Here is a 121896-nt window from a genome sequence, read left to right on the forward strand (position 1 = left end):
ATCTGTGCCTTTTTCCTGATGTTGAAGAAACCATGTCCTACAAAGGATGAGCCATATTCTACTAAGCACGCCCCCTCCCCTCTATTTCTTTTTCCCTTTGAAACTTGTCCCATTTCAGACCTCATATTACATAATATCTTAGCACTGCAACTCTCACATGTTCTTATTGCAGACAAGATTTAAAACCATGATCCAAACACCTCACGAAATAGTAAATGGGGTTACATTAATTATCAAGTTATCACATCCAAAACAGTGTGGTCTTCATGAAGTTATAGAATATTGGAATATTTTTTTAAAAATTCACCGACTCTAAAACTCATTTCAAAATTCATCATAGAATGGGCAAATCACATTGGGTGAGTTTTTTATTCAACCTAGTCAAGTTGCACAAGAAAATAATTGAATGAGAAAAGAACTGATTTGCTAGAATCAGCCAAGTGATGGTTGGTTTCAACTTATAAATCACAAACCTTTTCAGGACAAAGCCCAATCAACTTGAGATTTCCAAGTTGAGTCCTCGTTTTTTACATATGGAGTAACAGGACAACTATAGAGGGGTTAATGATCAACAGTTTAAAAATTCACTCCAAAAATCTGAAAACAGTGTTCAAACTTGTCTGAATCAGTGAATTAATGTTGTGGGTACTGACAGAAAAAGAAGTTCCAAGTTCAAGCATGCTTTGTACTGACCTAATATACAGAGTTCATCATATGCAATCCACAGTAAGGGGTCTATGGACAAGGCCTGCTTAAAGTGATCAACTGCACTTTTCATTCTGTGTACCTAAAAAGATAGTACCAGCAGATGAAAGCGGAAATCTTTAAAATATGATCAAAACAATATATAATTGCACCTATAGATGCAACCAGCACATATATAGAAAAAGCATTTAAATTGTGTGTTACTCAAGAACCAACATTCAGCCATACTTACAAAATATTAAATTAATATTACTTCCAGTATGCTACCAATGTAATAAATTAAAACAAAGGAAGGTAATGGCATGTCCGTAAACTGAAGTTTCGGGAGGAGAAAGATGGAAGAAAAGAGGAGGCAAATGGTGAAGTCACCAATGGCGTGCACTGGCCTTGGTGCAATGTCATGGAAATAAATCTTTCAGCTAAAAGAAGTAAAAAAGTATAGCTCAACGGATGTCATCAACCCATTAGGTAACACATCACCTAAGTATATCGCACTCATTTTAAATCAATTCCTTTTCTTGCTAAAGATTTAGGACTACGAGTTATTTGATTTGGTTAGGAGTCTTCAATTTCTTCCCCCTTTGTTTTTTGGATAGGCAAGCAATGAACCCATGTCTGTTGTATTAGCACTCCCAGATTTTACCAACTTACCAAGCTAGCACCTTCAAGAATCTTATAAATCATCATCATCATCAAAGCCTCATCCCAAAACTTCTTCAATTTAAAAATATGTCTAATTTGACGGATTATTATGTCTAATTTGGAAGACCAAGACTACAAACAATAGGGATTAATTGGACGGGCATAGCTCCTAGGTTAGAAGGATTTTGGTAGGCTATAATACAACATCCAGGTACTCAGTTATTGAAAACTTCCTCAGAAACTAAAAAAAATGACTTCTCAAATTTTGAGATTTATTCAAGAACTCCTAGTTTCAAGTGTTCCAATGCTCTTTCTATCTAGATGTGTCTCTCTTTATTTTCAGGGTTTGTCTCATTTATGTTGTTCTTTGCATCAGCTACGATACCTCAGTACCAATTTTAATAAAAATCTATGAAGTGCCATGGTTACCTTTTCGATTGACTTGGTGAGAGGCCTCATATCATAATTTGTGTGTGCATAAGATACCAACTTCAACCACACAATGCAAGCAAAGATCATTAATGTGACGCTGGATAGAGCAGCGGAATCAAACCTGCATGGTTTCAACATACCAATCAGTAATTTCCAAGTTATCTACAAATCAATAAAGTACCAATTGCTATACAACATACCTATCAATAACACCAACAACATAAATAAAGAAATAAAATTAAACCAAATCTCACACCAAAGCCTACAAGTGTAGCTGGTAACCTAAATGTAGCTAACTCACCGAGCATTCTTGAACCACTTGTTGACCTGAAAATAATAAATAAATAGGAAACCTTGGGTCAGGTGAAGACAATTTAGGTGAAAAGTATTAAAAAAATAATAAAATAACTCTTAAGAACACTTCCTTACCTTCTCGGATGCAAGATCCAATTGCTTTGAAACTCTCAAGATGAAGAAACTTTGAATCAAAGCAAGAAACACATCAGTTAAGATCAAAAGGTGTTTGTAGATTGATATTGATTGATAGGTACTTGATTTAGTGAAACAAGATCCACTACGTCATATTGTGGGGCATTTGCGCTAAAAACGACTGCTAAAGGCAGTCGTTAATTGCGACAGTTCTTAACCGTCGTTTAAGCGTCGTTTCAATGAAATAAGTAAAATTTGGGGTGCCAATAGCGACTCTAAAAAAAAAAAAATCATTTTCAGACCGTCTCTCTCGCTCGGTTCTCTCTCTCTCTGCTTGTATCTCACTCTCACTCTCGCTCTCGCTCTCTCAGTCGAATCCGTCGCTTTTCTCACTCTCTCTCAAATCTGTCTCTCTCTCTCTCTCTCGAATCTCTCTCTCTCTCGAATCTCTCTCTCTGTCTCTCTCTCTCTCTGTCGAATCTATCTCTCTCTTACTCGACGCTATCCCGATTTCAATAAGTTTGAAGTCGTCTTCTTCTAAGTTTGGATCTAGAAGGTAAATCGATCGAAGTTTGATCGAAAGACCTGTGCTCGATCTCTCACTAAAGAATCTGTGATTTTGATCGAAGGTTTTAGTGATTTAGGGCAGAATCGATCGGAGTTTGATCGAAGGTTTTAGTGATTTGTTCGATCTCCCTCCCTTTGCTTGGTTTGTGATCGAATCTTCAGGTATGTTAAAAAATTTTATTGAATCTCTGATTTTCCTTAATTAATTTAGGATTTAAAATGTTTTCTTCAATGTTAAAGCATCTTTTAGGGTTTGCTTATGGAGTTTTATATCATGATCTAGCTGTTATGTCTCTTTAATTTCAGTTTTGAACATGAGTTCTTGCCTTTATTACCCTTCTTTAAGCTCAATTTTAGATCTGATTATCTTTCATATTCATCAATTTGAGATCTGAATATGCCTCTTTTTCTGAAAATTTTAGAAGATCCATTACTTTTTTCAATTTTGTTTGCAAATTTTTTTTTCTTCAATTCCAATTCAACTCATTCATTGGCTCTGCTCAAATTCAGTGGGATCTATGTCGTTTATAAAGAGATGTAAGAGCTAGATCTGATATGTAGGGAAGTTTGATCAGACAAAGTGGAATTGATCTGAATTATTGGTTTTTAGACTAGTCTTGCACATTTATGAACTTAGGTGTCCATTCTTGAGAAAATTTGTCCTTTCTAGAGAAATCACCATCTCATTTGACTGAATGAGAATCATGTTTCCTTTATTATGATAGGTCCCCTCAGTAGATTCATCACCTCAAAAAGTCGTGAATGAGTATGCATGAGGTTGTCAAAAGTGTTCCATGGCATTTCCAAGAGCTCAATGGCCTTGTTCTAGCAAGTTTCCTACGATATTCTCATGGCATTTTTATGGCCTTGTTGGATTGGATCCAACAGATTTCCCATGATGTTTTCATGGCATTTTTAAGACCTCATTAGTGCGGGTCCTGTGTGTCACCCACATTGTTCTTATGGTATTTTTAAGACCTCGTTAGCTTAGGTCCAATAGGTTCTTGGCACTATTCTCATGCAATCCTTAAGGTCTTGTTGGCTCGGGACTATCAAGTTGTTCGCATTGTTTTCGTTGGTTCTTTAAATGTTCAATAGTCCAGCTCTAGTTAATGCATTGTTCTCAAGGCTTGTACAATTCATGGTGTATATAAGATCTCACTAGCCAGAAGGTCGCACAGGCATTTGCATGACATCTTTGTGTTCTTGCTGACCTGAGTCCAGTAGGTTGTTCATACTATTCTCAAGTTTCGGCAAGTGGCTCATGTTATTCTGCTAATGCCTTTAAGGCCTCGTTGGCCTGAATCTGGCAGATCGCCAATGCTGTTCTCATGGTGTCAGTAAATCCTTCCCAGCTTAGGTACAGTATGTTGCATGCATTATTCTCACAGAATATTTAAGATTTTGAAGGTCAGGGGCTAGTAGGTTCTCGTGGCATCTTGTCAGCCTGGGGCCAGTAATTTGCATCATTCTTATTGCGTCTTCAAGTCCTCATTAATTTGGGCTACAGGTAATTCATCCTGTTTTTATACTGTATTTAAGGCCTAGTTTTTCTGGGACTAGTATGTCTCCATTGAAGTTCTCATTCTGTCTGTAAGACCTTGTTGGCCCTGATCCAGCAGCTTGCCCCATTTTGTTCTGTTTTCATCTTTACGAGCTTTTTTCGCTTGTTCTAGTAGGTTGACCTGTGTTCTCATAGCATTTTTGAAGGCCTCGTTGGCCAAAGGTCAGCATGTCCCCTACGATGTTCTCTATACCAATTTTCAGGCCTCACTAGTCTGGTCCATCAGGTTGCCCAGATTGTTCTCATGGTATCTTTAATTCCTCGTTGACTCGGGTCTTGTGGATCATCGAATGTTTTTCATGGTACCTTTAAGACCTCATTGGCCTGGGTCTAGAAAGTTACCTATTTTGATCCCTTGGTGCCTTTGAAACCTGTTAATCCAGATCTGGCAAGTCTCGACACATTGACGAAATCAGAATTCAAATGCATTCCCAAAACATTCAATTTTCTGTATTGGTCTCAGCCAATGCATTCTGATATTTTGAACCTTGGTTAGAATTACTACAACAGGTGTGCAGTCCATAGCCAACCTAAGGAATGAAGTAACATTTTTACAGTCCAGCCTGACAGCCTTGTATAGTCTTTGAATCCTAAATTTCATGCTTAAGACTGTTTTTACTCATATATATATCACCTCTACTAATCATATTGTATATGAAGAATTTTCTTATACTTATTTTTCTCTGCAATTGTAGTTCATCAAATTCTAGATTATTTTTTTTTACATTTACTGTATGTTTCTTTGAAACAGGTGGGCAGACAAGTATCAGGTATGTTATGTTTGTTTCTTTTTCTTTCCCCTCCCTTTAATTTATGTTTCAGTCCTTTTCTCTCTTAAGCAAGGAAATGTCTAACACGTGTAGCTTATGTACGCAATAAATTGGTTGTGGGTGCTAGGCATTCTGGTTTGTATTTTTCAGTTTAGTGCCAATCATTCTTGAAGTTTTAAGTTTTAATTTAGGGTTTCAATTCATAAAAGTGACAATTACATAGATAGGGATCCTAACTCTTTACTAAATTTATCATCTCAATTCATTTATTGTTAGTCAAAATTTTTAGCAAAACAAACATATCCATTATAGGAAACTAGATCATTTGCCTCGGGATACATTAAGAAATCATTGCACTTGATATGTACCATGATTTAGGTTTAAAATCTCCCTTGATCACTTATTACTTATTGAACACTAATCTCTCTTAGCAAGAAAAGAAATAGGCATACCAATCACTTTTCATTAATCTGCTACATGCTATATAAGACTGAACTCAAGGATAATACTATATAATAAAATAAAAATATGAATAAACCTAAAAGAGTGCTGATTTTTTTCTAATTCAACCTGACAAACTAACTCAAAATAAACATGTGCAGTTGTGTATGCTGAGGGAAAAAAATCGACCGTTCTTACATGTGCCATGTCAATGAGTTTTTTAGTTAGTTTGTCAAACTAACCCAAAACAGTGCTGTGCTGATTTTTTATTTTTATTTTTTACTTACTTAAAAGTAGACTTGTGTTTAATCTCAACAAAGATGTTCATTTTAACAACACATAAATGACAAGAGGCAATGAAAATAGAGGCTCAGAGACCCAATATGACAACAACTGATCAGAGCAGAGCAGATATTTTACACAAACTTGAAAGGAATGACAGAACTTGAGCATCAACTGACCCTATTACAACCCAAGTGTGGAATACACCCCCATCATAGCTTGTATGTATACATTTCCTAGTCCAAAATCTTCTTACCTGACTCATGAACCCTCTCCCACCCACACATACTGCAGCTGGTCAGTGACTAACCAAAGTGACTCACCACCAACACTGAATTATTGATCAAAGTCCCTTTTTTTTGACTTCTACAAGGAATCAAATCAACCCAACACACACACATTCCATAGAAGAAGAAGAAAAAACTTTACTTATAAAGAAAATTAGATTCTACAAGAAACTAACAAAGCTGATTTGGTTGGTACCCAATTACCACATAAAAGGGTCTCACTTAACTAAATCGGTGGTCTGATAAATGCTTAGATGACATGATCTAACGGTACGTATATATGCTATTTTCCCCATGTATTTGTTATAATATACAGAATCATTTCTTCTATTTTTATAATTTAAATATCTTATTTGGGTAAAACAACCACAAACAATCACTCCCATATATTATGGTTTCAGCCCTTTGTGAGACCATAATGTCTTGGTTCTCTCTAAACCATGTGTTTTTATTATGTGTTGATACCCTATCTGATGGACCCATCTAAGCTAAATATACTGTCACATGTGACTTTCTAATGTGGTCTTAAAAAGCCAAACCCATCTAAGCTAAATATACTGTATTCTTGAATCTTTTCAGGTGAAGGCAGATCTGTCTATGTGAGAAATTTACCGTCTACCATTACAGATTCTGAAATTGAGCGGGAGTTCAATAACTTTGGTAGAATCAAGCCTGAAGGAGTGGCCATCAGGAACCGCCAGGTCCATTAACTTTGCTGCCTATATTTTTTACTAGTGTCCCAAAAACCTTACCAGACCTACCAAAGCCCATTTAACTGATGAACTAGTTCCAAAACTGTCTGGATGAATGTTGGCACTGAGTTTGTTCAGAAGCAACTCCCAACGTAAGGTCCTTTGAACCAGCACTTACTCCCCCAAAAAAGAGTAGACTTTGAAAATTTTGGTTCTATCGTAAAATCATTTCTCCCAGGGAGATTAAAACTTTCAAACGGGCCACTTATTTTATTTTAAGTTATTCATAAAATCCTATGACACTGTGGTTCATTAGGTGACCCCGACTGTTGATGTGCCTGCCATCCTTTTTATTCTTTAATTTGGAATGTATATTGCCTGATTTATAAAATGTCTAATCCATGATTTCAAATAAAACTTGACTCATCTGGACCATAATGCTGACATTACCATAATGCTGAATTATGATATTATGATTCTCTGTAGGCATCTCCAATACAGCTTGGTGGACGACAAGTACACATTGAGGAGAGGAGGGCAAATGGCACCAGCACATATCGTGGGGGAAGTTTGTGCCTTTTTTCCCTAGTTCTCTACTATTTGCTTTTTTTTCCCCTTTTGGTTCTTTGTTGTCATCTTCCTTTGTTTGGTTGGGGGCTACCTAGGCCCCTCCTTTTGTACTTTACTTTCTTTAATAAAATTTTACACTTTTCAAAAAAAAAAATGATGATATTATCCATGTTTTGTTTATTTTATGGTGTTTGTTTCTGACATTTACCATAACATTTAGGATTAGGTGTAGATAATGATGATGTTTACCACTGTTTCTTTTGTGGTGTATGTTTCTGATGTTCACTATTTACCATAACATTTAGAATATGTATTGAAATAATATTTTGAGCCTTTCCTGCAATAATGCTATAAAGTTTCTGCTGCCATTGCAATGCTTCAATAAGGTTGACTGAACTCACATTCATTTTCAGTATTTGCTCTCATCTTCAATGGACAAAACAGTTCGGATGTGGCATATGGGTAGCAATTCTTGCTTTAAAATTTCTCACACAGTGATTATGGTGAGTGTAATGTGTTCTCATAATGGAATTCTTTATGTTACTAATCCTTCATGTTCTAACTTTGGTCCTTGGCCTTGAAGCTTTCTATCTCTTCGAATTGTAATATCTGGAATGATCTACATGAGATGGTGACTGCTGCTTGCTATACACCCGATGGCCAGGTTTAGTCATGTTTGATGACTTGTATTCACTTATGGTCATTCTAGAAACTTTTTTTAATGGTCTTCGGTGGCTCAAGGATTTCTATTTGTTGACTTGTGAAGGGTGCATTAGTTGGCTCATACAAGGGGAATTGCTGTCTATACGACACATCTGGTATGATCCAATGGTTCTCCACTTTTATTTATGAGTCGTACTGGAGTAACATTGAAATTGACATTGTTTCAGACATTGGTGTGCACAGAACCATAGATGCTTCTCAGTCGTATCTTGATGTTATGAGTTACTTGATCAAACATCGCTGTTCTGCTGTTTTATTGAACTAGTCGTCGATCTGCATTTGCTTTGCTGACTGTGTTTTTGCTCTAAATAAGTAGAACATGGTATGGTAAGAGCTGTAAATAGTTTTTCTGGTTTTATATGCAGAAAACCAAATTGCAGATTGATGGTTACTGATGACGACTATAGCATGATGTCCAGGCTACCAAAGGAGAGAACTTCAGTGGTAACCATACTTAGAAGCCCAGTTGATCGTGTCTTTAGCACTTACGAATTTTCAGTGGAGGTTGCAGCTAGATTTCTAGTGCATCCAAACTTAACTTCAGCAACACAAATGATTGGAAGGATACGCCCAAAGAGTAATGGAGTAGGTACGTTGGATATCTGGCCATGGAGTAAGTATTGGCTGAATTTCAACACGATATCACCATCAGTTTCAATTCTAGAGATAAACTGGTGGGGTCAGAATTGACTTTCTAGAAACATTTGTTTTCTTTGCCAATAATATCAAAACTAATGGAAGAAAATGTAAATAAATCTAAGTTAATATGATAAAAAGATGGCCAAAGTTAAGGAGTTGGTGGAGGCCATTTATGCAAATAACAAAGCTAAATTTATTTCCTTAATCGAATCTAACCCAGATTTGCCTAAGGAACTTGCAGTAGCAATTGAAGAGAATTCAGATAATTAGGTGGAGTTAGCCCTATTCACTTTGTTGCAGCAAATGGTGATGAGGAGATCCTCAAGAAACTAGTGCAACATATGCCCAACCTATGCCAGCTGAAAGGTATGGATGATCACTGAACCCCGGAAGCTATTCAAGACGTAACAGTTTCGGGTAAAACAGTTCTTCATATTACTCTGGAACATAAACACTGTGATGCGTTTGAATGGTTGTTGAGAGAGTTGAAGCAGATGAAACAAGACGGATCGGCATGGTAACATACTCCTGCACCTTGCTGTTTCCATGAAACTACTCCAGGTAACTTCTCATCTGTCTATCTTTTAATTTCTTGTGATGTCTTGTAGTCTGCAACTCTCTTTCTTGATTTATTACTTGTTATTTGTAATATTTATGGATCTTTTTGTTTCTGTGTCCGTGGTATCTTCACAGCCTTTTACATCGACAAGTGTTGAGTCCTCATCATCTGCCGATGTGGGTATGATGTCTGGATGCGGTGTCAAAGAAGTTGGAGGAGGATTGCTGGGTCACCAAAATACAGTTATGAAAGAGTAGCCAGAGATTGTCAGATCAGCAAAGAGAGTCACCAAAATACAGTTAGTTCGATCGAAGTTCAACCTATAACACAACAGTAGAGAAAGAGATTGTTGGGTCAAACCCACAAATTCATTGTGCCATTAATTTGTTGTGACATTGTTGGGTCTTCAATTGGATCTCACACATTCTTTTTAATAAAAAATTATTACATTGGTCTTCCATTTGCACTTTTAGCTATTGATTTTTTTTTTTAAATTTATAAATAATTAAAAAAAAAAACGAGAGTTCTGACAGTCGTTTTACCTGTCGGCCTTTCCGACTGTCCAAAACAGTCGTTTTGTCCGACTGTTAAGTGACGTATTTCCCGACTGCCATAGACAGTCGTTTTGTCCGACTGTTAAGTGTCGTATTTTCCGACTGTCATAGACAGTCGTTTTTTCCACTGTCTGGGACAGTCGTTTTTTCCGACTGTTTTGGACAGTCGCAATTAAAAAACCACTCCTTTCAAAACGACCCCATTTGCGACTGAAGCGGCAGTCGTTTTTGGCGCAATATGACGTAGTGATCGGCATAATACGTAATTGACCTACCAACTTATGACTTACAATACACTACCCCTTCATAATATATGAACCCCATTTACCTATTCCCCAAAGATCAATGAATAAACAAGTCATTAATCTACTGACGTTGTCCAGTTGATAACTTAAGACTTACTTATGGACCAGATTTGAACCCCCTTTCCAAGCATTGCCTAATGCTTGCCATGCTCCTGAAGCAAGGTTTTCCACGGAACTGTCCAAAACCTTTAGACCTTGCACGTATAGTGTTAACAACTCATACTTGAAGAAATAACACATTTATAACACGTATAGTGTCTAATGAGTACATGAGTCCTTTTTTGTGTTCCAATGTCTATGGTTTGCTCAATCATAAAGCAATAGTGGTGACAGAATGCATTTATTAATGTTAAACTACACATAGAAAAATGTATTGCAAGAATAAGCAAGAAACTTACAAAGGAAGAGATGCTTCGAAAATAGATAGAACAAAAGTAAGGTTATTTACATTATTAGGCACCATGGGTGCTACAACATTTATAAACCCCAAAGGCAAGCTACCAACAACATAATTGTACAAGCTACTAACATAAAGGAGGTGGGATCCACCACTCAATGGGGTCATCAACTTGATCAAGACATAAGTTTTCTTCTTCTTACTTTGTTATCACTTCCAACAAGAAGTCATATACACCTATGTTTTGCTACTAAAGGTGGATATTTCCTATAACTACCCTGCATTAGTATATAAACTACTAAAATTGTTGCAGATTTGACAGTTCTATTTCCACTTATTTTAAAACTAGAACCAACAAAAACCAGAACCAATAAAATATACTGGTTATAATTCTTATTTTCATTGGAACTGAACCAGAACCGACTCATTGCAACCTGTACTTGTCTTCCTATGTAATCTTTACTCCCAATAGTATAACAAGATTTATGCATACATTTCTTGTTTCCAAATATTGGGAGCTACTTTCAAGTTTCAACACTACAAGAGCCCTCTTTGTCACAGACACAATCACAATCCAGCATACTAAGAGAAAAACTTTTGAGGGACAACTACAAATTAATTAAGCTGAGCAGTTTGGGAACAAATAAAAAAGGATTGGAAAACTGCAACATCAAATCATAAAAAAGAAGTCAAACTAAATGAGTTTGATTCATAAGAACTCGGATTCCCAAAAAATTATAAAAAGAAAAAAAATTAGTTAATTCGTTCTAAACTATGATGAAGTGTTTACCTAATAAATTTTCAAATAAATCACAAAATATGAATGAGAATAGATTGCAACAATAATCTAGCAACACAAAAAGGGGTATACAAATAGATTAACATGAAAGATATCACATATATGATGTAATATGCAAATTAAAAATAGCTTATAGAAGTAACTCAACTCATGCTAAATTTTTTAATGCAAATCAAAACAATTCTTAACTCAAGCAAAAGTACCAAAATGGCAGAAAAAAGCACTTTGACAGCATTCTCTTGGAATTCCATAAAGAAAAATGGAACTTACAGCTTATATTGAAAAAAAAAAATTCATGTGCAGATTACTAGTTAATGGACAACTATTAGATAGAGGAGCAATACTCATATCAGTACAAGATGGTTGAAAAGATCTCACATGCCTTTTCCATACACAAGGCACACATCCAATTATTAGATCAAATGTTCAAAGCCATTAAAAGAACACCAAACAAACTATAACTTTCAAGGATCAAAGCCAAATACAGTCATTTGAAATCAGCAAGTATATTACATAACATAGCAGAAACTCCAATTAAAACAATGTGCATAATTTGCAATACACTCATAATTTACAAATCAAGCTCGGATCAGATCTTTGAATTGACTCGATCCATTACTAATCCTCCAAAAAAAGTATGACTTCAAATGAAAAAAACATTTGAAACCGTAAATTAATTAAGGAAAATTTGAGATTCGATCACAAACCAAGCAAAGGGAGGGAGATCGAACAATGCCCTAAAACTTTCGATCAAACGTCGATCGATTCTGTCATAAAACTTGTAAATCGAAATCTGATTGCGTCTACAAACCCACAGATTTTGTGAGTGAGAGATCGAGCGAAGATCTTTCACTCAAACTTCGATCGATAATTTTACAAAAAAATCGAGACAGAGACGAGTAAGAGAGAGATAGATTCGAGAGAGAGCGAGAAGAGCGACGAATTCTAGAGAGAGAGACAGAGAGGAGAGATCGATTCGAGAGAGAGAAGAGAGTAGAAGTTCGACTGTGACGGAGATCGAACTTCTGTAAACGAAGGTCTGCGAGGATTTTTTTTAAGAGTGGCTATTGGCACCCCAACTTTTACTTATTACCGCCCGTGAGTATGTTGAAACGACGGTTATACGACAGCTAAAAACAGTCGCAATTAACGACAGTCTTTAGCAGTCGTTTTTAGCGCAATTTGGTGTCGCCGAAAACGCAATATGACGTAGTGAGTCTTGCCTCAAAACCCTTTAGCCTACCAAGATTTTATCCAAATCCTTCTTCAAACCCTCAAGAAACGTTAACTAAGAAGAAGAAGAAGAAACCAAGGTAGGGTGTAGTAGTAATTTTCTGGTTTTTTCCATGCAAGTCCCCATCTAAACCTCCCATTGCTATCTAATTCCCTATTTACTTTCATTTATTTTAAGTTCATTTTAGAGTCGTGTTAGAGTGACCTCAGTAGGGGACACCTTGACGTGGTAGCGTGCGCAAGTCCGTAAATGTGTTTAGTTTGTATCTCGGAGAAAACGCATCTACGGGCATGTATGCGCTACCACGTCAAGATGTCCCCCACTGAGGTCACTCCTGCATTAATCTTCATTTTAATTCTAGTAATAATATAGTTGTTTTCTTCTTTTTAGTTTAATGGCATAAAGGAAAGATAATAATCATTCACCTTGGTGAAGTAATCTTCTTCCTAGAAGTCCATAATAAACTTTTTCAAGAGCATTTACATTCCTTGCATTTTACTTCAAGTCATTTACATTGCAATTTATTTCAAGTTATTTACTTCAAGTACTTTAAATACCTAGAGTAGAATCTTTGTTAATTTCTAATGGCAAAAGAGAAAGATAGTAATCCCCCACTCATGTAAGGTTATCTTCTCTTCATAAAACCATTAATAATTTCTTATAGGAACCTCTATGCATACACATTTGCACTTACCATACTCTTTATTTGTAAAAAGGTTAAGAATAAAAGGTGGTAATCTCTTTAGATCCCCATTTAATTATCTAAACTAACACAAAAATAGTCATATAGAAGACACAAATTATGCATAAAGGTCTCTAGTCTTTTTTATGGTAATGTTCAACTCATGAACATCTCCTAAAGGTTAAACTAACAAAAAGATGTTTCCAAGTAAACACATAACCCTCAAAAATTGATTTGGGGATCAAAATGGTGGAATCCAAGTGGATTTTCACCAAAATCCCAAGTACACAAAAATTTCCAACAAACATTCATTTTTAGCTTGTTCATCGATTCAATTTTTCTGTTTCTTAAAATTAGATTATAGTTAATTTTTTCTAAATTTTCTCTATAATCTCCTCTACTTTCAAAATCTAAAAAGAGTTGTCTAACCTCACCATTGGTCAATATATTAATAACCATCTTAGGATGAGAGGGACAAGGTGCCTAACACCTTCTTTGTCCTTCAACCGAATCTCCTTACCTTAGTTTTTTAGGTAGACATTTCCCCTTTATCCTTTCGATATGTGAGTCACTAAAAGCCAAGAATTGAAACTCATTTATGGTACACTTTTACACCTTAATTGAATGGTGGTGACTCTTTAACCCACGTAGATGAGTTCAAACCTTTAAAAATGTTTTCAAAGCTCACGTATCTATAATTTCGCTACTCTTAAACCCACGTAGATGAGCTTAAACCTCCAAAAAGGTCTCGAAGTTCACTTATCCACAACATTTATTTAGGGTCTTTCACAAAAGACTATCGTCAATAGTTCCATCTAAGACCAAAAAAATCTCTAAAATAAAATCCATGGATCGCAAATGAGAAGAAGAACATAAATAAGGAAGAAGAATAAACTAACCTCAAATTTTCAACAACTCCATGATAGAACCACCTAGGTCGGTGAATCTTTTTTCTTCAAAAATATCCATTATTTCAATTTTCACAAAGTTGAAACGTTTCGGTCGAAACAAACTGAAAAGAAACGAAATTTTAAACCATGCAAATAACAACATGAAAATATGGAGAATTACTTATGGCCTTTTGACCATTTAATATTTATTTATAAATAAATCCTCTCAGAGTTATTGTTCTCAATCAATCAAGTAATCAAAAAGTGTTATTAGAAACACATGAGAAATTTCATACCAAACTTAGTTTCCTCCAAATTCTCAATCTCCACTTTGTAAATTTTTAATTGCTATAAACAAAATCAACAAATTTGTAGTATAAGTCAATTTGATTTCATTGGCATGATAAAATTATGTATGTATCAACTATAAGAAATACAATAACAAATAACATACATAGTTCTTCATCTCTCGGAGTTCTAGCCAATCATTGACTTCTAATGTTACAAATTTCTTATTAAAAAAAAATCATGTTATTTTAGTTAAGTATATATATTTGAAGGATATGAACACCATTTAAAGCAATTCTATTGCTTCATTTATTCATTATTATTTCATGCACAAAGATATCATGCAACCCATGTGATAAAAGAACACTTTATAACACTTACCAAAGAAAAATTACTATTTATAAGGGGAAATCACTAAAATAGTTTTATATTATATTAAAATTAATTCAAATCAATTTTAAAATATTTATCAAAAGCCACACACCTATTTTAGTAATTATAAATTTGCTTACCAAAATGGACATCTGATGTATGGAAGTTCATGGGTAACAATTTAACTGGATCAAAAAACACCATTTTTGGTTTCCTTTTTATTGGAATTGTTTAGAATTACTGGTAAATAATAGGTTCTATCTGATTGGTACCCACATGTATTTGAAATCGATTTATTTTGTCATTTCTTTTTAAATTACACATACTTTAAGGTTTTCTTACATTTTAAAATTAATACATATTGTATAAAGATTTTCAATTTTTCATATAAACTATGGATTGGAGCTTAAAATGGACTCTCTTCTAAAATTTTATTAATAGTGAAAAAGATATATTTTAATTTTTTGAAAAAAAAAATATTAACTTAGTGCTTTGGTAGAACAAATTATAATTAAATTGATACTTGTATGTTATATGTCAATTCTTTTAAAGAAAAAAGAGTTATGCTAATTTGAAAAAAGAACTTCGTTCAATTCTTAATATGTGCTACCAATGGGTGCCCATGTCTTTTGGTGGTTCCGGTTCCACTTATTTTACTTGGAATCAGAGTCATAAATATATTTTGGTTATGGTTCTGACTACCTTATAAACCAAACAGGACCTATGCATTGATACCCCTAATCTGATGTATGAGTAGGGTTTAATTTTTTGGGAGAATGACTCGAAAAAACTCTTTATTGAGAATATGTGTTGAATAGTCCCCTAGTAAGGAAGACGGACCATTTAAGTCCCAGTTAATAAAATATTAATCTATTAAGGATCTTTTAAAAATTCGAAATACCCTTTTAACAACTTTACAAAGTGTTTGATCTAAAAATATACAAAGTCAAATAAAAAATTTGACCAATTAATTTAGATTGTTCGTTGATCTCGTGGATTCGTAGCATATACCCACTAGTCCGTACGGATGTTAGTTACGTCTCATTTTTTCTAGATTTTTTTCAGGATACCGGAATCCTTTTCAAAAAATATGATTTCTATGAGGATATCCCTTTTCCAGGGTAGGATATCGATGCATTCAAATGGTTGTATCTCATCACCCGTTTGTTGGTTTTTATCATAACCTATGCCCAATTGTTCGTATCAAAAATAACTACGTTTCTTGAGAAGAAAGATTTTCGGGTCGTACTCTTGATTAAAGTACATTTAATAAGTTTGTGTAGATAGTTATTTTAAAGTTAAGGTGAGCATCGCAAGAAAGTGGGTGAAAATTGCAATTTCAGTGTTTGCAAATAAACCTACCTATTTAGAAAAGACAAGTTTACTAAACGAACTATTATGAGTCGACCTAAAACTTAGGACTATTTGAAAAGAAGTCCCTCTACCTGAGATCTTTAAGTAATTTTCTCAAATATCTATGCTTTTGATGTCAGAAGAAGATGTAAAGTATAAGACAAAAAACATGCTTGATCATGTAAAATATCTCTCCCTCTTCCATCTAAACTACATGCATCTTTATCAGGGGCGGATCCAAGAAGAGCCCATGGTAGGCAATTGCCCCCTTCAAATTTTCTGTAATTTAAATACCCCCTTATATTTTAATGATTATTTAATATACCCCAATATTTTCAAGTTGATGATTCACCCCTTTGACCATGTTGCACCCCCCCCCCCCCCCAAATGTTTTGGGTACATCCCTCAATCAAATTAGTAAATATTTAAGATATCCCTATGCTTTTTAACTTATGATATCTCCCTTTAGTCTTTGTTTTAGAGAGTTGTTATTGGCACCCCCAACCTTTACTTATTACTCCCCATTAAAAATAAAGCGAATGGTTGATTATAAGTAAATATTGGTGTGCCAATAAAAGCTCTTTTTTTTTTCTTTTTTTTTCCCTAGGTTTTTATTTTTTGGATTTAGGATTGTATATGAGCCTAATTAGAATTGTAAACAACCACTGGAATTGTTTGAACTACTGTTATAATGTTTTGTAATGTTGAGATTATAATTTGAGCCACACCTTTGTATTGTATTGAATAGTGTGTTTTAATCTTTAACTGGGGTGTGAGAAAAAATTTAAGAAATTGAGTGTAATAAGTAAAAGTTGGGATGCCAATAGCAGTTCTTTTATTTTTCTTTACTAGAATAAAGAGAAAATGACTTAAAAACCCTCATTTTCAATGTAACAAAAAGAAATCCTTATTTATTTTTTTCTTAAATTAATCATCTTCAAGCTCTTCAACCTCTATAGTAAAATTAATTTTAATTTCATATTCAATACATCATTCTAAACATCACCTTAATCCCTTGTCGAAAATCAAATTCTCTATTAAAAAAAAATCTCATAGTCTTCCAATTCCAGAATCCTATCTTGTTCCTTAGATTTGAAGGTTAAATTAGATTAATCTTACGATTGAAAATTGCAATAAATTTTTTTATTTAAGAGATTGAAGATGACTTATTTTGGGAAGAGAAATCAAAGTTTTTGGTTTCAAGATGAAGACGAGGGTAATGAAATCATTTTGCATTAGTCTATTAGAGAAGACCCAATCAACGGTGTATGTAGGCATTTTGGGGAATAATTGACATACCTTATGTTTTTAAAATGATGACATTACCCCCCCCCCCCCCCTTGACTAGGATATTCTCTCGTAGACTAATGAGAAATGATCTAAATGCCCTTTCAACCCCTGACCAAAAATCATTATTCTCCTCAAAATCAATCATTTTCAAGCTCTTTGACTTCACCGTTAACTATAGTTTGCCCCCCCCCCCCCCCCCCCCCCCCCCTTCTCGGCCAAAAAATCATGGTTCCACCCGTGATCTATATGAGCGTTGTCAGACAATCAATGGGCCTACTAAACTAGGCTTGGTCCAAGCCTGTCCTGAACCAAGAGTATTAGGACCTATTACTATTATCAAGGTTGGTTACCAACAGGTCTATGTCGAAGATGAGGCCCAATCCTAAATATGAGAAAGGATAAGCCAAGTCTTATAACTAGGACTATCAACGGATGCTTATCAGTTCAGATACAGTAATATTCGAATTCGAATTCGAAATTTTTATTCGATATCCAAATTCAAATTCGAATTCGACGGATGTTCTAAAACTCTATCCAAATTCGAATCCAATTATCCTATTGAACATCGGATAAATTTCCATTAGAATTCGAATAATTTGTATATTAAAAAAAAAATACAATTTTTCCTTATCCAACTAATTTTTCATTATTAAAAAAAAATGTATTATATATTATACTATGTATATAATAAATAAATAAATAAAATAATATATATTATATTATCTATATAAAAAATAAATCAAATCAAATAATATATAATATATATTATTTCGAATGGGATATTATCAAATTTGAAATGTTAATATTTGAATCCGTATCCGATAAGGATTCGAATATATAAAACTATCCGATATCCAAAATTTCCAAATAATATCTTATTTTTCTAGTTCGAATTTTCGACTACCCACCCTTAGGCTTTTTAATACTACCCAAACACAGTCCACAATGGGCTAGACAAGGCCATGCATTAAGAAGTTTGCACCGTTGGGAATAATATTTAATAAAGCAAGGCATCTTGGTGTCCACATGGACAATGCCATTTTCATGTCATGACTATATTCTATTGTGTAGTACTTTTTCTTATTGCAAAAAACAGAATGGAGTAAATACATTTTGAGCCTACTGCTAGTAATGGGCAATTCCAGGCCCAGCCCACCACGGATTGGGCTTTGGTGACATAAATAAGTTGCATATAGGACTTTCTGAGGGGGCGGTGCGTGTGACCGTGGGATTAGTCTCTCCCGAATGGTGGGGATACATAAGGAAAAAAAATGATAGGGAGACAGATAGTTACATTTGAAATTATTTGCAACTGCTAACCATTTCTTCTGGTTTGATTTAACTCTAGTTGATACTGCAAGAAGGGATGAAATCACGAAATTTGTCATAATCGTATCACGAGGATTTAAAACCCTTGGTTTTTAACCCATAGACCAATATTGAAGATGCTCAAATCCAACTCCTAGGGCCCTAAGAATGTGGGAACCAAAAATACGGGAAAAAAAATGTATAGCATTGTGCTCTAATAAATTACTAGTTTCATGCATGTCGACACTGGCTTACAACATGTCTCTATCCATGTTGATATTGGCCAATCAAGATAAATAAATACTAAACAAAATTGCATGCATGTAGCGTGAAATGCCTGAACACATTTGTCTTGAGTTCATGATGATGGAATTTAGATTTTGTAATGGCGTGAGATGAGATCGTTAGACTCAAGAATCTCACTAGGATTTCTTAACAAGAAAATAAAGTAAATGATCTAAATGGATGATCTCATATTTATAATTATTGGAGGGGTTCTAATGTTATTCAAAAGGAATGAATCATTGGGGTGCCAATAGCATTAATGGGTGTCATCCAATGGACTGAACCATTGCTTCCCTATGACCTCAAAACCGAATCACATATAGAGTCCCAACTCATGTCTCTCTATGTTGAAAGGTACCAATTGGAATAACATATAACTACTTGGTTGTTATCTTATTAGTTGGGAGTAACTTATTCTCCTTATGTGAAAATTATTTCATAATTTTAGTTGTACCATTACCATGAACCAACACACCCTTGCCTTCGTCTTGACATCATTGAGTTCAATCATAATTCCATAAACACAAGAATAAATCCAAGAACCTATCTTCATTGTTACGTTAGGTTCAAAAATCTTAATCTTAAAAGGTTTAGAGAGAAAGAATTGATCTAAATCATAAAAACTAAGTTTGTTGACAAGCTATATGGAAGATAATGGTAGGGCTGTCAATGGATTGTATCTGACCTAATATTGAATCAATTCTGGACCAACTATGTCCGATCCGATAGGGATTCAATACGATAATATGAGAAATATATAATATAATTACGAATAATGATTTTCTGACGCCCCCCCTACATATGCTCCCTGATGTGGCATGAGCTAGAATCATAGATCTTGTCCTCGAGATACATAAATATGTGCAATTATGTACCCCGAGAAAAATAATCTATAATTCTAACCCATATCACATCAGGAAGCATATGTTAGAAGAGACGTCAGAAAATCGCAACTCTATAATTTTGTTTTGTTCAAATATAAGTAGGTTATATATGTTTTGTATATCAAATCAGATTTGGCCACGATCCAAGCCAAATCACATGGTTATTGGATTCGGTTTGGATTTGTAAAAAATCAGATCTAATCCTGATCGGATCAATTCGAGATATATTCTGATCCTTATCAAATAGGTACCAAATCGACTCTGATCCAAACCCAACCCATTGACAGCCCCACATAATGCCTTATCATTTGTTGAATATGTTTCATTACTTATCCTCAAGTTGTCCAACCCCATCTAACTTACACATCTCGAGAACTATAAAATGAACGGATATGATCTCAATAACACCACTTACCTGTTGTAGTAAGATCCACCCAAACATTGCCAAAACTTCTGTTTTTTGTTCATCATCCATCCATCCGTGCTCCCTTAAATTTTCTCAGACTTGCGTTCGTCGTTCAGTTATTCTGCTTTGCGAATTATAATCTGCGAAAAGAGGTAATATTTTGTGTTCAAATCTATTTTTTTATCTGTCAATCTCTCTTAGGGTTTTCTACTTTCGAAGATCAGATTCATATTTTAGGTTTAATCCGATTTTGGATTTGTAAACTAGGGTTCTATATTTGGGGAAGCCTGTAAATCTAGGTTTTTATAAAGGAAAATCTACGGTTTTTGTGTTAGTTAATTTGAATTCTGTCACTGTTCTTGCTCGAATTTGGGGATTCATAAACTGGGGAACTTTGTCTGTTGGAAATAAAATTTGTAGATCTCTAGGGTTCTCTGTGGGACAGATTTCAAGATAAAATAGTAAGTTGTGGACTTGAGATAGAATTTGTGATGGATTTTGTGGAGAATTTGATCAGTTTTATACATGTAATCGTAATTCTACGATTTTTGTGTTAATTAATTCGAATTTTGTTACTTGTCTGCCCTAATTTAGGGATTCATAAACTAAGGAATTTTTCTTTTGGAAAAGAAAAAAAAAAAAAAAAACTGTAGATCTCTAGGGTTTCTCTGTTGATCAGATTTCAATTTAAAATAGAAAGTTGTTGACTTGATTGGATTTTGTTGAGTGGAGCAGAGAGATGGCATTTGTGATGGAGTTTGCTGAGAATTTGATCAGAAGGATAATGGAGGATCCAAGGGAGAGAGATCAGAAGTTCAGGAATCACATCTATACAGTGAAGGACCGTTGTGTGAAGACCAAGGAGATGTGGAGCTTACCCCTCCGTCCTTATGGATTCTGGACGTTCGAGCGCCACAACTCCCAGCTCGCATGGGATGCCCAGATCAGTCAGGTCCCAGGACGGAGGGACCCATACGATGATCTCCTCCAACAACCCACATTTGACACCAAATGAATCAACGGTCTGATTCTTCTACTTATATTTTGAATAAATTAAATGAACTGTAGTGTTAGTTTTGATTCATTGTATGTGGAAGTAAAAAGAGAACCAATGCCGAATTAGAGCAAGAGGGAGAAGCGTAGTTATCTAGAATTAATTTCCATTTCTGCAAATATTTTAGCTTCCAATTTTTCTTCCACATGATTATATGGAATATCTCTAGTCTTTACTTTGCTACTAGAGAACCTAGTTAGACAATTTGAATTTTTTTATGAGTAAATTAAATTTATTAGAAAAGATGAAGCAAGCTTGTCTAGATGATAGGGCAAACGATACAACCTAATAACAAAAACTAATGCCCATCAAGGCAACAAATTCAATCCCACCATCCCACCAAGTCCTCAAAGAAAACACCTCTGAATTCTATGAAGGCCTTGCGCCAATAAAATAACAAACCAAGAATAGAAATGATCAAGTCCTCAAATTGAAGGGATTTATTGTGAAAAACTCTGTTGTCCTCTCTGTCCAAATACCCCAACGCACCACAGCCATCTCCCCATTCACCAAGTCTAAAAAAAATCAGTCAACTTATCTAGGAATAAGGGTAATATATAGTTTTGTGTTGTTTTAGAAAACATTCCTGTAATTTCTATGCGACAAAACTTGTATCTCTATGTTTTGTAAAATTTAGGTTAATAAAACAAAGTTTGCTATTTCTGACTTTGCGGTTGACCTTGATTAATTTGGCTCTTTTGTGAAAAAAATTTGGTTCCTTAGTGGAGAATTTAGCTTCGACAAAATTTAAGAAAACAATTCACTATCTAGGCCAAATTTAGGTATTGGAAATAAGTGTTTTTCTGCCAAAGATGGGTTTTTATCCTTTATCATTGATGACCAAGTCTTCCTTCCCTTGTCCAAATCAATATTACTTTTTGGTCATTAATCCTATTTCTCCGTTATCCCCATGAATGCCCATGAGAAGTAAGTTGGATGAAATTTCCAATCCCATCCACGAGAACCTCGATGGACATTTTTTTTCATTGTTGATAAGGCTTCAATATTTCTATAGTTGTCCAATAATAAAGTAAAAAATAGAGTCTAGTATTGGGCAACAGGTTCCAATGGCCTCGACCTGCATCGCGTCTGAGTTCTCAAGGAACAATCTATCCTCGGGGTTGGGTCTTCTTCAGCTAATGAACCCCTTCAAGGAATGGGTAATGTGCACAGATGCACTTGAGTCAATCTACCAAGAATTTTCTGGAACATCTACAAGATTAGACTTAATACATATAAGACCCATGTAAATACCTTTTTTCTTATTTATCCATTCCTTGTACTTATATCAATCATTTTTCACGTGCCCTTTCTTTTTGCAGAACTAACAATCAACATCCTCAGATTTTTCTAGCTTCCCTTTCCCCTTTAAATTCTAAATTTTCTTGCCCTCTTTCTTGATCCCAAAACATACTACTAAGTGAGTTAAGTTGACTTTGTTCTTGAGCCCTTAAGGCATTCATCCTCAGTCACACATAGAGTGGTAAGTTGATAAAGATCCTACTTCGTCTCCTCTGCACTGTAGTTTACTTTGAATGTCCCAAAAGACTTAAATAGTGATAGAACTACCATATGCACTAGCATTACAACATCAAAAGTAATGTCAATCTTTCGAAGGCTAATAACCTGATGTGACATTCTCAAGATGTACTCCCTAATACTCTCAAAACCATCATACTTCAAGGCCATCAACCTGACCAAATAATTGTACTGAAGGGACATCTTGTTGACAACGAATTGTATCTGGATGACAGTAAAAAACGGTCATTCTGTTGGTCTTTTTCCACTTTGCATTATGAGTTTTTATTAGTTATGAAGAAGTTGGAGTCAGAACTTCTAGCATGCCCTCAATGAGTGCAAAGTCATAGTTCATGCATCATACAGTGATATTAACACTCATGTGCCACTGCGAATAGTTACAGCCAATCAAGGGCTCTATCCTAGTCAAATGCCTCTGAACAGTAAGTCCGTCCATAATTGCATTTGACAAAACATGACAAAAGTCAATCACTTAACTTTAAGGGGTATAAACTTTAGACTTTAATCCGTATCTGGGATCTAGGTCGGATTAATCAGGGTGTTTTACTATGTAAATTAAATTTCCACCCCTTGGGAACAAGTAAGCTTGCATCAACTAATCTCATTTTTAGGCAGAGATGTCATCATATTATTTTGTCGCACAAGGTCGCGTTGAAACACACATAGACCTAGCCATTTACGTATTAGTTTGACTTGGACAATTCCACTACCTTTGAGTAAGAGGGTTATTGATGTAGGGTTGAACACACAAACCTAGAGTTTATGTTAAAAATCAGGTTCTAGAGAGAAATCCCAAGAATTAGGAGTGATGAAGAATCTCTACGTCGGGCAAAATAGACTTGAAACTTCGGTGTAGGTTTGAGATTGATGAAAATCAATCACAAACACTAAAATTAATAACCAATATCGGGCTCTTGAAAAAAAACAAAGAAATGGAAGAAAAGTCGCTTCTTTTTTTCTTTTATTAATCAATCTTAAAAATAAAAATAAAAAACTAACTTACTAAATTTATTTATGAAAATTTCTTATATAGATAACTCCTTCATAACAACTTAGAAACTTTTTAAAATACTAAAAGTAACTTCTTAATCTATTTATAACATGTTAATAACCTTCTAATCCTATTAAAGCTCAATTTGGACACCTAAAAGGACTTCTAATTGTAACCTAAAGAATATAAATGAATTTTAGAAAAGAATAGAAACATTAAACAAATTAAAAACTTCCTAAAGTTGAAATAGAAACTAATTAGGAAAAAAAAACTTTCTAAAATTGAAATAGAAACTTAATAAAAGAAATAGTCCTAAGAGAAGTTGGACTAGGTCTCGAAGACCAGTCAAAGATTTGATCGAGTTGACTCTGTCAAATGAATTTGACTTAATCAATATTATTGTTTTCATTCTTTGACGCTTCTTAACTCAATCACAGACATTGAGATAAGTGTCGACAAGCCTATCTACATTAGTTATCCTCATCTCCCTATCACATGCATGACTATTCTAACCACCTAATTGTACACAAAAAACCTAAATCACCTTTAGGCAGAAATTAAATATTGCCTGCGAGTGAGTGCCATATGTGGCCTTAATGGGATTTGAGTCCCAATATTCAAGGATACCACGACCTCAAGGAAACATGACTTTTTCAACAAGAAGAAAGTGTTTACTTTTTTAAAATGAAAAAAATATTTGTTTAACATTTTTTCTTTTTTTTTTAAACATGACTTTTTCAGCAACAACAACAACAAAAAATACGTTTTTTTTTTTTTTTTAATCGTCAGAGGTACAAGATGAGTTTTAAATGTGTTTCTTTAAATATAAAAAAAGGAAAAAAAAAAAAATGCCATTTTGTGTTACTATGGTTTGGAAGAACAATCATTTTCTGATGGCCTGTTTTATGCCCGTTGATGCAGTGTCTCTTGAATAATCCAGAACTATCTGGAAGGGAGCAGAACAAAGTACTTAATTCATCAGTGGTATCATATTGTTTAGACTGGAGGAGGTAAATGTTGGCAGGTAGAAATACCCAACTCCCAGACTTTGGTTTTGTGTTTCAAATCAACATTTGTGTCAAGGCTCGGTATGTTGAAAGACACTGGAGGATAATAGCTGCTCTTTTGGCTTGTTTATACTTATTCCTTTTTCTGCTAAATGTGCAAATTTTAACAGTGGCCATTGGTTCTTTCATATGCTTTCTATTCTACGCCAAAAATTTAGCCTTAGATATTAAGGGTTGATTAACTATTTAAGAAAAATAAAAGGGTTAAACTATCTTGCCCGGTTCATGGGTTGTAATAACTGTGTCAAGCTACCTGATAAATTAGGTAGGATTATGGTTCAAAATTTTGTGCTGTTCGAATTTTTTACATTCCAGTTGTAGCTGAAACTGAAACAAAATAAGGAATGTGTTGGATGACACTACTATCTTTCATTTGGTAGAAGGTCGTCTGTTAGAACATCGGGGGCTCTTGTGGTCCTGCTCCATCCTTTCGTTGCGCCTACACCTGAACCTCTGGGGCATGCCAAGGGGAATGGAAAATAGGAAAGTGTTAGGTGGATCAGTTACTAGTATGATTCACAGGCCCTTTTAATAAGCCAGATTATTAGTCACTGGTCAGTGATTAGTAGAGCGGGTTTTGAGCCCAGTTCATGGTATCAACAATTGCATACTTAACAACTTGGCAAGCTCACACCTTCATGACGTTACTTGTCTATTGGAATTTGGTTTGATATATCTTCCGCCTTGAGCAAAGAACTCTTTTTTTATTCCGCTTATCGTGGGTATCCTCGCCCTTCGTGTGAGACTAATATTACAGTAACATGCACCACCCCCTCGGAAGGTCCTATGTGCAACTGGTCGAGTCGAGGGTCAACTAGACCCCAGAGGGCGGCTCCAAGGAATTCATAGCTTTGTGGGGTTTCAAACATTTGACCTACCCTTCCTGAGGAGCTTATTAAGGCTCGGCTTGCCACTAGGCCAACCCTTGGGGTTGCTTTGAACAAAGAACTCAGAAAAACAAAAAACAAAAATCACAAATGTATGATGAAGTTTAAGATGGTCTCTTCTGCATGGGTCAGCTGATATATTTCCAACCATTCGCAACATTATAGAGGTTACAAGGTTTACATATAGGATACAAATAATACAAGACAGTGGATCATGAATGTCCCAAGGAATAGAGACACGGGAGGATTAAAGAGGGGAATGATCGGACAAAGAAAGGTGATCAATGATAAAAGAAAGGATGGATTCTGGAAAAAGAAACGAATACTAGTTCTCACCCCCAGAACACTTCATATAGTTTTGTGTAAAACAGAAGAAAAATATCATAATCTCTATAGCCAATGAAAGGTGGAATGATAGAAGACCAATAATAAAAAGCTCTAAAGAAAATTTTCTATTCTTAAAAATATTGTCAATAAAATAGTCTTTCCAAAATTTTCTTTGTTTGCTTAATAACAGAGCATTTTCGATAAAATCCACAGTAAAGGTTGTTAAGCGTTAATACATGACTCCAAACCTGCAATGGAGTGAGATGAGTATTACCCAGTGACAAGTTCACCCACTTTTGGTGTCAAAGAAAAAGAAAGAAGATTTGGACTAAGAAAAAACAGACCAAGTTGTCCATAAAGACGTTCAAAGGGAAAAAATCGAAGTGTATTCTTTAGTATAGAATCTTTGATGTTTCTTGTTCTTTTGGGGAGAAGTCTTTGAATCTCAAGAGGGCGTTTTTTTTTTTCTACAAGAGGATTCTCTTGTAAGATAAGATATAATTTATAAGGGTGGCGTTTGGCAGCCAATACGTTTGAACTTGCGACATTCAAAAAATTCTGAAACTTCCAAGTCCATCAAAAGTGATTTACAAATTTTCGGTAAAAATTCAATGGTCCAAAATTTCTAAACCATTTTTATGGGGTTACAAATTTGATATTGAACTCATTTTTTTTTTTTTTAATGAGGATGATCATCTCACCATAAAGATCATTCTCACAAAAAAATCAGCCCAATCCAAAACTTTTAAACCACATAGGCTAAGCTCCCTAACATTGGCGACTGAACCTGACTCAAGTTATAATTCAAAGTAAAATAGGCTTTTTTTTTCTCTCCTTGACCCAATGGGTAGATCAACTATTCATGAATTTTCTTTATTTTTAATTGAAGTGTAATAAGTAAAAGTTGAGGTGCCAATAGCAGGTCTAAAATTTTACTTATAAAAATTAAAGTTTTCAAAGAAAAAAAATAGATAAAATCACAACAATTTCTAAAAGTGGAGCTACTTAAACAATTAGATTTAATTCCAGACATGGATCAAGGATTTGCGTTTCAATAAGGATGCAATCCACAAAAGATTAAATTTGATTGTATGTATTTATATTATATTATTTTGTTTAAATATATGAAAGACTCCCACATGCTCTAAAACCGCACCCCACTTTAAAACAAAAAAACGCTCCTAAGATCAACTCCGACGCAAATAGCCATATGCTAGGCATAATGGGTAGGAATTTTATTATGGAGAGCCATGTTTTGCTATTCAAGGGGTTTGCTCTATAACAGTACCAGCCAAAAGCATGGCTTTAAATCTCATCCAAGACCGAGACGAGACAAGACAAGCGTATCAGACGAGATTTAAAACAACAATTCATTTTTTCTCATTGTTGAACAAGATGACTCAAATCCAAAATGACTCGGTCTCATTCGTGGACGAAACAAGACATGAAAACAAATTTTAAAACCATGGTCAAAAGAGCTCTCCATAAATATTATAATACTTTTTTTTTAATTCTACTCAAAATTCAGCTACAGTGAAATGCTACGGGCAACAGGTAGAAAGAGAATCTCACTATTTTTTTGTCTCCCTAAAAAAAATTAAAGCTGGCAGCTTGATCGAAAGTGTGTTGGAGTGGCTTCAAAGGCCTCTAAGCTCTACAAAGTGACAGTTGGGAGAAGATGGAGAGCCCGAGCCCAATTGCTCTAATGGGTCAATTTGGATATTACAGGCAAGGGTCCTTTCAAATTATCAACAATATAACTGGTAGCCTAATACATCAAGACCTCTAATCAAAATCTAATACGAGGAAAAATTTTCACAGATATATAACAGGCACGATCCATCAAATGAAGTTCATAAGATTCAGCCCTAAGATTTGCAGTTCCCCGGACTAAAACCTACACCTGCATATGACGGCAAAACCAAAACCACATATACAAGAATGGAAGAACTTAAAGAAGGGTACTCAAAGCAAAACATGGGGGAGCATATCTAGCCTCTCTGCAGGAGAAAAACCTAATTTACATGCCAACAAGGGATACTTTTTTTCAAACATTTTGCACAAACAACCTTTTGGCCACACAAAGTATTTCTACTATCACCAATCAAACAGGTTCTATGCTACTCCTAATGATCAAATAACAATCTGAACAAAGTAGCTAAGACTTCCAACCATAATCAAGGTTCAGAACACTAACATGATTGGAGGGCAGAAACTTAATCATTATACATGATTGTGCTCTTACCTTTTCTGTCTGTTTATCTAAAATATTGAAGGAATCAACATGACTTGCTATAGAATTGGTACAACAGTTTCTTGCCTACTCGACAAAGATGACAAGGGAATATTCTAAAATTACATGGAGAGAATGTGAAAGTACACACATCCACAATTATTGGGGCTCACCTTTCAAAGGGGTCTCCTTTATTAGAGTTCAGGGAAGGACAAACTGCAGCGGCTACTTTCTCCCGAAGGTTGAACTTTTTTGCTATCATGGGGCGAACATCTTCAACTCCGACCAAGGTCTCCAAGAATGGAAGTAATAAGAGCAACTCTTGATCCGAACGGTCATCAAACCAACTCTCTATTGGAATTCCATTATCTACTTGGAACCCAAATGCCTGAGAAAAACAAAAATAATTCTTATTTAAACAAACCAACATTGATTCATTTTTGCCCATGAATCAAAATATGACCAATGCCCATGATTCATTTTTGCAAGATGGATTCATGCATCAAGTGGTAATTGTTTGATCAGGGATACAACCATGAGGTTCATCAACCCATTTTTCATGTCTACTCCAAGGATCCAAACCCGCTAATTCAGATTCAAATGGGTCAGATTTTGGACAAAATCTGACCCATTTCGGATAAAATGCCACAAACACAGTTCAAGATATTACCTGTGGAGAGTTGTCAACTATTATAACATGTGCCAAATCACGACCAAGAACTGAGAGATCCTTTAGGTAATTCCCCTCTACAAAAACACACGAATCACGATAAACTCGATGACGAAATATCCTTCTCTTGGGATCCAATACATTGAGAAGCTGTTCAGCATATATGCTTTGGCTGGCGGTAAATATGATTATCTCAAAGAGGCTGGCAACCCTCTCCATGAAGTCCATCAGATGAGGACGACATCGGACATAAACTGTGTGCTTCATAAGGTTAAAATTTACTGGAAATGTGAAGTCCGCATCGTCAACGGGTTCTAGCATGGAGTGAACTAAAGTCTCTGTCGAGTTCAAAATCTTGATATCAGAAAATTAGACGAACATATACCCCTAAAAACCGGAAACAATGACCTGAATCATAATCCTTCTCATAAAATAACTATAAACCAATTTAATATCACATACCATCCAAATCCAAAACAAGACTAGTGGGAGGACAACTCCGAGTTTGTTTAGGTAGAAGCATGGGCCGAAAGGTGGGAACTACTGATGATAAGTCCGGTAAGTTCTTTATGAATAAGTACGGATCAAAATAATCGATTTCTTCACCATCATCGGTCTCGACACAAACTTCAGTTGACGAAGAATTTTGTTGTGGCTCATCAACACACTCCAGCTCTGAGTGCCGCATTGCAAGATAGATAGCCGAAACATCAGAAGACAGGTGAGCCGTAACAAAATCATCATTAATATGGGCATTCATGGCATTTTCCTCTCGAGAAGGTTGATGATCACCACTCTTCTGCACATCAGACGGTTCAGATGACATATTTGAATCCAGTTCCATCTCACTAGAATATACTGTAGGGACTGGTACATCTTTTCCGACTGAAACAGAAGTATCTAGATTAACACGACTGTTCAACATATCAATCTGTGATCCATCAATTCCTCTTTCCTGATAGATTGTCTTGTCCTCGCAACTGAAGAACTTAAAGAAGTCCACTGAACACATTTAAAATGCACAGATAAATAAATTGAAAACATATAGCAGAAGGGACTTGATACATTCAGTCATACACAATAACTGAAAAAATATAAAGGGTGATTTAGATATGCCCCTCTACGTTTTAGTCAATATTAGAGATACCCCCATATTTTTTAAACTGACAACATGGCCCACTTGACCTAGGTCTTCTCCGAGAGGGTAAATTAAATGACCTAAAGGCTCACATAAATACATTGATTTTTTTTCTGATAGATAGAACCACTTGATTTAAAGCTAGGCATCATCTAATCTTGGGATAAAGTTTTGACCCTAAGATTGAATCTCCTTCAACCTTCTGGGGAACTCTTTAAAAACGAAGTAAGAATTCAACATGATGATTTCAAGAGTCAAGTTTAAGATCCTTAATTGTTGGTTAAACGCAAGAACCTTTTTCTCGTGACATTCAAGGATATATGAATGCATGCTCAAGTCCATTTAGAACAATTTTTACAGTTACTTTGCAGATAAAAGAAATACTACAACGATAAAGGAAGTCATTATAGCATAAAAAAAAAGAACTTAAAACATCATTAGAACTTCAAAATAGAAATTGCTACAAAGAGCGAACTTTTAGCTGAAGTTCATGAAGGTCGAAATAAATTCAACAGAATTACGATCATTGCAGCCTCATATGTACATAGGACCTAAGATGGTATTTTTATAGGTATAGGTCTTAAGATTGAACACTCACAAACAGGTTACCAGTGATTGAATGGGGCGGACAGGGGACAGTTGTTTTTTCTTCTGATAAATAAAGCATAAGATTCATAGAAAAGTATTTACCTTCATTTGCAACGCCCCCTCCAACATCTTTGGGAATGTGAAAGGCAGGTGAGAAAATGGTCTCTAACATGCTTTGAGCAGTTTCCTCATTACATCCCTGCAATATCATTCAAGAAAAATACATTAAAGAAGCATAACCCAAAACCGATTTTTCTGACATAAACAGAAAAGTTTCAAGCATTCATAACACCGTCAATAGGACTTTTAAGATTGAGAAAAAACATGCATAATAAACTAGAGGTACTGACTGACATAGGCCCTTTAGAGGAAATAAAGGTTGCTTAGGGTTAGGATTTCCAAAGATTATGGTTAAAGAAATAGTTATGGTAAAAGGCTTAAAGAAAGGGGTTATATTTCTGAAAGAAATCAGAAATAGGTATTTTGTGGTCTAAAGTTAAATAAGAGACAATATAAAGAGGTTTCTAGGGTTTCGGGTATGTTGAAGAAGGAAGAGTTGAAGAATCTAGGATTTTAGAAGGAAGAATAATGGTGAAGAATAAGAAGGGATAGGCCTATTTATGACACTAATAGTATCCTAGGAATCGCACCTAGGGTTTTCTTTTCTTTTCTTGTTTTTTTGATAACTACACCTATGGTTTCTTAAGGCTTCACAGATCTAAAAGAGCAAGCTACAATTTTTTTTTCATTCATCTGATTTACTAAAAAGTACAAAACAAGAATTATATAACAGCCCATAACTAACATAGCGAAAACGTGTGAATCAATAGATTCGATAGGTTGTGTTCAGTAGAACACTCTAAATCAATTTGAATTAATATATTCAATAGATAAACATGCAAAAGTTTGAAATAAAATATAGTATAAAGCTAAAAAATAATTGAAATGATTGATCGTTATTAATTTTACAATTTGGAGCTCCTTATATAGATAACTCCATCATAACAATTTAGAATCTTACTAAAATACTAAAAATTAATATTCCTAACATATCTATAATATAATACTAACTTTCTAATTCAATAAAAACTCAAATTGGACACTTCTAATTATACCCTAAATAATAAAAACAAATTAAAAACTAACAAAGAATTGTACTTCTAACATAAATATGAAATAGAAATCCTACTAGAACTAGAAATAGAAATAAAACCTAATAGAATTAAAAAACTATTTAGAGCTGTAGATGTCCTACATCAAGTCCCCTTTCTTTGAAAAAACTCATTCTCAAGCTTTTCTTGAAGGTCTTTCTCTTTTTCTTATTTTTCATTCATCTCTTCTAATCTATTTCTAGTGATATCTATTCATTAGACTTTGTTTAAAAAATTTAATTGACCATAGCATATCATCAAGTAAATTCTTCACATAAACATAATCGTTTATCTTTTTCAAGATATAAAAAAGTTCAATTTTCTTCAACTTGGTCATCTTGAAAATTCTAATAGGAATATGATATTTACTAAGATAAATCATGACCAAATCTTCTTTTTCATATCTCTTGAATCTTCTATTGACACCGATTTTGTACTTGTTAGTAGAAGCTTCAAGGTTCTTTTTTAGTTGTTCCTTCAATATGTCATTCTTTCAAACTCATCTCATAATAGGACAAATTTGGGAAACTTGCACCGGGAATCAAATCAGTGTGGTGTTGTATATTTCTTATAGGAGAATGAATCTGACAATTCTGAAGGAAGAACTCAATGAAATTATTCAAGAACAGGTTGTACTTTAGGATGAACTTGAGTTGAAAGGTTGCACTACTACAACGATCACTTAACTTGCTTCCTTTAAGTCATCATTGATGAGGGTAGAAGTAAAACATGTTTCCTTCTCCTTGGTTGATTCGATATCCTTGGAGTTGTCATAGGAAAGATGCAGAATCACTTTGATACCATCATGCATAAAAGAATAAGTGTTGGATTTACCTCGGTAGGTGACATCATTATCATGAAATCAAGACTTTCCCAAGAGGATGTGGCATGCTCTCATTGGGACGATGTCACATACAATCTCATCCTTATATTGCCCAATGTTTAAAAAAATGGAGCATTGTCTTGTCACATTCTTCTTGCATTCATCGTCCACCCAACCTATAGAATAAGGTGTAGGGTGTTGCGTAGTGGGCAGCTTAAGTGCATCGACCATGTAGCTTGAAATTATATCTTCTGAACTTACACTATCGATAATTAATTGACACAACTTGCCTTACACCTTGCATATAGTTTGAAAAAGACTGTCGAGTTGAAGGATCAACATGTGGTATTAGCATTAAGTTGCGAATAATACAACTAAGATGTTCACCTTCTTCAACTTCTCGAATTGGGCTTCCAAATACAGTTTTAGTGATAAATTCTCTTTCACCAATCATGAATGTGAATCGTAGAAAAGTTCTGATACCACTTGACGTAGTGAAAACATGTGAATCAATAGATTCAATAGGTTGTGTACAATGAAACACTCCAACTTAATTTGAATCAATAGATTCAATTGATAAACAAGCAATAACTTGAAATAAAATATAGCATACAGCTAAAAAGTAATTAAAAGAAAAAAAGATAATTGAATTGATTGATTATTATTAATTTTCGGATTTAGAGCTCCTTATATAAATAACTCCATCATAACAATTTAAAATCCTACTAAAATACTAAAAATTAACATTCCTAACATATCTATAACATAATACTAACTTTCTAATCTTATTAGAACTCAAATTGGACACTTCTAATTATAACCTAAATAATAAAAACAAATTAGAAACTAGTAAGAAATTGTACTCCAAACATAACTATAAATAAAAATTCTACTAGAACTAAAAATTGAAATAAAACCTAATAGAATTAGAAAACTACTTTGAGTTGTAGATGTCCTACATCAATAACCAAACCTTATTTGTTGACTGTAAAAAACCAAAAATTATTAATCTACTCCCAATGCATAAAAATGAAAGGAAAAAAATAATAATAATAATAGTTGGACCACCCAACTAATACATGTCCACTATTATTTACAAAACCTGAATTACCCATGTAGATTCTCTATCAATTAAAAATGTGGGACCTACATCATTATCATCCAAATTAAGGATTGGGCTTGATTGATCAAACTCTTATTATGCCTTTGGTACACTTTAAAGGATAGTGATTGATCCCAATCAGCTACTAATACAGCCAATCCATAGTTAATACAAAGAATCTAGCTACCATGATGAATCTTTTTCATATAAAAGAGATCATTTCACTTGGGCTTGTCGCAATGTGAGACAATTTTGTCACAACCAGAACTTACCACAAGTGTGAAAAAGGCCACAGTAATCCTTTCTAATTCCCTTTAAAATATTGTAGGGAGAACAAAGTTTTTATCTATTTTACTATTATTGGCATGCTAGAAATTATCTTCTTTCTCACGAGGAGAAATGAGACCCTTCTGCCATAAGAAATATATCAAAAGCCACTAATGAGTCATGAATCATGATAAGATGTGAAGAAATGGCATTATGTGAACCATAATGGAGTGGCTTTGATAACTCTTTCCCACATTTGTAGTTATTTCAAATATGAACCACCACCTATATAGTCTCTTAGACTTAACCTCCATCTATATCATATATCACTAAAGACCTACTCAAGCAAACATAATTGGACCACTTTCATGAATTGCCAAACAATCCTGCACGTTTACATAGCCTGTAACAAGAATAACATGATCACATTGTAATTCAAATCTTCGAAGACAGGTGTAAAAGAGAGTATCTCTCTAAACATTTTTTTCTTTTTTGGTTACTTTTTCCCCATTCAACAGACCTAAGCTAATCATGTGATCTTATAAGCCTTTGAAATAAATAAATAAATAAAATCATAGATACATTAATTTATGGCAACACAGCTTTAAATTTTCAATTCATGGCAACCAGGACCTGGTAGTCCCCAAGTAAAATTTAATTTCTAACTAAAAAATATATAAAGAAACTTTAGATACAAATATATATATATATATATATATATATATATATATATATATATATATATATAAGGAGCGGTTCAGCAGCCCTAAAGTTTGCCAAACATTTTTCAAAACATGGGTTAGAAGCTTTGGAATGAGCTGATTTTTGGTGAGGATGATCTCCTCATCATAGAGATCATCCTCACAAAAAATCAGCTCATTCCAAAACTTCTAACCCATGTTTTAAAAAATGTTTGGCACAATGTTTGGCAAACTTTAGGGCTGTTGAACTGCTCCCATATATATATGTTCAGTGCTCATAGAAAAGGAAGGAAAAAACACCTTAAAATGTCACAGATTTGGAAAGAAAAAAAAAAAAAACTCTTGCATAAACCAAACTAAAAGCAGAAATCACTAGTCACGTAAATAAGCAAGAAGCCAGTCACCTTATGTTCTATAGAATTCCCTGTAACTGCATCATGCCCCAGGCAAATATCTTCAGTATCATCACGTGCCAAAACGTAACTAGTACTGAAGTTTTTGGTAGTTATAGGGTTACTTTGCTTTTGAGGAATCCCAGCAGAAAGTTGAACTGAAAAGATGACAGAAAACATCCATATTCGTTAAGGCATAACACTAATTAGCAAAAACAATCACAGGTTTGGGGATGCATTCCAGTACATCAAGCATGAAAATATTTTTATGATGAGTATCAAACACGAAAATCATTTAAGTCAGCTAATCATAAACAAAGAATTTTTGAAAATAAATAAATCTTTTAGTTACAGATTAAATGGAATGTGCATAAAAGTTCACCGAATGAACCATGGGCCACTGCCAACCATGTCCATGGGGTTGTGGATCCCAACATGAAGAAGCCCCATGGAGTAACCAAAAAAATAAAACATTATTATATCAAGAAAAAACATAAAAGATCAATATTTGATGGTCAGATATTATTAAATTCTAGTAGATTCAAGCAGGACAGCAGGTGGTCCAACAGCAGTGGATCATAAAAATGGCAAGATGTTTCACCTTTGGTTTTCCTCCTGCATAGACATGTTTACAGAGATATCTTGACAAAAGAAAATATAACTAGCTAAGTTCAGACATGTGGGGGAGAATCTACAGTCTATCAAACAATGAGCACGACCCCATTAGATTGGTTTTCCAAGGAAACATATTTAGCTGTAATCACTAAAATAAGGATGATGGCTACCACAAGATTTCCTGTCTCAATCACATAATTTGCATGTCAAGAGGCATTTCCACAGGCAGACTACAAACGTAAACCAGCACAACCATCTTCCTATTTACAAATGTGCATCAAGTCATGCACGAACCTTTTCTTCATTAATTAAAAAAAAAGGTTTCGTCGTACCAAATCTTTGTTTTCTTGCAGAGGAAGTGATGAGCTCTGAAACTTTCTTTTCTGCAATCCGCATGTCCTCGGATACCTTCCTCTGTGGCCTAGAAACCTTGGGACTGGCAAGCTCTCGAACATTTCTTGCAGGAAGTTTCTTCTTGGTTTGCATTTTTAGGCTAAGAAGAACAATCTTGAAAAACTTATTAACAGCTTTACTCCAGCAGAACAATTTTGTAAATAATATCCACCAGCAAGCATCTCACTAAAAAATATTTTCTTTTCTGTCAACACCACTGACTCTAAGGATCTTAGCCAATAATAAAATCTTGAAATTTAGAATACTAAACAAACAAACCACTGGGATTGTTAACAGACAATTGAAAAGCAACCACCAACTTGGATGTCTGAAAAGGAGCAAGCAACAACAAATCATAAGAACCTCAAAGACTAGGAATTGTAAACAACTAAAACTATAAAATAAATATGCTCTTTGCAACCAACTGAAACATGCAAACAAATTGTAACAGCATATACGAAGAAATGAATAGAAAATGACAAAACTATCAGATTATAATAAATCTCAAATAGGGTGAAAGTAAGATCCACATGTTTGAGGTATGGAACATCTAATTGTGAAGGAAAATCTTAGGTTGTAAACATCAAACACTTGTGATTATTTTCATATTTTCACAGGCCATCCGAATCAAATTAGATGAAAATTATAAGATGGTGTACAACCAACCATGCATTATGGAGCTGAATGTTCCAAGAAAAAAAATATTCATGAACAAAGTGTTACAAAAATGAGGATGCTGAGATGGATGAGTAGATATACTAAGATGGACAAGATAAGAAATGAACGCACTCATGAAATTGTAGGAGTGGGCCAAATAGGTGATAAACTAATAGAGTGAATTGATAAAATGGGTCGTGTGCAATAAAGAAAATTAGCAGTCCAAGTTAACAGGAACTTGCAAGTAGAAAATTATAGAAAAAAGGCATAATCAGCAATTCATGGAAGTTAGCAACTCTCCAAATTAATTTACAAAAAATTTTGAGTCGGAAAAAAAAAACGATCAACTAAATCATCCCTACCTCCACATCTCCTTCTCTCGAAACCCTAACTCCGTAATGCACATTTTTTTTATCAGTTAAAAACGTTACTTTTCTAATCCCAAAAATTTTGTTGATAAGTATAAATTTTATTTAGCCACAAAAGAAGAAAGAGAAAAGGAGGCCAAGATGACCCCCACAACAAGAGAAAGAAAGACAAGAAAAATACAACGGCCCATGGCCAGCCAAAACCCCACCACACAAAGAATCCCACTTAAATACAAATTCCACAAGGGAAACACCTCCAAAATCTTTACTTAACTCGGTCCAAAAATAAATGTAGCCCAGAATCTCCAGAAGCACAGCTTGGGATGTACTTTCTTGTCCCTAAAACACCCTTTTATTCTTCTCTTTCCAAAGGCCCTAAGAGATATCATACGGAAGAATAGCCCAAAGATATATTTTTCTATTGGAGGAGACATTTTGAGACGACCCTAATAAGAGCAAAAAAGACATCACGTGGAAGGACTTAATCCAAATAATTGCCAAATCCGAATAATTGCCAGATCTGAATTTGGTCACTATGTTTGGATGCTTGCCGTATGCAACAAAACATTTCACAATGAAATGGCATATCTTCCCTCCCCAATCAAGCACCAGGCCACTAGCATACACAGATTATTTATAAAAAAAGCTTTCGTTATATTGTCACCTCTGGGATAGCTTGTTTAAACTGGAGTGAATATAGGTTCTACTACTAATTAAAACTTTGGGAAAAAAAATTCCTTCCAAGGTCAGGGATAACAACTCCTCATGACCAAATATATATAATCCTCACCTCAATCTGATTTGTTATGCTTATGCCTCGTATTCAATTGGCAAAAGGGATTGTTCAACCAATATCATAATTAGCAGCCCTAAGGGAAAATATGGTATTTTGGGATCTATTGGGAAGGAAATGGAGTTGGTTACAATTTGGGTAACCAAAAGGGAGAGTTGATTTTGGATTGGGAAATCTATGATTTTATTAGGGCTATAATTGTTCTCATACATGGTACAACATTCTTAACTCTCATCTGTGGACCTAGGCATAGCTGAACCACATAAATCTTTCTTGAGTTCCTTGTTTGTTTTTATCACATAGCACTCACATGATTTTACAATCTTCCAGGTTCGGATTGATAATTTCTAAATGATGGAAAGTGATTATATAGGCATTTCAGTAATCATTTTAGTTTACTATATACTTAGAAACAACCATTAAAAATAACAAAATTCGAAGAAACAAACCCCTAAAATTATGTGAATCAGAGCCCAACCAATCAAGATACACAAAAGTGTGATTTACTACATAAATGTACAATTCAGCTCAAGCTTCCCAACAAAACATCCCAAACCCTAAAATTACCATAACCAAACACAAAGCACGAAACTAAACCCTAAGCACTGATAAAGACAGTTACATCTAAATATATAGCTCAAAAAATGCGAAATCTCAACCATATAGAAAAGAAAACCTTTACAACCGGAAGAAATGAGCCCTCAAGAATCCTCTTAAGCAAATCAACACTCAAAATACTCCCAAATCAAGCATTCCATCCAACAAAAACCTATTAAAAAAAAAATTCTACAAAAAAGGAAAAAACTGTACAGTATAGTAGAGTGACAGAGCAAACCCTAACAAAACAAAAAAACTTGAATCTCCATTAACAAAAACCAAGAGAACATATCTTGAGCTAACAGAAAGTTCATGCATGCAAACCTGAATCAAATCCGATCCAGTAGCCCCCTTGTCCCAATCGATCGAAGACAAAAACTATCGAGATCAGAGATCCAACTGAAACTAGGGTTTTTTTTAGGAAAAAAATTAAAAAAAGAGACGCGAGAGTAAGAATGATCGACGAGGCGAAGGAGGAGAAGAAGGTTTCCCTCCAAAGAGGGGAAGAGAGGGAAAACGAGGGCTTGTAAATTATTTGTCCGAAAATAGACTTTAGAAAGAAAAAGAAAAAAAAAAAAAAAAAGTGAGAGAAATATAAATAAATAGATATTTAGTCATCTATTGGTTATAAAGTCATTAAATGAGATAAATAAACTCTCATTTAAGTTCTCTTCATTTTGGCTGTTTTTTTCTTCTCATTTGGTTTTAAATTTTAAATCCTCGTGGGGTTGGTTTATTTTTTGTTTTTTTTTTTCGAAATTTTGAAATTTTGAAATTAGACGCGCTCACGTGGGAGTGAGTCAGAGACTCAGATGGTTCATTTGTGATAATTGAATTTGAATTTTTCCCTCGAAAACATTAATAACTTTGGACTTTGGAGCGCTCCACGAAATTATACGGAAGCTTTGAATGTGGGGCGGTGGGCCCATGAGTCCATGACTCTAAATTCTAATTAGTAATCGATTCCCACTTGAATCTTTTAGATTTTAGATATCAAATTCCTGGAATCAAGAATTTGATCATAGTTTTGAAATTCATTGAGTCGATTTGAAATGCGGACAAGTCGACTGTTTTTCGAGGTAACTCGGTCCCTTAAATCGGGATATCCATCAAATCAATTTGTCAAATTGGGCCAATCACACACCAACAACTTAAATTATTTGTTGCACTCCAACTAAAAATTAACACACACCATAAAAAGAATAGGTTGACATCAACGACAATCGTCTACTTTGACCTCTTGATGTTGATCTCGTGCTTTTTACTCTTCGATATTTCTCGATCAAAGAGAATAATGTTCTTTCCCAAAGTGAATGATCAATATTCTCATCTTATTAATTTTTTTTATATTTTAAAATTTAGTTGGATTGTCATAAGTAAAAGATGAGGTGCCAATAGAAGTTCTTACATTTAATACGTTTTTATTTGACTCATTCAAGTTGGCTCAAATCAATGGACATTCGAGTTCAGTTTTCAGAGTTTTAAAATTACCATTTTAGTTGCTAGTTTCTAATTCTAGATAGTTATAATTAAGTAATGGAATTTGATTTTTTTAGAATTTCATTTCTTATTTTCAAAAAAAATTTCTAAATTCAAAGTTCGTGCTCTCCGATGTTGATCGTTAACATATAAGCACAAAAGTACTACTTTAGGGGGGAAATAGGCACTAATTTTTTTTTTCAAAATCACTAGTAACACATCGAAAGAGATTCTAATAAGCCTACAAAAAAAAATTCCAAAATAAAAAGAATATAATAGTAATCTTTGACGAACAGATCAAAAAATTTTAAAACCATAGTCAAGGGAGGGTAAGCCACAATTTGAAAATATAAGGGCACATCTCAAACATTCACCAAAACATGGAGGGGTATGCCTAAGTAACCCTTTTTTTCATTTGATCAGAATTCTTGTTCACCAATCACAAATGTATAATGTGCTTTTTTTTTTTCCCGATAACGGGGAGGGGGGCCAGATTAGCCAGGACCAGAACCAAGGCATATGGGACCCTCCCCCGGGCATAGGCAATGCTCGCACATTATTCGACCATTATTACATTATCACTCATCAAGCAATCTCAGGCAAGGGCGGATTTAGAGTGGGGGTTGTGGGGGCACTTGCCCCCACAAGAGTTTTCAAATTCTATGGATTAATGTGCTATTGAAACAGATTTTAGCGGTGAATAAAGAAATTTACCACTATTGCCCTCATAATTTTTTTTTTCACTCTTAGTTGCCCCCACAACTATTTTTTTTCTACTCTTGGTTGCCCCCATATGAGCAAAATCCTGGCTCCGCCCCAGATCTCAGTAACACAAAATCTTTCTTCTCTTTGATTTACAATTTTTTTTTCTATGTTTGAAATTTATTACATTTTCTATTCTATTCTACTTTGGATTTTGCTTGGCATATGGTTTGGTTTTTTAGGTCTACTTGCTAGGATTGTCAATGGGCCAGATTTTGTCCTGGCCCATCCTAACCTGTCATGGACCAGGCTTGTCTAACGTTATTGGGACTGTTTAGTTCTTGTGTTAAATGGGTTAGGCCCAACTCATTTTTGAGGCAATCACAATTTTAGGCCCAATTTTGGAATACATCACTTTATATTCTTAACTAAGTGGTAAGACCTTGTGGAGGTTGTCCCAAAGTCGAACACATTATCTATTAATGAAATTAAAAGGTGGTCGTTATAGACATATTAAAGTAAGATTTATGAAGAGTTTTGCACTTTAAAGACGAATAAAGCACATGAAACAAGATGCCATTCAATTATATTTGAAGTCTTATGTTAATTCTAATATGTTCATATCAGTCCGGATTGGATTGGAATCGATTTGGATTAAATTGGATCTAGAATCGATTCCATAAGATTTGGATTGAACCTTTTGAGATAGGGTTTTTATTAGATTTCAATATTAAAATTCAAATCCAACCCAAAAACAATCAGATCATTCCGAATCGAATTAAATTTAATTTGATATATTTAAATGAAATAAACAATTTAATTTACATACTTATTTCAAATTTTTTCTCATCAAAGCCCCTATCAAATCAGGGCATCTTTGGCTCATAACTGATCTGATAGGTTTTAAAATCAGATCTTCACTAAGCAACTCAAATCCTTAGTCCATGTCCATACTACAAGCTATTGGATTTTGGGTCTAATCCAATCCACAAGAAACAGCCATACTTGAATTCCTTGGATTTTTAGATTGAAGTCAAGACTATAATACCTAAAAACATATTAATCAAATTATTCATGAATCACTTTCTAAATGCTTGATTTTGATTTAAAGTTGATAATCTGACTATCCCATTTGGCAAACTCAATCGACTACCTGATGTGACAAGTTTGAGAATCGTAGATCTGTACTCCTTGGTATACACATTCCCTTGGGATACATTTTTTTATGAGAAAGTGCAATTGAGTATATCGAGGAGTATAGTTCTACGATTCTCAAACTTGTCACATCAAGATAATCATTTGAGTGTGCCACGTGAGATAGTTAGATTATCACGATTCTTAGATTTATATGATGTGAGATCCCTCCGAATCTAATATAAGGCATCTATGAGGGATCCATTGACTCGTATAAGGAAGGAGGACAACATCATTGGCATACATCCACATGTTCAGCTATTTGGAGAAACTTAGGACACCTAAGACCTCTTAGAACCATAAGTTTGATTGGGGCTTTGTTCCTTAATACCTTTTAGAATTAGAAGAGATATTTTAATAACTTAATAAGATATTGAAAATATATCCTAAACAATAACACCTTAAAAAAATAATTAGAAGAGTAATATACGAACATACTAGCAATAATAAAAGACATAGATTTGGACAAAATTGTATGAAATAAAAGAATTGACTCAATCAAACCCATATTTTGGGATACGATCACAATCATGATGAAGATTTCCTCCCTATATAGATTACTTCTTCACCTCTTTTTCCATAATTATATCGATGAGATGAGACCGTAAGCATAAAAGTTAGGACCTTCCTTGCCATGTTGGACTCAGAAAAAGTGGGAGACTACTTCATCAACGATAAACGACCACACACCAACTATTGAAAAAATATATGGCTAGCAGTTAGACGACTTTTTTCAAAGCCTACTACCTGACATTCAAAATAATGTTTGGTAATCTTCATGGTTCTTATTTCTCGCAAAATCAAGAAGTCCAAAATAGGTAAAAGCGAGAAGCAACTTAGCCCCACAATTGAGGAACATGATTTTCTTAACACCATGTTTGTCGAATTTCTCTTTTTGTACCCCGTTTTGTATGAAAATACCAAAATTACCCTCATATTCACTTATATATATTTATGTATGTATATACTTCCCTCTCTGCTATGTGACAATAGCCTCAATTCTTATTTTATCTAATAACTAGAGTTTGCTCATGTCGATAGGTTAAGGGGGTAGAAGAAGAAAGATAGTAAAATTTGAAGGATACTATTGAAAAAGGAGAGGGGTGAGCCAATGAAAGAAAGCAAAGTTGAAGTAGTGAAAAAATAAAACAATAAAGTGGGGTAGTGTGGATCCTACTCCACTGTAAATAGAGTAGGACTTTGATACCCCACAACTTTAGTTGGAGTGAGATCAATAATTATGTTTTATTATATAGATTGCCTAACATTTTTTTCATGCAAGAATGAGATTTAGTACACAATTATATGAGAAGATTTTTACCAAAAAACTAATGAACCTCGCTTCTAAACCACAAAATGGACTTCTTGGGCATGATCATCATACAACCAATTCTACAATCACGATTCTATGAAAAAGCACATTCATTGGACAAAGTGTAACCCCACTTTTACTGGAAACACCATAGCCAAACAAGGCCTCAGGAAACCTAACCCCATTTAGATTACGCACTTAGTTTGTCTTGGTTTAATTAGACCCTTTACTATTCTGAGCAAACCTAACCCGAATTTGCAAAACCATTTAGGATATATAAGACTAAAACAAGAGATTCTTAAGGGAGACAATTAAATAAATTTGTAGAAAGATATTATACAAATTTCTATCCACCACATATGGTCTCATTAGAAGGATGTCATCAAATTATTATCAAAAAAAGAGGTTGTAATGTAAAATCTATGGACAAATCACATAAGCTTTTGAATTATGATAAGTAGGTGATGACTCTGAGACGTGCTACATGTTGGGTTGTCGGTCGTTGGTCAATTAGATATGAGTTTTGTGGTGCAAATGCAACTTAAATAAAATTAATACATAAAATCCATAAAGACATTTTGCTTTCATGCTTTAGAGAAGATTTGAATCTAATAAAGCCGAAACTTTAGGGACAATGTTTAAGGTTATTGTATAAGTTAGGAGGAACAAGATTCTTCCGTAGGACATATTCTATCAATTTTGGCTCAACAAACTTTCTTGTACTCTTTCTCAATCTTTGGATTTAATATAAAGGTCTAGTAGGACTTCAAATCCCTGAAAAAGACTTGATGTATCTTAATTGCTTAATTAACTTTGTTTTGACCAAGAATCCATGTCAATTGGGTTTTCTTTATTGATTTTTTTTTTTTTTTACTAAAAGCTATCCTAGACATGTAAATTCCATTGGATTTGGCGACTACTCCGCCTGTGTAGTGTTTTCTTGTACAATTTCATCAACCAGATTAAGGGAATTTGTCGTAAAATCTTTGATTTCTTTTTGGATGAATCTTGATCTTTCGTATTTAGTCCTTCGTGAGATTTTAGAATCAAATCATCTTGATTACGTTGATTAATTACCCATGTAGAATCATGCCTTTATCCTTTATAATATAATTTGGAAAAGGGTCGTGTTGGAATGACCTCAAGATTAGACTTTATATAGCACATCTTGACGTGAAAAGTGGATAGAAACCATAGATGTCTTCACATGTATCTCGAGAAAAACATCTATGATTTTCATACACTTTACGTCAAGATGTACAATGTGAGGTCCAAATCTTGAGGTCACTTCAGCCTTAATCTTTGAAAAATAGAAAACTTCAACAAAAAAAATTCTCCTTTCCCATGTTGTAGCCTAGGATCAATGTTTTATGACCCAAACCCATGATTGGACAAAAATATGTTAAAATGGTCTGACATTGATTCAATTTGGTTGGACTGATTTACATCCAATAAAATAATAGCAATTTTGATTTCTTCGTAAAATGACCTTTTGTGAGCGAGAAGGTCCCCAAAATTAAAACTCTTGATCTCATGTGGTTATAAGATTCATTTAGGAAAAAAAACTCTCTTTTAACCGTTTTAAAAGAAAAAAAAATTCTAATTGTGGCTAAACTCTCTTAAATATTTTAAAAGAAAAAAAAAAATCTAATTATGGTCTTATGTGGCTCTCCTGTCAAAAGAGGCCTCCAAAAATAAAATTTTAAAGGAGAAACACTTTCCTTGCTAAGAGTCGTTGAGCTCAAATGGACTAACCCAATTGGCAATCTGGCACAATCCATTATATTTTGGGGAAAATTTTGGGGTACATTTGATTGCATAGAAAATTAGGTGAAAATTGCACTTATGTGGAAAATTCTTATTTTCAAGTGTTTGGTGTGTCAAAAATTAGAAAATTGCATGAAAATGATTTGCCAACCCACGTGATTTTTTATTTTTTAAATAAAAAATCTTTAAAAATAAGACTTCAATGTTGACTTTGTTTTTTTCATATAAACTTAGATTTATTTCAAATATATATATATTTTCTTTCAATGTATGATTTATAGATTTTTTTTTTTAATGTCTCATGATCTTATTCATTTTCTTAAAGATTCGTCTCATCTCATCCTTTCTCTCTTTGTTGAGTTTAGTCCTACATCGGAACGCATTTCCTTGTCTCTCTCCTTACAAGTTCTTGGGCTTCTTTATTCATTGTTAATTGATTTTAAGGTGAGCCCCCAAACTTATCATGGTATCAAAGCGGGTCTTTCTTTCATCCACATCACCCAGTTGATATCTCCACGTGCTTTGGCCCATACATGCGGGAGCGCGTTGAGTTTAGTTCCACAACGAACACTCATTGCATTGTTTCTCTCCTTATAGAGTCTTGGGACTCTCCACTCATTAACAATTGATCTTGAGTTGGGCCCCAAATTTATCATGGTATTAAAGTATGCCTTTCTCTCATTCACATCACCCAATTCATATCTCCACGTGCTTTAACTCACTTCAGCCTACACGTGTAGGGGTGTGTTAAGTTTAGTCTCACATCAGACACTTATTGTCTTATCTCTCTCCTTACAAGCTCTTGAGACTCTCCACTCATTGTCAATTGGTTTTGAGTTGGACCCCAAATTTATCGCTCTTCATCATTTATTTATTTATTTTCTTCTTCCCTTTCTCTCCACTAAACAACCTCCACAATTATAATTTCAATTTCATGGAATTATTTCAAATCATGCTTAAAATCCTTCATTCCGCGCAATGGATGGTTATAAATACTCTAAAATGAGTTTACGAAGTTCTTTTATTCAGGGGAAAAAAATCATTCCATTATCCAAATATTAAGAGAAGAGCTATATTTTTCCCGTTCTACGTGAAGTTAACGGTAATTATGATATTTGCAGGAGATTAACTCTAATTTCATTCTTAGTTTTTTTTTGTTTTGCTTTCTTTTTTTTTTTTTTTTTTTTTTTTTTTTTTGGGGTGGGGGGTAGTGATATCATGTAATGGTAAAAACCATTTTTTTTCATAATGCTATTGTCCGTCCAAAGAAGAAACTATATAGTAAACCTGCCCCCCATCCACTAAACTTATAATTTAAGAGTAGGTTCAACAAAATGAGCTTTTTCACAATAGAAAAAAAAAATTGTGAAAAATTTTCAAATCTTTTTAGGTATCGCAAGGTTCCCCATACCCCTTCAGGTTGGAACTAGTACTTGTGATTGCATTCCCCGATTTCATGGAATTTTACGAACATGTGATAGGGTAAGTCAAGAGGTCACTCAATATACAACACACAAAATTTCAATGTAATACATATTTCAACATCATATTAAACTATCATCGAGAAATAAAATTTTAATTAGAGAGAGGGAAAGGGAGGAGGAATAGTGATAGCTAGGGTTTCAAGAGTAAGGATATTTTTTTCATTAAAGATAAATGAGGACATTTAAAATTTTTGTGTGGTCCTTTTTTATCTATTAAGTTAACAAAATTGGACTACACCATCTATGGGTACTATTAAATTTTCCAAGAATTTAAAATAATATAATTTAGAATCGACGAGTTCCCGATGTGACTCCAACCCTAACATATACCCTTTTTTGTTCATATTTTTATAATCCATATCTTAACCTACTAGTTGCTTTTCATGTGTTTACACTTACTTCTATTATTGGATCTTAATTGTATACAGAGACTCTTGACGTTTTCTAGGATGAATTTTAGATATTTTATGTTTTTGGAGTTCAAGTAGGATTTTTTAAGTGATGGAGTGCAACTCGAAATGGTCAATTTGCAACTAGTAAGAAACATTTTAAAATTCATAAAATCGAACGGCCTAATATATTCGATTGTTGATCTAGGTTTTATTTGAATTTAAGAGAATTTATAACAAAATCCAGTTGGACCCGGTCTGGCTTTTTAGCCCTAGAGCCTAGACTAGGTAGAACATTTGTGTTGAAATTGACAAAATCAAAAGCGTCACATGACCATGTCTTTGTGTAGGATCCAAATCTGCACTGTAGCTAGAGGAGCATGTCGTACAAAAGAAGGATCATGTCGTTAATGACGTAAACCCAATTAGTGGTGGGACATAATGAGTCGACTCGACTCATAGGTCCTTCTCCGTGTTGTGGGTCCGTCCTTGTCCGTATTGTGGATCCCTTCGGACATGATGAGTCAACTCAAAGGTCATTATCGGCGTTGTGGGTCCATCCTTGTTAGTGTTGTGGATCATTGGGACACAGTGAGTCGACTCAAAGGTCGTTGTCCGTGTTGTGGGCCCTTATTCCCAAACAACTGCAACGAAATTAAAGTAAAAAACACAAATAGTCTGATCCAATCCAAAATTAATCGAGTTTGGTGTACCGACACTACGCTGTGTATGTAAAATAACGGGTCACGCGTGTATAACGATACATGTCGATTGTAGTGCAAGAGAGGTCTGATTTGGTAGACCCGCAAGCCACCAAAATAGATGGCTTCAACCTTCATGTCTTCCATTCGATACCATTTGAGTCGTGCGGGAGTGACCTCAAGATTGAATCTCGTATCACACATCTTGATGTGAAAGTGGATAGGAATCATAAATATTTTTTTATTCGTGTCTCGAGAAAGTCATCTATAGTTTTCATACACTTTCATGTCCGGGTGTGCGATGTGAGGTCCAATATTGAGGTCACTTTAGCATTATTCACACCATTTATAGAGTCAGGCTGGAGTGACATTGAAATTAACATTGTTTCACATGTTGGTGTGCACAAAACCATAGATTCTTTTTTACTTATTTCTCGATGAAAAGTATTTATGGTTCTGTGCACACATCCACATTAAAAATGTGTGAAACGATGTTAATTTCAATGTCACTTCAACATTTTTTCTTTTATTCTTATCGATCATGATGTTTTTTGAGAGTGGACTTTGAATAAGAAGTGTCAATGGATATCTACTTAATTGGAAGTGGGATCAAAATTCTTGGTTTTGGATCACTTTACTAATTGTACCCGATTAGAGTCGAGTCTAAAATAATTGATTGAATAAATACAAATTAGAAGATTTAGTTATATTTGAGGATTACTTGTGGGTACTCAAAATTGATTTATTGTTACATTTGCCTATAACTTAAAGATGGGAGCAAACAGGTCACTTTCTAGTGGTCTATTAGGGAAAAATAAGGTAAGGGGTTGGGAGTGTCATCTCTATGGGGGTATCATAAATATTCATGAAAGGGGTAGGAAAAGAACTAAAAATTAAAAGAGACAACTGTCCCCCTTCACCCTCTGTCTCCATATGTCGTTGAGATCATCTTTTCTTGAAGTTAATTACTTTGGTTAAATTATTATTTTGTGAATGGAATTTGATAAAATTATGAATCTGGCCAATTGTTCATTTTAATTCTCAAAATGTGAATGTACGAAATTACAGGTTTTTCAATTGACAAGATTACAGGTTCAAAGTGACAAACTTATTAACTTTTTCCCACAAAATGGATAATCTCGTTGGTTTGTATAGTGAGGATCTCACTAAAACTAGTGAAATTTGAGAGATTGTCACTTTAAACCTATGAAATTGTCACTTCAAAATCTCGATATTGTTATCTTCACGTTTTAGTAATTAAAATGATTAGTGAGCCAGAATCATAAGTTGGCCAAAAGTTGGTAACATTTTCATAAATATCTCTATTACTTTTAAAGAAGAAATAAAGTTTTTGCAAAAATTATTAACTCATTACTTTACTAAATCAACTCGCAATTATGTTGTTGATGCTTTTGTAAATAGACTCAGGATCCAATACTGTGTCCCATTCCTATAAAATAGAACGATGTCTACGTGGCATGATTTAGTTGGAGTTTAAGACACCTCAGGCTCCTAACTAAGTCATGCACGCAGCACAATGTGTTTAATCTCCAACTAAATCATGCAATGTAGACGCCATTCTATGTATAAGAATGGGAAACCATACTCAATTGCCAAACTTGTAAATAATGTGTTGGTTTTGTTCTTAAAAGGAGCCAAGTTTTAATTGCAAAGATTCCAAAATATATTTTCTCATATTTTGTAAGGAAAAAAATTGGTATATATAGAAGATGGAATTATCACTAAGATATTTTTTGTCTCATTTTATTTTTAAGGACTGGGATCGATGGGTACCCGCGATTCTTAAAAAAGTAAATATTTTCTTGAGATAAATTTTCTAATATAAAGAGAAAGGGACAAGTCTTGTCAGTGCCAATTCACATTAATTAAATATATTTGAAGTAAAAGGTATGGTTGGATAAATTTATTAATGGGTGCATTTGAAATAATCTATCAATAATATTACTGAAATAAGTAATAAAATTCATGATGAGGGGTTTTTACCCTAGCATCATGTGCATAGCCCATGTTCCTTCCCTAGCAAATTTTGAACATTAATGACCAAAAATGATCGATTGTCATGGTGGGCCTCATGTAGCACTCGTGTTGCACTAATCGTGCTGGAGTAACATTGAAAGGTACATTGATCCAAACATTCTGATGTGGTGGTGCACACATGACTGTAGACTCTTTTCATTGGTAACAAGATGTGTGGTTTTGTGCCCTTGACATGTCAACCACGTACCCAACCACGTATTAAGATCGTGCGCATTCATCATTATTCTTCTGAAAACATGAAACACGTCTTTTTGTATTTATTTCATACCCCTTACATTTTCATCAATATTTGAGATACCTCCTTGAAGACACCACATATAATTCAAAAGAGAGTATTCAACCGAAATTTTGAAGGGGGGTGACCGCTTCAAAAAGATTTCGGCTTAATTAGGAGACTTTAAAGTTTCCATGAAATTGAACACCAAGTGTGAGTGGGAGTGCCTCGTGAGTTAAGGGAAATCCTACGACATACTTTGGGTAAGGTTGACTTGAACCATGTAGGGAAGAAGATAGCGTGAGTGTAGCACATGAGCCGCACAACAAGGATTTAGGTCCATGATTGGCCATCCATTGTATGATTTATTTATGATAATAATAAATTGACTTGCTAAAATCGACGTGGCATGTGCACAGAATCATAGATCTTTTCCTCGTGTATCTCGAAGAAAAATCTATGGTTCTGTGCACTACCACGTCAATCGTGTCAATTTATCTTGACTCTTATGTGATGCTAAAATAAATTAGTTCATCTCAATACCTTGGTTGGTCATCTAAAGACTCAAATTAGTTATAAAATGATTGGAATAACCTACAAGACTATTAAACTTGTGAGAAACTAAAGCACTGTGTGGATACACCTTTTCGCGCAAGAGCAAAAGTTTAATCTCTTCCCGCAAGAGCAAAAAATCTCTCCGAAAAAGAATAAGCTCTTAGAACTTTTCAACAAAGAGCAAAAAATCTCTTCTCGCAAGAGAAAATACCTCTCTGCGCAAGAGCAAGAACTTATTCAAATGTTTGTTAGTTCCCTATAAGAGCATAAGTCGTCAAGAAGTTCTATCCAAATGGAATCTAAACCGTCTTATGTTTATCTAATATTTTTTCAAAAACTATGGATAAATATATATTATAAAAATTTTAAATACCTATTTTCCACACTTGCCCCTAAAAATAATCCATATATATCTTTTAATGCAAACTAGTCAAACTAAATAATCTTTCATATATTTTATTGACTGCCTTGACTTGACTTGACTTGATTTGCCATCCATGAGTTGAAATGTTGAATGAGTCCAGTCGAGTTCACTTCTATTATTATTATTATTATTATTATTATAAAAAGCATGAATGAAACTTTTATAATTTAAAATATATTGAAAAAAAAAAACGTTCACCACTGTTGTTCCTATTTTATTTAATTTTTCCACAATAGTGTTAAATAAACCCAACTCCTTTTAAATAATTAAAACCATAATATTGTACATTGCTTAAAGACTATAAGTCTCCATATAGAGGACCATGAGGTCAACGAGTTGACTCGCAAACATATATACTTACTATGAAGGATATAACAATACACTCTAGTTACAATTACAGAACTCTACACACCAAATATATACTAACACGTGTCCAAAAATCATGTGAACTCGTTCGCAGCAAAACTATTCCTGCGAACCACACGACACGTCAACGGTTTCTTCATCTCGAGTGAAAGACGTAAGCACTCAGAAAGATCAACAGGCTCAGTTGGAATCCACATGAATTGGTGGAGAAAGCGTGCGAGCCACATGTGGACAGTGGCCAACCCAAGTGCCTTACCGGGGCAAATCCGACGTCCGGATCCAAATGGTGCAAGTCTTAGATCCGAACCCATTACACTCACTTCCTCTTCAATGAACCGTTCGGGTCTGAAAACCCATGGGTCTTTCCAGATGGATCCATCATGGGTTATGGCCCACATGTTGACCATTGCAGTTGTGCCAGCTGGGATAAAAAACTTGTCCACGTGAACATCGTGGATTGCGAGTCGGGCCCATGAGAGTAATGGGCCTGGTGGGTGCAATCGGAGTACTTCCTTCACTATGGCTTGAAGGTAGGGTAGATTCGGAATGTCCGAGTCCCGTACGTGCCTATGTTTGCCAACACACGTGTCAAGTTCTTGTTGGGCTTTTGCTTGGATGTCTGGATGTAAAACCATTCTGGCCATGATCCATTCCAGAAGGATTGCAACTGTATCTGTTCCCCGAAATATCATTTCCTGCACAAATACATCACAAAATATTAAAATCTGATTCTATAATTCAAAATTTTATTGGAATCAGTTTGAACTTGAAGGAATGTTCATCTTCTTTTATTTAATTATATCTAAAATTATCTTTATTGTAAATGTGTTCATAACTGCTCTCACTGCTTTCTGACTCCTCCCGACATACTCCTCCATAGATATGTGCAATTGTGTTTCCCGAGAAAAAATTATGATTCTAGCACATGCCATGTTGGGGGAGTTAGAAAATCATTATTAAAAAAAAATATTCTTGGAGGTTTTTCAAAAATTTGTAATATTTTCCAAATTTTTAATTTTCAAAAATTCTTAAAATTCTTCAAATAAAGGATCAGCTAATTCAATGATAATTTATCAATTATTGTGACATAGAGTAATATTTTTATCTGTCAACCTCAAAATTTTGTCCTCAAATCTAAAAAATAAGATTGGGTTTTTAAGGGAGTTTGAAGATGATGATGAGTTTGGGGAAGAAACCACAAAAATCATTTGTATGCTCGGTGAAATTTTCTTAAAATTCTTCAAATAAAGGATCAATCAATTAAATGAGGATATATCAATTAAGTGCGGAAATAGAGTAAAATTAATTTATTTTTCAACCTCAAAATGTTATCTTCATAAACATTCAAATCTCAAAAACAAGATAAGATTTTAAAAAAGTTGAAGATGATGAGTTTTTAGAAGAAACACAAAAAATCATTTATGTAATTTTTTCGAACTTATCCAAATAACTTAATTGAACCCCTTGTGCCGAATCTGATCTTGATTTCTATACTCACTATCTTAATTCACAATATTATTTTGTTGAATCTTTGACTTGGACATCCCTTCTAATTGGGTACACAAATTTAAAATAATAAAATCAAAAATAAAATTCAACCAATTTAGTGATTGTAGGACTTGATTCCCTTTCTCCATCTTATGACCATTAACAAATTTTTATTTATTTATTTATTTATTAATGTTTTAGGAAATAGTCAAGAAAAATTAAAAAGAAAAAGAAATATTTACTTTGGACCAAGAGATATATATAACATGGGCCCATCAAGTCAATGATTTAAATTAATGATACCAAGAATAATTCAACCTATTAGTGTACTTAGATACAAAATAATATAATAAGATATATTGTGATTGATGATGCGATGCGTCGGATCAAAGCTCTTTTTGGATAATGATACTTTGAGACATATTCAACCCTAATACAATCATTAAACCTTTTATAAGCACATTAATAAGATAACTTGCAATTTACTAAATCAAACCTCTATACATGACTTAGTCAAAAAAAATATCCCCAAAGAAAACAATTATATAATATTACCAAACTAGTGAATAATCAAGAGCATCTGAACATATTCCTTAGGATGAAATCATTCTTGTCATATCTAACAATGATTCTCTCCAAATCTTTTAATATTTTTTACTCACTTAAGCTGACTTAACTTAACTTAAGCCATCACAGTTAAATATAAATTAAGAGAGAGAGAGAGAGAGAGGTCATATTACCCATAGTACTGCCACCATGTCTGACTCTTTTAACTGGTCTTCTATAGGCAAACTAAGCAAAACACTAAGAAAGTCATCTCTTCCCTTGAACTCATCTCCCTCTCTTTTCCTTTCTTTTATAATCTGACACACAAGACCATCAACCCTAACTGCCAACTTATGGCACCTTCTTCTCACACCATAAAAATCTAAAAAACCCAAAGGAAAATAATCCTCCCAATTAAATCTTCCAATCAACTCGTACCCTTCTTTAACCATTAATCCTAACTCCTCCCCTTTTATACACAAACACCTTCCAAACACACTCTCCACAACATTACTCAAAGACCCCTTTTGCAATATCCCCCTCAACTCCACAACCCCTTTCTCCATCATCTCTCCCCATACTCCTACCATCATTTCATCACCAATACGTTGTCGAACTCTCTCAAGATTCGAAATTCTCCTAGGAGAGAACATATAATTTGCAGCGATACGTCGAAGATGTCGCCAATAATCACCTGAGGGAGCGAACCCAATGGCGCGCTCGAACATTAATAATTGAGCGGATTGCTTAATTGGACGATCAGAGAACGATGATCCACATAAGATCTCTTTCGCAGTATCAGGATGACTACTGATAATTACTCGTGTTTGGCCTAGACTAAATGCCATGAGTCGAGTTGCACCAAGTGATACTGATAGAGCAGCCAATTTACGATGTGCAAGAGAGCCCATTAATGGTATACTACCTAATAAGGGCCATCCGATTGGACCACGGATTTTTCGATAGTATTGGGTGGTATTACGCCATGCAATACCTCCCGATATTGGCCAAAAATTTAGGAACAAAAGGATAAGAGAGAAAACATGAAAAAGAAAGAGAGTGAGTGACCATGAAAATTGGTTGGTGACTACAAAGCAAAGGATGATGAAGAGGCAAAGATTGGCTAATAAATAAAGCTTCATCCTCTTAAGAGCTTTAAGAGATGATTTATAGTGTAAAAACTTATATGTTTGGACTATGGTACATATGATACAATACTAATGATTTGTATTTATAGGAAGGCTTAAAGTGGTTAGTGGTTAAGTCGGGTTAGTTTGTTAACCATGGTTAGTTAACAGTACGGCTGCTTAGGTGTGGTTCTTGGTAATTCACTTCTGTTAACAGGTCATATGACACGCGTCAGTACGGGGCTTAAAAACAATTATGATCATAAAACAGATACCACGTCCCAATCGATGCCACGTGTACATCAACATGTTCGGTTGCTGCGCTACCCACTTTAGCACTTTCGTTTCCTTTTGTTGCTAGACGAGACGTGGCAATCAAAGAGACCGCAAACAACTATTTTCGTTGATCCAACAAATATTTTCCTCCCATCATGTGCAAATAACAACTTGACATCATGACATGCGATCAGTAGTGATTGGATGGCAATCAATTCTGGATTGTCCCTCGTATTTGACTCTGATTCAACACAAATACAAAATGACTCACCATTTAATTTGGTAAGTTGTGAGACACCGAATCACAATTAAGACAGAAAATATCTCAATCCGTGTCGCGTTACCTTTTTTTAATTGTTGGATGGCTCATGGCTGCACGGGAAATTCAGACTGTCAGCCTGGATAGACCGTCGTCCCTAGGTCCTAATCATTGAGTTCATTAAACGTGGATCTCGAGGAGAATCCATAAAATTTGTAGTGTTAGATAATTACAGTGTTAGTTAAAGGTAACTTGGAAAATGACAAAAAAAACAAGAAAAAAAAAAGAGGAGGGAACTGTTTGGCTCTACGGATTGGTGTGACCCTTACAGGGTTAAACAGGTTATACATAGTAGGCTAAATTCGTACTATTTGGAGTAGTTAGAATGTGTTTTTATGCATCCTTGTCTGTCTTCCTGTAATATTTTCCATTGCCAACGAAAACCCATTCGCCTTGTCTGCGGGTTCAATTGCTGTGAATACAAGCACCCACCCCAGCCATCAGATTGCCGTCATACCTGTTCCTTTTCTCTTCACTTTTTTTTTTTTCAACTTTATTTCAAATTTTTAGTTTATTTTACTTTTATACATGTATACTTCTAACCCTAATTTACAAGTTGAAGAATCGTGGATAGTTCGATTTTTATAAATCACTTTTGATGGGGTTGGAAGTTTAGGAATGGGCTGATTTTTTAATCTCTTTAGAGCCTTCGAACGCCATATATTTATAGGGGCATGTTCGACACCCTACTATTTATCCTACGTTTAGCCCTACGTGTTTTATCTTACATGAGCCAGACGTTTTGAAATGGGTTGATTTTTGGTGAGGATAGAGATCATCCTCACCAAAAATTAACCCATTCCAAAACTTCTAACCCTATCAAAAATTATTTATAAAAAATGAACAGTCCACGATTCTTCAACTTGTAAACATGGGGCTAGAAGTTTTGGAATGGGCTGATTTTTTGTGAGGATAATCTTCTCACCATAGAGATCATCCTCACCAAAAATCAGCCCATTACAAAAGTTATAACCCATGTAGGGCAACACGTAGGGCAAATAGTCCATATATATTTATATATATTCTTGTTTACTTATGAATTATTTCGTTAATTGACATGTGATAAAATAAAATAAAAACGTTGATGTGGCAATATGAACTATCTTATTTGGGCTAATACCAATTAGGGGTGTCAATGGATTAGTTCCAATTCCGTTCCTAAAGAAATCAGATCCAATATCGTTAAATTTTCTTGTTTCCCTTAAATTTCAATTCCAATTCTCAAAATAGTTGAATCAGAACTAGATTTGTTAAAAATTGCAAATACCTATTCGTTATAATTCTCAAATGGGTACTCAAATTCTTAATCTAATTTGGGGGAAAAAAATGAATACTAAAACTAAAGGAACCATGAAGATATCTAATAATAAATAAAAATAGAAGCATTTAAAGATTAGATTTAAATAGCAAATGAAATTTAAAATAGAAATGATGAATGAGAATGGATATTGATCTTACAAGGTATTAAAGTGAATATGTTGCTTTGGTTAGTTTTTTTAATTTTTATTTCCCCTCCCACCCTAGAAAGTCTTGCATGCAACTGTTTTGAGTCAAGCGTTAACCAGACCCTAGAAGGTGGCCCTAAGGAATTCATTGCTTGGGGGTTTCAAACACTTGACCTACCCTTCCCAAGGAACTTATAAGGTTTTTAAGAAATTAATAAATGTATTCAATTCGAAACGAATATCCATAGGTACCCGACTTGCAGAACCAATTGCCTATTGTAGAGGATAATAACAGTACGCTATCCAGACCATACACGTGTCCAAGCTGGTTAAGTGGTACTATGTGTAAGTCAGTATTCTCAGCACTACCCAACAATAGGGAAAACCAAGATAGAGGCGTCTAACCTGGTTGGTAGGGCAGGGTAGCATTAGTAAAGATATAGGCAGGTCTAGTCTGAATATTTGCATAATCCTCTTACGCGTGTCAAGTCCAGAAATCTCGGAGGAGATCTCCTTAGAATCGTGGACTCAATCTCAAAGATCCCAATTCTGTTAAGGATCATTGTAATCAGGAAATTCTTTAGGATCACACCCCAATAGAAAGGGAAACCCTGATTCGAAGAAGGAATCTATAAATTGAGGAATGAAGGGAGGCAGAGGGATCTTTTGGCCAATCGAAAAAGGGGAAATAGTTCTATCAGTTATTATCATTCTTCTCCAACTTTAACTTAAGCGTTGAAGAATTCTTAGCAGGTACCACACCGAGGATCACTAGAGGGATGATGGAGCAACTTCGGATCAGTAAGGTAGAGTCTATAGAGGCTTTACCATATTTCTACCTTACAGATTTGGTGCCATTTTGTAGGAATCACCACAACAAATTGATTTCAGTCAAAACAATGGTGAGATCAATTAGAATAGCCGAAGTCAATGCTCCTCCACCCACTACACCAGCTGCGAACGCTAATTTCTTGATTATGTTAGAAGGTATAAGAAAGCAATAGGAGGAGATGTAAAAAAAGATAGATGACTTGATTGAATAAAATCAAAACTTGAGTTAGCGTTTAGAAAACCAACATAAAGAAAGGCAAAATCTCCCACTGTGAAATCCTCCACCTCCTACCGAGAATGATCGGGCTTCAAACACAGAAGGCAGCATTAGATCACAAGGCTCAATTGAAAAGGAAGATACTAAAACCACTAACGCTGCAACATCTCAAGGTGAGCCCATTATGAGTTTAACTCAAGAAGAGATCTGAGATATGATCCGAAAATATAAAGAGATAGTAAAAAGCATGGATATAAGCTTGGTAACTGCACAGGTCGTCAGGGGCATTCAAAAATCACCCTTTATGGTTGAGATCTTGGTTGAAGAAATTCGTACCACTGCGTTTCATCCCTTATTTTGGGACAAAGAATCCAGTAGAACACTTGTTCCACTTCCAATAGATACTCACGTTGTGGGAAGGGAACGAAGGCCTGATGTGTAGGTTTTTCCCTTCCAATCTGTAGGGAAATATCTTAACTTGGTTCCAAAAGTTGCCAAGTGAGTCAGTAACTTCCTTTGAAAGCTCTATACTGCCTTTGTGGCGAGTTACATCGACAATATGAAGGTTGGCATAAACGTGGATGCTCTGCTCAGTATAAGAATGCAACAATGAGAAAGCCTCAGAGAATCAAGGGGAGATTTAGGAAAGAGACAATAGCCCTTGAGGTTCCCAACATCACATGGGATATGAGATATTAAGGGAGATCAGGTGACATCCCAAGTACACATGTTAGGTCAAGATGAGGGTTTTGAAGAAAAAACTCAACAATAACAATTACAATGGGGGGAGGTTGAGCAAAATGGGCCCCCATGCTTGGAAAATGTCCTGATTGTGGATGTAGGGGAATGAAGGCAGATCGAGGTAGGGGCAGAGCTGAATCTAAAAAAGCTAAAGGATCTAATAGATTGCTTAAGGAGAATATAGATGTTTTGGTCTAGTCCATAGAAGAAATGCCTGGGATCAATCCTGAGGTGATCTGTCATCACTTAAATGTTGAGCCATTTATGAAGCTAGTAAAACAAAAGCCGATAAGGTTAGCATCGCACTTTAGGGAAGTAGTAAATGAAGAAGTGAACAAATTGATCAAGGTAGGATTTATCAAGGAAGTTCAGTTCTCGAACTGAATAACTAATATAGTGGTAGTTCCGAAGAAGAATGAGAAAGTTAGAATATGTATTGACTTCACAAATCTAAATAAGGTTTGCCCAAAAGATAGCTTTCTAATGCTGATGATCAATCAATTAGTAAATGTCATTCCAAATCATGAGAGATTGTCCTTTATGGATGACTACTCTAGCTACAATCAGATTTAATTCAATTATAAAGATCAAGAAAATACAACTTTCATCACCGAACAAGGGTTATACTATTACAGAGCCATGCCCTTCGGTTTGAAGAATGTTGGGACCACCTATCAGAGACTGGTGATAGAACTTTTCAGAGATCTGTTAGGAAATACTACAAAGGTCTACATCGATGACTTATTGCTGAAGAAGATGGAAAACCATGTTATAGATTTTGAGGAAGTCTTCTCACATGTAAGGAAAGTTGGAATGAAGTTAAATCCTGAGAAATGCACTTTCACATTGACATCGGCAAGTTCCTAAGGTACTTGATCACGAAGAAAGGGATAAAAGCTAACCTAGATCAGATTAGAACACTGCTAGAGATGCCATCACTAAAGACGCAGAAGCAAGTTAGAAGCTAGTTGGGAGGGTAGCAGTTATTAACAGGTTCATATCTAGGTCTTTTGATAAGTACAGGCCTTTGTATCAATTACTGCGGAAAAACACGAAGTTCGAGTGGACAAAGGAGTGTGAGCGTGTTTTCACATAATTGAAAAAGTACTTGGGACAACTGCCCCATACTCTCCAAACCAGAAGTCGGGAAGGAACTTGGGTTGTACCTGGTAATTTCATAGTGCACGCTCAGCTTAGTCTTGGTCAAAATAGGGATAACAACGGAGCAGCCCATCTATTTCTTGAGCAAAACTCTCACAAACGCAGAAACATGATACTTCACAGACGCAAAAACACGATACTCAAGGATTAAGAATATGGGACTGGCTCTAGTTTACACAGCTCTACGGCTGAGACCTTATTTTCAAGCTCACAAGATCCATATAATCACAAAATATCCCTTGAATCTTGGGAAAGATAGAAAGGTCAGGCAAAATTTTAAGATGGGCTGTGTAGTTTGCAGAATTTGGGTTTGAGTACAAGCTTAGGGTTTCGCTGAAAGGGCAAGTAGTCGAAAATTTCTAAGTTAATTTCCTGGTAGAAGAAAAAACAAACCTACGAATAGAAGAGTTGGAAAATGTCAAAGATGGGCAAAAGACAGTCAACCTATCAAGATGTAAGGTCTACGTGGATGGGTCTTTGAACCTGGAAGGAACTGGAATAGGAGTGGTAGTATTCACTCTTAACAGTACCAAGATAAAGAAGACATATGGGTTAGGATTCAAGCCATCGAATAATGAAGCAATGTTGCTCGGCTTTAGCACTTTGATGGGGTTGAGAATAAAGATGCTATAGTCTACAGTGACTCTCAGCTAGTGGTCAACCATGTCAATGGGATATTTGATGCACAATATCTTAGGATGCAGCTCCACCTAGAAAATACTAGATCAGCCATACTCCGAGCGGGGGAAATAAGGGTAAAGCACATACCTAGAATGGACAACAGACATGCAGATGCACTAGCCTTCATAGCCTCGATACTAACAAGATAAGATAAGAGAGAGCTCCCATTCGACTACCAAGAAAGACACTCTATAGATTAACCTGAATTAGTCAATGTAGTGGCTATTGTAAGGGATAAGGGCTGGATGAACCCAATCATTGTTTTTCTATAGGAAGGGCAACTACATGATGAGCCGAAAAAAACAAGACGTGTAAAGACCAGAACAGTACACTTATCTCAAATGGTAGTTATACAAGAAATTTGTGGGTGAACCATTCCTATTATTTAACGTTAGAAAAATCCAAGGAAGTGCTGAAAGAGATTCATGAAGGTGATTATGGCAACCACCTAGGTTCAAAGTCGTTGGCACATAAAGTACTCTCCCAAGGGTATTTTTTGCCGTATTTACAGAATGATGTTGCCCTGCATGTTAAGCGTTGCGACAATTGCCAAAGACACGAAATCCGACAACCAGCGGTACAACTCAATTCCTTAGTCAACCCTTGGCTTTTTGCACAGTGGGGAATATATTTGGTAGGCTCGCTGCCCAGAACGCCAGGGAATATAACATTCTTGCTAGTGTCTATGAATTTCTTCACTAAATGGGGAGAAACACTCCCTCTTACAAGGATTCGCTAATAAGAAGTACACAAATTCATTTAGGATAACATAATCTGTCGATTTGGTCTGCCTCGTATAATAATGTTAGATAATGGAAAACAATTCTCAAGTGAGCTAATCAAAACTTTTTGTAAGGAGCTTGGGATAACGTAGTTATTCTCTACGTCACAATATCCGCAGGGTAAAGGTCAAGTTGAAGCCACAAATAAAGTGTTGATCGATATGTTAAAAAATATCTTGGGAGAAGCGAATGGTAAATGGACAACAATCCTGCACAGAGTATTATGGACTTATAGGACAACTGTCAGGATCTTTACAATGACATCTTCGTTCGCCATAGCTTATGGAACGGAGGTAGTGATACCCATAGAAAATAGTTTTCCCACAATTCGATCAAAAGTAATCCAAACTGACCAAAATAAGAAGCAAATAATAGTAGAATTAGACTTGCTAGGAGATAAACGATAAACAATATTGGTAAGATTAGAGAGTTATCATCAAAAACTACAAAATTACTTCAACAAAAAGGTCTGTCATAAGTAGTTCAAGGAATGAGAGTTAGTGTTGCGTAGAGTATAGTAGAACATAGAACAAGGGAAAATTAAGTATAAGATGGGAAAGGCCATACAGAGTGATAAAAATTGGTCAAAAGGAGGTTTACTATTTGTTTACAATGTCCGATCAAGAACTGCCTAGATCGTGGAACACGTGTGACCTCAAAAAATATTATCAATAAAAGAAGTCTCCTTTGATTGCTGGTAACTTGTGTGCAAAAATACTATGAGTTGGATTCCTTTGGAAGTCAGGTCCTCGCAGTTCTCCTCTGTTTTAAGTAACAACATGCAGAGTTGGATGGTCACGTTCTATCTTCAGTGGCATAACATTGAGTTGGATTCCTCTGGGAGTCAGGTCATCGCAGCTTTCCTCTGTCTAAGTGACAGAATGCAAAGTTGGACGGTCAAGCTCTATCTTGAGTGACAGAGCACTGAGTTGGGCTCCTTTAGGAATCAGGTCCTCCCAACTCTCCTTTGTATTAAGTGATAGAATACAGAGTTGGATGGCCAAACTCTATCTTAAGTGACAGAATACTGAGTTGGGCTCCTTTGAAAGTCAAGTCCTCGTAGTTCTCTTCTGTCTTAAGTGACAAAGTGTAGAGTTGAACATGCACACTCTGTCCTTAATGATAGAGCACTGAATTGGGCTTCTTTGGGAGTCAGAGTCTATGTGGTTCTGCTGTCTTGATTGACAGGGTATGGAGCTGGTCAAGACCCTACTCTGTCCTGAGTGGCAGAGCAAGAATTGGCAAGAGTCGGTATAAACCAAGATTTCCTCATGGTGACATTCCTTAGGGTTGTTAAGGTTTTGGCAAACCTTGATGGAAACAAAAGTGGGAATAAGAAGTTCCCTATGGAGTAGTGCAAGGTTGATGGCCATTGAGAAACTAGAAATTATATAAGATTACATGGTAAGAAGAGAGAAAATTACCTCAATTTGATAGAGGTAAAAATGGTCATAAGGCAGAAAAAACTTCGAAAGCACAAAGAGATAAAAGCACAGTAGGAAGAACAGGTGATGCAAGCCCCTTATTTATAGAAAAACATAAAGGAGGACGTACGCATGGGAGGAGAGCCCTATCCAACCTAACCATCGTAGCCTTAAGGTTTAGTGGAGACGTTAGTGGGGCACGTGGACGGCTACAGATGATAAACGATTCGCCTCAATCGTCCAAGAAGATTTGAAACGAGGTTGCATTAAATGTGTCGATTCATTGGTAACAGACGTATTGATAGAGGATCATGGAAACTAACTAGAATAGAGATACGCGTCTCGAGAAGACAGTGAGACTTCACGTCTCCTCAAAAGGGGATAATTATAGAGGATAATAACGATACGTTATATATACCATACACGTGTCCAAGCCGGTTAAGTGGTACTAAGTGTAAGTTAGTATTCCCACCACTGCCCAACAACAGGACATACCAAGATAGAGGCGTTTAACCTGATTGGTAGGGCAGGGTAGCATTAGTAAATCTCTGATCCTAACTTACGTGTGTCAAGTCCAGAAATTTCAGAGGAGATCTCCTTAGAATCATGGACTCAATCTCAAAGATCCCAATTCTGTTGAGGATCCTTGTAATCAGGGGATTTTTTGGAATCACACCTCGATGAAAAGGAAAACCCTAGTTCAAAGAAAGAATCTATAAATTGAAGAATGAAGGGAGGTAAAGAGATCTTTTTACCAATCGAAAAAAGGGAGAGAATTCTATCAGTTATTATTATTCTTCTGTAATTCTAACTTGAACGTCGAAGAATTCTTAGTAGGTACCACACCGATGCTCACTGGAGGGACGAGGGAGCAACTTTAGATCAGTAGGGCAGAGTCCATCAAGGCTTCACTATATTTCTACCCTACAACTACGATTATTAATGAGTTCAATTTTTTTAGACCCAACTCTAATTAATTCCAATAAAAAGGATCCAAAACCCGGATCCATGAAAGAAGTTAGGCCATATAATGACGAGCTTCAAGTCTTCACACTTGTGAGATTCTGGTATAGGGGCATGGACAGTCCAACACAACCTAATTAAACCCCAGATCACACAAGAGGGTCATATTCTTATTGATCTAAAATTCCCAGTTTTCCAAAGTCCAAACCATCACACAATTTATAAAACCAAGAACTTAACTAGGCCAGAAATCCAACTAGTCAGAGCGAAAGTATACTCATCGAATGGTTTAAATCATCTGATCATCATTGACCCCTAGTCATAGATGTCTACTACCTCCACTGTCCAATTTGATAAGAATGCGACGTACCATACAAATTTAGGAATTTCAACTGTTACCTTGATTGAAGGCTTACTAAGTTCACTTATTTGTGATTTCAAAATATCCAATAAAGGAGTAACCCACTTAATGAACTATCCCGACTGATTAGTCTCCAAAAGCAATAACCCCCTTTAAGAGCATCCAACATTATTGGGACAAATTTATCCAAAAGAAAATAACTGAGGAACACTGAAGCTGACACTTGGACACCTTGCGTGGACACCTTTTCGTTTCTCTTTCTCTAATGCTCTGTGGATAATGAGGTCTACTTTCACAAAAGCATGGATTCAAAGCATATTAAAACAACCCCACTTCATCCTACATACTTCGAGAACCTCATATCTATTGGAGAATATAACCTCATAATGGTCCTGCAAAAAAGAAAATCGTAGGCTTCAACCAATAAATATATGGAGATTTACAATCAAAGCATTTTGAGGAATATTAAATAAGCTTTGCTAAAGAGAGAAAAATACAAAAGTATATAGTCTTTGCAAATAGAAAATCTTTCTGCATTAATTAAGCCCATCAAAGTGGGTTGCCTTTGAAATAGAAAATTCATCCTCAAGTACATCCTTCTTGGAGTACCCCTTAAAAGAAGACCAACAAAACTAATCAAAGTGGACAATGGTGTGTTTAACTTTTATTCGTTAGGTTTAAATATAATATTTAACACACCCCATACAGCTACTACATCTGCACACTTGCATATCTACTCATTTATTAATATTTGACAGAGATTTCTTTCGCAAATAACAAGCTGCACACTTGCATATCTACTCATTTATTAATATTTGACAGAGATTTCTTTCGCTAATGACAAGGGTCCCCCACAAACTTACCACTTCAAGCCAATATATAGATAACGATAATTAAGACGTGGGGTCCAAACAGCTAAACTTCTCTAGTTTTACAGACTGGAGTTTTATAATATAACTTTGCTAGGGATACACAATAGGATAAAGACTATATGGGGTTACAAATTCAAATGTCAACCAAGCCAATAGGTTAAAGACTAAAGAGCTGGCCTCAGGTGCAACTCAAACATTACCAAAACATAAAACAAGACAGCCACATTTACATGAACTCAGTTGAACAGTTACGTTTACGAATATTTCGATTCTCAAAAAACCCATGATACAAAACATTGTCAAACTCACCCAAACCACAATCGTAAGCCCTGATAACAGTCTAAATGGTTAAACAGGCTCAACCAAGTCAGACTCACCACAGCGAAATTTTAATCCTTGCTTACAGTTTACAATGGCTTATTCACAATAGGGTCCCATCTTAGGAGGAATTGATGGATCATAGAACATAAGCAAGGATGTTTAGAAGAAAAGTGGTGCTTGATAAGAATAATAATATCGAAGGTTCTCGCGAAGAGAGGGGCCCACAAATGATTCTTAATAAGGATTAATATAGAATCCATTCTGGAACACTAATGATTTTAAATGATCATGGATGCGGGAGGATAACACGCATTGTGCTAAATGGGGAAATGAGGAATCCCACCAAGGCCAGGAACATGTAAAAGCAATTGAATGGCTGTCGCTTTATTCCCAAAAGGGTATTGAATTCCACTCCTTCCAATAAAAAATGCTTCTCTCTTCTTTTCCCTATTTTTTTTTCTCCCTGTAGCACCAGATATATTTTAGAAAACCTTAACAAACCTGGGACCGTTTTTTCCTGACGTCCCAGATTTCCTTCCCAAGAAAGACTCAATGGTCCACTAACCTTCATCTTTTAAAAGAGAAGAAAATTTATCCCAAAATTATCCAAAGAGGAATAGGAGAAAGGTAACAGCTAGATGCACATGCCATCAAACATACCAAATGTGCACTTTTATGGTGCATTTGTGGAGCACAAATATTCTTTATAGAACAAATTGGACATGGTTATCTTATAATTTGATAGATATGATGACCTATTCAATAGGAGGTTAGAAATGTTTCGTATGTCACAATCATAAATGGTGCTATGCACATAAAGGAATATTTTCTTTCCTCAACATAAATTAGTAGCTCATCAAAAAACAAGGGCAGTGAAATCGTGTAACCTTAAGGTTTCAACATGTTCTACCATCCTTTGCTTTCGAAAAGGACAGAGTTTGCGAGTACATCAAACTCCAAGAGACGGATCTAGGTTCACGTAGGAGGAACTTGTAGTAAGGAACTACAAGTTGTAGAAGTACACAAAAATAATGCTAAAGTATATAAATGCTACTGCATCAAAAAAAAAAAATCCTAACGGCTAAAGTAACTGACAGCAATGTATAACATGTTCTGCATATGATGTTTTGCATTCTAAAAACTTCATTCACATATGGTATAACATAGATAACAACCTTTGGTTTCCAATCAGTTGGTTCTGGAATGTGGACCAAAACACCTGATTACTACCAAATTTATTTGAGAGGGGGTCATGATGTGAGTGTATGGGGATGAAATTTGTACGTGGCGTTACAATGTTCACTTGGACTTAGTTTTGGTGTAATACTGTATGCTAGTTTTATGCTGGATCACACCAAATGTTATTTCTGAAATTTTCTTATATGTAAATAACCTTATTTCTGTAAACTGGTGCCTTATAAATATTACGAAGCAAGAGTTCCCACATTAGAAAAAAAAAATGACTATTAGAATAGTCTAATAGGAATCAGTCCAAAATAAGTATTAAATAATTCCAGCATCCAATACCTAAAGAATGTGTGCAATGCAAGTATAAGATAAAAGAAAGTGCGCCAATAAACAATACATAACCCAACACAAGATATGCATGATTCACACAATGGGGCTCATCCATGGGCAAGTAGAAATCTTCTAATCAAGATGAAAATTACAATAATGGGGGTCAATACTTAGCTCCCAAACACCGGTGAAACTCACCAAGTTCTATGCACCAAAGTCAAGCAAAAAACCCAATGATGTTGCTACATCAAGCAACTGTACTTCACTCCCATTGTCACAAATCTGTAACAATAACATGATGATAATACCCAAAAATCTCGAACTTCAAGGATTATAGCATGTGAAAAAGAACCCTAATACCCCCCAAACCAATTCTTTTATGCATATTATATACATATTCCACATGAGTGGTAAACCCATCCACTCTATGAAACAAAAGTGTGGTGATTTTTTATCACCAAATGTAGTACTTCCCACCATTGTCTCATATAAGGTGGGCTCCTACAACGTCAATAGTGTACATTCACACGCCCAGCTCTCAAGGGAAACTTAGGAAACCTAATACCACTTGCAATGACTGAATACATGACTTCAAACAGAATAGAGTGGGAACAACAGGACTGACAGCCAAGCCCATATGTAGAATACTTCTTCAACTCTTTTTCCTTAACAATTGTTAGGACTGTAAGTTAGGATGAGAGCTGGGACATCCATTCCCATCATGGACTCATAAAATGTGTGGAATTAAACCATCAACAATAAACAACCACACACCAATTGTTGGAGGAAATAGGTGTGCTTGGGAATTGGTTTTGAGGCCCACTTCCCACTACTTAATGCTCAAAAATATATTTGGCACTCAGAATAACGTTTAGTAACCTTTCTGATTCTTACTTCCCAAAAAAAGAGATGAGCCAAAATGGGTAGAAATAAAAACAGCTCAGACTGCTTTTGGCTTCAAGCATTTATGGGACACGTATTTCTCCATCGTTGTCCTTCATTTTGTATTTGAAATTATCCTCCCTCATCCATGATTATTCTCACATCTCTCTCTGGCTGGTTATTCTCACATCCCTCTCTCTCTCTCTCTTCTTCAAAACGATCAACCCCACTTGTAAACACCAAAATGGAGTTTCTGAGCATGGTTACCAAACAACCAAGTTTGCAATCACAATTCCACCGAAAGTGCATGCAATGGAAGTGCTCTTGTGGAATCACTTTCGCCAGATGCACCACAACCCCAAACAGAGGCCATAGGGGAACCTAACCACACTTAGATTACACATTTAGTATCGATAAATTTGTTAATCCTCTTACGATTCTTAGCAATCCAACCCAATTCTGCAAAAAATGTGTTGGATAAGACCACGCAATACATTTTAAGAAAATATATTCTAAAATTCCTTACTAAAAGGATGTCATTAAATTATCAAAATGGTTCGTATAGGGGTTTGCTCTATGACAAGTAGACAACCCTTGAGGCATACTACGTGGTGGGTCATCGATCAATTGCAAGCTTTATGGTGCAAATGCATGTTGTCAAATAAAATGAGTACATAAAAGCCACAAAGGCATTTTGCTTTCATGCTTTGGGAAGAAAAGGGGAGAGATTTGAATCTTAGAAAGCCAAAACTTTAGGGACAATCTTTAAACTAAATGTTTAAGTTTTGAGGAACAAGGTTCTTCCATAGGACATATTCTAACAATACTTACTCAACAAAATTTCTCCTCTTTGAATCTTTGGATTTATAATGAAAGTCTAGTGGGGCTTCAAATCCCAAAAAATTAATGTATCTTGTTTGCTTAACTTTATTTTGTCCAAGGACCCATCTCAATTGGGTTTTCTTTATTGATACTTTTTACACATTTATTGTAAAAGCTATCCTGGACTCTCACTCTAGATTTTCTACCCAGTTAAGAAAGGGTTCCTTGTCATAGTGGGGTCAGTCATTATAAAACCACAGTGTATGGATTACCATTTGGATTGGCCACAACTCCACTTGTGTAGTGTTTCTTGTATGCTACATTGCTTGTCCCAAGTAAGAAAAAGGAGTGTTACATCAGATTACTAGGATAAAGATAGTAGCCGAAGCCATCTTACTGTACAAATATAGTTCATATTAGTAAGGTACTGTAGTAAATTGTAGAAATACACAAAATAATGCAAACTACACAAAAAAGTATATAAATGTTACAACGTTAAAAATTTGTTCTAACGGCTGAAGTAATGAACACCGAAGTGTTCTGCGTATAATGTTTTCACTCTAAAAACTTCCTTCACATATGGCATAACTGAGATGACAACCTTCAGTTCCCAATCAGATGGTTCTGAGTTATGGGCCAAAACACCGGATTACTACCAAAATTCATATTGGTGAGGGGACCGACCTAGCATGACGTGGGCGGGTGGGATGAAGGCTGTAACTGGTGTTACAAAGCTCACTTGGACTGGATTTTGGTGTATACTATATATTAGTTTTATGCTGGATCACACCAAACCTTATTTCTGCAATCTTTTTATCTGAATAACCCTATTTGTGATTAATTGGTGCTGCATTACTATTACGGAGACTGATTATCGATGGTCTAATAAAGAACCATTCCAACCAATTTTATCCTTACTAAAATTGTGAGGGCAATAAAAAATGTCACCCAAAGAAGAAATCGCAGAGAATTAAATGGATTGGATGATTGACAGTTTACAGAGTGAAAGTCATGAACACTATACTGATGAACTCATGGAACATTCAGAAATTCTTCAGAAAGCAACACTATAATGATTGACAGTTTATGAATTTTCTCTAAAGAATTCCATACATCATTAATAATAGTATATTATCTCTATGTCTGAAGGTGCCAACTTAGATAAGTTGGTATAGTTTGTGGAGTGCTTATAGCACGACCTGGGTTCAAAACCCATTGCACCTGCCTTCACACTGACTACTAAACCTCTTGCTTGCCTAGCAAAAAAATAATTCTCTATGTCCAGAAGTAAAGAAGAATCCACTACCTTAATGAAATATTTTAGAAATTTATTTGATTTGAATGAGAGAAAGGGGTAGTGTCATCAACTTTTAGATAAGTATGCTAAATAAATGTGGTACAGAAACTTTTAAAGCATTTGAATGAATACAAATTCGTGTATACAACATATACACAGACTTACATATCATTTTTGACACAATGAAACATGATCACGAGTCCACATGGAGATGATTCCAGAGCTGATTTTAATGAAGAGAATCTCAACACTGAAGATAATTCTCATCAAATATAACCCATTTTAACATTTCAAGCCTTAGGAAAAGTGGATCAGAAAATGAAAATTTCTCAATTTGAACTCCACATTAGATTGGTTAGAAGTTTATAAAGGGAAGACTTCTTGAGAGGATAACATGGTGCGGGGAACCTTCACAAACTCTCTCAACCCACAAAGAAAAGGAAATTGAAATGTAGGGCAAGAGACTAGTATGCTAAAAAAACTGGAGAAAATAGTTTCAAATGGAGACCTGTTCATAAGTTTTGTAAGTTTGTACATATCAGGGAAAGACATAAGTTTATCTCAGCCAAGAAACTTGGCTCAGACTTGCTAGCTCAGAGGTCCTTGTGAAGCAAATTGATCCGGACAGAAAGCTAGATGGTCACGAAGATTGAGTAGTTACAGCGCATTGAAAACTTGACAAATATACTAGCGGGTTGCGGGGTAATCTCGACCAACAGATTTTCATTTCGAGCCGTATTTATAGGTATTAAAATTGATCAGAACTAAGTAATTTTCTCACTGGCGTGCAAAGAAAAAAAATTACGTATTGCAATACAACTTTGAGGACATGGTTTCAAGTTCAGCTTACACAAGCAAAAAAGGCAAAAAAAAAAAAAACCATAGCTGCTTCACAAATAAGACAATTTCAGAAAGATAAATGGTATTTTTATTATCGGTACACAGTGCCTCCACTACATTTAATAATGTGGCATAAATGAAGGAAAAGTATCCACCTTATTGAAATCTAGTTGACCAACTTGACTAGGGGCAGGGTAGACTAACTTTTAAGTTCCACCAACTGGTGTCTAGCCACCAATATGGTTGGAATACCAACATAGGATCCTCTTTCCAAGCCAAAATTTGACCTCTTTAACCAAGGTTTAAAATATCATATTGATAGAATGTTTGGGCTAATGAAAAAACGATACAGTATCGGCCAATACATTTGATACAAACCGATACATACCTGATATATGCCCAAGTCAATGTTTCATATCGGTCTTGGATGATACCAATACATTTAGATATTTAAAGCCATATCTTTAACCACTACTTTTACCTTTTTTTTCCTGACCACTCAAAAGAATTCAGTAGATCAGATAGTTAGAGTCACTCAACCAGGTTGACACTTGGTAGGAGATGTAACTCAGTGGGGACCATCACATGCCCATCTAATCAACCTGCATGTACTTCAAGTTCTTTTGTGGACTGCCCCAACCAAACAGGTGCCATGAATCTTCTCTTCACTAAAATGTATATTACCAATTATCATTGGAACTACAATCACATGATGTCTTCCTCTAATCAGACCCCTCAACTAAAAAATAAAATAGAAGAAAAATGAATGAAGTTACAAAAATAGATCTCTATGCAAATCAGTGTAGATTTCAGCGGAGAAAATGTCAAAAATATTATTTTTCCTAATTAATCAGTTCACCACAATAATAACATTTCAAATTCAAAATCAACAAAAGGATAGCAAAGCCACACATATTGCTCCATTTTACATATATCATATGGGAGAATCTCTTTGATGAAATTGAACCTTGCAAGGGAAATTTTGAACACCTGTTAAACTCACCTTAAGAATCGAGCATCATGGATGTCGTATAGGAATATGGGATTTTTCCAGTCCAAACCGTGTGATGATGCCAACTGCAAGGATTGTCGCATAGAAATATGTCATACTTGATATCACTACTGCTCTTTTTCTTGGGGCCTTGGAATAGAAGTACCAATAATCCTCAACTCAGATGCCTCACTGACCCAAAAATTAGGGTAATGACATCATATTTTTCATCAACAAAAAAAATCATGTGATGGTACAGAGACAATAGTTGAAACAAGATAATTTACATAAAGAAATTTATTTGATAATAAGTGTGGAAGTGTGCTCCACAAACAAATGCAACACCCGTACCCAAGAAGTTCAGTAACACGATGAAGAACTTGTACCAGTCAATTATCAAACAAGCCACCCAAAATATTCTTGTATTTACCAGCATTCACACACTGTGCTCAATAAGAGTTTTGTTTCATTGTATATGGTAGTACTCAACTCTCTAATCCAATAGAATTCAATTCAAAATGTGAACATTTTTATTTATAATTCACAATGCTAACATATAAATCAAATACTATATTCAAAGAAAAAGCTCAGCCTTCTTATGGACCACACAGACCTATATCACCTTTGTCTCTTCAAAAATGATAAAACAGCCAATAATCAAACGAAACTACGAATAAAACCTACTGTTTCGTCAATTGGACATATTTAAAGGTATATTCCGTATTAAGGTATGTCTTAAGCTTTTTGTAGTAGTTCTACCTCAATCCATAACTCCATATCATTTCCAGTCTTTCTCTCACTCTTTTGGAACCCTCAACCTACACCAAAATGTTCTCCACTTGTGAATTGTCGTACATGCACAAAACATCTCAATCTACTTTCTTCATTTCATCTCCTGTTAGAGGTTTCGCCTAGACACCTAAGAATGTGCTCAGTTCTGATTTGTCTTTCCTAGTATATCCACTCATCCATCTCAAATCCTCCCATCTTCATCTCCCCCACTCAATCTAAGAACGCTGAATATTTTGCTTCATAAGGCATAGTTCTTTATTGTGAGAGTACACAATATCGTCAAGTTTGAAGTTACGTTCCAATTAGAGTACCCTCTTGGAAACGTGGGTTGTTGTATCTTAGAGAGCAAACGCCTATAGACTGTGGTACCGTAGCAAGGGCGAATTTTGTTTTAGGGCGGCGCTTTGTGCATGCCTCAACCAATTTTTTTTAGGTAACGCATTTCTATTACATTCAATTCAAAAATCAGAAATTATTTCAAACTTCTTCTCTCTTTCCATATGAAATCAGTACACATTTTATAACATCACCTTCTAGATCCCACCTTCTTATTCTTAGTCACATTCTATTTACAATACTTCTCCTCTATCTCTTAATAAAAATATCCAAATTTGCAACTTATGTTACGAAATCAAACTCTTTGGCAGTCTTTGCATGCTGAATTGTTTCCTTTTGAGTAGGAAAAACATATCTAGATTCTAATCAATCCCTTCTTGTATTTCAACAATTCTTGTACCACTTCTTGAAGTATGTAGTTCTTACTACAAGATCATACGAGATCACACACCATAGCAAACTCAGGAATTATAATAAACCCATCTCATTTCCTTTTTCCAAAATCCCTAGTCTCCACACACCTCCCTTATTTTTTATTTCCCTACATGTCCATTTAAGTCCATTCCTATAAATATCCTCTCTATATGGAATTTCCTTACCTAACAAAAACAAATATGGAATTTCCTTTAAATATCCAACCATCTCTTCCAGAATCTCTCTAAATGTTCTCATCCAATCCTACATAGATTGATATATAAACACAAATTCTATTTACTCTCTCATCTCCCAAGGCTAGTTTAATTGACAAAATTTATCATTTGCTTAATAATCACACAACACTATAACTTCTCCATCTCTAATTGGGTATTCATTGCCTTTTATGTCATGTAACAATGACACAAACACATGTCAATGTCGAACACTAGTACATGATATGTCTAATAGGGCTCTTTGACAAGCCAAGAATGTAGGTATTCCTTATATAAATTGTAGTATAATATTTTGGTTATATGTAAATCGAAGGTGTACAAGAACATTTCCATACACCGTAGGGAAATCCAATAACTTTGTAAGTAGATCTATGAGAGTGTAAGATTTTCAACAACCGTTTGATGACTTAGTACTGTATGGGGGGTTTGGAAAGAGCGTAATAGCCGTATTTACGAAAACAAGGCCATGGATACCAAAGATATGATTCTCTCAGTCTTGGGTTTTATTTTCTTTTGGTCAAAAGTGTTTAGAGAATTTAGGGGAGTGTTTTTTGAGGATTTTGTAGGTAACTGGGATAGGGTTTGCAATATTGTAAACGACTAGCCTCTTGTATTGGTTTTTGCGTGGTTGTTTGCAATATTGTAAACGACTAGCCTCTTGTATTGGTTTTTGCGTGGTTGGTCATCTCGATCGACCTCGCTATGTTTTGAATGAAAATTTTCTTATAAAAAAAAATCTACGGATGATGAAACAACATTCCAATTTTAAAAATCGTTTTCTAATAAATATAGGTGGCATCCACATGATCCCTATTTGGCCACTAAACTCAATCTTGAGCCATATCTTTTCTTATTAGTTACTACCTAATGATCCATATACAAAAATTAATAACTTCCTAGTATTAAACTAGTAACATGTGGTGTAGCTAAGCGGTGAGAGTCCGTAGGTTGTGAGTTCGATACCCAATATAAGCAATATTTCTTCGGGGCCACCCGCGAGGGCTCACCCTCATTGACCCAGTACATGTGATGCGTGAACGTTGCACATGCCCGAGGGAGGGACCCATATGCCTTAGCTCCGGCCCTGGCTCTTCCAGTCCCCCTAGTCAAACATAAGTTCAGACACCCCCATCATAGTAAAAAAATATATGTGGTGTAGCAAATAAGGTGTGCTACAAGCACCAATTTACAATTTGCCAATTGTTCTCATTTTGAATACACTCCAAGGAATAGCAATTGAACATATGGCATTTTCCAATCCATATGCACTGCCCGAGATCTCCAACTTTGCAACACCAAAATATAATCTTAACGTTCCATGAAAGACACATTCAATTCCTTTTGTTCAGACCAAAATCAGATATTTATTGATCACTATTATCTTAACCAACATAGCACTCTCGCAACATAAAAGGAATTTTTCTAACTAGGAACTAAATAGAAGAGTGACTAATGAGCAAAGTTGTTAAAAGCGCCAGGCAGGGCCTACGTGGTGGGATCTCTTGGGGCCTAGGTGGGGTCCTTAACAGCAAAAACAAGTTACTACGGCAAAAAAAAAGTTACATCACATTTTTGTATATGTAGTAAAGGTCATAAAAAGAGGGGAAAAAATTAGCCAAAAATAAAATTATAATAATGCCATTACTAAGATTATATCAAATATCAACTAAAGCAAGTCAATAAGTAAACACAACTAACATGTAAGCAAATAAAAATCAGGTAGCCGCCAAATTTCAAACGGTTTAATGCCTTCCTCTCAAATATCTTTTAATTTTAGACACGGCCCTCCAAGTTTTGTTAAAAGTGAAACCCTCAAATTTGGGTGAATAGTTGAGACACCCCTTGTGTTTTAAATTTGACTAAATACCCTTAGACCATGGTCTTCTACAAACTATTACATCAAATTATCATTTAAACCCCACTTTTTGAAACCCTGCTTAAAGTAGGTATTCACGTAGGCGCATAGATGATCTAGGCGACCAAAGCAGGGTCTAGGCGGTGCTTTTGACAAAACTGCTAATGAGAAAACTAAGTCTCATTAATTATGTACAAATTCCCCTGGGAATGAAAGAAAATAAAGCGTACATTAACCATTGAGAGGGGGGTTAAAATTACCAACACTTCAACTCCAAAAAGTTTTGAATTAATGGATAGTAACCCTTTGTCCAAAACTATCAAGATTTTTGGATAGAAGACCCATAACTCCCAAAGATTATCAAATCTTCATGAAGATTCAATAATATAACCCAAACCGTGCTAGTTCAACATTGCAATAGAATTTAGTGGATTTCTTACTACCTACCATCCATTTGGAGAGTCAAAATAGTACTAAAACATATTGATAAGTTTAACACTCAAATAAATTCTCAGTTCCTCAACTAAAGCTTTTACTCTAGTTCGACTACTTAAATCCCATATCCACCACTCATGAAGAAATGTCTCGATTCCATTATAACTCAACCAACATTGAAACCCTGATAAAATTTGGTACCAACTCTGCTTAGTCAATGTTGGATTCATAATAATCAAATGTCTAGCAGTGCCTCAATTTTGTCGGCATCTCATAACAGATATCCAAGCAGCCAAACCCTACAGATATTCGAAACCTAGTAAAGGCTATTCGCATTCAATAATTAGTTGCAATTTTTCACCAATCTATAATCCCATGGAGCCATATTCATCATCAACATCTTTACAAATTTCAAACTCTACCTAATGGTTAGAAAGGAAAGCAAACATGGATCCACAAAAAAGCATGTCCATGATTAAGATATAGTTAATAAAGAATTTTACCAAAAGCCATAAATAATAGGAGGCTACCTCGGTGGTTACCTCGAAAGACTCGAGATAATTTTTTTTTGCTAGAATCGTACAGATAAAATACAGTTCTTACTTCTTAAGGTTTAATGAGAAAAACAGACTGTTCTGGTCGAAAACAGACTATTCGAATCGAAGCCGAGGACTTCCTCTATCTTAAAATTAAAATGGCGCCCATAATTTCGCCCTAATTATAATTTTGAATGATGAAAAAAATAAACACAGCGGGGTTGATCATTGAGAAATTTAGAGAGAAATTAAGAAAAACAAAAGTTTGATTTTAAGAGATATCAAGCAGATTGACGATGATCAATTAAACCAGAATCAAACATCAAAAGACAACACAGATATATAAAAAATATATATATAGTTTAAAAATCCTAAAATCGTAAGAAAAACATATAAATAAGAGTAAGATTATTTACGAACATCTGCATCGAGAGGATTGTTTCCATAGCTTGCCTCGCTTGATCTTTCGAGAGAGATCGATTAACAGGTTTAGATCGAAGTCGTTCTGGCGCAACTCCTTGATTTAAATCTCGCTCTCCCACGACTCCATGGGATTGCGGACTAGGCAAAAATGTACAAAGATAGCAACGGAAGGCGGTTTATAACTAACTTTGAGGAGTTATTGTAAAGGTAATCCTACGGTTTGGTGAATTTCTAAATGTCCCCTGTTTTTTGTGTTTTTAAGCATAATACCCCCCTTTATTTTTGTCCAAAACCATTTCTTGAAGTATGTATTGATGTAATTTGGTTGGGAAAACCTATGTTTTCAATTCTCGTCGAATCTACCGATAACCTATGTTTTGATGTATTTTTGGAAAATAGAAAATAAAAATATGAAAATTATTTTTGAGATATTTAGTAAACTTTAATATTTATTTATATCTTCTTGTTTCGTGAAATAGCTCGGGAATAGGCAAATCTTAGAACGTGGTGGGGAACTATGACCATTGATCGAGTAATCTGACAAGGTGAGTCAAAAAAAGATTGGCTAGGGCCTTAATCTTGAGCCCACAATTCAAAGCTGGTGTGCCCACAAATGGTTACTTAAGTCATTTTATTTTCTATTTTACACCTCTAATGATGCATTAGTTACATAAGTCACACAAACATGGGATATTCTCGACCCTTCATATCTTTTCTTGAAGTGATTGGTGATTCTGTGTCACCATCCTATTCATTAAATGTATTTTGATACCATCTTCACAAAATTGCTTCATACATTCTAACATTCATAACCTCATAAAAAATTATTTTAAGCAAAGAACTCTAAATAGTTATTCGACCACTGAGGCCGAATGTTAGAATGTACTGTTTTTTTTTTTTTTTTTTTAATAATTTTTTTACAAGTGACATTAAGGTGAAAATGAACCAACCCGACGTAGGGTTGAATCATCGAAAATGACATCCAAAACCTAATCCAAACTCGCCTTGGGCATGTTGGGCCAGTTTAATTCAGGCCCAATTTGAGTTTAAGACTAAACTAAGGTGCAGCCTACCTTAGGGCTTAGCTCACATAACTACAACTAAAATTTTCAAATGAAGCAATTTTTGGTGTTTAGGTCTCAGTGTGAGATCAAGCTACATTAGTTGTCATTGGACATTAGTATCAAACTTTTGATACCTATTTATTTACATATTATAATGTTATGGACCCATTGACCCATTAATATTTGATAAGCTCTTGGTGGACTTTTATATCAAATAGCAGCTTCATTAGTACCTGTGGAAGGAACCCGTTTGGAAATCATTTTTGGCCTTCAAAAGCAGTTTTTGAATCCAAATTATCGTTTGATAGAAACCTGAAAGGTTCTTCCTACTTTTACAAGAACTCGAAAATGACAAGAAGTATAAATAAAAAAAATAGCTTTGCCTACTTTTGACATTTGTGGAGATGAGATGAAAATGCTTTGATAACATTTATTTTTTGCGAATGTAAAAAAAAAATTAAAATAACAAACAAAAAGGGAAAAAATAAACATATACATTTTATTATAATTTTCAAAACAATTATCTCATCTTAAAGAATTCTGGTTCAATCTTTCAAGATTGTAACCAAGTTTGCAAGGAATTTCTATCTATGTGGATATTTTAAGAATGGACTTTGTTGAGAAAATGGGGGCAATCGAACCAAGAAACTAATTGAAATAAAACACAAATCACACAGATATTTTCGTGATTCCCTTAAGATTGAGGTTCGTCCACATATCACACCGATTCTACTATGAAGAGAACATTCACATTACAGATAATATCCTTTCACCCAAAAATGAGAAATATATATATATACCTCAGGAAACTTAACTAGGATTATACATAATATTAGCTCGACCAACGAGAACGTGTGGCTTGATTAACAGTACGTCCTTATTGACCAGTACTATCAGGCTTCACGAACTTTTCTAACCTCAAGGGAATTTATTGATGGGAGGAAACATAAATTTCCAGGCGATTGGTGAAAGTTTCCATAGGGATTCATACAAGGGAGTTTTTTAATGCAAAATATTAATTTATTTTGTTCATATAAATATTTAATAAATATATTTTATTCTCTACAAAATATTAAATATGACCATAAAATTCAATGGAGTTCTCATCCTGATTCAGTGCATTTTCAAGCTGACTCTCATCTGAATCTTGGTTAAGAGATTTGGTCTCATCAAGTTTTGGCTTGTTCTACCTACCATGGTACCCACCAAGATTAAGTCGATTTGTGTGAGTCATCTTGGCTTGTTCGAATCATCTCATTTAAATTGGTTTGATATAATAATTATTTCTCTACTAAGAATTTAATCAAAAGATGATCAATCATATAATATTGTTTTATATAAAACATAAATATATATTATTAAAAAAAGAATAATGATTTTCTGACACCCCATCTGACAAACGCCCCGTGACGTGGCATGTGCTAGAAACCATACATTCTCTTTCTTGGGATACACAACTGCACAATTTTATGAGCATGGTTCTAACCCATGCCACGTCAGGGGGCGTCAGAAAATCACGACTCTTAAAAAAATCATCAACCTATATAAATGTGATCAAGATTTTCAAAGTATCGCACAAGTCAATGTGAGGGGTGATTTACATTCACTTTCTTGGTTGATAGCGTCTAGTCTCGGACGAGTTTTAAATCCATGATACCTACCAACCCAATACTTTATTCAATCGATCTAAAAAGGTTGTTGTCGGTGTAGTTGAGCGATAATAATTTAAAAGTATATCCTCTCCTCTCTATTTAATCGAATAAAGTAAAATAATTAGATGGTAACAAATTGTCTACTTAAAAAATATCTTTGATGTAGATAGAAGTACTTCAATAATCAAAACTATGTTGTTTCATGACGTGGATTCCAAATGCATGTAGAAACATCATCAACTTAATTACAATCCTTCATTGTTTTTTGTTTCTTAATTCTTTTTTGGTAGATGAGAGTGGTTACAACGTAAACATATATTATGGTACAGTGTCGACATCAATAGGATTACCACAATTTCTAATTTCCATTCATTAATTAGAGCAATTTTGTTAGGATCCAAGTCTAGATCATGATTTGTTTTATTTCTTTTAGTGATTTTGGATAGAAAGAATTGCGATCTTAAATGAACTTTCGGGAGATAAACTGTAAAATCAACTCCATCATACGTAATGACATCATATGGAACTATAAAGTTCGAAAGATACTTGTGAATTAGTTTGTAATCAACACATCACAATAAAACTAATTAAATTTTTTTTTATAAGACTGCTGATTTATATGTTAGATGATCATGAATCAATAAGTAAAATTATTGGGGTATAACAGAGATGAAGATGACAAGATAAAAGTTTTGGAGATAAAATTAAGCAAAAACACGGGCATCAAGTAATGTTTGAGACTCTCCATCGAACAAATGGCTGAGATGGAAGAACATTCTCAGGCATTCTCTGGAAAAAATGTATCCCTACTAATTTATATTGATTCCTAAAAAAACTAAGTAGTGATCTTTAAAAAATCTCTAATTTTTTTTTTTTTTTTTTTTAACTTTCTACGCAAGCAAGAAGGTTAGGTGGTGTTTGATACCGGTTGTAAAAGCACTTTTTTTAGCTTTTGCGTCTTTAAAATGATTTTTTTATTGGTGATTGTCGTTTGATAACAAAAAATATGTCACAAATTTGCGTTTTTAAAAGCAAATATTAAAAGCGGATGAAAGTATTGATCCAATACAATTGGAAACCAAAAGAATATGGTTTCGATACGGTATGACTCATGCTTATATCTTTACAGATATGATAAGGCATGACTCATACTTATCACTTTACAGGCTCGACGAGATTTGAACCTAGGTCCTGGGATCAACACTTCACACACCTTTACCAACTTAACTAAGTTGGCACCATCTTTTCTCTTCTCAATCTATGTTTATTGGAGAAGCTCAAGTCTCATTTGAGAGTAGAGAAGTCCTAAAATTGATGTAGGAATAATCCAAATAGGTATAAACTAAGCAAAAGTCGATTGAGATGATTTGATCATTTGCAATGAAGTTTGATTATAATTATATTTGAAGGACTGTGCAAGTTAAATTTTCTAAGAGAATAAATAAAGATTCAAAATGTGGCTTAAGGTGGTGACACTAGGTATGGTCCTATGGATATACATATATTACCGAACGATATAATTTTTTGAAGATGACATTGCCCTTTGACTTGGGCCTTCCCTCGTAAACTAATTGGAAATGATCTAGATACCTTTTTCTTCATCCTCTAACCAAAAATCTTTGAATTTTCTCCTCAAAACCATTCCACTTCAAGCTCTTCAACCTTATCATTGATTATAGTTTGTCCCCATTATGAGAAAATCCTAACCTGTCCCTTTTCATGCCAACCACTAACCACCTTTGTTTGCCTACGAAGAAAATGAGAATCTATTCATTTCAAGTTCAATTGGGACTATCTAGGGAGTAGCACGTTCTCGTGAATCATACCAATCTTAGGTATCTAATTTTGGGATTGCAACACGAACAATCCTAACTTATTATATTCAAACTAAACGACATTTTTTTTTATGGTTATAGTTGGGGATTATACAATCAAAGCTAATTTATACGGAGAGAGATCCTCTCCAACAATTTTATGATACAAACTAGTTGCTTCGACAACAAACTACTTCTATTTATCATGATGAAAAAATGGGTGATTTAGATATCTCCACATGTTGATAGATTTTTTGTTCACAAAGGTTTTTGTCACAGATTTCACAAGCTCTCCATTGCGTGATACGTCAAGCCTAACCATGGTAATTTTGTAAATTGAGATGCCATTCAATACACGCGAGCTCATGTGATTGGTCTATCCTACATCTTGTGAGCACTCCCCCCCTCCCCCCCTCATGTTTGTCAATAAGTTGATAACATGTTCAATTGACCTTGGTCTTTTCTTATTGATTAATTTAAAATGACTTAAATATTCTCATCTTCAATGTCAAGCCAAAAGAACGCTTGATATCCCCCCACCCCAAATCCTTTCTCCTTCAAGCTCTTCAATCTTTATGGTATATTTCTATGGAATCTTGTCTTAAATACATCATTTTCAACTTTTGTAGAAAATCTTTGATATTTTTACCCACATTTTCTAGTTTCAAGTTAATTTCTTTAAAGAGGTATCCTCTTAAAAAATTTTATGATACAAATTAGTTGCTTCAACTATTTGTTATGATAAATAAAAGGATGATTTAGATATCAATCTCCACATAATCGTGAATATTTGAGATACACCTTGTGTTTTCAGGCTAATAAAATGCTCCCTTAACATGGGACTTTTCTTATAGTTTAATACAAAATAACTTAAATATCTTCATCTTCAACTTTTAATATAAAAAAATTGGATTTTTCTCCCAAAAATCCTCCATTTTCAAGCTCTTCAATAACTATAGTAAATTTCTTGCAATCTGTTCAACCTTGTTTTAAATCCATTATTTTCAACCCTACCTCTACCTTGGTAGAAAAACCTTTATTTTTCTACCCACTTTTTCGTCCTTTTTACTTTCCCAAAATCCTACCTTGCCCGGAGATTTTTATTAGATAGAATCCTAAGGTTGAAATTGATAGTAACAAATTCTACTCAAGGAGGTTAAAGATGATTAGTTTTAACTTTTAAGAAGAAAAATATATATATATATATTTTTTTTTTACTTAAGGTTAAAGAAAAACGAATTCAAGTCACTTTCTATTAGTCGAAGATAGAATACTGAGTTCAACGGAACGTATGTCATCATTTTGAAAACCTAGTATCATCTCAAATATTCACCAAAACAAGCATGGTTATGTTTAAATTACTCTTAAAAAAAAAAAAAAAAAAGCACCTAACTTTTCTCCCTCAAGTGGGAAAAATTATTGACAAATAGAAAATTGAAAAATAATGCAATTGTTTCTATTTTATTAGAGTCATATATGCTACATTGGTTGGTAACACCCACTAACTGATAAGGTTAGTTTTGACAAGATGATGATGATAAGGTGGGAAGTATGGAGGTAGGGTCCACCAAAGATGGTATCTCACACTACTTTATTTGATTTAGTTCTTATTTGCTAACATGTGATCATATAGAGGAATGAGAGAATATATGATTTAATTATTAAACTAACCATTATTATTATTTAATATTTAAGAAATAAAGGAGACAACCTTTCTAATAAATATTTTATTCATTTCGTGCTTAATAAAAGCAAAATTATAAAGTGAATCGTGACTTTTGAGAGTCTAATTTCATGGACCACGGCCATAATTACCTTTGTATCACCCTATAATGCCACGTGTACAAAACTTTTGGCTAACGGACTTGTTGACTTGCACAACTTTAATCAGCGTGATTGGTGAGTTGTGACCATTACTCTGAGCATTTTTCGGAGTGATTGGATTTGGGTAATTTAGAGATCTTTATAATCACCGATCCAGCTGTTTAGATTGGTGTGTAAGGTTGCAAATAGGTGACCAAGACCAAGGGTTGGTGAGATGGCCAAGATCATGTCTCGGGAGAAGTGAAGTCTTAAGTTCGAAAAGGAATATCAATGGTATCCATTTAATCGGAATTGAATTGATATCAAAATTAATTAAATAGTTTTAAGTCCCTTTTTATTGGAATTAGTCAGAGTCAGGTCTCTTGGAATCAAACCAATTGAGAATCAAATCCGAAAAGAACGAAACAAAAAACCCAAGAATCGAATCGTTTAAAGAGAAATATTTTGATAGTTCCTATTATGATTCCATTGATTTGAGCACCGGACTCAAGATCTATATGAATTAAAGTTGAGAAAAATTAATGGTCCTTGTCCTGGTTCTGGTTCTGGTTGCTATATGAATCGAATCAAAATCGCCCTATTGACACTCTTAAATTCAAAGGATGCACGCATCCCAAGATTAATTTAGTGCTCTGAGAGATTTTGATATCTTAATTCGAGAATTAACTTACAAAGAGGTGAATCAAAAATTTAATGGTGTCGGTGAACCCAAAATTGAGACAAATGTCATTTTACCCATTGAAATCAACCTGATCGATGTTTATGGCCATTGGATTTAAGCTTTTTTCATGATGGGCATAAATTCCAATTAAGAGAGATTAAATCTAGGGTCATAAATTATCAATCATGTTGATAGCTGGTGTGTGGGTCCACCTAAGGGTAGTCCAAACATTCATTGGTCTTGTGTCAAAATTTGTCTCCTTGATGGAAGTCCACTACCTCGATGTTCTGGGCAGAATATTTGATTCCTTATACAGTTTTTCTTTGATTCATTTACCATAGGTTGTTTTGACCAGAACAATGTGTTTTACCCAATTACTGGCCCGATATATTTTTTAAATATTGATAAAAAAGGGTAAAAAGTTATTTACTTGTTTTTTCTATCTTGGTCTTAAATATTGTCTGAGACTGAGATGACTGCCCGAGTCATCTTGGCATCGTTAAGCAACAAGTTAGATATGCACTCTGTCTCAACTTTCACACCATCTCACAAGATAAACAAGATGAGTCGAACAATATTTCGAAAATCTTGACCAAGTCATCCAGGATTTTGATATTTATTTAATTTTAACAAAAATGTGTTTATTAAACCTTGAGGGGTTGGCTCAATGGCTATTTTGGACCGATAAGTGATTAATGCCCGTAGGTCATGAATTCAATGCTCAATATAAGCCTTAATTCCTAGGACCACCCATGAGGGCGCACCCTCACTTACCTGGTGAGTGTGATGTGGAAGCATTGCACTTGCTTCCGAACTAGTCCTTGGACAAGACCATGATCTATGACCTGGGTAAAACTCAAATGACCTGGGTAAAACTCAAATATGGGCTCCATCCACTCTCTATCGGGATACCCAATTGTATATATATATATATATATATGTGGGTCAAGATCAAGGGCCATATGAAAAAACATATGTAAACACAATGTAACATTAATAAATTTTCAAAATATGAATTAGAAATTTCTGATTGAACTGATTTTTTGTGAGGATGATCTCTATGATGGGAAGATCATCTAAAAAAAAATCAGTCCAATTTAAAATTTCTAACCCCATTAAAAGTGATTTAGAATGTGGACCGTCGATTTTTTGTCAATTTTTGCCAATAATTTGTAAATCACTTTTGATAGATTTAGAAGTTTCAGATTGAGCTGATTTTTTGTGAGAATGATCTTCTCATCATAGTGACCATCTTCGCAAAAAATCAGCTCAATCCAAAACCTCTAACCCACATTTTGAAAAACCATTGTTTTTACATATGTCCCTTGAACCGCCCCCTATATATATATATATGTATATATGGGTCACGTTCAAGGGCCAACTGTTTGGCAAACTTTTGGCAAAACATTTTTCAAAACATGGGTTAGCGGTTTTGGAATGGGCTGATTTTTGGTGAGGATGATCTCTACAGTGAGGAGATCATCCTCACCAAAAATCAGCCCAATCCAAAACTTCTAACCCATGTTTACAAGTTGAAAAATCGTGGACCGTCCATTTTTTGTAAACTATTTTTGATGGGGTTAGAAGTTTTGGAATGGGCTGATTTTTGGTGAGGATGATCTCCTCACTGCAGAGATCATCCTCACCAAAAATCAGCCCGTTCCAAAACTTCTAACTCATGTTTTGAAAAAATTTTGCCAAAAAGTTTGCCAAAAAGTTGGCCCTTGAACGCCACCCTATATATATATATATGGGAAATGTTCAACACCCTAAGTTTTACCACACACTTTAACAAACGTTTTTTGTCTTACATAGGTTAGAAGTTTTGGAATGGGCTGATTTTTAGTGAGGATGATCTCTATGATTAGAAGATCATCCTCTCCAAAAATCAACCCATTTTGAAATGTTTAGCCCCATGTTTACACGTTGAAAAATTGTGGACCGTCCATTTTTTGTAAACCATTTTTGATGGGGTTGGAAGTTTTGGAATGAGCTGATTTTTGGTGAGGATGATCTCCTCACCATAGAGATCATCCTCACCAAAAATCAGCCCATTCCAAAACTTCTAACCCATGTAAGACAAAACAAGTTTGTTAAAGTGTGTGGTAAAGCTTAGGGTGCTGAACGGGACCCTATATATATATATAATGTGCTTGCTACTTTCATGAGTTTATTTTTATACCATTTTCTAATCTCATCTTTTACTATTATAATGAGAGAAGGCCAAGTGGTCAACACCAAAATTTGGATTTCAAAAATGTCTTAAACTTTATATAATTAAGGTCATTTTGGTCAAAATCTAAAAAAAAATTAATCCCACATTTGCAAGTCCCTAAAATCAGATTCATTGATTTTCAAAATCACAAAAATATTCTTTTTTTTACTTTGTAATCTTTAAACTATCCTTTAATTAATAATTTAAATTACAAATAAGCCCTTTCAACACATGTGGGTTTGCACATCCCACCTTCTATTATATCTCAAATAAAAATCATTTGTACAAAATTAAAATATATATAAGGTAAATTCGGTATAATGTAGGTACAAAAATATCCATTTTAATTTTTAATGAAAATAAATGTCAAAATAGATGTATGCCATTTTCGATAAATATCCCATGATAATTTTTTTGAGTCGTACTAAAGTAACATTGAAATTGACATCATTTAGGATATTGGTGCGCACAGAACCATAGATGCTTCTATAAACACATCCACGTCAACAATGTCCTAAACAATGTCAATTTCAATGTTACTTCAACATTTTCCATTTTTTTATGTGTGATTATTTGATCACATTCAATCACATATGTCTCAATGATTCTTGAAACTCTAGTTTAACTATTTTTGTATTGAGATTGATTGAGTCTATAATAAAATAAAAAAATCCAACAACCAATTAATTATCTTATGTGTTTGTTTCCACTATTTTTAGGTTATATCTTGCAATCTTTCTTCGGATACCATGTGTCAATTATTTCATCTTCTCTGATTCTTTAACTTTTCTCATCTTGAGTTTATTTATATGAGTCATCCTAGAATGACCTTGGCTGGGGACATGTGGGGGATGTCTTGACGTGCTGTGGCACACGTATGTCCGTAGATGTGTTTTACTTGTATCTTGAAAAAAACACATCTAGGGACATGTACGCGCCCGCCAAGATGTCCGTCGCATGTCCCCCACTAAGGTCACTCCAGCATTAATCTATTTATATATATGTTAGAATAAATATTGTTATATGTAAAGGAGAGCATTCAGAGGCCTTAAAGAGAGCCAAAAATTGTGCCAAACATTTTTCAAAACATGGGTTAGAAGTTTCGGAATTAGCTGATTTTTTATGAGGATAATCTTCATTTTTCAAAACATGGGTTAGAAGTTTTGGAATGAATTGTTTTTTTTTTTTTTTTTTTTTTGTGAGGATGATCTTTTAAAAAATCAGCTCATTTCGAAACTTCTAACCCTCGTTTACAAGTTAAAGAATCGTGGATCGTTCAATTTTTGTAAATCACTTTTGATGGGATTAGAAACTTCAGAACGGATTGATTTTTGATGATGATGATCTCCTCATCATATATATCATCCTCATAAAAAATCAGCTCATTATGAAACTTTTGACCCATATATAAAAAAAATGTTTGGCTCTCCTTAGGGCTTCAGAACGCCACCCATATGTAAATAAGAATGACATAGGCCAAAATTTAAGATATCCACCTATGTTTTCAAACTGATGCCATGCCTCCCTTCCCTTATTTATGTTTATTCTGGAATGAGTCATGATGGAGTGACCTCATATCACACATCCTAGTGTGAAAGTGTGTAGGAACCACAAATGCTTTTCATTGAGAGGTTAGGATGTGCCATATGAGGTACAATATTAAGGTCACTTCAGCATTATTCTTCTGGAATACATAAAAAAAAGTGACCTAAATATTCTCGTATGCAACTCTAATCAAAACCCCTAGATTTTTCTCCTCTGAACCCATCATCTAGGATACAAATTTTTTACATTGATTTTCAATTTTAAAGATTTTATTTCCGTCAACCATTAACCCTCAAAAGCAAGATAAGGATTTTTTCAAAAAGTAAAAGGTGGTGTATTTTTACATTTATTTTTCTCTTAAGATACAATTTTTAGGTACAGTTTTTTACCCTAGATTTTAACCTTATAAATTCTGTCACAAATTTTTAGGGGAGCTTCTATTGCCACACAAACTTTTACTAATGGTGCCCCAAGCTGTGTGCTAGTTCTTTAGTGAGTTACATATGAATTGGGGTTCTCTTAGCAAAAGTTGATATGGCAATAGAATCTCTCTTTAATAGGTAGAAAATCAATAAGTAAAGGAGGTGAAGACACAGTTTGGAGATGATGGATTGGAAATAATGATTGATAGGTTAAAATAAGGGTAACTTACACTTTGACCACCTATTTTTTGGGATAATTATATTTTGCCCCTCTAATATTTTGAAGATTGCACTTACCTTCCCTTTTACTCATGTGGTTAAAATTTAGATGCTATATTTCTATTTTTTTACTCTTATTTTATGTTATTTTTATTAGAAAAAATAAATTTTAATACAATAATTAAAATTCTCCAACCTACGCATTCATTGAACTCATTTTTTTCATGGGCATATTTTTATTTATAAAAAAGAACACATTAAAAAAAGGTCAAATTGTCTTTATAAAAGGAATTTAACGGTTAAGTTGACTGCAATTTGACGGGGGGGGGGGGGGAGTGAATCCTTTAAATAATTATAAGAGAGGTAAGTACAATTATCATAACATTAAAGAATTAAAATGGAATTATACCAAATTACAAGGGGTCAAAGTGTAATTTACCCTTAAAATAATTTAACCTAAAGATTAAATATCTTGAAGATGGACGAGATCATCAAGAGTTTTGGGCTAGAGGATGGACAAAAAGGGATTTAGGTCATTGTAGGTAAGTCTTGAGGTGAAGGGGGGCATGTGTCATCAGTTTGAAAAATATAAGGACATCTTGGATATAAACTAAAATATGGAGGGGAATGTGAATCACCAATCAAATAATGGCACATAAATCATATATTTCTGGTCGGTCCAAATTCTCAAGGTAAACTTGGATTAAAAATTAACTTCTCAAACTAAATTGAACATATATTTTTCCACGTGAAAACGAATTTTGTTGTTTTGCACCTTTATCGATCGAAAAAAAATAAAATTAATTCATTTGAACCAATCTTTTGAAATCCGAGCCAATCATTTACCTATGTTGATTGGTTTCAAATCAATCCAACCTAAATGTGAAATATTGAGTACAATTTTCTTCTGAACATCGAGGGTCTTATACAAGAGATTAAAGTGATATTAAAAGATGAGATTCAATAGATCAAAAGTAATTTATCATAGAGATTAAAGAACTTGAAATGATTGATTTTAAGTAGTTAAATTTAGAGAGTTGTTATTGCCACACCAACTACTAATGCCACACCAAATCCTATGTAAATCACCAAAAGAGTTGCACATAGTTGGTGTAGTGTTAGTAAAAGTTGGTGAAACAATAATAACTCGTTTAATTTATCATTATTCTATGAGAGATAAGAGAAAACTTTGGCCCAATGGAACATATCATCGATTTCAAAAGATAGAAATGCCTTGAATATGGTGGGGTTTATTATATTCGATTCAGGCCAACCACTTCACTTATCGGAATGAGTTAATTGTTAATCTAATTAGTTCAATTGGATAGGTCATCTGATTTTCTCAAAAACTTATTTTTATAGTGGTCCATTCCATGAAAACTAACATGTCTTGCTCATCTGTTCGACTTATAATGTTTTGGTTTGATTTTTAAAACACTGATTTTAACTATATATATTGGTTTGGTATTCAATATTTTACAAATGACTAATTAATTTAAAAATAAAGAAAATATATTAATTATAGATAATTGCTATTGACACCCCAACATTTACTTACTACACCCAAATTTCTTAAATTATTTATCACCCTAATTAAGGATTAAAACACACTCTTCAAACACTTCAAAAGGTTTAGCTCAAATTACAATCTTAAGTTTCAACATTACAAATATAATGACATTATGTTCAAATAATTTCAATAGATGTTTATAATTATGATTAGATTAATGTTGGATTGACCTCAGTGGGGGACACACGAGAGACATCTTGATGTGATGGCACGCATATATCTATAAATGCATTTTCTTCGAAATATGAATAAAACGTATTTACGAACATGCGCACGTCACCATGTCAAGGTGTCTCCCATTGATGTCACTTTAGCACGACTCTTATGATTAATCTCATATAAAAACCTAAGCCCAAAAAAATAGAAATTCTATTGACACCTCAATTTAGCTATTCTCGACCGTTCACTTATTTCCTTTATTTTCAATTGGATCGTAATAAGTAAAAGTTGAGATGCCAAAGAACAACTCCCTAGTTCTAAAGAACACAATTTAATAAGACAAATCTATTAGTCCGTTTGAAAGCAAGCGTAACGGTAGGAAAAAGAAAAGTTAAAACGTGTGGGCTCAGTGACCTTAAATGACTCCGCGATAGTTGGCACGTGCAATTGGCCCAACTCAACCAAGTACTTTAGCAGCTCACTAATCACTGTACCGGCGGGATCTTAGTACGTTTAAACGAAGGAAAATTCTAAAATGGCTTCCCATGATACTGCTTTCGATAGTGAGCTGGCGTGGATTTATGCATACAACCATACATATTTTCCTCGAGATACAAATGAAAATTATTTTCGGCATCATCCCATCATTGAACTCAGTGCAGTAGGAAGCATGATTTTAAAACTCGATTTCGCTTCTCGTCTCGTCCATATCATATACCGAGTCTTCTCAGATGAATTTTTCAATACGTTTGAACGTGTCCGTTTGTCTCGTCCATGCCTGATATCGAAACGACTCGAGAGATATGTCTCAGTATCGGATGAGTTTTAAAACCATGGTAGAAAGTCATATAAAATTACTTAATAGACCCTCTAGCAGGACTTCTTTCTAAATGCAGTAATGCACCCTAACCTTTGGTATAGTAATATGACGAATTAATTAGTGAAATCTTTCTTATTAATAATCCCCCTTAGTCTTATGAGGTGTCAATGGGTACCCATTTAGAATCGAATTTGAAAATTCAGACTTTTATTTTTAATATTCGATTAGAAGTAAGTTTCAAAGCAAACGAGCCGAATAAAAATCGAAACCGATAAATTCTATCTGGTGGACACCCGTCAGATTCGATTTGTTTTACCTTTTTTCATATTATGAATTTTTTGTACCCGTCAGATTCGATTTGTTTTACCTTTTTTCATATTATGAATTTTTTGTACCTTTTAAAATTAATAGATATTACATAATTTTTTTCATGTGTTTCATATAATTATGTATTTTAATTTAAAAAGTTATTCTTTCTTATAAATTTATCTTTACTATTATAACGAGAGAAGGAATGGAAAAAGTGGTTCGACACCAATATTTGAATAGTCATAAATGCTCTCATCCTTATTTTTAAATTTAATACAATTAAAATTATTTTGATCAAAATAAAAAAAATTGTACTACACACCCTAAAAATATGGATTCCTCCAAAATTTTGAAGCATGACCACTTCATAGTCGACTTATGTTGCACAACACTATTTACAAGTTTACACTTTGCAACATACTATAAGTTACAATAGCATTTTTCTCGAACGAGTTTTACAAAAAATGTGTTTTTATTCTTTTTGAACTAAAAAATCTTAAATTATTTAGAATAGTTAGAGAATAATATTTTCGTTGAAAAAAATTAAAAAATTATGAATTTTTCAAGAATTAAACGGGAGATTGCTAAGAAGGGTACCAAGTACCAACTTGTGATCAAATGGATATTTTTTCTAGATTGTCCCACATATTTAAGTAATATAATAATTATTTATTTTTATTTAAATATTTTAAAATTTTAAACCTAAGCTACCATGTGATATGAACTACTTTTTGACTCGTTCATGCATACAAGCTGCTTTCTTACCTGTATTGTTTATTTATGTGAAGAATTGTACCCATAAAATAATGAACCAAAGTTATGAATAAATTAAATTAATACCCCGTGACAAGCTTTCACATGGTCCAGACCACAAAAGAGGGTGTGATGATACGTTCGAATCGTACTATTCTTCCGTGATGAAATATATTTTTATTAAATTTTATATAAAAAGTTATATATTTAATTAGGGGTGTCAATGGGTATCCATTTATGGGCACTAAATTGAAATTGAAATCGAAAATCCTGATTCTGATTCCCTTTTTATTAAAACTGATTAGAGCCAGTCTAATCAAAACGATAAGATTTGGAATCATTAGATTATTTCCAATGGATAGTCATGAGTATCCGGAATCGATTTATTTTTGTCTATTATTTTTAATTTAGACATGATTTAAGGTTTTACTATATTTTAAAATTAACTTAAATTATATAAAGTTCGTCATTTTTTCTTATAAACTAAATATTGGTTTTAAATAAGTCTTCTCTTCTTAAAGTTTATTACTTATTAAGAAGATGAATTTTAATTTTTGACAAAAAAAGGTCATTAAATCATATTTTATTTTTAGTGGAACAATTTATAATTAAGTTGGTACTGTGTAGATAATATGTTATTTTTAGAATGATTTTGAAATGTTTTTTTGCATTCGATTTTTGAGAATTGGAATCAACGGGTACCCACAATTCTTGTTGGGTTTAGTTCCGATTTCACTTATTTTAGAATCGGAACCAGAAACATATAGTAGTTATGGATCTAATTTTCTTATAAACCGACCCATTGACACCCTTATATTTATTACAAAAATTATAATCTAAATAATATGTTTGTCAATGGATCGGATAGTTGCTAAATTAACATCTATCTAAAACAAATATTATTAAATCTAGACTCGATCAAGTCTATCATTTTAAATTTTTGATATCAATGGATTAGTCAAATCGAATTGATGCTACTAGCATCTATTCGGGGAAATGTCATTAAATCTAGACTCAATTAGATCTATCATTTTAAGTTTTGAAGCTGACCCAATATATATGTGGTGCCAGGAGAAGTAGACACAAAATTCTAATAATTTTAAAAGATTTATAAGTAGAGACATTTTTTTTCACCATGGATCAAAATATTTTAACAGAGTTCAATGATCACTCATTGTCAAAGCTTTTGATTAGGATTTTTTTTTAAAACTTATTTCAAACCATGTACCCTAAAGGGTTAAGATATCATTTAGGCCAGTGTGAGAGTCCATGAGACTCAAATGAGAACCTTAGTTTAGGTTCTATATGTTTTTTTTTTTTTTTCAATATATGGACTTTATGTCGGTGTGGCACCCAAACGCATGATCGGGTGCCATTAGATGTACAACATAAAATTTTATGAATCTTCAATTTTATTTATAATTTTTTGAAAAAAAGAAGAAGATATTTTCTCACGGTGGATTTAATTTTTAAAATTGGGAGTCTAGTAACCGTCATTTTCAAAATCAATATCTATCATTTTTTTTTTTGCATTTTTATTGTACATCCAATTAAGAACACAAAATATGTGGGGTTGAGGTGTCATTTGGACCTATGTGCCGGGCCACATGGCCCAAGTTGTCCAAGCTCTACGTGGTCACCTGATCTATACAAACTTTTTCCCTACAAAAACATTTTCTCATATGATTGGAATATGGTTGATCAAAATTTAATTATTTATCGAATTGAATTTATTGGTTGAGTTTAAGGGTGTTCAAAAAATCTATAATCGATAATCCAAACTTAAATTTTTAACGAAAATTGGATCAGAATTGATTTCTTACCCGGACCGTGACCAACCTGATGAGTATAAGTTCAATATTGGATTAGGTGCTTGAAATCAGCTTGAAAATAAAACACAGGTGTTGTTGGGACTTAGGGGTTGTGATACTCAAATACTTTTTCAAACATTACTTTTATGGAGTACGAATCAAAATCTGGATGGAAATCAGGTCGGTTTAAACCTGGTTTCACTAGTTTCAGATTCACCTTCTGGCTATCAGTCCAAGTTGAATCCGAAATCGATTAGCTCGTTCCAGATTTTGATTTACCCCAAACCGGATCAAAACCCGATAAATCGATTTTGCTCTGGTCTGGGTTACTCAGTTGAACACCCTTAGTTGGGTCTTTAACCGGATCAAAATCTAGTAAATCAATTTCGATCCACTCCAGGTTACCTGGTTGAACACTCCTAGTTGGGTCTTTACGGGAGATCAAATACTTGATTTGACCTTGACCCAGAGTTATTGGTTTGAAATGGATCGGATATTGGGTCTAAAAAGATCCATTGTAAGCGCTAGGCTAAATTTCATGCTATTGGTCCGGTAGACGATAAAGATAGCCTATCAAACCAAATGTTGCACCGGAGGATGGAAACTTTCCATCAAACGGTTCTTATGAAGCAATTCTTTGAAACCAACACTTGACCCGATTCGGATCTTAAGCAAGTCTTGAACAGCAATTTTACAAATTCCTAGAGATTCCTCTCTCTTCCTTTGCAATATAAATCGTTGACGTCTCTTCTCATCTCAGCCGTAGATTGAAAATTCTGTGTCCAGCGACGTTGAGTTGATTACTAGCATTTTCATAAAAAACGAGTGGCCGAAGTCAAGGGTAAGGGTATCATCTAATTTACAGAATTGTAAGGGAGTTTTTGGTCTTTTCACTTATAGTGATGATGCATCAGTAGTTTAAATCAGCCATCACTTCAACTGCTCACGAGAGACAGACTTCTGACCATTTCAGAGAGGTGGGTCATATGTGAACTGTGAAGTCAGGGAGATTTTCGAGGATTTGACTATTTTTCAATGGCATTTTCGTCATTTCAGGTGATTTTCAAAATGAAGGGACACTATTGTAATTAAATGAAATGACAGGGGGGATTATGTATAACTAGCCGTATAAAAATAAAAATCTACTAGGCTCATGTGCTCCTTGTCGCGGAGGAGAAACAGGAGGGTCGACTGGTTCTGGATCCCCAAATCTAGGGTTTCTTCTCTCACCAAAATCTCCACAAATCCAACTGATTCAAGCCGATTTTTCATCATTAAATCAGATCTCGAAGGTTTTCTACTGTTTAATTCAGCTTTATTTTGTCCAGGTCATCTTATTCACCATATACTTCAGTTTCTCTCTCGCTTACTTGCTCGCTCACAGTTTCAGCCTCAAATGCTCATTTTGGACTGTATTTTACTTTAAATGATTTTTATGGTGTTGTTTTTGTGTTTCTTGACTTATCGAGTCCATGTGAGAACTGAGATCTGGATTCTGGACTGTGAGAAAAAGTTACTAATTTGCTAGGTTATTTGAGTTAAATGTGGTGGAGATTTAGATCTGTAGTTTTAATTTCCGCAAATCTGGTTAAAGTGCTGATTTTTAATTTCTTAAGCTATTAAACTCGAAGAATTAGGGTTTTTTGTTAGTCTCTACTGTCAATGGCAGTTTGATTCGTAAAATTTTGTTGGATAAACTGCTGTTGTTAACGGGTTTCAAGTGCGTTGGTGAAATGGGTATGAGATTTTTCTGAAATTTAGCTATGAAATTTTGGTATAAGGTGTTTGCCACTTTCTCACAGGAAAGATTTGATTTTTCTTTCTTTATTCTTGCTTTCTTTCCATTTTGACTGATAATTGCCCGTCTTGGTATCTCATAATTGCTTTTTTTTTTTTTTAAAGATTTTGTTTTGCTTTAATGGTGAGATACCTATATTTGATTTCTGATCTTTCTCTAATTTTAACGAGATTTTACTGAGGAGGATCCATATGTCTGTAGGATCTGAGAGATGGACAGGCAACTAAGCTTTTGGCAACTTGGGGATGAGCTTCGGGGACAGTCGAAGGTCTCGGAAGATCACCAATGGTTCATGGTTGCTTCTAAACTGGCTGAGCAGACGAGAACAAAGGGCGAGCGAATGAACAACCTTGATCTTTCGAAGGCCTCTCCAGAAACAAGGCCAAGAGAGAAAATTGGGTTTCAGGAAGCTAACAAATTTGAGAATTTTAATTTCAACCTGTTGAATTTGGACACCAAATTGACGGAAACCCTTGGCAAGACGTCCCCCGGGAATGGTGTTTACAATCTTAATGCAGTTTATCAGAAAGGCACCAGCAACAACATAGGAAATATTAACCTCTCAGTTGGAAACAAGTTCAGTAATAATAACCACAGCAACAAAGAGTTCAACAACAGCAATAACAACAACAATAACAACGACAACAACAATAGCAACAACAGTGCTGTTGACAGAAGGTTCAAGACCTTGCCCTCTACAGAGACTCTCCCGCGAAATGAGGTGCTGGGGGGATACATTTTCGTGTGTAACAACGACACAATGCAAGAAGATCTTAAGCGTCAGCTATTTGGTAAGTTTGGCTGTTCTCTTTGTGATTGGATGTGATTCAATGGTTAGAATTGATCAATCTATACCTTCGTTGCATTTGGATATGGTAGTTTCTAGATTAGGTCCTAACCCTTTAAGCCGGATTGTTTGGGGTTGTGACATACCCAATTTCATTCTCTTGTCCTCTATACACTGCTTTTGCTATAGTAGGTCTACCTGTTTATTTGTTATTTTCCTGTGACAGGTTTGCCACCAAGGTATAGAGATTCTGTTCGGGCAATAACACCGGGGTTACCTCTGTTTCTCTATAACTACACTACACACCAACTACATGGGATATTTGAGGTTTGATACTATCTTTTTTATTCCTTGTTTTTTTTTTAAATGTTAATTGTTGAAGCAGTATTTGAAATCTGATTGGCGTTCCATGATGCCTAGCTCATGTACTTGTATTTCATTCCTTTGGAGGAGAACCTACTGTTACCCACAACGTCAAAATTAGTTAAAATGGTGCTTTCTTATTAGTTAATGTAGAATAGAACAACCATATTGTCATGTAGGTTAAGATATGTTTAAGATTGTCATACAAAGGGTATAACAAGATATTATCATTTTTATGCCTTTCTTTGAAATCAGTTTTTCATTTTCTTTCTACAGGCAGCCAGTTTTGGGGGATCAAACATCGACCCAACAGCTTGGGAAGATAAAAAATGCAAAGGAGAGTCAAGGTTTCCTGCCCAGGTAAACTAAATATTGGTTGGAGAATTTGTATTAGTTTTGCTCTATAGTAATATTTCCAGTTCGATTTTTTTTTTTTTTTGTCTGATTAGTTTTGCAAAAACAATCTTTAGGTACGTATTCGCATTAGGAAGCTCTGCAAGGCATTAGAAGAAGATGCTTTCAGGCCAGTTTTGCATCACTATGATGGACCCAAGTTTCGTCTCGAGCTTTCTATTCCTGAGGTAAGATGTTCATATTTTTTTTTTCCATGTGTGGAACATATGAATGTATATTATCAACCATGTTATTTTATTCGTGTATTTATTGACCAATTGCACATTATAAGTTTACTTTTTAATCTTAAGCAAATACTGATGGTATTGAGTTCTATCTGTTGGGTTTTTACAGACCTTGGCCTTACTGGATCTGTGTGAACAAGGAGGCATGTGAACCAGTTGTTGATGAAGTCTGTGCTTGAGCAAGAAATGTGTTGGTAATGGTAGAAGTAATAGTACATCTGTAAGTCTATAGAAGTGTCAGCGGTGTCTTCCTCAGATCTTCCACAAAGCGCAAGCTTGGTAAGGTAAGTCTGGTTGGTGGATCTTCTCAAGAAGAGTAGAAGAAGTACTTAGCAGGATTTGAAATCATTGGAAGAGGTGTGGTATGCCTGCGGAATAATCTTAGTGCAGTGGGGGTCCTTGAGAAGTACTTTTATTTGAATGCTACATAATATGTTATTATTATATATTGTCATAGTTTCAAAGAGACTTCAGAATCTGAAGAAAACAACATATGTAAATGTCAAAGCCTATCAAGAAGAGAGGAAGGCTTTTGATGTTTTTTTTTATTGTTGGGGTGTTGGGTGCTTTCTAGTGTTCTCATATGTAATCTTCCTACTAGTAAAAGAAAGAGTTTAATGATATGAGAAATTAGGCTAGTATGGATTCAATTTTATTGTCAATCTGGGTATCATCACTGTGGTCTAGAGTAGACCATGCGACTGTCAAGCCAACCTAACAGTGGTGTTACAATGCGTAGTTTTATTCCTTCTATGGGTGTTTTGGCCTTGCACGTATCTATTGTCTTGCCTGTGTCAAGCCAATCTAACAGTTGTGTTACAATGCTTAGTATTGTTACTTCGTGTGTTTCGGCCTATATGTATCTCTTATCTTACCTGTGTTGTTTCACTTTGGATATTGATCTACTTTCTTATTAACCTCTTGAGACAACTTTACAGACCATTCCCAATCCAAAGTGGAATGAATCCCGACTGTTTTACCTGATTGCCAGCTTTTCATGACTCAACAAATTTGAACTTGGATCAACAGAGACAACTAGATTTCTCTTACCATTCAGGTGCAGATATCGATTCCATGGAAGAGTTAATTGAGAAATTATGGGTCCCAAGTTTTAAGCTGAAGAAAGTAGCCCCTGCTCTCATGGATTAAGAAACAGGATCCGAAACAAATATGGTTTGGGGATTGAACCATTGTCCAATTCTGCTTTCATTGAAGGTTGTGTTACTGGTTGAATAGAAGCTCTTAAAAATATTATAAACTAGAGGTTTTGGACTAATTGCTTGCTAAATTATAAAGAATAATGATGAATTAACGATGTTGGGTGCGTGGCTGACATGAAAAAGATCTATGGGAATTTCTGCAATTGATGGTACTCTCGACTGTCTTTCTCCACTGGAAGGCTAATGGTTTTTTTTTTCTTTTGACGACGTGGTATCGTAACTTACGTCGGAGTTCCAACTAGTGGGACTGGGTGAGCCAGGCCCTGGACCAAGGCATATAGGTCCCTCCCTGTAGGGCGCGTGCAACGCCTGTACATTACATGGTAGGTGCATGGTACATCACATGCACCAGGTAAGTGGGCCTCAAGGAAGCTGTTGCTCATACTGGGTATCGAACACAACCTCCAGACTCTGACCGTGTTATTGGATTCAAAATTGCCATTGTCATTGAGCCAACCACTCTGGGTTGGAAGACTAATGTTAAATGAACTAAACACTCGAGTCTTCAACCCTTTCACCAAACCCTTGATTTTTCTATTTAGAAACCAATCATTTTTAATCTTCCAGATAAATTTTCTTTCTCGCATCTTCTACCATCAGAGATTCTCTCTCCAAATTTCAAACAGGATTAATCTGGGAAGTATAAAAGGAGCATGGATTTCTACAAGAGAGGTTGAAGATGCCATGGTAAGTATAAAAGGAGTATGGATTTCTACAAGAGAGGTTGAAAATGCCATGGAAAACGACGTTGAATTGAATAGGTTCAAACAATTTACCCTAGATATTCAAGAGCTAGAAAATGACATTGTAAAAAGAAAAATCAAAGCTTTTTGGCTGAATTGGAATATAGTATATATTCCAAGGTGTGGCTGATGTTGAAGATGAGGATGTTTACTCATCCAATATTAGCCCGAGGTCAAAGGGCGTGTCACCAGTTCAAAAAACAAGTGTATTAGCAGTTAGAAAACACAATTATCCCAAATATTGACTAGTATTACCTAAAATCCACCCTTCTCCCCAAAACAAAAAAACAAAATAAATAATAATAAATAAAAAATCAACGCCACCAATTCTAGTAGAGAATTTGTTGAAGTAGGAAGTTAATCACTGTCAAACTGTTGGTTTTGCTAGATCTAAAACAAATTGCAAGTCCTGTCAATGTTCTTAGTTCGCAATCTGTACCAAACAAGTTGCAAGTGTTTCCTTTATCTTTAGTTTTGGCTTCCATTCGAGTGCTTCTGCTAAACTCACCTAATCAAGCACTTCTTGAACAGTGGATCAACCACGAGGCTGTATTTTGTTACAAGTCCCAGACTCAAGACTACAATTTAACGGCGGATAAGCTATAAGTATAGAAAGTGGTCCAAAACAAGATTATTACAAGCACAAAATCAGTTTTATAAAATCTGAACTCATACAACAGAATGTTGAGGTTTTATGCTTTCTCAAGCCTCTAATGTGCAAAACTCAATTCCTTTCACTCGCGACCTATAGAAACATCTTCCAATATGAGCAGTGATAGTTCTTATCTCGACCACCTTCACCAACAGGACTTCTAAAAACGATTCCGATTAGACCATACACACCACAACGGGATTTCTCAATAAATTGTGGAACTGAGTTATGCGGTGAACTCAAATCACAAGTTGAGTTTGATAAGATCAAAGAGTAGCTGATAACAGAAAAGTTCTAATACGCTGCAACAACTCGGCCTTAACAGAATCAGGAACAGAGGCTGCACAAACAAAAAACATAAAATTCATTAAAAAAAAATGACAATCATATAAGGAACTAATCAGATGTATTAAGTCAATAACATAACAGAAAAGTAAATATCTATCGGCAACCACAGAACTTGCCTGTTTGCATATATAATTATAACATGTCAAGGAAGGCCAGCTTCAAGGAGAAATTGGTATCCAAGCTCGGAGGAAGTTGACATAAAGACTACATTTCCAAGGAATTGATAGCAGATGAGTTGGGTGTGGGATGAGAACCCAAGGAAGTGACTTGGAGAGGAGAATGTGTCATCATCGCCAGGAAGAGAAGGCATATTTAATGACAAAGATTTCTAGAAAACCCTCCACTAGTCTATATAAAGGGGGATAGTCTTCATTTGGAATCATCCCCCCTTTGGGATCACCCAAAGCTTGAAGAGTGAGTAAAGCTTTCAAGTCCAATACATGAGTGCATATGAGCATTTTCTTGAGCAAGTGCTTTAGAGAGTAGGGGAACTCTTACTACTCGTTGGGGAGGGGGGGGGGGGCTATATCGTGGTGATTTAGCACATATGCCACTGGTGCTAGGCCTGTGGCAAGTGTCAACGTTTATAGAAGCTCAGTGCAACATAGTCTAACGTGACAAATTTAGGACTTAAGAATCGTAAAAGATAAATTTTGGACCAATCTAATATAAAGTATGTAGAGAAAAATCCACACACTAAATTCAGAATTCATGCTAATATATAGTGTTAGCCTTGCATTGCCGCCCAAGCATAAGTACTGCTGTATCAACATGTTTGATACGGGCTAGTGCCATTTTGATAAGCTGGTGGATAAGCATTCATGTTCGAATGATAAGCTTTGATAACTGACACAGAGCTAGAAGTTCATTTATCCCGAATATATGCTAACTCTTTTTTTTATAGCTAATGTTTTTATTAAAGGAGGACAAGAAGTCCTCAAAGAAGAAGCACAAGGAAAGAACAAACAAGCGACAAAGCACAACGAAAATAAAACCAGCAGCAAAAAACAACACAAACACCTCCCTAGCTCAAAACAAGGTCATCACCTTCTACTGACAAGCTCCCATCTAAACAATAAAGATTCAAAACAATAACCCCTAAACTCATGGAATTGCCTGCACCAACAAACCCACAACACTAAAAATGATCTCTTGTGTAGAAAGCTCCTTCCCTTCGAAGATACACCCGTTTCTCTCCCTCCACAAACCCCAACAAACGGACAGTGGTAAAACATTCCAAAGAATCCTCTCCTTGCCAACAAAAACTGTGAACCCCCAACAATTGAGCAAGCAATGGATCGAAACAGGGGCACACCAAGATAAATTGAACAGAGAAAGAAAAAAAAACGACCAAACTTGGTGAGCTACAAAGAATGGCTCAACATATTCTAAAGTTTATCTTCCTAACTTAGGATGTAAAATAAAAGGCCCTTTTTAGTCATTTTACTTTATAGATATTGAAAAGTTAGGAAAGACCGCTATGCAAACCAGCATAAAAGGAAGAATCTAAGTTAGAACAAATATATCATTCACAATTACAAAGTACCAGGATAAGAGAAAGTTCTGTTGTCACCACAAGCATCATTTGTGAAAGATATGCAGCATTTGCACAATTGAATGCTTAGGAGAATAAAAGCAAAACATTGGGGAGAAGACAATGGAAAGAAAAACTGACCTCTGCCCTTTGGGGTGATCACATGTATGAGGTCGTCCACTGTAACATTGTTCCTTCCTTTTTTCTTTGCAAAATCCCTAGTAGCGAACAAAATAGAAGCTCAAATTTTTGGAGGCTGACGATGAAAGCAATCACAATTCACAAACAATTCTATCTGATTCCAGAAAGAAAAAGGGTCCCCTCATTGCCAATTCTATTTGATTCCAGGCCAAGCAAATGTAATGTGGATGTGTTTATTTTTCATCCATGTGGCCAGTCTGGTTACTCTGCCTAAATATCTAATGGAAGAAATGATCATAATCGACAACAAAGCTTATCCCAAATATTCAAGGTGATTGAAAGATCTTGGTCCTCCATTACCAAATAGCTCAGTTTACAAAGTAAGACCTGATTCTTTATCCAAAATCTCGGGTCATGAGAAAAATACAAAATAAATTACATCCAAACATAAAACTAATCATTAAAAAATAAACATCAACCCATCATTATATAGTGTTAAATATCTACCATGTCCTTGTATACCCTATATCGAATTAAATACTTAGAAATGAAATACCAACTTTAAATAATACAAGTTTTTCACTCAATGTCAATTTCTACTCAAACAAAATATTAAAAATAATAGTATGGTTTCTTGAGCCAATGCTTCCAAACCACGCTTCACAACTATTCCAAAGCCTAAAAAAGAATCGTAAATAGAGCATGAGCTCCAAAAGCCGTGAATTCATTCTAACATCCTAAACATAGTTGTTAATACTTTTGAAAGCACTGACAAAACAAAAGACACTATCTTTCAATAACCTTATATGCATAAAAAGATAGTTCAAAACCGCAATAAACTATAGGGTCATTAAAATCATTAAATCTTTTTGTTCACTTACAATGAACACTTCATCGATTTAACGGTTTGGTAAACGTTACCATAGGGTCATATTTTGCACTGAGACCAAACAAGCAATCCTCATTAGATACCACATGATCATGGGTTTTCTAGGGTCTTACACCACAAGGCTCTCCACACCCTCCTTATTCGTGCTCCATCTCATGTAAGTCATTGGAATAGGAACCAAATATTTCACATAGATTTTTTTTTCCTTTTTTCTAAGAGAAAATATTCTTCTTTTCAAAATTAATCATATTTCATGGTAATCAAGTGACTGTTTCAATTGCAAAATTAACATTATGAGCAGTCCATGATCAAAAATCAAATTCATAGCCAGGTTATAAAAATAAACCATTTTAATTCGAAAACTTGCATATCATTGATAATTGAAAAAAATAAACCAATAATCATCAACATTGAAACCAAATAACTAATGGTTTGACTGTCGTCAATATCAAAACCACATTCATAATTAAATAAACACAATCACACATTCAATATACTTAAATAAACACAATCACATAATGATCCATAACTAAATTATTTACACAATATAACGTAGCGAAAGTGTATGAATTAATAGATTCAATAGGTTGTGTTCAATAGAACACTCAAAATCAATTTGAATCAATGGATTCAATTGATCAACAAACAATAGCTTGAAAGAAAATAAAACATAAAGCTAAAAAGTAATTAAAAGAGAAAAGATAATTGAATTGATTGATTGATTATATTTTCGGATTTTGAGCTCTTTATATAGGTAACTCCATCATAATAGCTTACAATCCTACTAAAATACTAAAAATTAACATTCCTAACTTATCTATAACATAATATTAACTTTTCAATCCTATTAGAACTCAAATTGGACACTTCTAAGCACTTCTAATTATAGTTTAAATAATAAAAATGAATTTAAAACAAATTAGAAACTAATAAGGAATTGTACTCCTAAAATAACTATGAAATAGAAATCCTACTAGAACTAGTAATAGAAAATCCTAGTAAAACTACTAATAGGATTAGAGATGTCCTACATCAGGCCCCCTTTCTTTGGAAAAAAAACTCGTCCTCAAGTCGTTCTTGAAGGTGTTTTTTTTCTTTTTCTTGTTTTCTATTCATCTCTCGCTCTAATCCACTTCCAGTGATATCCGTTCTTCAAACTTAGATTAGAGAATATAATTGACCAAAGCATATCATTAGGCAAATTCTTCGCATAAACATTATCATTTATCTCTTTCAAGATATGAAGAGGTTCAATTTTCTTTAACTTGGTCTTCTTGTAAATTCTAGCGGGAAAACGATATTTATTACGATAAACCATGACCAAGTCTCCTTTTTCAAATCTTCTATCGACATAGATTTTGTACTTGTTAGTAGAAGCTTCAAGGTTTTTTTTTTCAGTTGTTCCTTCAATACAAACTCATCCCAAAATAGGACAGATTTCGGAGACTTGCATCGGGTACCAAATCAATATGGTGTTGTATATTCTTCATGAGAGACAATGAATCCGATAATTCCAAAGGAAGAACGCGAGAAAATTGCTCAAGGAATGACTGCACTTGATGAGGAACTTGAATAGGAGGGTCTTGAATGGAATATTGCACTATCACCGGGAACACTTAGCTTGTTTCTTTTAAGTCCTCATTGATGTTGGTAGAAATTACCTTCTCCTTGGCTGGTTGGACAACCTTGAGCTTGGCATAGAAAGGGTGTAGGATCACTTTAACACCATTATGTATGAAAGAATTGGAGTTGATTTTACCTCGGTTGGTGACATAATTATCATGAAGCCAAAGCTTTCCCAAGAGGATATGATATGCTCTCATTGGGATGATGTTACAAATAACCTCATCCTTATATTGCCCAATGCTAAAAGAAAGAGAGCATTGGCTTGTCACATTCTTTTTTGCATTCATCGTCCACCCAACCTATAGAATAAGGTGTAGGGTGTTCGTAGTGGGTAGTTTAAATGCATCGACCATGTGGCTTGAAATTTTATTTTCTGAACTTCCACTATCTATAATTAATTGGCATAACTTACCTTGCACCTTGCATGTAATCCGAAAAAGACTATGTCGAGTTGAATGATCAACATGTTGTACCTTCTTTCTAATGAAGTGATGATTCACTTCAATATGTTTTGTACGAGCGTGAAACACTGGATTTTTTGCCAATCAAATCGTGCTCTTGTTGTTGCCGTATAGTTCAACTGAATAGTTACCTTATTGTTTGATGTTTGACGCTAGCTACAAGAGCCACTCACATTCCTGTGCTGCCATAATTGTTGCTCTGTATTCTGCTTCGGTCATCGAAAGTCATTGTTGGTAGTTTCTTGCTGCACAGAGATACTGCTCATGAACCCAAGCTGAATATGTAGCCAGTAGTGGATCTGCGTGTTGACAAGTCTCCTGCATAATCTATGTCACAATACCCAACTACCTCACATGAGACTCCCTTTTCATAGAAAATCCCAAAATCAACAGTACCTTTCACACATCGTAAAATGCATCGAACTACTTATAAGTGTGATTGCATGAAACTACTTACCATTACAACTGCATAAGCAATATCAATTCGTGTCAATGTTAAGTAGATTAAGCTTCCAACCAACTATCAATACATGGTTACATCCTCTAGTAGCTTCCCCACATCAATTTCAACTTGCCATTTATTTCTGCTAGAGTTGAGATAAGTTTGCAGTCCTCCATCCCAAACTTGCCTAGCAAGTCTATAGAATACTTCTTCTGGCACAAGAACTCCCTTATCACATCGATCTACTTCTAAGCCAAGAAAGTGTTTGAGCTCCCAGAGCTCTTTCATCTCAAACCTCACTAAGAGGCTATCACGAATTAATGTAACTTCTCTCGTGTCATCTCCAGTAATGATGAGATCATGCACGTAAAAAGCACAATAGTAATCCCCATCTTATTGTTTGACAGATAGGCATGAATCTGTTGGTGCTAGTATGTAACCATTGAACATTAAAAATTATGTAATCTTGCTGCACCAAGATCGCGGCGCCCGTTTCAGTCCATAAAGAGCTTTTCGCAACTTGCAAACGTAGTTTGGTTTATTTTGGTCCTCAAAACCACAGGATTGCTCCATAAATAGTTTTTTATCAATCTCTCCGTGCAAGAATGTGAGTGATGCATACAATTAATGTCAGACATAGAGTAACTATTCAGTTGAATTCTACAACAACAACGAGAGCGGGGTTCGATTGGCGGAAAATCCAGTATTTCACTCATACAAAACATGTTGATATGTATCATCACTTCATTAAAAGAAGGTAGTGAAAGATGATACTAGTTTTCTCCCAATTACTACAAAAGAGCATACGACATGCATTTTCACTAAAGGACAATCATTTTTTAGGTTATCAAAGTTCATAAAGCAACTTGGAACGATAAGCAAAGAGTCAATGTTGAGGGGAGTGTTGAAGAGTCAATACTGACCTTTTGAGTCAGTTTTGAAGAAGAATGAAGAAGACAAGCTATGCTAGAAGAATGTAGAAGACACTTGAAGCCCATAATAATAATTATTGCTTGGTAGTGGATGCTTATAATAAAATAAAGTATTCTAAAGACAATGACTCTAAAAGGTGGTAGAACTTGGTAAATGATTGAAGATATTTTATATTTTAATAAGAGGACGATGCTGGCAGGATGAATTCAGGAAATAATTTAATATTATTTTAATATAGATGGTAAGCTATAGGTGGTCTATTGAGTAGGTGAGCAATTCTATAAGCACTCATTCATTCAACTTCATTTGTAATCAGATAGAGATAGAAATAACATTTCTAATAAAGAGTTTAGTTTTTCTCTTTCATTCTTATTTGTTCTTTCTTAACAAGTCTTATGAGGACTTTTATAGTATGTCTATTCGACATGACTTAACAATTAGTATCAGAACGGGACAGTTCGTTGGGAGAAAATGTTCTGCACAACTGTGCAACGATCTTGATTTAGAAAGCTCAATGACCAATGCTAGGGCATGAGTTCTAGGACTTGACGTGTGGAGACAACACGGAACCGCCAAAAGACCCTGCATCAAAGACAAAGTGAAACACTAAGGCTAGTCGAGCTCTCTACGCACTGAAGCAATCTATAGATGACAACATATTGGTCCATATCTCGGATGCGATGACACCAAAAGAGGCATGGGACATCTTTGTTGGGTTATTCTCAAAGAAGAATACACATCATCACTAGCTTTTAGAAAAGGAGATTGGAAGTCTTGAACAAGGAAAACTCTCTATAATTGAGTATTTCCTATAATAGAGTATTTCCTCTACATGAAAACATGTAGGGGGTGGTCCCTATTGGATCAAGAGAATAAAATCTTGGATGCCAAGAAGAGTTGATTTTTGATCAAAGGTCTATAGTCAAAATACACGATGCACATAACGGCCATTGTTAGGTGGGCAACGCAGCCTTATGTGGATGAGTTAGAAAATCTGCTCATTTGTCATGAGATGGTGCTCATCAAAATAGGTACCTTGAAAATAGAAGACAACGAAGAAGCCATGATTTCCAAAGACTCCAAAGGGAAATGGTGAGACAAATTCAAATCAAAATGCAGCAAAAACGGTTATAAAATGGGGGAGATACCTAGCCAACAAAAAGAACATTAAAAAGACGTAGGATAAGCAGACTAAAAAGGCATGTTATCATTGTGGAAAGCCAGAACACTTTGCACGTGATTGCAGAGTAAAATTAGTTCTAGCAGAAAATAACGTAGCTATTGAAGATTCTCGATATGGAGAACCTAGCAATCAAGGGAGAACCAATGATGCAGAGGATTGGGAACCACAAGCACACCACGCATCAACCACTAATATGATAAATGAGCATGCATTCACAACCGTAATGGAAGATCAACATGATGAAGTTAATGCTAATTCAGAGAGTTGTAAATCTAATCAGTACACAACCATTGACAATGTGAAGGATCGGATCGTAGATTCCAGTTGTTCGAACCACATAACGGATGATAAAAAGAAATTAAGAAACATGCATCCTTATGATGGAAATCATGTGGTTGTGACGACTGACAACTCACAACATCTGGTAAAACACATGGGTGATGCGGAGATCACGACAAGATTTGGTGAGAATCGCTTGCTACGAGGAGTCTACCATATTCTTGGTATAACAAAAATCTAATATCGATTCCACAGATAATCGGGACAGGACGGTACATCTGTTCGGTCCCAAAGATGTGCAGATATTTGAAAATGTCAAAGTAGATGGCATTCCTGTGATGAAAGGAATGCAGTGAAGTCAATGTATGTAATGTCAACAAAAGAAGCGCACGTGAAGAATACCTGAAAAGTGAAGTACCGGATGTTTGACATACACGATCAGGACATGTAAGATACAAAAAACTTTACGAGATGGAAAAACGTGAGCTGGTCAAAGGATTTCCAAAGCTTGAATTTCGTTCAAACACACTATGTGCAGGATGCTAGTTTGGCAAGGCGCAACGACTACCCTTTGAAGAGTCAAAATTTCAATCGAAAGAACTGTTAGTGCTAGTGTACATTGATGTGTTTGGAAAGGTGAAGTACCCGTCGATAAGTGATAAGCGTTACATGATCCCTTTCATCGACGATTTCTCAAGGTATGTTTGAATGTACTTTTTGAAAGAAAAATCTAAAGCATTTGAGAAGTTCAAAGAATTTTGAGCAAAGGCAGAGACATTAGTAGAGCACAACATTCGTTGTGTACGGTCCGATAATGGTGGAGAATATACCTCAGAGGAGTTCAGCGAGTACTTTAAATAGTACAAAATTAGAGGACAACTCACATGTGCAAACACTCCACAACCAAACGAAGTAGTTGAACGAAGAATCGACATTTGGATAACATGTGTCAATGCATGTTGCACTCTAAAAATGTGACCACGGTTTTGGGCTGAGTGTATGGAGACAACAACATATGTGATCAATCGGCTACCACAACCTCGACTCGGGTTTATTTCTACATATGAGCAAATGTTTGGACAAAAACCTAAGTAAAATATCTTCGTGTTTTCGGGAGTATTTGTTATGTTTTTCTCATAGAAAATCTACTAACAAAACTTGATAAAAAAGCATTGAGGTGCATCTTTGTGGGTTACAATTCCAAAAGAAAAGGTCGGAGGTGTTGTGATCCATCAACAGGGAAGATTTATGTCTCACGAGACATAATCTTTGATAAAGCATCGACATGGTGGTCAAGCAATAATGTTGTGTTACTAGATTCCTATTTGTTCCTGCTTCTTAAAAAGTCCTATGAGGACTTTTATAGTATGTGTCTATTACAAGTGGCTTGACATTGGATTGATGGCATTTGAGTGTTCAAAAGGATGCATGTTAGGTGGAGCGACCTAAGCAAATTCTAGACACCAAAGAGCATGTTTTACGTACCAAGACCATTCAAATAGTAAAGGTATTGGGGCAACATCATGGTGTAGAGGAGGCTATCTAGAAGCTATAGTAAGAAATTCGAGGAAAGTACCCAGCTTTCTTTGAACATTCATGTGTTCAAAGATATTGTAATATCCTAACCTTAGAGCGGGCATAAGTACGCCCATAGGCTCAAAACTGATGAGTTCATATGGTTAATATTTGTGAATAGGCCCAAAGTCCATGTATTTTTCTACTTAAAAAAAAGCTTTTATTTTTTTAAATGGACAAAGACCATAGGGATAAGAAAATACCTAGTTCAAATAGGGGTTGTAAACTTTTGTTATTTGAAAGGATAAATGACACGATGAGGTAAATAACTGGACTTAGAAGGATATTTACTTTAATAGAGAGATGTGAGATTTAGTGGGCCTCTCCACTAGCCTACCCCTATAACCATTCTTGAGGGGGGTTGCGTAAAAATTAAGAAAATTGAAGACCCCCCAATCTTGCAAAATTGTGAGGCTTTTTTGGGAGAGTTTTAAAGTTGTTTAACGAACCCTAATTTCTTTAATTAATCTTTTGAAAACCTTAGCCTCTTTTTTCATCAATTTTTCTTCCCTCCAAAACTCCATTAAAAATCTCAATTCAATTGCAAGAAAAGAGCGAGGAAAGGAGCAAAAACAAGTTTTGTACATCAAAGCACTTCAAGACCCATTAAAAAACATCGAAAAGGAGAGCAGTTATAATCCTTAAGCATAGTTAATATTAAATTAATATTAATATGATTTCTATGAAAAATAGTTTAAGTCTTATGGTGTTTGATGTTTCAAGAGTATTTTTGTAGTATTAATATAATGGCAATGACCATATTTCATGCTTGATATATGAGGATATAAAAATAAAAATAAAAAGATAAAAAATTTGATTGTTTCCTGTAACTTTAGTAAAACAGATGTACCTTTGTATTCTAACATCGGATCGGGGTAAAATTTTGTTGGACAAGAACTTGAAGCTCTACAATTTTGGTGAATGAACCGAACATAGAAAATTATGTTTGTTGGATTATATTTTGACCAAAATACATTTTTTCGGTTGTTTTCTGTGATTGTTATGAAGCATTGGGCAGCTTCCGTAAAACAGATGTAACTTTTTACTCTGATATCGGATCATGATGAAATTTGATTCGTTGGAAAAAGAACTCGGAGCTCTACACTATTTGTAAAAGGAACCGAACCTAGAAAATGATGTTTATTGGGTGATATTTTGGCCAAAAGTACTGTTACCCTTTTGTCACCCAAAAAAAAAAAAGGATATTTTTTTTTCCAGATTTAATGCTAATAAACATGTTATTATTGTGTAAAGATTTTAATTTTGGATCACTAAGTGATTGTGCCTATTTAAGTATGATGAATGTGGTTTTGATATTGATGACATTCAAATCTTTAGTTATTTTGTTTCAATGTTGATGATTATTATTTTAATTTTCATGAATACCGGTCGTTAATTAAGCATCTATCAACTCCTAGATCTTGAATTCATCAGAAATTCATAAGGGCAAAGAAAGAATAAATAATCATTGAATTTTCCTTCTACTAGATAACAAGGTTGTTAAAAGCGCTAAGCGGTGGACCTCCTTAGGGCCTAGGCGGGCCTAAGCAACAAAAAGATTTAATGTTTCAATTTTTTATATGTAGTAAGTGTCATACAAAAAAGAGCAAAAAATAATGGAAATGTCATTACCAAGATAATAATAAGTCATCAATTACCAAGCGAACTTGTAAGTCAATACAACTAATATGAAAGAAAAATGAAAATAATTTAATTGCAAATATTGAAGTAATTTAATACCCCTCACAAATATTTGCTATTAAAATAAGATAAAGCAAGTGTTTATTGACACCAAAATTTGGAAGACCAAAAGTGCTCTCACCTTTTCATCAAACTTATTATTATCAAGGTCATCCTTGTCAAAATGAATAAAATTACAACCCACGACCCTATAAGTATAAACCACATTAGTTAATTTTTAGTTTCTTAAAATAACATAATTCTTTTTTATTATGTTATCTTTGAAATAGCCTTAGTTAATATTTAATTTTTAAATTACAAAAAGACCTTTACAATTTATTAAATGATAAAATATGAAAAATAGAAGATTATCTATTTATTTATTTATTTTTTTTTTGAAGTAATTTTAATCATGCATGAATCATAAATTATTCCATACATGTGCGTTTGCACATGCCACCTACTATTTTTTTATAATCATAGACACCTCACAAGTTTCGCTAAATATTTACAAAATCACTTATGTTCTAAAATTGATTATTTATTGATAAAAAAAATTAAATACCTATTTAAAACACAATTTACACAAAATTATTTAATAAAAGTATCATTTTAACCCCAGTTTTTGAAACCTTGCTTAAAGCAGGTAAGGCCTAGGCGCTTGGATGGTCTAGGAGGGAAAAACGGAGCTATGTGGGGTCTAGGCGGGGCTTTTGACAAGAGAACTAGACAATAAAACCAGCAAAACCAATGCAATGACGCCTTGTCAACTATAAAACAAGAAAAACCAACACAATGACCTTAATTAAAATTAAAATTGAGATACCAAAAGAATTTGTAAAAATCAGTGATGAGATCTTTAAGTTGACACCCCCCATTTGAAAGTTGGAGTTTCCTAAATGATGATAGCTATTGTGAAAGTTTTCTAAGAACTTCTCTTTGTTTGTTTCTCCCTACAAGACTTCTCCAGTAAGTAGGTGTTTATTTGTTGCGTGCCTACTTAGATCAGATCACAAAAATAATAAAAAAGAAGAAAAAGATTGAGATTGATCTCGTTTGAGGGAGATCAGACCTCCTAAGTCACCAATTCGAGATGGTGAATCTCCAATCCAATTAAGGACTAAATATCTTTTTTTCCCCCCTTTCATTAATCTCACAATGAATTTAAACACAGAGAAACACTTATCCAAACTACCCACTCTTCTATTCAAGGAACTATCCCATAACCATAACTCCTACACAATTCGTAACTACCCTTACCCATTACCTAAGACTCCTTAACTAATTGAAATATAAAATTGTGAGCAGAGGTGGAAGACAATCCTCTGATTTATTTTCATTGATAAAATACCATAGGTATTTATAGCAGATTACATACTATTCTTAGGGAAAAAATCAGAGGAAATAAAATCTCCCATATCAGTCACTAAAATAGCAACTAAATCAGGTACAAATCAGTAATAAAAACTTAACTAATCAATTCCCAACTCTAAGGGATTATAGAATAAAATATAATCTGCCTAATAAATATCAAATATTCCAACACTCCCCCTCAAGCTGGAGCAAAGATGTTGATCATGCCCAGTTTGCTTCTCAGCTCCTCAAAAGCTTGTCTTGACAATCCTTTAGTAAACACATCTGCTGTTTGCTGATTTGTAGGAATATAAGCCATGCAAATTATTCCTTCCTCAACTTTCTCTTTTATGAAATGTTTATCCACCTCCACGTGCTTGGTACGGTCATGGTGGACTGGATTATGTGCAATGCTAATAGCAGCCTTGCTATCGCTATACAATTTCATAGGACCCTCACTCCAAAGTTTCAATTCCGTCATTAGCCTTCTCAACCACATTAGTTCACATATACCATGAGCAAGAGCCCTAAACTCAGCTTCAGCACTACTTCTTGCTACAACATTTTGTTTTTTGCTCCTCCAAGTTACCAAGTTTCCCCACACCATTGTACAGTAACCTGAGGTAGATCTTCTATCTTCTATTGAGCCAGCCCAATCAGCATCAGTAAAGGCTTCTATACTTCGCTTCACGCCCTTTTTAAAAAACAGCCCTTGTCCTGGAGTCATTTTTAGATACCTAAGTATCCTATACACAGCGTCCAAATGAACCTCATATGGAGAATGCATATGTTGACTGACAGTGCTCACAGCGAAGGCAATATCTGGCCTTGTATGCGAGAGATAGATCAACTTACCAACCAATCTTTGGTATCTCCCCCTATCTACCGGACTTCCTACTTCACTTTTGCCCAACTTATTATACGGATCAACAGGTGTCTCAGCAGGTTTGCAGCCAAGCATACCTGTCTCTTTCAACAGATCAAGAGTATATTTCTTTTGTGACACTGAAATACCTTTTTTGCTCCTTGCAATCTCCATGCCCAGAAAATACTTCAACTCACCCAGCTCCTTGACTTCAAATTCCTTTGCAAGACCTCGTTTTAATCGGTCAATCTCTACTTCATCATTCCCAGTAACAATTATGTCATCAACATACACTATTAGGATAGTTACTTTACCTTCTGATGAATGCCTGAAGAACATAGTATGATCTGTTTCTCCTTGATCATATCCATGTCCTTGTATTGACTTTGAAAAACGGTTAAACCATGCCCTTGGTGACTGTTTCAGCCCGTAAAGTGATTTCTTCAATCGGCAAACCTCACCTTTCTCATAGAGATGTTCGAATCCTGGTGGGGCATCCATGTACACTTCCTCATTCAAATCTCCGTTGAGGAATGCATTTTTTACGTCGAGTTGGTGTAGAGGCCAGTCAAGATTAGCCGCTAAGGAAAGAAGCACACGCACAGTGTTTAGCTTGGCAACCGGTGCAAAGGTCTCCATGTAGTCAATACCGTAAGTTTGAGTGAAGCCCTTTGCAACCAACCGTGCCTTATATCTTTCAACATTTCCATCAGATTTGTACTTCACCGTAAAAACCCATTTGCAGCCTACTGTATTCTTCCCTTCTGGCAATTTCGCTAACTCCCAGGTTTGATTCTTTTTTAAGGCCTTCATTTCTTCAAAGACTGCTTCCTTCCACTTTGGATCTTGCAAGGCTGATTGTATAGTGCTTGGGATCTCAATTTCTTCAATCTTTGTCACAAAGGCTCGGAATGAAGATGACAGATTTGAGTGTGAGCAAAAGTTGGAGATGGGATGCAATGTGCAAGACCTTACTCCTTTTCTTTTAGCAATGGGCAAATCAGAATTAGTTTGGTCTTCTTCAACTCCTTTATTTGGTGATGCTAGGTTCTCCCGCGGAGTCACAGGATTTTCCACTCTCGGGTTGGATTCATGGCCATGCTGTCGAGATGTGATAGGTGATACTACCTGATTTTTTTCTCTCCTTGTATAGACACGTAACTCAGTGTGTGGTTCTTCCACTATTTTCTTGGTTTCAGGTGGTATAAAGGTTTCGGCTTCTTGGGAAGGTGGACTAGACTCAATTTGAGGGCTTGGGAATTGTGTAGGAGGACTGGTTTCAATGGAACTAGGGACCCACAAAAAATTTCCTTCCAAGGTAGAATTATGAGGTGTTGACTCCCCCTGAAGGAAATTTTGGGGGTAGTACGATTCGGACTCAAAGAATGTAACATCTAAGGTAACAAATAACTTCTTGGTGGATGGACAGTAGCACTTATACCCCTTTTGGTGGGCAGAATAGCCAAGGAATATGCATCTAATTGCTTTAGGATCGAACTTACTGCGAGTGTGTGCTGGAGTGTGGACGAAACATGTGCTGCCAAAGGTTTTTAGAGGTAGAGAGGTAAAGATCCGAAGGGCTGGAAAGAAGGAATGAAGGGCATCAAGTGGTGTGAGATAGTTGAGGATTTTGGTAGGGAGGCGGTTGATGAGATATGAGGCTGTAAGAACGGCATCCCCCCAATATTGTTTAGGAATGGAATTATTAATCATGAGGGCTCTAGCAACTTCTAAAAGGTGTCTGTTTTTCCGTTCTGCTATGCCATTTTGTTGAGGGGTTCCGGGACAAGAACTTTGGTGAAAAATCCCATTTTTGCTTAAGTATTCTCCTAAAATAGAGTTATAGTATTCTCGACCATTGTCGGTGCGAAGGACTTGAATCGGCGTTTGAAATTGGGTTTGTATAAAGGCATGGAATTGTTTAAAGACAATTTCAACTTCTGATTTTTCTTTTAGGAGATAAATCCAACAAGCACGAGTATGATCATCAATAAAAGTTACGAACCATTTTTTACCCGTTAGAGAAGTAACCCGAGATGGACCCCACACATCACTATGAATAAGATAGAATGGAGAGGATGGTTTATGTTTTGCTAATTGACACACTTCACACTGAAATGAACTTAAACTTTTATTTCGAAACAAAGAGGGAAACAATTTTTGTAAATACGGAAAACTGGGGTGGCCGAGTCTTTTATGCCACAACATTATTTCTTGAAAACTAGAAGAAGATTCACAATCTAAACTAGATTTCTGAGCTTGTCCATACAAGGGAGTTTCAACATCGAAGTAGTATAGCCCATCACATGCCCTAGCATTGCCAATCGTCCTCCCGGAAAGCGTTTCCTGAAACTCACAATGAGAAGGGAAGAATTTAGCCACACACTTAAGATCACGAGTTAACTTAGAAATAGAAACTAAGTTACAAGACAATTTAGGCACATGTAAGACCGATTTTAACATAATTTCTCCTGATATTTTTATTGTACCACTCCCAGCCACTGGTGTCAAAGTCCCATCAGCAATTTTGATTTTTGTATTACCCGAGTATGGAGTGTAAGTAACAAATAGATGAGAGTTGCTGGTCATGTGATCCGAGGCACCGGAATCAATGATCCATGGGTCCATAATAGTACGTTCAGTAGTAAGGGCTTGAAAATTACCTTTCATTGCTATGGCACAATTAAGAGCATCATTAGATGGGGAAGCTTTTTGCTGGAATTGAGAGAAGAGGTGTTGGAGTTGATCAAGTTGATCCTGGCTAAATGCAGTGGAGGGAGATTGTTCCACTGTATGATATGCCCGTTGGCTTGGTTTCCAGTTGGCAGGCTTGCCATGTAGTTTCCAACACGTGTCTTTTGTATGCCCCGGCTTACTGCAATGATCACACCAGGTCCGCTTGCCCCGTCCACGTCCTTCTCCTCGGGAAAGGCTTGAGCCATGCGTCATAAGGGCTGAACTATCAGGCACTTGAGGGCTGGGGTTGCAATCTTCTTTGCACATTACTTTGAGTCGACTCTCCTCCCTGCGAACCTCCGAGAACACCTCTGTTATGGGTAAGAGAGGTTTTGTAGAGATTAGCCTACCACGAACAGGATCGAGGTATTTGTTGAGACCATTGAGGAAGGCAAAAATTCTCCTTTTTTCCACAATACTCCTATATTTTTGCCTTCCATTTGAACAGCACCAATCGAGATCATCAAAGGCATCAAGTTGCTGCCAATACCAGGACAGTTTGTTATAATATTCCGTGACATCAAGGTTTCCTTGTTTAAGGTCGATGAGGGCACCTTCCAAGGAAAATTGCTCTGCAGTATTTTCAATATCAGAATAGGTGGTCTTGACAGCATTCCAAAGCTCCTCTGTCGTGTTGTAGAATAAAAAATTTTGACTGATGTTGGGCTCCATAGATCCAAGCAGCCATGTCATAACCATGCGATTCTCTGCTCTCCAAGTTTTGTATGAAGGGTCCTCCTGGGGTGGTTGCTTTGCTTCTCCGGTCAGGTATTCTTCCTTTCCACGACCACCAATGAAGATCTCCATGGTCTGAGCCCACTGAACATAATTTTTGCCTGTCAGTTTGTGCCCTGTTAACGAGAAGGCTGAGGTGGTGTCGAGAGATTGGATCGGTGTGGCCATTCTGGAGCCACCCGCTGATGCTGAAGCTATGCGTTCGGAGGTGCCGTCTGAACTAGGTTCAGTCTGTCCGGTGAGGGCAGACTTCATAAAAGCCGCCTTGTAACTCATTGTAAATCAGGCCAAAGTGCTGGCTCTGATACCATGTGAGCAGAGGTAGAAGACAATCCTCTGATTTATTTTCATTGATAAAATACCATAGGTATTTATAGCAGATTACATACTATTCTTAGGGAAAAAATCAGAGGAAATAAAATCTCCCATATCAGTCACTAAAATAGCAACTAAATCAGGTACAAATCAGTAATAAAAACTTAACTAATCAATTCCCAACTCTAAGGGATTATAGAATAAAATATAAACTGCCTAATAAATATCAAATATTCCAACAAAAATAATTAAAATAAAATACATCAAGATACATCAAATCTTGATACAAGAGAATAATTTCTAGACACATAACATTCTCTACCCCTTGTAAAAAACCTCATCCTCAAGGTTTCAATCTAGAAAGTATTTCCTCCCCCTTCATCTTCAATTTCATCTCTATCATCTCGCCTACCGGTTTCGCCCGTTTCCTCCGGCCAATTCCCCTCTAAAAGGAAAAGTTGTTGAACTTTACATTTATGACCTTGGGAGAATTTCTCATTGCAATTATAACATAACCCACGGTCTCTACGCTCTTTCATCTCTATAGGTGAGAGTCGTTTGAGGGAAACTGATAATGATTTTCCTGAAGGAACGATTGTGTTGGAGTCGTTTGTAGAGTTGTTTAGCCGTCTTCGAGCCAATATTTTTTCTTCTTGCATACAAGCGAGGCCGATCGCATCAGTGAGTGTTGTTGGTTTCAGCATCTAAACACTCAAACGAATTTCTTCCTTCAGTCCTCCCACAAAACAACTCACCATGAAGGACTCATTAAGACCTTCAGTTCTGTTTGCTAACTCTTCAAACTGAGTTTGATATTGCTCCACCGAAAACGTTTGTCACAGTTTAGACAGCATAGCGTTGGATCCTCGTATGGTGAAAAGTCGAATCTAACTTGCAAAGTAGAAGCAAATGACTCCCAATCTAAAATTGCTCCCAACCGTTTCATCCAATGAAACCATTGGAGTGCCTTCCCTTCCATGTGAAAGGAGGCTATATAAGCAGCCTTTGCGTGGAGGGTGTCTACTGGTGTAAGAAGAAGTGCTCTACCCTATAAAGCCAACCATCTGGATCCACCTCAGTAAACCTTGAAAATTTCAGGCATACTGTCCGAGTCTGAATTCTCTTGTTAACATCAAATTGATGAGGTTCACCAGGTTGATTAATTGTTCAGCTGGAACTCTCCCCTATCTCCTTGCTTTCTTCTTTAGAGAAGTTCTCAAATTTGGTATCCAAACTTGAAACTTTCGTCACTAGTTCATTAAGCATCTTCCCATGGATCTTTGTGGTTTCCTTCAAGAGACCCATCATCTCATCGAGTTTGGCATTTCGTGTTCCTTCAGCCATTCCATAATCTACCATTCTGATACCAATGTTGCATGCCTACTTAGATCAGATCACAAAAATAATAAAAAAGAAGAAAAAGATTGAGATTGATCTCGTTCGAGGGAGATTGGACCTTCTAAGACACCAATTCGAGATGGTGAATCTCCAATCCAATTAAGGACTAAATATCTTTTTTTCCCCTTTTATTAATCTCACAATGAATTTAAATATAGAGAAACACTACCTTAACTACCCACTCTCCTATTCAAGAAACTATCCCATAACCATAACTCCTACACAATTCGTAACTACCCTTACCCATTACTTAAGACTCCTTAACTAATTGAACTATAAAACAATTAAAATAAAATACATCAAGATGCAAATCTTGATACAAGAGAATAATTTCTAGACATATAACATTATCCTTCAGTGAGGTATTACAAAAATCAATCCAATTACATATGTCAATCCAAATCCTCTAATGTTTATTAAAAGAAACTAAAGAGTGAGCATAATTGAGAGAGAAAGAGAACCTGCAAAGAGCTTTCATTTCATCCCTCCAACCACATTCTATAAGCCTTTCCCTCAATAGCTCCTTTAATCGTTCCTTTTCCCCACTTTCAATCAACTAAAAAGGAAACAAAAAACCAAAGAAATTTCACCATCATTGAAAAAAAAGCATGGATACAAATCAATTGAGACAAGTAAACCTAATAATCTTTGCTACTGGATAATGTAACCATCCTTCTTTGATGGTAAAAAAATCATAAAGGAAATATAACTTACTTTGATTCTCATTTGTCCCATTAATTCCTCGACTAAATAAAGGCCACAAGACAGATTGAATTCCCACATAAACCATGACAAATTGCTAGTTATTGTTATGAAATAACGAAACAACCCCATGAATCTTGTATATTGGATACCAATTGTTATGGATTATGACATGTCTACTAGCACTCTCTCTTTTTTTTATTAAGTCTACCCACACTCAAGTACCTGTTGTTGTTACACTAAGATCTATGATTAGTTGCAAGAAATAGCAGCAAAAATAGAGAAATTAAGTAAATAAAATAAAGTGATTAACTATGGATCACTGCAAGGACTAGTCTACTAATACTGACGACCTAGAAATTTCACTATGCGATTTAACAATTTACAAGAGATGGGAAAAAACTCTAACCATTTAAACCTAAAACATTCAACTCAAAACCTCAATTGAACACAAATTGAAACTCTCTCCAAACAATAAAGATACTAGATCTTTCCCGAGATGCATGTACAAACCACATCGGGATCTAACTCTACACAACTTGGAGTACTGGGATCACTCCAAAATCCAATACGCTTATAATTGATGTCCCATCAAAGTTGCGTTACAAGGACTCATGAATCATGATGGAGTGGATACATTATGACCCCAAAGAGATATGAGCTTAACTTTCCACACCAATGACACCTAGGTATTTTTGGTGTAATGGTACGGTTTGTATGATTTGTTATCCTAAGCTGGCTGGCGTCTTGCGTTCAAACCTCAAGTGGGCACCTAAGGGTAAAAAAAAATTGTAATAGAGTGAAAGCCACCACAAAGTGGGCACCTGGGACATTAGTGAAAGGGCTATCACAAGGCCCGACAATAGTCCCATTCCTATAACATAGGAACAGTGTCTACGTGGTGTGTTTTGTTAGGAGTTTAAGACACATTGGGCTCCTCACCAAGCCGTTCTTTGTATGGTATGCAGCCCAATGTCGTGACTCCCAACAATAAGGGTACCAGAGTGAAAGCCCCACACAGTGGGGCTGTTGTGGACGTCAACTGCAAAATATGGTGGTATGTTATGACCCCAAAGAGATATGGGTTTAACTTTCTGCACCACTAACACATAAGTATTTTTGTTGTCTGGGTCAGGTCACATACAGTGCCTTCAAATAAAATTTGATTTCGGTCGAATTTAACATGCTAGATTTTCCAGAATCTAAGCAGAAAAGAGATCTCACTAAAAACAATCATGAACCCATCTCATTAAACCCCCAAGAAAAACAAACCCAAGTCAGTGCGAACTAGAGAAAAATCTAAATTACAGAGCAATCTAACACATTCTGTGACTCTTGAAATATAGAAAGAACGAGGGAACAATACAAGCAGCTTGTTTTCTTTTACCAAACACGAGAAATTGATGAAGAATCATACCTTGATGTTGATGATTTCTTGAAGGGTAAGCTCTTGTTCTTGTTCTTCCTCTGCATCCGGAGTCGGGGGTCGATTGATCGAATTCCTCCTTTAGAAACAATTATACCAAAAAAAATAAAAAAATAAAAATAGAGAACATCAATGAAAGAGAGAGATTGTAAAAGAAGTTGAAGAGATTGTCTCCTAGATTGGAAATTTTTCCTGCCAAAGAACTAATCAGAACTCACATCTTTTATCAATGTCGAAAGGAAAGAGAGAGAGAGACCGCCTCACAGACGCATTGGGAGGAAAAATTGGAATTCCATGTATATATCAGAGAATCGTGTTCAAAACTCGGTCGATTACGACTTGACTCAAAACGCATCATTAAAGATCATTTTCCATGTATAAAATCAGGGATAATAGTGAGCTTGACGAAACCATCAATGGTGCTGACACACGTTTACGTCATAAATGTCTCCTAAAGATGTACATTTTAATGTTACTCTAACACGACTTATTATAGATTGCGTCGAGTAACATGAGGGGTATATTTACCTCATAAATGTCTTCCAGGATGTACATTTTAATGTTATTCCAACACAACTTATTATAATTTACGTCGTGTTGGAGTAACATGAGGGATATATATTACGTCAGAAATGTCTCCTAAAGATGTACATTTATTTTAATGTTACTCCAACACGACTTATTATAGCTTGTGTCGTGTTGGAGTAACATGGGAGGTATATTTCTATTGTTGAAGTGTGTAGGAATCATAGATGCTTTTCATGATAGAAATATTCCCCAATAATGCCCCTGCAATATTCTTATAACTTCCGAACTTTGAATTCAAGTAAGTTGACTTGTTATAGAAATTCGTCGTGATAATGTATGTGGTTTGGATACATAACTGATGCGGTAAGGGCACGAAACCATAGATCTTTTTCATCAGGAAGCATAGAAAAAAAAAAGTGTGCAGTTTTGTACCCTTACCACGTGCATTCATCATTATTCTATACATACTGTTGCAAAAGAGGAAAAAAACACTTGCCTCCAACAATGTTAAGTTGATGTTTACCGTTTAATTAGAGAACTGCTATTGGCACTCCAACTTTTACTTATTACACCTCAGTTTTTATAAAAAAAAGTCATTCGTTGAGCATTATCCTTTTCATGATAGAAGTATTTCCCCATGATGCCCCCACAATGTTACTTCAACATTATCTTTATAACTTAGGAACTTTGAATTCAGGCTAAGCTGACTCGTTATAGAAATTCATCATGATAATGTACGTGGTTTGGATGCATGGCTGATGTGGCAAGGGCAAAGAACCATAAATCTTTTTCATCGGGAAACAGAGAAAAGATGTGCAGTTTTGTACCCTTGCCACGTGCATTCATCACTATTCTATAGAAATACATCATCTTCTTAATACCGCAGCAAAAGAGGAAAAAAACACTTGCCTCAAACAATGCTAAGTTGACGTTTACCATTTAATTAGAGAACTGCTATTGGCACTCCCAACTTTTACTTATTACACCTCAGTTTTAAAAAAAAGCCATTGGTTGAGCATAAATAAAAGATATGGTGCCAATAGGATTCTCTCTTCCCTATTTTTAGATTTCTATTTGTTAGATTTAGAATTTTATTTGGGTTTAATCCTAATTATCAACAATTGCTCAAATTGTTTGAATGTGAATACTTTAGATTTCTATCTGATTATTAAAAAATTTAGAATTTTTTTTTTCTTTAATTATATACTTCTTTGTAGTGTTTGTAGCATTTCAATGTTGTGTTTTGGTCTTTGATTAGGATGCTATAAATAATTTAAGAAATTAGGTATAATAAGTAAAAGTTAGGGTGCCAATAGCAACTATCTTTTATAAAGCTTACACTTTAACTTCACTTTGAACGCTTCCCCATTCCAAAATCCTGATGTTGATTTCTCTCTCCCTTTTTCACTCTTCATCGTGAAGGTGGCAA

General features: G+C 35.0%; 7 protein-coding genes across 25 annotated transcripts in view; 3 read left to right on the forward strand and 4 right to left on the reverse strand.

The window, feature by feature from the left end:
* The window catches only part of LOC147398507 (putative WD repeat-containing protein C18H10.05), an 11443-nt gene extending 1834 nt beyond the window's left edge, over positions 1–9609 (forward strand). For 2 of the 10 annotated variants that reach the window (XM_086447733.1, XM_086447732.1), the window contains 7 exons: positions 5091–5109; positions 6699–6820; positions 7298–7379; positions 7795–7884; positions 7965–8045; positions 8148–8199; positions 8272–8463. In XM_086447733.1, coding sequence (XP_086303859.1) covers positions 7353–7379; positions 7795–7884; positions 7965–8045; positions 8148–8199; positions 8272–8369 — 348 coding nt within the window. In that variant the 5' untranslated portion in view covers positions 5091–5109; positions 6699–6820; positions 7298–7352 and the 3' untranslated portion in view covers positions 8370–8463. The other 8 variants (XM_086447737.1, XM_086447736.1, XR_015179915.1 and 5 more) reach the window with 8 other exon arrangements.
* LOC147398508 (uncharacterized) overlaps positions 1–10401 on the reverse strand; it is an 11385-nt gene extending 984 nt beyond the window's left edge. The window contains exons 1-5 of the mRNA XM_086446732.1: positions 10259–10401; positions 2209–2257; positions 2081–2106; positions 1777–1900; positions 694–787 (exon numbers count right to left, since the gene is read on the reverse strand). Coding sequence (XP_086302858.1) covers positions 694–787; positions 1777–1900; positions 2081–2106; positions 2209–2257; positions 10259–10401 — 436 coding nt within the window. The remainder of the gene's footprint in view (positions 1–693; positions 788–1776; positions 1901–2080; positions 2107–2208; positions 2258–10258) is intronic.
* A 9943-nt stretch (positions 10402–20344) lies between these two features.
* On the forward strand, positions 20345–25128 carry LOC147398509 (NADH-ubiquinone oxidoreductase). The gene is made up of 3 exons (XM_086447739.1): positions 20345–20501; positions 21085–21371; positions 24855–25128. Exon 2 carries the CDS (start codon positions 21089–21091, stop codon positions 21362–21364), a length of 276 nt encoding a protein of 91 aa, XP_086303865.1. The 5' UTR covers positions 20345–20501; positions 21085–21088; the 3' UTR covers positions 21365–21371; positions 24855–25128.
* Positions 25129–28360: 3232 nt separating this feature from the next.
* On the reverse strand, positions 28361–39242 carry SSP5 (SCP1-like small phosphatase 5). Its single transcript, XM_086447738.1, has 7 exons — positions 39027–39242; positions 36227–36615; positions 35292–35437; positions 30946–31042; positions 29580–30119; positions 29118–29455; positions 28361–28835 (listed from the first exon to the last, which is right to left on the reverse strand). The coding sequence occupies exons 2-7, from the start codon at positions 36378–36380 to the stop codon at positions 28617–28619; spliced, it is 1494 nt and encodes a 497-aa protein (XP_086303864.1). The 5' UTR covers positions 36381–36615; positions 39027–39242; the 3' UTR covers positions 28361–28616.
* An 11975-nt stretch (positions 39243–51217) lies between these two features.
* Positions 51218–76463, reverse strand: LOC147398511 (cytochrome P450 78A5-like). Of its 9 annotated transcripts, none has more exons than XR_015179924.1 (4): positions 76273–76463; positions 71265–71338; positions 69587–71000; positions 63498–64101 (listed from the first exon to the last, which is right to left on the reverse strand). XR_015179924.1 is itself a non-coding variant. In XM_086447741.1 (2 exons), exons 1-2 carry the CDS (start codon positions 54521–54523, stop codon positions 51422–51424), a joined length of 1569 nt encoding a protein of 522 aa, XP_086303867.1. In that variant the 5' UTR covers positions 54524–54605; the 3' UTR covers positions 51218–51421. The 9 variants fall into 9 exon arrangements, 1 of the variants encoding a protein (XP_086303867.1); XR_015179921.1 differs by having other exon boundaries at positions 76277–76462; XR_015179920.1 differs by having other exon boundaries at positions 70743–71000; positions 71265–71444; positions 76277–76458.
* Positions 76464–94257: 17794 nt separating this feature from the next.
* On the forward strand, positions 94258–97365 carry LOC147398512 (DCD (Development and Cell Death) domain protein). 2 transcript variants are annotated; one of them, XM_086447744.1, is made up of 6 exons: positions 94258–94409; positions 95117–95706; positions 95929–96029; positions 96342–96425; positions 96536–96646; positions 96813–97365. In XM_086447744.1, the coding sequence occupies exons 2-6, from the start codon at positions 95127–95129 to the stop codon at positions 96852–96854; spliced, it is 918 nt and encodes a 305-aa protein (XP_086303870.1). In that variant the 5' UTR covers positions 94258–94409; positions 95117–95126; the 3' UTR covers positions 96855–97365. The 2 variants fall into 2 exon arrangements, with proteins under 2 accessions (XP_086303870.1, XP_086303869.1); XM_086447743.1 differs by having other exon boundaries at positions 94262–94445.
* A 1821-nt stretch (positions 97366–99186) lies between these two features.
* LOC147398513 (transcription/mRNA export factor) lies at positions 99187–120316 on the reverse strand. The gene is made up of 5 exons (XM_086447745.1): positions 120158–120316; positions 119931–120018; positions 118273–118367; positions 101342–101418; positions 99187–99658 (listed from the first exon to the last, which is right to left on the reverse strand). Coding segments are annotated over exons 1-5 (336 nt in total). The 5' UTR covers positions 120160–120316; the 3' UTR covers positions 99187–99584.
* Positions 120317–121896: the final 1580 nt, after the last annotated feature.

The sequence above is a fragment of the Akebia trifoliata genome, chromosome 7 (genome assembly GCF_017979445.1).
Source record: "Akebia trifoliata isolate Shusen 1 chromosome 7, ASM1797944v1, whole genome shotgun sequence".
Classification (NCBI taxonomy): domain Eukaryota; kingdom Viridiplantae; phylum Streptophyta; class Magnoliopsida; order Ranunculales; family Lardizabalaceae; genus Akebia; species Akebia trifoliata.

What these genes read in the sequence shown, in the direction of transcription:
- LOC147398509 (XM_086447739.1), top strand. Translation starts at nt 21,089, where the DNA reads ATGGCATTTGTGATGGAGTTTGCTGAGAATTTGATCAGAAGGATAATG.
- SSP5 (XM_086447738.1), bottom strand. Translation starts at nt 36,380, where the DNA reads ATGCAAACCAAGAAGAAACTTCCTGCAAGAAATGTTCGAGAGCTTGCC. An exon ending in GGAATTCTATAGAACATAAG is followed by an intron (nt 31,043 to 35,291) that starts GTGACTGGCTTC and finishes ATGATATTGCAG; the next exon opens with GGATGTAATGAGGAAACTGC. An exon ending in TCTTGTTTTGGATTTGGATG is followed by an intron (nt 29,456 to 29,579) that starts GTATGTGATATT and finishes TGAACTCGACAG; the next exon opens with AGACTTTAGTTCACTCCATG.
- LOC147398511 (XM_086447741.1), bottom strand. Translation starts at nt 54,523, where the DNA reads ATGAAGCTTTATTTATTAGCCAATCTTTGCCTCTTCATCATCCTTTGC. An exon ending in ACATGGTGGCAGTACTATGG is followed by an intron (nt 52,043 to 53,575) that starts GTAATATGACCT and finishes GTATTTGTGCAG; the next exon opens with GAAATGATATTTCGGGGAAC.
- LOC147398512 (XM_086447744.1), top strand. Translation starts at nt 95,127, where the DNA reads ATGGACAGGCAACTAAGCTTTTGGCAACTTGGGGATGAGCTTCGGGGA. An exon ending in TCTTAAGCGTCAGCTATTTG is followed by an intron (nt 95,707 to 95,928) that starts GTAAGTTTGGCT and finishes TTCCTGTGACAG; the next exon opens with GTTTGCCACCAAGGTATAGA. An exon ending in AACTACATGGGATATTTGAG is followed by an intron (nt 96,030 to 96,341) that starts GTTTGATACTAT and finishes TTCTTTCTACAG; the next exon opens with GCAGCCAGTTTTGGGGGATC.
- LOC147398513 (XM_086447745.1), bottom strand. An exon ending in GAAATGAAAGCTCTTTGCAG is followed by an intron (nt 101,419 to 118,272) that starts GTTCTCTTTCTC and finishes GTTCGCTACTAG; the next exon opens with GGATTTTGCAAAGAAAAAAG. An exon ending in GATCACCCCAAAGGGCAGAG is followed by an intron (nt 99,659 to 101,341) that starts GTCAGTTTTTCT and finishes TTGTTTGTGCAG; the next exon opens with CCTCTGTTCCTGATTCTGTT.